Here is a 144,179-nt window from a genome sequence, read left to right as displayed (position 1 = left end):
AAAGCATTTCCTCTAAGATCAGGAACAAGACAAGGCTGCCCACTCTCACCACTATTATTCAAAATAGTTTTGGAAGTTTTAGCCACGGCAATCAGAGAAGAAAAAGAAATAAAAGGAATCCAAATCATAAAAGAAGAAGTAAAGCTGTCACTGTTTGCAGATGACATGATAATATATACAGAAAGTCCTAAAGATGCCATCAGAAACCTACTAGAACTAATCGATGAATCTGTTATAATAGCAGGATACAAAATTAATGCAGAGACATCTCTTGCATTCCTATACACTAATGATGAAAAATCTGAAAGAGAAATTAAGGAAACACCCCATTTACCATGGCAAAAAAAGAATAAAATACCTAGGAATAAATCTACCTAAGGAGGCAAAAGGCCTGTATGCAGAAAACTATAAGACAGAGATGAAAGAAATCGTAGACGATGCAAACAGATGGAGAGATACACCATGTTCTTGGATTGGAAGAATCAACACTGTGAAAATGACTCTACTACCCAAAGCAATCTACAGATTCAATGCAATCCATATCAAACTACCAATGGCATTTTTCACACACTTAGAACAAGATATTTTACAATTTGTATGGAAACACAAAAGACACCGAATAGCCAAAGCAATCTTGAGCAACAAAAACGGAGCTGGAGGAATCAGGCTCCCGGACTTCAGACTATACTACAAAGCTACAGTAATCAAGACAGTGTGGTACTGGCACAGAAACAGAAATATAGATCAATGGAACAGGATAGAAAGCCCAGAGGTAAACCCATGCACATATGGTCACCTTATCTTTGATAAAGGAGGCAAGCATATAGAGTGGAGAAGAGAGCCTCTTCAATAAGTGGTGCTGGGAAAACTGGACAGCTACAGGTAAAAGAATGAAATTAGAACACGCCCTAACACTACACACAAAAATAAACTCAAAATGGATTACAGACCGAAATGTATGGCCAGACACTATAAAACTCTTAGAGGAAAACACAGGCAGAACACTGTATGACATGAATCACAGCACGATCCTCTTTGACCCACCTCCTAGAGTAAAGGAATTAAAAAGAAAAGTAAATAAATGGGACCTAATGAAACTTAAAAGCTTTTGCACAGCAAAGGAAACCATAAACAAGACAAAAAGACAACCCTCAGAATGGGAGAAAATATTTGCAAACAAAGCAACTGACAAAGGGTTAATCTCCAAAATATACAAGCAGCTCATGCAGCTCAATATCAAAAAAAGAACCCAATCCAAAAGTGGGCAGAAGGCCTAAATAGACACTTCTCCAAAGAAAACACACAGATTGTCAACAAACACGTGAAAAGATGCTCAACATCATTAATCATTAGAGAAATGCAAATCAAAACCACAATGAGGTATCACCTCACACCAGTCAGAATGGCCATCATCAAAACAATCTAGAGTCAATAAATGCTGAAGAGGGCGTGGAGAAAAGGAAACCATCCTGCACTGTTGGTGGGAATGTAAATTGACATAGCCACTATGGAGAACAGTATGGAGGTTCCTTAAAAAAATAAAAATAGAACTACCATACGATCTAGCAATCCCATTACTGGCTATATACCCTGAGAAAACCATAATTCAAGAAGAGACATGTACCACAATGTTCATTGCAGCACTGTTTACAATAGCCAGGACATGGAAGCAACCTAAGTGTCCATCAACAGATAAATGGATAAAGAAGATGTGGCATATATATACAATGGAATATTACCTAGCCATAAAAAGGAATGCAATTGAGTTATTCATAGTGAGGTGGATGGACCTAGAGTCTGTCATACAGAGTGAAGTAAGTCAGAAAGAGAAAAACAAATACCGTATGCTAACAAATATATATAGAATCTAAAAAAACGGTACTGATCAACCTAGTGGCAGGGCAGGAATAAAGATGCAGGTATAGAGAATGGACTTGAGGACATGGGGGCAAGGGTAAGCTGGGACGAATTGAGAAAGTAGCACTGACATATATACACTACCAAATGTAAAATGGATGGCTAGTGGGAAGCTGCTGCATAGCACAGGGAGATCAGCTTGGTGCTTTGTGACCACCTAGAGGGGTGGGATAGGGAGGGTGGGAGGGAGGCTCAAGAGGGAGGGGATATGGGGATATATGTATACATATAGCTGATTCACTTTGTTGTACAGCAGAAACTAACAAAACATTGTAAAGCAATTATACTCTAATAAAGATGTAAAAAAAATATCATATTGCGTGATTAAATCAGAACCCCTACAATAAAGTATGCTGGGGAGAACTAGAAAAAAAAATAAATAGAATTTTTTTTTTCCCAGATAGTTTGCTATTAGTGTATAGGAACAATTGATTTTTGTATTTTTATTTTGTATCTTGCAACTTTACTGAATTCATGCATTATAATAATTTTTGGTAGAGTCTTTACAATTTTCTATATACAAAGTCATGTCATCTACAGAGATAATTTTCAAACAGAGATACTTGCTTCTTGCTTTCTGATTTGGGAGCTTTCAATTTTTTTTCTTGCCTAAGTGCTCTAGCTAAGACTTCCAGTACCATGTTGAATAGAAGTGGCAAGAGTGGGCATCCTTGTCTTCTTCCTGGTCTTACAGGAAAAGCTTGCAACCTTTCACAGTTGAGCATGATGTTAGCTTTGGACTTGTCATATGTGGACTTTACTATGTACATTCCTTCTATACCCAGTTTGTTGAGAATTTTTATCATGAAAGGATGCTGAATTTTATCAAATGCTTTTTCTGTACCTATTTAGATGATCATATGATTTTTATATTTCATTCTATTGTTGTGGTGTTTATTGATTTGCATGTATTAAACCATACTTGCATCCCTGGGATAAATCCCACTTGATTATGTTGTATTATCTTCCAATGTGCTGTTGAATTTAGTTTGACAGTATTTGGTTAAGAATTTTTCCATCTGTATTCATCAGGGTTATTAGCTTGCAGCTTTCTTTTTATGTAGTACTCTTATCTAGCTTTGGCATCAGGGTAATGTGGGCCTTGTAAAATGAGTTTCAGAGTACTCTCTCCTCTTCAATTTTTTTGGGAAGCATTTGAGAAGGTTTGGTGTTTATTCTTCTTTAAATGTTTGCTGAAATACACCAATGAAACCATGTGGTCTTGGGCTTTTCTTTGTTGGATGTTATTTGATTACTGATTCTATCTCCATACTCATTATTAGTCTACTCAGATTTTTCTGTTTCTTCAGGATTCAGTCTTAGTAGGTTGTATATTTCTAGGAATGCATTCATCTCTTCTAGGTTATCCAATTTGTTGGCATATAATTGTTTATAGTAGTTTCTTACGATTCTTTGTAGTTCTGTGATATCAGTTGTAATGTTTCCACTTTCATTTCTGATTATTTGAGTCTGCTTTTCTTCTTAGGCTACCTAAAGGTTTGACAATGTACCTTAAGTCAGCCTTGTTCGGAATTCTGAGGCTTTCTCAGACTTTGTCTATGGATACTCCTGCTCCATACTTCTTGTTCCCTCTTGGAGGAATTCTAAAGATTGTACACCTTCTCTCAATTCTGCAAAGCCAGACCAGGTGCTGACAGCCTCCTATTTGCTTTCCCTAGGGCAGTGATGGATGCTCAAGTTTGTGTACGTTCTCCCATTCCCACAAAGTTGGGCTGGCTTTCTGATGTGTTCACTAGCCATCAGTAAAGGCTCAGTCTTGCTGCCTTTAGGGACTTGCACAAGGAACCAGCCACAAGGCCAAGTAGGGTGTGTGAGTAAGGTGCACAAAGCACTAGGGGTGCCCATGGGCCAGTTGGGGAGATAGGTAGGCTAGGTGTCCCCAGTGGCAAATGGACAGGCTCCCTGATGGAATCTGCCAAGTGATTAGTGGGATCTGCATCCCTTTGATGCCGTCCCAGATCTCTACCTGTTTTCCCAGCTGCTCCCCATCCCTCAGTCATGCAGCACACCCTCATTATTCTGGATGGGGTGAGAAGAAGTGGCTCTCTTTGGCAGCATCTTGCACAGCTGGAGAAGCTGGGAGCTCACTCACATGCTTTCACTTTCCCCTATGGGAGAATCATGGATCAAGAAAGTCTCCCTTGGCACTGAGCTATGCTGCCTTTGGGGAGGGGTGATGCAGGTAAAGTAAAACTGTTCCTCTTACCCTATTCAGTGTGTCCAATCTCAGATTGTTTTTGCTCCAATGGTGTGCTAGAACTTCTCCACTCAAGTCCCAGACTTCCACAAAGGCACTCTCATCTATAAGGTGATTGTCAAAATTGATGTTCTTTGGGGAAAATGGTAGAAAATTCCTGTTCTGCCCTTTTGATTAAAAGTCATTTTCAAAGCATCACACATGCTATTATTGATTAATGCAGATGGTGCTATATTGCCATAATGGATAGGGTACTTATGTCTGTCAGGGTAATTCTTACAGAGCTTCATAGAGGAGCTACGGTTTGAACTGAAATTCTTATAATTTTAAGAATCATTAGAAGTTATTCAAGTAAAGAAGGGAAAGAAGGACATTCTAAGCAGAAGAAAAGCCATGTACATGCTCAACTGGCAACTTAATACAAATTAAGGCAAGCTTAGATAATTTCTAATATTTCAGTAAAACTGGAAAGTAGAAAGGAGGGGAGGGATAGAGGGCAATGCAGAAGTAGAGGTATTACAAGCTATATGGCAGCAGTTCTCAGACATGCTGAGCTTAGAAGCCCCTTATACTCTTAGAATTATTGAAGACCCCAAAGAGCTTTTGCTTACATGGCCTACATCTATCCATATTCATGGTAATTAAAATTATAACAAATTTTACAAACACTAGAATACTTGAATACATAAGCACACTTTCTATCAGCTGACAGAACGATGATGTCATCACATTGTCAAATACACTCTAGAAACTTCACTATGTACTTTTGAGAGGATGAGCGTTGAAAAGACATTTCCTAAAGCAGGAAAAAGGTGACATTTCAAGGAGATGGGGATCAGTGGTAATAGCTCTATCCCATCAGTATTAGTCAATCATCTATGTAAGGTTTATAGAAACATATTTCAATCTTGTACCTTTATCTACAATTGCTTTGAAGACAATGTGCATATTTTTATCTCTGGCAGGGACCTATATTACAAGTATCAGCCCAACCCAGCCCTACTTGGGCATCTCTCCATGGATGCCCTCCCCCCAACCTGAGTATTGGCACATAACAGTCAATTAGAATTCATTCAGAAAATATTCATTGAACATCTATTATGTGTCAGGCACTATTTCAGGGGTTGAGGAATCAGTTGTGAATTACACAGACAAAACTGTGATTTCATGAAGCTGGAATTCTGGTGAGGGTGACAGATAATAAAAATTAAATCATTGAAATATGGAATATATTAGAGTGTGATAACTGCCAAGAATGAAAGTAGCATATCTTTTAGTTGAGCCAACCACAACTCACAGTCCCATTAGCATGTAAAGTATACTTGTTTTTTGCCTTTCTTTATAGAGCTCATTCATTTTCACTCGTATGTTAGCAAAAGGACATGTAAGAAGATCTGTAGTATCCAAAGTCTGTGGTTAGGTTAGCTGGTTATAGAACAGTGTACATGAGTCCATTTTTAAAAGTCTAAATCTTACTTGGGCATATTATTCTTCAATTTCTTACATGACCACAGCCTAGATTTTAACTCCATCATCCGTCTCACAGATATATTCCCTTGGCTAAAAGGAATACTGGGCAAAAGAGTACAAAAAATAGATTGACAAAGCTTAACCTCAAGCCTGAAGTAACAACTCCAAGCTCATGCCTTACTGAAAACAGATCAAGAATGGCATTTTCACTCAGTAGCTACATAAAAAAGATACAGATAACACACTCATAAATGTAGTTCATAGAAGGCAGCAGTATTCTATATTTACATCAATCCAAAGGGTAAAACAATGAGCCTGTTTAAGTTAGGTACATATGGCAGGCTACATTTATTCTGAGGAGATGCTCTGACATCGAATGGTTAGGCATGAGCACTGAAACAAGGTCATCAGCATGGGCATATTTCTTTGACAAGTTATTTGAACATTCATTGCAACATCACAATTATAAAGTATAGCATCAGGAACATCCACTGAAGCCCTTGGTAGCAGTCCATATGGAGTTTTCTTTTAATAGATTTTCATTAAATGAAATAAATGAAGGACTTTGGAGAAAGGATATACAGGTGTACCTCTGAAAAATAAGGCCTTCTATAAAGAATACACTGAATTTAAAATTACGTGCTGCAGGATTCCGTGGTAGTCCAGTGGTTAAGACTCCACGCTCCCAAGGCAGGGGGCCCGGGTTCAATCCCTGGTCAGGGAACTAGATCCCGCATGCTGCAACTAAAGAACCTGCATACCGCAACTAAAGAACCCACGTGCTGCAACAAAGATCCTGCATGCAGCAACTAAGACCTGGCACAGCCAAATACATAAATAATAAAAAAATAAAATAAAATTACGTGCTGCATTCATGAATCAAGGAAGTTGGTCATTTGAGCAAGTCTGAATCAACTATGGAAGAATAAACTACTTCTTAAAATTGCATTATTTTCGTGTAAGACTTTAAATGTAAAAATAATTAGCCATCAGGGCTTGATATTTTGCTTAGTTACCATTCTTCTAAATCCAAGGTGATGTAAAATCCATATAATATCAAGAAAAATGTGTAAGAGACTGTGCTTAACATTTTATACATCATTCTATTTAATCCTTACAAGTTTTTAAAGGCAAAAGGATAACAGATTACCATAGTTTATCAGATTTTAAAAACAAAACAGAACAAAAAAAGAACAAGGCTCCCAAAGATTCAGTCATTTCCAAAACATCTGAGCACCTGCTGTAAGTTTTGTGCCAAGAAATCTATTAAAGTTGGCATCTACTGTTTCTGCCTGATCTGGACTCATTCTCCTTTTGACAGTAGGACTCCTATTCTATGGAGGACCATTATTTCCCCACTCTCTAACCATACATTTCTGGTAGACTGACACCACTCCACCCTCAGCTCCAGGCATGAGCATGTGACCCAGGCTTGGCTAACTGGCATATTCCATCCCTCTAGTCTCAGAGATTGGTTCACGGATAGGTATTTGGCCCAATGAGACTTAATTCCAGGACATTTTATGAGAGTTTTGGCAATGAGAACACTCTTCCACTGGAACTGCTAACTCATGTCATAAACTTAGAGGCTTAGAACCAGCAACCCCATGGAGAATGTCAGCTGGAGAATAAAGTCATCCAAAAGGGACACAGTCACTAAATCATGGTGGAGGATTGGAAGAGTGGAAGGAGGAACAGACAGACAATCTGGATTTCTGCATTTGAACTTCCAGATGAGACTATGCCTAAAGCAAACCCTATCACTGAATTTCTCACATATATAAGGCAATAAATTCCCTTTTTACCTAAACTACTTTTGAAGTTGGCTTTTTCCCTGAAGTTAAATGAATCTTAACTAATTATAAGGGTTCAGGTATAAAGCTATCAAATAATAGTGACTGGATTTGAACTAAAATCACTGGCTTTAAAATCTGTGCTTTTTTTTTTTTCCATTTTGCAGGAGTGACTCCTCAACATACTTATCAATATGTACTGCTATTCAATTATTAGTGGTCTCCAAGAAAAATCTCCGAGTTTGCCACTAACTACTCATTCTTTCATTTGTTTAGCATGAGTATTACCTGTTAAGGGAACAGTCTTATATCATATACTTTAGAGGGCCTAACAAAACAGTGCTATAGTTGTTGATCTGAGTATATGTGTTCCTGTCCTTAAGGATTTTTTAGACTTAATGAAGAGAAAATGTGCAGAAAGCTAAAACATTTCAAAACCACACAGGTAAAAAATGGAACAGGATAAGAACACAAGAGTTGAAAGTTACAGAATAATGGATTGTTACAAATATTGAGCATGGATCTCCTTATGAACAGAATCAGATGGAAAAAGGGCAGCCCATTAACACCCTGAAATTCAAACCAAAGACTGCACTTTATATGGAAGCACACTTCCATCTGCCATCCAGTGTGAAATTAACACCATAGCACACTTTCTGACTCATTTGAGTGATGATATTTTCTATAAAATCTTCCCTGAAATCAATATGCTTCTGTTCTTGGTCTGCCATATGCCCCACTTGTCAGCCATTTTCTTAGATACAAAACTATTCTGAAGAATAAATTGTGATTGTGCCCTAGCTCTTATTAGCCTCTTTTTATAGCCCATGACACATCCTCCATTTTTCTTTTTTTATTAAAAGAAATAATTTCCATCACTTGTAAGTTTATAAAGCAGTAAGCTGCTCTTGATCACTCAGCACTTCTACAGAAACGATTTCCTGGTAATTACATGATACTCGAAATGAAGTAAGTAAAACTATCACCATTATACTAAATTTAACTTAAAACAGTTATTGCCCTATGTATTTTCTTAAAATTCTAATTATCATGCAAGTTTGGTTAGGAAGAGTTGGCTGATTTTCATCTCCACTCATTAGTTTTAAAACTAAGCTGACTAGGAAGAAAAGCTACAGAGATGGATTCAAGAGGGAAAAGGGCTATACCTTGGTGAATAACTGAAGTAAACTGATTTTAATAATCTTTGAAATACGGTGGACTTTTGTACTTGTTGCCTCTGCCTGGAATACTCTTCCCCCAGACAGTCACATGCCTTGCTTCCTAAATTCACTCAAGTCTGTGCTCAGATGTCACTTCCTCATAGGGACCTCCTTTGACTACCCTAAATAAAACAGCTAGGGTACTCATCACTCTTTATCTTCTAACTTGCTTTATTTTTCTTCCTAGCACTTACCATTAAGAGATCTTATGTTACTTAATTCTATAATTTTTTTTGGAGAGAGGGGCAGAAATTTTGTCTTCCCCAGTAGCTAGAAAAATGCCAGGCAAATAGAAAGTACTCAATAAATATGTATTGAATAATACATAAATTCAGGAACCTAGTTTTTGGATTATTCAGTTCCATAGCTTCTTCTAACCTTTTAGTCTCTTCACTGATTATTAGCATCTCCATTTGAGACTAAGTAAAGGAAATAAAATAAGCTCTTCAACAGGACTGAAACAGGGATTTTAAAAATACAAATACAGGGCTTCCTTGGTGGCGCAGTGGTTAAGAATCAGCCTGCCAATGCAGGGTTCGAGCCCTGGTTCGGGAAGATAACACGTGCCATGGAGCAACTAAGCCTGTGCGCCACAACTACTGAGCCTGCACTCTAGAGCCTGTGAGCCACAACTATTGAGCCTGCATGCCACAACTCCTGAAGCCCATAGGCCTAGAGCCTGTGCTCCACAACAAGACAAGCCACCGCAATGAGAAGCTCGTGTGCCGCAACTAGAGAAAGCCCACACGCAGCAACGAAGACCCAACGCAGCCAAAAATAAAATAAATAAATAAATAAATACATTTTTTAAAAAATGAATACAAATACAGAAGATCAATGAAGATTTTAAAAATATCTCATCTCATTAGAAGTCATATGAGGGACAAATTTAAGAATAAATTACGGGCTTCCCTGGTGGTGCAGTGGTTGAGAATCTGCCTGCCAATGCAGGGGACATGGGTTCGAGCTCTGGTCTGGGAAGATCCCACATGCCGCAGAGCAACTAGGCCCGTGAGCCACAACTACTGAGCCGGCGTGTCTGGAGCCTATGCTCCGCAACAAGAGAGGCCGCGACAGTGAGAGGCCCGCGCACTGCAATGAAGAGTGGCCCCCACTCGCCGCAACTAGAGAAAAGCCTTGCACAGAAACGAAGACCCAACACAGCCATAAATAAATAAATAAATAAATAAAAATTAAAAAAAAAAAGAAAAGCAAAACAAATTTAAAAAAAAAGAATAAATTACAATCTTCCACTTCCCAAATGGCTCAAGTATTTTTTATATTATTAAAACTTCCAGTGTTCTTGAATACATGAGAAAATGGGCAGTCTTAGACATTGGTGGGGAGTGTATAAACAGTACAGTCTTTCCTGAGGGTAATTTGGCAATAGATATCAAAACCTTAAACGCATACTGTTTGATATATTAATCATATTTTACAGCGGTTCTCCTAAGGAAATTATTTTTGATACATTCAAAGATCAAGCTATATGTAAGTTCCTTAGAGTATTCTTCATAAGTCAAAAATTAGGAACAACCTAACTATCAGAAACTGAGGACTCGTATAAACAACTATGGTGCATCTGTGCAAAATTATTTTATACAACCAATAAAAATATTAATGAACAATATTAAATGTAATGGAAAGTGTTCACAATACATTAAGTGTAAAATAAGTTATTAAACAATTTTTACAGTATGATTTCCTTTTTAAATATTTTAAATGTATAATATGACTTTATTATATATAAATATAATTTAATATAGTTCTAACATGCCCTAAAAGCCACAAACTATAATGGAAATGATGCAAGATTTGACTATATAAAGATTATAAACCTTAATGGTAAATAATAAGGATTATAAAACAGAACAAGATTAAAATATATGTACAAAACTGGAAATGATTTGTAACATAAAAAATATGTAATGTAAGTGTTATTATACCAATTTTAAAAAAGAACTAGAAGGATATTAACCAAAATGCTATCATTGATTATCCCATGTATGTAATTACATCACAGAATTATTTTTCTTCTTTTTGCATGTATTTTCTAAAAATTTGTATAATAACACTAACTTTGAAATGATATTTTTAAATAAATGCTAACTGGATTTCCTTAAAGCCAATCAGCTTGGCCATTGTGGGAAATTCAAGTAAACATATACTGAGAAATTTTCTTAAAATATCTGACTGGATTTTAAAATATCTAAGGTGAGATTTTTCTTTTTATTAAGGATAAACAATTTGGCTTTTTTGATAATATATCCAGTTCTCTCTACTAATAGAGGCAGCCATATAAAATAGTAAGGATTTTTAAAATTATTTTTTATACTTCACTCCAGATCTAATCAGATGCACACATATAAACAGATATATAATCTAATTTCTTGACAGTACTTCATATATTTAAAAAAGATGATACTTAGTCATTTCTATAATAATGACACAGAAGTCTTTTAGCTATACTGTCTCAAAATGAATAAAAACTAATACAACTCTATGTTCTCTCTAGTCTCCGAGTAAAACACTAAGATGTTATTTCCCAATGTTTCATGTGGCATATGTGATACATTTATCTTTGTTTATATTTTTATAAAATGGAAGCTCCCTCTTTTCTGCCTGTCCAAATTCTTTAAAAACAATTTCTTACAAGAAGTCATTTCTGACTTCTTCAACTCACAATGAACTTCCTCTTGGCATTTAGTGCCAAATTCAGTATTCCATTATATGACTTCTTCTGAATATTTGCTATTTCTAATTCCTTCCCACTTAAATTGGAAAACTCCATATAGAAAGAAGGTTTAGTCTCATTTTACATTCCTCACAGAGTAAATACTTGTATATTTGACAATATTGGCTTGCATGTTCATTTATAAAATTAATAGCATGTACCCTAAAAAACCTTCTTGCTATAAAACAACTAAAAGTCTGGTAAAATTACATACATATATGTAATTTATATATATATGAATTGAAAAGAAAGTAAAGCAATCTTCACAGGCCTTACTAAAGAGGTAAATAAGAAAAAACTGAAGTCCCAGATGCTGTGAAGGCATATGCTGATTCCTCTTGGTCTTGAGCCCCTGCTTCCATGGCTATACATGGTGAAGAGCATGGAAGACAATTAGGGTGCTCAAAGGCAGGAGTCTGATAAGGAACTCCTGAACAAAGCTAGGACTGTGAAAGAGTACATCCTCTGCAAAAAAACATGAACTAGAGAAAAGCCCACCCCACAGAGGCAGACACCCTGCATACCTTCCAGTCTCAATCTTAATGCAGGGTAGAGGTAGAAAAGTATCTTCTCTGAGAATCTAACAACAACAAAGATCTCGGATGGAAGAGCAGTCTGAATTTCCACTATCTCTTGCCTGAAAAACCCCAACTTGAAAATTTATTTTAAATTGTAGTGGGTTAATAGAAAACCCAAGTATCTGATAAAAGCAAATCAAAGCCCTCTCTACAGGAAAGCACTTCAATCATAGGTATCAGCAAATTTCCCCAAATACAGTTCTATTTAACATGGACTCACAACCAACAATTATAGAAACACAAGAAAGGAAGAAACTAGGGTCAAAATCCAGCACAAATGTGCATGCACATATGTACAAATATTGCAAAATCATACTCAAAAAGATTTCAGAAATGAGCTTACCAGATACACATTACAAAGTAAGTTTAATTTTTAAGAGGGTATCAAAAGTATCAATAAGGAACAAGAGACGTTTTTAATGATCAGAAAGAACCAAACAGAACATCTAGAAATAACAATATATAATTAAAATTGCAAAAATAAATCAACCAACAGTATAAAAAGAGAACAAGTATAGCTGAAGATAAAATCAGTAAACTAGAAAATAGCTGAAGTAGTAGCACAGAATACAGCAGAAACAAAAGGTGGAAAATATGAAAGGTTAAGAAACACAGAAGATAGAGACATCTAATATACATCTACTGTATTACAGAAAGAAAAAAGAATGAGGGAGAGGTAGTATTCAAAGAGACAATATTCCAAAATTGTTACATAAATGAATCCTCAGATACAGAAAGCACAATGAAGTTCAAGTAAGATGAAATCTAACCACAGTTTATCACAGTGAAACTGCAGAATAGCAAAGACAATGAAAAAAATTAAGCTGTCAGAGAGAAAAGGCAGAATGTACACACACACAAAAATTAAAAAATAGATGGACAGTGAACTATACAAGAGTAATAATAAAAACTAGAAAATAGTGCAGTAACACCTTAAAAGTACTGAGGTAAAATAACTGTTAGCCTAGAGTTGTGTATCCAGAAAATGATCTTCAGGCAAGTTAAAGATTTTCAGACAAACAAAACTGAAAGGGTTCATGACCAACAGATATTTACTAACGAGAATTTCACAGAATATAATCCAGGAAAACAGAAAATGATCCTAGAATGGAAGCAAAAAGTAATAATGATTATATTGAGTACATGAATTCCAGAACCAGGCAATCATGGATTTATACCAACTATAAGTACTTTTACAAAGATAAAGTAAATGTTATAGAAAACTGGAATTTAACTAAATCAAACTAAAGGAGGAAACTAAGTAAAAAACGGGGAGGAAATCAAGGCTATGACATTATAAAATGAATGTGGTTAATTCATTCCAACTTATTAAGAATTGTTCATCCCATACTAAGCATTTTGTCAGAACGTTCTGTCCTTTTATAGACAATAATGACATCCTGGCCTACCAATACTAGAACATGCTCTGTCAGTTATTACAGGGAAGGATGGATTTGCAAAGAGATAGCCATACTCTTTTATTCAGAAGCCCCTGGTGACAAGTGACCCACGTTTACAAGGAATATGACTAGTGCTAATGAGGGCTGCAGTGTCCAGCTAAGCAACAAAGCAAAACTAACTGAGCATTCTCTGAGAAAAATTGGCTCAATTAGGTGAAATTCCAACAGCTCCACTATAATTTCTGATTGCCTCTACCAGAGAGACTGCATTCTACTTCAGCCTGCTAACCAAGAGGACCTGGAACACATTGAAGACTATTCCATCAGACTAAAATTAGGAGAGAAAAAGCCAGGAAATCTTTCTTCGTCATCCTTAGTTGATGAGTTGGCTCAATTAACGCAATCACTTGCAAAACCCAACCAGCCCAGTACTGAGAGCGAACGGATCACTAATGGTCAATAAGTATGGACAACTTATGACCCAATTAGCTGCATAAAAAGAGAATGAGAAGCTTGGGACCTATTAAAAATTGAGAGCTCAAAGATAGCCACTCTTAAGGAAATCTCAAAGGGAGCAGGAATGTTGTTAGGTTCATGAAGCATCCCAGCACTCTCGTTTTATGTCATTTACTATCTTAAGTTGGCTGACTTAAACCCACAAGGAGTAAACACAGCCTGAAGGGGTTAGTGCACCACAGCTAGCCAGGAGGGAGTCCGGGGAAAAGTCTGGACCTGCCAAAGAGGCAAGAGACTTTTTCTTCCCTCTTTGTTTCCCGGTGCGCGAGGAGAGGGGATTAAGAGCGCTGCTTAAAGGAACTCCAGAGACGGGCGCGAGCCGCGGCTATCAGCGTGGACCCCAGAGACAGGCATGAGACGCTAAGGCTGCTGCTGCCACCACCAAGAAGCCTGTGTGCAAGCACAGGTCACACTACACACCTCCCCTCCTGAGAGCCTGTGCAGCACGCCACTGCCAGGGTCCCGTGATCCAGGGACAACTTCCCCGGGAGAACGCAAGGCACACCTCAGGCTGCTGCAACGTCACGCCAGCCTCTGCCGCCGCATGCTCGCCCCACATCCGTACCACTCCTTCCCCCCGGCCTGAGTGAGCCAGAGCCCCCTAATCAGCTGCTCATTTAACCCCGTCCTGTGTGAGAGAAGAACAGACGCCCTCAGGCGATCTACATGCAGAGGCGGATCCAAATCCAAAGCTGAACCCCGGGAGCTGTGCAAACAAAGAAGAGAAAGGGAAATTTCTCCCAGCAGCCTCAGAAGCAGCGAATTAAATCTCCACAATCAACTTGATGTACCCTGCATCTGTGGAATACCTGCATAGTCAACGAATAATCCCAAATTGAGGAGGTGGACTCTGGGATCAAGATATACTATTTTTTCCCAGTATCCTCTTTTTGTGAGTGTGTATGTGTATGCTTCTGTGTGATATTTTGTCTGTATAGTTTTGCTTTCACCATTTGTCCTAGGGTTCTGTCCGTCCATTTCTTTTTTTTTTTTTACTTAAAAAATTTTTTTTCTTAATAATTAATTTTTATGTTAATAACTTTATTTTGTTTTATCTTACTTTATTTTAACCTCTTTCTTTCTTTCTTTCTATTTTTTCTCTCTTTTATTCTGAGCCGTGTGGATGAAAGGCTCTTGGGGCTCCAGCCAGGCATCAGGGCTGTGCCTCTGAGCTGGGAGAGCCAACTTCAAGATACTGGTCCACAAGAGACCTCCCAGCTCCACGTAAAACCAAACGGCGAAAATCTCTCAGAGATCTCCATCTCAACATCAAGACCCAGCTTCACTCAATGACCAGCAAGCTACAGTGCTGGACACCCTAGGCCAAACAACTAGCAAGACAGGAACACAGTCCCATCCATTAGCAGAGAGGCTGCCTAAAATCATAATAAGGCCACAGACACCCCAAAACACACCACCAGACATGGACGTGCCCACCAGAAAGACAGGATCCAGCCTCATCCACCAGAACACAGGAACTACTCCCCTCCACCAGGAAGACTACACAACCCACTGAACCAACCTTAGCTATTGGGGACAGATACCAAAAACAACGGGAACTACGAACCTGCAGCCTGTGAAAAGGAGACCCCAAACACAGTAAGATAAGCAAAATGAGAAGACAGAAAAACACAAAGCAGATGAAGGAGCAGGATCAAAACACACCAGACCTAACAAATAAAGAGGAAATAGGCAGTCTACCTGAAAAAGAATTCAGAATAATGATAGTAAAGATGATCCAAAATCTTGGAAATAGAATTGACAAAATGCAAGAAACATTTAACAAGGACGTAGAAGAACTAAAGAGGAACCAAGCAACGATGAAAAACACAATAAATGAAATTAAAAATACTCTAGACAGGATCAATAGCAGAATAACTGAGGCAGAAGAACGGATAAGTGACCTGGAAGATAAAATAGTGGAAATAACTACTGCAGAGCAGAAAAAAGAAAAAAGAATGAAAAGAACTGAGGACAGTCTCAGAGACCTCTGGGACAACATTAAATGCACCAACATTCGAATTATAGGGGTCCCAGAAGAAGAAGAGAAAAAGAAAGGGACTGAGAAAATATTTGAAGAGACTATAGTTGAAAACTTCCCTAATAATCCTGGAAGCACAGAGAGTCCCATACAGGAAAAATCCAAGGAGAAACACGCCAAGACACATATTAATCAAACTATCAAAAATTAAACGTAAAGAAAACATATTAAAAGCAGCAAGGGAGAAACAACAAATAACACACAAGGGAATCCCCATAAGGTTAACAGCTGATCTTTCAGCAGAAACTCTGCAAGCCAGAAGGGAGTGGCAGGATATGCTTAAAGTGATGAAGGAGAAAAACCTACAACCAAGATTACTCTACCCAGCAAGGATCTCATTCAGATTTGATGGAGAAATTAAAACCTTGACAGACAAGCAAAAGCTGAGAGAGTTCAGCACCACAAAACCAGCTTTACAACAAATGCTAAAGGAACTTCTCTAGGCAAGAAACACAAGAGAAGGAAAACACCTACAATAACAAACCCAAAACATTTAAGAAAATGGGAATAGGTATACACATATCGATAATTACCTTAAATGTAAATGGATTAAATGCTCCCACCAAAAGACACAGACTGGCTGAATGGATACAAAAACAAGACCTATATATATGCTGTCTACAAGAGATCCACTTCAGACCTAAAGACACATACAGACTGAAAGTGAGGGCATGGAAAAAGATATTCCATGCAAATGGAAATCAAAAGAAAGCTGGAGTAGCAATTCTCATATCAGAAAAAATAGACTTTAAAATAAAGACTATTACAAGAGACAAAGAAGGACACTATATAATGATCAAGGGATCAATCCAAGAAGAAGATATAACAATTGTAAATATTTATGCACCCAACATAGGAGCACCTCAATACATAAGGCAAATACTAAGAGCCATAAAAGGGCAAATCGACAGTAACACAATCATAGTAGGGGACTTTAACACCCCACTTTCACCAATGGACAGATCATCCAAAATGAAAATAAATAGGAAACACAAGCTTTAAATGATACATTAAACAAGATGGACTTAATTGATATTTATAGGACATTCCACCCAAAAACAACAGAATACACATTTTTCTCAAGTGCTCATGGAATGTTCTCCAGGATAGATCATATCTTGGGTCACAAATCAAGCCTTCGTAAATTTAAGAAAATTGAAATCGTATCAAGTATCTTTTCCGACCACAACGCTATGAGACTAGATATCAATTACAGGAAAAGATCTGTAAAAAATACAAACACATGGAGGCTACACAATACACTACTTAATAACGAAGTGATCACTGAAGAAATCACAGGGGAAATCAAAAAATACCTAGAAACAAATGACAATGGAGACACAACAACCCAAAACCTATGGGATGCAGAAAAAGCAGTTCTAAGAGGGAAGTTTATAGCAATACAAGCCTACATCAAGAAACAGGAAACATCTCGAATAAACAACCTAACCTTGCACCTAAAGCAATTAGAGAAAGAAGAACAAAAAAACCCCAAAGCTAGCAGAAGGAAAGAAATCATAAAGATCAGATCAGAAATAAATGAAAAAGAAATGAAGGAAACAATAGCAAAGGTCAACAGAACTAAAAGCAGGTTCTTTGAGAAGATAAACAAAATTGATAAACCATTAGCCAGACTCATCAAGAGAAAAAGGGAGAAGACTCAAATCAATAGGATTAGAAATGAAAAAGGAGAAGCAACCACTGACACTGCAGAAATACAAACGATCATGAGAGATTACTACAAGCAACTCTATGCCTATAAAATGGACAACCTGGAAGAAATGGACAGATTCTTAGAAATGCACAACCTGCCGAGACTGAACCAGGAAGAAATAGAAAATATGAACAGACCAAACACAAGCACTGAAATTGAAACTGTGATTAAAAATCTTCCAACAAACAAAAGCCCAGGACCAGATGGCTTCACAGGTGAAATCTATCAAACATTTAGAGAAGAGCTAACACCTATCCTTCTCAAACTCTTCCAAAATATTGCAGAGGGAGGAACACACCCCAACTCATTCTACAAGGCCACCATCACCCTGACACCAAAACCAGACAAAGATGTCACAAAGAAAGAAAACTACAGGCCAATATCACTGATAAACAGAGATGCAAAAATCCTCAACAAAATACTAGCAAACAGAATCCAACAGCACATTAAAAGGATCATACACCATGATCAAGTGGGGTTTATTCCAGGAATGCAAGGATTCTTCAATATACGCAAATCAATCAACGTGATGCACCATATTAACAAATTGAAGGAGAAAACCATATGATCATCTCAATAGATGCAGAGAAAGCTTGCGACAAAATTCAACACCCATTTATGATAAAAACCCTGCAGAAAGTAGGCATAGAGGGAACTTTCCTCAACATAATAAATACCATATATGACAAACCCACAGCCAACATCGTCCTCAATGGTGAAAAACTGAAACCATTTCCACTAAGATCAGGAACAAGACAAGGTTGCCCACTCTCACCACTATTATTCAACATAGTTTTGGAAGTGTTAGACACAGCAATCAGAGAAGAAAAAGAAATAAAAGGAATCCAAATCATAAAAGAAGAAGTAAAGCTGTCACTGTTTGCAGATGACATGATACTATACATAGAGAATCCTAAAGATGCTACCAGAAAACTACTGGAGCTAATCAATGAATTTGGTAAAGTAGCAGGATACAAAATTAATGCACAGAAATCTCTTGCATTCCTATACACTAATGATGAAAAATCTGAAAGTGAAATTAAGAAAACACTCCCATTTACCACTGCAAGAAAAAGAATAAAATATCTAGGAATAAACCTACCTAAGGAGACAAAACACCTGTATGCAGAAAATTATAAGACACTGATGAAAGAAATTAAAGATGATACAAATAGATGGAGAGATATACCATGTTTTTGGATTGGAAGAATCAACATTGTGAAAATGACTCTACTACCCAAAGCAATCTACAGGTTCAATGCAATCCCTATCAAACTACCAATGGCACTTTTCACAGAACTAGAACAAAAAATTTCACAATTTGTATGGAAACACAAAAGACCCCAAATAGCCAAAGCAATCTTGAGAACGAAAAATGGAGCTGGAGGAATCAGGCTCCCTGACTTCAGACTATACTACAAAGCTATAGTAATCAAGACAGTATGGTACTGGCACAAAAACAGAAATATAGATAATAGAACAGGATAGAAAGCCCAGAGATAAACCCACGCACATATGATCACCTTATCTTTGATAAACAAGGCAAGCATATACAGTGGAGAAAAGACAGCCTCTTCAATAAGTGGTGCTGGGAAAACTGGACAGCTACATGTAAAAGAATGAAATTAGAACATTCCCTAACACCATACACAAAAATAAACTCAAAATGTATTAAAGACCTAAATGTAAGGCCAGACACTATCAAACTCTTAGAGGAAAACATAGGCAGAACACTCTATGACATAAATCACAGCAAGATCCTTTTTGACCCACCTCCTAGAGAAATGGAAATAAAAACAAAAATTAACAAATGGGACCTAATGAAACTTAAAAGCTTTTGCACAGCAAAGGAAACCATAAACAAGACGAAAAGACAACCCTCAGAATGCGAGAAAATATTTGCAAATGAAGCAACTGACAAAGGATTAATCTCCAAAATTTACAAGCAGCTCATGCAGCTCAATAACAAATAAACAACAACCCAATCCAAAAATGGGCAGAAGACCTAAATAGACATTTCTCCAAAGAAGATATACGGATTGCCAACAAACACATGAAAGAATGCTCAACATCATTAATCATTAGAGAAATGCAAATCAAAACTACAATGAGATATCATCTCACAGCAGTCAGAATGGCCATTATCAAAAAATCTAGAAACAATGAATGCTGGAGAGGGTGTGCAGAAAAGGGAACACTCTTGCACTGTTGGTGGGAATGTAAATTGATACAGCCACTATGGAGAACAGTATGGAGGTTCCTTAAAAATCTAAAAATAGAACTACCATACGACCCAGCAATCCCACTACTGGGCATATACCCTGAGAAAATCATAATTCAAAAAGAGTCATGTACCACAATGTTCATTGCAGCTCTATTTACACTAGCCAGGACATGGAAGCAACCTAAGTGTCCATCATCAGATTAATGGATAAAGAAGATGTGGCACATATATACAATGGAATATTACTCAGCCATAAAAAGAAATGAAATTGAGTTATTTGTAGTGAGGTGGATGGAGTTAGAGTCTGTCATACAGAGTGAGGTAATTCAGAAAGAGTAAAACAAATACAGTATGGTAACACATATATATGGAATCTAAGGAAAAAAAAAAAAAGTTCATGAAGAACCTAGTGGCAAGATGGGAATAAAGACACAGACCTCCTAGAGAATGGACTTGAGGATATGGGGAGGGGGAGGGGTAAGATGTGACAGGGTGAGAGAGTGGCATGGACATATATACACTACCAAACGTAAAATAGATAGCTAGTGGGAAGCAACCGCATAGCACAGGGAGATCAGCTCTGTGCTTTGTGACCACCTAGAGGGGTGGGATAGGGAGGGTGGGAGGGAGGGAGATGCAAGAAGGAAGAGATATGGGAATATATGTATATGTATAACTGATTCACTTTGTTATAAAGCAGAAACTAACACACCATTGTAAAGCAATCATACTCCAATAAAGATGTTAAGAAAAAAAAACCTGCAAGGAAAGCAAAGGATTTCTTACCTCATCTTCCAACACTGGGAGTGAGGACTGCGGGTGGGGGGAGGCAGGGGGGTTGAGAAAAAGTTAACAGAAGAGGGATATTAAACCTTCCCATTTCTTTAAACACCTGTTCTTCCTCTGTGCCTTATTATAGAATTCTAGAAATACATACATGATAATATGATAATGCCTTACTTTGCAAATTATATTCCATTTATCATCTCATTTTATTCGACATGTACCCAATGGAGTAAAGAAATTTTTATTCTCCATGTCCTAAAGATAAAGAAACTAAGGAACAAAAAGTTAAGTGACTAGACCAGAATTACATGGTTTGTCAGCGGTGGAATCCTTAATTCCCATTCCACTACTCTACTGAGTATGATTGTTAAGAACTTGGGTTCTAAATTCATACTACCTGGGTTTGAATCCCTGCTATGCCACTTGTTACGCATGTGAGATGGAACATATCATTAAACTCTCTAAGTCTCTGAGTATGTTTTGGGTTTTTTGCTATGTGTATGTGTGAAACTAGGTTGCCAATGAAGATTAACTGTGATAAAACATATAGAGTCAACTACATATAGTACATCCTCTGTGTGTAATTGATTTACTAAGCATTTTGAACTGAGTGGCTCTAATTTTCTCCAATCACTGCTTTCCTTAACCCTACAGAAATTGCTTTTCTGGTACCTTACTGCCTCCTGGGCATATTTCAGAAATACTTAGTCATTTTCGACTATTACATGTCAACCAAGTTTAAAACTTTAATATTATATTCAATTTAATTTAATCCCTTCCCTGCCCCTGCCACTCACCTCCACCCCCCAGGCTGGCCAGGGCTCACAGCCCCAGGACTCACAGTGAGAAGTGGGAATAAGGAATGGGCTTCACTTATACTTCCCCTTCCTTTCCAGAACCATAGGGTAGGGGAATTAAAAGTCTAGTTCTGGGATTCTTCCTCCCTCTCTCTATTCAATGCCTCACTTCTCTGGTGTTGGGAGTACTCAAAGGGAAATATTGGAGGAAGTACAAATGTCTTTTCTTAACTGCCCACGACTATAATCCCCTCTTCGCTAGTTGTCACCATTTTTCTGGCTAATGCTGACTGACCATGGATTCTCTATCAGGCATCAAATGGGATGCATGAGATTTTGGGGAACTGGTACAGAAGACTCTATGCACAGCTCCCTAATGTGAACCATCTGCCTCCTGTTCACTATCTTCCACCACTTCCACCCACTTGAAGAGTAAACTACATCCCTGTTAATGAGTAGCCCTCTCAGATGGTATATCAGCAAGACAGCTCAGGTCTAGCTACCTTCTGCAGTGACCAACTACCCATGGAAAATTCATGCATCCCTTCCACAACGACCCATGAGAGTGTAAAGTGATTCACTAGAGCACATATTCTCACCCTTTTGCCTCTCTACAGGTTCCTTTTTCCCAGCTTAGCAAGGTGCATATTAGTAAGATTTATGCCCTTTCAGGAAATGAGATGCCAATCTCCCCTTACTGAAGACAAGCCACCATTATTTCTCACCAGGATACCTGTAACAGCTTCTTAACAGGTCTCACTGCTTCCAACCTTGCCAATTTTTAGCCTAGTCTTATTACAACAGCCAGAACACTCTTGTGAAAACTCAAGTCAGATCAAGTCATTTCTTTGCTCAATTATCTCCAGAGCTCCCTATCTCAGTGAGTAAGAATCAAAATCCTTAAAAGGGCCTATAACACCCTACATGTTCAGTTTCCCTGTTACTTCCCTGACTTCGTTTCCTACTATGCTTTTTCTCTTGATTATTTCATTCCAGTCACACTGTTTCCTTGCTGAATGTTGTTTCCTCTGCCTGGAACGCTCCTCCCCCTGATAACTACAGATCTTTGCTCAAATTCAATTTCTTGGCAAAGGCCTACCCAATCATTTTATTTAAAATGCAAACTGTATCCTCTGGCACTCCCTACTCCACTTCTCTGCTTTATTCTTCTACAAACCACTTATCAGCATCTACAATATTGCATATTTGTTTATTTTCTTTCTTTTCCCCTAAAATTTAAGCTTCAGGAGGGCAATGGATGTTTTGATCACTGGTCTATTTCAGCAGAAAAACAGTGCTTAGCACATAGTAGATGCTCAATATTTGTTGTTAATAGTGATAACAGGAGACATGACAGATGGAGGCAAAAAATGAGAAACTCTCAGTTTTGTTGCTCTTCTTTTGATATATTTGGATATCCTGGAAACCAGAAATGTATTTTTCTGAGAAAATTATAATAAATGTTGAAACAAAATATAGAGGAGGTTCTTCCCATTTTCTAGGTATTAGCAACTATGACTCAAAACTACATACTATCCATTCCACATTTCAAAGGTCAAAAAAAATCAGGACCACAAAATTCCCTCAGGATTAAGAGATGATGGAACCAGCCCAGCTATCCAATTGCCCCAAAATATATTTTATAGTTGTTATTTTGAATAGCTTGGATCCAATGAAAATTCAAATACATTTGATTGTTATGCCTCTCATCTCTTTTAGTCTAATTTCTCCACTACCATTTTTTATGACACTGACTTTTTGAAAAATATAGGCCAATTGTCCTATAGAATATCCCACATTCTAGATTTGCCTGATTATGTCCTTGTATTATTATTTAATTTGTACCTCCTCTTTCTGTAACATTAAGATCTATAGGCTTGATTAGATTTAGATTGAACATTTTGGAGCAAGTGTTTGAAAGGTGATTTTGTGTAATTGATTTTGCCTAAATCAAAGCACCAAGGCACAAAATTCCTGGTCATTCCACTATTAGTGATAGGAAGTTTGGTCATTTTATTAAGATATTGATCACCAGATTTTTCTTTTATAAAGGTACATTTTTCTCTTTGCATTTTAAAATTATCTTTAGAGTAAAAACTTTGACACCATAAAACTTTCTCCCCAAAGCCTTTTAGCCACTGTTTTCAGCAGCCATTTGCCTCAACCAATTATTATATTGGAGGTCACAAATTGGGTTTTTTTTAACTTTTTTTTTTAATTGGAGTATAGTTGCTTTACAGTGTTGTGTTAGTTTCTGCTGTGCCACGAAGTGAATCAGCAATATGTATACATATATCCCCTCCCTCTTGGACCTCCCTCCCACCCCCCATCACCCACCTATCCAGGTCATCACAGAGCACCGAGCTGAGCTCCCTGTGCTATACAGCAAGTTCCCACTGGCTAACTATTTTACACATGGTAGTGTATATATGTCAATCCTAATCTCCCAATTCATCACACCCCGCTTCCTCACTGTGTCCACATGTCTGTTCTCTACATCTGCATCTCTATTCCTGCCCTGCAAATAGTTTTTTTTTAATTCCATCATTCTTTCCACATTTATTAGCTGGCATTCTTCCTTTTCTTTTATTGTTTCCCTGAGAATTTTTTAATACTGGAAAAAATAATAGCATATCTATGCTGATAAGAAATATCCAGTAGAGTGGAGAAAAGTGATGCAAGAGAGAGAGGGAAGAACATTTGGAGCAATATTCTTAAGTAGGAGAGTCAGGATTTAGTGCACAGTACAGAGGATCGTCTGTGATAGGAGCAAGAACATTTTTTCCAAAGTAAGAAAAGAGAAGGCAGGGTAGGTGGGCATAGAAGAAGATGAGTAGATGCACTGTTAACAGTTTATGGTTAATTATTTATAGTTTAGGAAACAAGGTCATCAGCTGAATGTTAGAGTAGGGAAATAAGACTGTTGGGCTCACTGGAGATTACTAATCATGAATTTAAAATGAGACCAGCCAACACAGTTATGTGTTTTCCTCCAGCCATATTCAGCTGTACAGGTGTTGATATAGAATAGGGTGAGAGTTACATTTAATCTTTTCTGTGGTTTTGCCAAGTAGTAAGTAAAAAACAAAATGAAACAGTGAAGACAGAGTTAAGGGTATATGACAGGAAGAAATTATAATGATTGCCCATGACATTTAAGCTAGATAAGAAGTAAAGACATGAGGGGTTTAAGGGACAGCAAAATGGTGGTAGGATCAATGGACTGTAAGCCCTGGTGGAGTTAATATATTGTTGGAATTGGGTTCTAAAGAAAGTAAGCTAGAGAGAGAAGAATTAGCACTCAAAGTAGAATGCCTAAAACTGGGATTTCTAATGGGCTACAGCAATTGTTAAAGACAAGGTGTGGAGTATGACCATACAAGTCAATGTCTAAAGGTAGGGTGGAGGACAGATATTATTTAGAAGAGTGGAGGTGAAGGACTTAAAAGTCAATGTTATTGGAAAGATCATCTTTACTCATAATAAAATCATCAGAAAATATGATGGGAGTAGCATTGGAGGGAATGATAGTGAGCCAGGAGCTAAAATCTTTAAGGAATGGGAGAAAGTGAACTATAGATTAACTAATGAAAGTATCAAGGAGATAAAGTCTAGTGACATAAGATTCCAGGCTGGGCAGTTTTGAGCTGGTAAAAAAAAAAAAAAAAAAAAAAAAGCCTGTAAAGAGCAATGGGGAGAGAAAGGAGGGCATCTACCCCATCTCCAGGCCTATTTATGTGAAGGATGTAAGAAAGAAAGCAACCATCACATGAAAGGGCTGCAGGAGAAGCAGTATCCTCAGGAGAGACACAGCTTTCAATTAAAGCAAAAAGGGAAAAGAGCTTTCCAAAAAGCAGTTGAAGATATAGGAGATTTGCTGATGACTAACAATGAATTCCAGAGGACTCAGTGAAAGGCGGTTGGGGAGGAATAGAAGATGGGATCAGAAAAGGGGTATGTGGAAGGATATGCAGATTAGAGTTTGGGGGACAAGTGATTACCTGGACATCTTGTGATGACTAAAATAAAGAGATAAAGAACACAATTAGATCAGTGCCAGGGTTCTAAATGCAAATGGGGTGGGCAGGGGAGGGGGGGAAGTAAGCTGTTAGTTTATGTAACGAAGTAGAGGAAAAACAGGCTTCTTATCAGAAACATGCAGTGTTTGGGGGTACACATTTGAGCCCTGTTCACAAAGGTATCAAGTTCCATAGAGGAATAGGCTTACTCTGAGCAGTCAGAAGGCATCTAGGCTCCCTACTGACTCCAGCCAACAAGAGGCCAAGTAAGGGGTGGCCTTACCTCAAGCATAAAGGGTTCCTTTTTTTATCTTAGCCAATGTAGATCAATGGAGTGACTGTCTAACTCCAAAAACACAGGGCTCATCTTGACCCCTCCCAAAATGCCAACGGAGAAGTGCATTTATTTTGAGCATGGAAGCACCCACTTAACTCCAAGCTATTACTTAATAATCATCTCAAGTCATACGCATTTTTGAAATTCTAAAAGTCAAAGACAACTGCTGCTCAAAAGATATAAAACTGTTTCCCTACTGGGACTTCCAATTTAAGCAATCCAATCATAACCCAGTACCTTGTCTATATAAGCACAAAAGAATGATCCTTTTTACCACCCAATATACCGCATCTTAATGCAGAGCTTTGAATTCTTAAGCTAGTTCACATTAGAATACGAAGGTACTCATTTTCAATTTGAAAACACTGGATAATTCTGATAAATTTCCAACTCTCAATTATAAATCCTATAAACATATTCACATCATTGTACAGACAGAAAGATCAAATATTTACCCCAAGGTCAGGACTGTAGAGGAAAGAAGAAATTGTTCCTATTGGCTTAGCCTGAAAATTTGGTAAGAACAGACATTTCTACCTAGGATAAAGGGTCTTACTGGATTATTGCAATAATTTCCAGTTCAAATTAGGTTCAAAATATGTCCAGAGGTGGACATTTACTTTAGAAATTGCTTCCTTTAGGATGATATACATTTTTCTTATAGTTAATTAAAACACTTCTCATTTTATGACTCAAAAAAACAGAAGCATCATGAATTCACAATAAGCTGAAGGGTATGTTGGACAGGATCTAAGAATTAGAAAAGTAATTCTGTGTTTTTGTACAATTCCCTACTTAATCTCATTGTCTGCTAAATTATGTATTTTAAAATAAAATAATGGCTTAAAAGCATTCTGAGAACTGAGAATGTACAACTCCTTAGCCAATTTCTATGGGGACTATATGCCTAAATATAACTGAGTTCTCTAAGACTGTTTAAAGTAAGTGATGATGACAGTCAACCAACAAATATTTACGGATCACGTACTATATAACAAGGTATCTTCTGAGGAAGATGGAGTCAAAAAGAGATTTAAGATGGCCTCTACTTCAAGAAGTACATCATGTGGCTGGGGCACTGAGAGGTGATTAGGACAAACACATACCAAGTCAAAGGATAAGATAAGTCAGTGTGTACTAAGTTTCAAATGACAGGCACAGAGAGGAAGTGCTTTACTTGCTGAATGGAAGGCAAGATTAGTGAGGGCTGGGGTGGTCAGAGAAGACTTCCTGGACAAGATGAAACCAGTGGAATCTTGAAGAACAGTTAAGATTCAGAGAAACAGAGGAGGTTAATGGTAGCCCCCCATCTCCACATTGGATGGATTTTATAAAGAAAAAGAAGTATTTTCTGAAGGAAAATTAGATTTCTGAACTAGTAACAGAGGGCGGTAGTATAAAGTTGGGGTCTTATTGCCAGGAGGAACAGCAAGAGATTATTTGGTCCAGCCTCCTGTCTTCAGGCAGATGGGTATTTAACCAAATTAGTTCTCTTATTAAAGAACAGAGAGACAGAAACATCCAATTCTTACCTTGAATGTTATTTCCAATATCTCCCCCCCCCACGTTAAAAATTCCTACTTTCTAAAAATGAAATTGCCTACATTAATCTATACTATCTCAAACACACAGTGATTCCTCTGATTATTTCTTCTTCATTTAAACTGACTGATTCAGTTGGGTATCGTGTTGCCAGAGCCACTGAGAACTGGTTCATGCTAGATCACTAATTCAGAAGAGAACAATCTTACTCCCTTCTCTTTATGTCCAGCCTCCAATCCTCGCAGTTTTGGTCAAATGCCGAACACAACCACAAAGAAATGGAAATTCATAATAAATCCTCTCCATCTTGGTACACATCGGCCTGTCAAAGTTCAACAGTGTGTTAACATGAAATCTCAATATCTTACAGTTCAGGTCATGAGAATGCTTTTTAATCCCTTTTAACTTTGGGACCCCCTTAAATCAGGCCAAAGTGGTAAAGTCCACCTTGGCTCCTCAGGACGGACTCTTCAGCTCTAAGGCTAGGGGGATTTTTAGTGTAATATCTCAACAGAAGCTAAATCATAAGTGGGAGGCCTTTAATCTCCATGGTCCCAACCAAACATAGTTTATAAAAGCACTCTGTGAGGTAAAAATGTCTACACTCTATCCAGGTTTGGAGAATTCCTTTCAGCATGGCTTCTCACTTACAGACACAAAGAGGGACATAACACTGTCTTTGGTCTTGCCTTTGACAGTATTACAAAATACTTAAAATTTCTCTTAGCAAAGAAGCACTTTCCAACCCAAATGCTTGACATAAGATGAGTGAATAATACATATGCAAAATAAATTACCTTCCTTTTCAATTAATTTCACTGAATACATGTTACTAAGATCCTCCTTACATACCTGGCACTTTTGTTAGACACATGGGGAGTCAAAAGAAGAGGATAATGCCTTTAACAATAAGGTGCTGCCAATATGGTAAGGGAGGTGAGGCTTTTTGCATGAAACAATTATAGAACTAACATATTCCTAAAATCTGGGTACAAGTAGAGAATCTTCTATTTCCTGACTAAACACATAGGCATAATTTTCAAATATTCTACCATGCCTTCTTTGAGAAAGCTATATTCATTCCAAATTTAATTGTATTCATGAGCTCAATTTCTTGCTGAATTTGAAGGATAAGAAAATACAGCCAAAAGAGCACCATACCAATAGCAATTTATATCTTTTAAGGTGCATTCCACTACTGCAGTCACTCCAGATATAACAACATCACTGCATCATGCTCAAAGTCATGTTTTTAAAAGCTTCCTTAAAGCCATTAGTATGAACCAGGCCATGTAACTATATGAAAATGGTAATCCTCTTAATAATCAAAGAAATGTCAATTAAACAAAAATACACTTTTGTTCATTAAATTGTCAAAGATATTTTAAAAATATATTACTGATTAGAAGAGGGAAAGCGTAGGGAAATTTCCTTAAATCACCAATGGTTTGAACATAAAATGTTATAATCCTCCTGGAGAGTAATTTTTAAATAGGTAACACAAACATTTACTAAATGTGCATATTCTAATAGCTATTTCAGCATTTAATTCAGCATTTAGCTACTGTGGGAGACAATATCTGGTTCTCCTGTACTTTGGGGCAAATGGGAGCACGGACTTTCCCCACCTCTTTGAGGTTAAATGTGTCCACATGACTAGTTCTGGCCAGTGAGTTGTGAGCATCTATGTTTCACTTCTATGCAAAAGCACTTAAGAGCCAGTAGGCAATTTTCTATATTCTCATTCCCTGCCAAGGTATTCATGAGAGCACATGTTGAGAGGGTGCCAGAAAATGAAGGAGCCTCAGTAAGTTTGGGTCTCTACTTAATAATCAGAACTCTCCTGTCAACCTACAATGTAGTGAGAGCAAAAAATAAACCATTGTTGTTTTAAGCTACAGAGATTTTCAAGTGTTTGTTGTCACCACATAACCGAGCCTATCCTAACTGATAGAGTAGTTTATCCTAAAAAATAAGTATAAATGTACATAAACAGATTTTAAAAATAACGCTAGAAAATTGGAAACAACCTAAAAGCCCCATAATATAGGAATTTAAAATTACAGGGACTTCCCTGGTGGCGCAGTGGTTAAGAATCTGCCTGCTAATGCAGGGGACACAGGTTCGATCCCTGGTCCAGGAAGATCCCACATGCCGCGGAGCAACTAAGCCCGTGTGCCACAACTACTGAGCTTGCGCTCTAGAGCCCGCGAGCCACAACTACTGAAGCCCTCGTGCCTAGAGCCCGTGCTCCACAACAAGAGAAGCCACCTCAATGAGAAGCCCACGCACCGCAACAAAGAGTAGCCCCCGCTCGCCACAACTAGAGAAAGCCCACATGCAGCAACGAAGACCCAATGCGGCCAGAAAATAAATTAATTAATTAATTAAAAAAAATAATTACATATAGTTAATACTATGTAGCCATTCAAAATGAGGCTTTACACATATATTTATTGACAAGGAAAGATATTCATGATATAACAGAGTGAATAAAGCAGGTTATAAAAACACGTACAGTATGATCCAATTCTGTTGTCACAAATACACATTACACATATATCATGATATGCACACATATCAAAATGTTAACATTGTCTGTCTGATGAGCTTATAGTGATTTTTTTTCCTATTTCTGCTTGTCTGAGTTTCTTAATTGTCTAAAATGTACATGCATTACTTGTGTAATAAGAAAAACAATAATTTTTAAAATGATCCAGGGTATAAGTCTCAGTTATGATAAGCCTTAGAGACTTACTGTACAAGGTAGTGCCTATAGTTAACAATACTGTATTGTATGCTGAAACATTTGGTAAGAAGGTAGATTTTAAGTGTTCTTATCACAAAAAAATCATAATAATAGATAGAGGGCAGGAAGACACTTTTGGAGGTGATGGATAGTTTATGGCATAGATTGCGGTGATGGTTTTACGGGTGTCTACTTACCTCCAAACTCATCAAGTTGTATGCGTTAATTATACACAGCTTTTTGTATATATCAAAAATAAATAGAATAAATAATCCCCTCAAAAAAATTAGCCAGGTCACTAATGATTTAAAGGCCTCATTGAGGTTGATTCATTTTAAGAAACTAAGATTTTTTTTTGCCTCTATGACTAGGAAATAAGCTATATTTTCATTTAGTTTAAACTAAGAAGTACTTTTTTAAAAGCCACCTCAGATAACAAGGATCTTCAGCATAAAATGGATAAGCCTGATTTATTTCCTTTCATTTTCCTAGGGGATGGGTAGCTGCTCTTTTGCTCACAAACCTCCTGTTACAAGCAGGAGATTCAAGCAAAGACCCTGAGGGGTGATTTTTAACCATTCATGGTGAGCTCAGGGGAAGAAGAGAAACTACTGTTATGCAACTCACGGAAGCACTCAACATTCTCTTTTCAACTTCATTTTGGTTCTACCACTTCAAGTTTCACATACTAGCTGCATTTTGAAAGGTGATTCTAATATAACAGGCACCTTTTAAAAGGCATACAAAGTTCCTTTTACTTAAGAGAGTTATACCGCTGAATGCCCGTATCTGGATGACAATTTATGTCTCCTATTACTGTCACAATGCTTCACTACTGATTCCCATGGGTACAGGGTGGGGGAGGAGGTTTACATGTCCAAAAAAAGGACATGTTATACTATGAGTTGATGTGTACTCCTGGGGCAATTTGTTTGATACTTTTATTTACCAACCCCCCTCAAAGAAAACTAGAAATGCCAAGAAATTGATACATTATAAAGAAGTGCACAGACTGAGAATGTCTAAAGGCAACAAAGGGCCACATTTGGGAATATTCAGTTTTAACCAGAAAATCACCTAAACTTCCTACATTTAAACATATGTGCTGATGCTCAGATAGCTGAGGTTAAAAGGGGAAAGCATAACAGTCATTTATTCAACAAGCATTTATTGAGTATCCACTATGTGCCTGGATTGCCATGACACGATGGTGAACTGAAGCAGACATGATCCCTGCCCTCCTGAGACTTACAGGAGATAATACAAGGTGATAATAGCTATGAACCAAAATATATACAAAATGTCATGGGTCTTTGGTGATGGAGGGTGATGAGTGAGGAATAGTTTGGCAATGTATGCAGACTACTTTGTTGGCACTGAGAGAATGGGTTAAAGAAATAAAAGAATAAATCAGAGAGACTGAGTTAGAAGGCTATTGCAATAATTAAGTCAATAAACAATGAATGCCTAATCTTAAAAGGCAGTAGCAGCGGGGATGGTGGGAGGTAGGGGGATGTGGAAGATATATAAAATGTTGATTTCAACAGCACTTGGAGATCAGTTGTAAACTAAAAGATTTGGGGCAAAAATCAGGTATGTAACACAGGTTTCTGGCTTTGTCAACTAGGTGGATCTAAGTGTCCTTAAATAAACAACATAGCAAGTACTGGGAAGCGGGAGGGAAGAGGTTATTCAGGAAGATAGAAAAGACTGTGAGTTCAAGATATATTTATAATGGTACCAACCATGATTCTAAATACTGAGAATATAGCCTGTCCTCCAAACTTACCATCTTTCTTATCACTTTATTTCCTTTGCAGCATTTAACTTATTTGTTAACTATCCTATTTCATCAAATCTAAGATATCTTCAACTGCAAGGCACACAAATATTTTAGGTATTAATAAAAAAGAAAGAAAATGCTTCCTTCTTACACTGATTCTAAGACACACCCCAATTACACAGATGTTAAAATGTAGAAAAAAATGGGATCTCAGAATCAATGAAATAAAGTATTTTGTTGAGATATTTGTTTTCTTATTTATCTGTTAGGTTCCACTAAAAAGTAAGCTTCATGAAGGCATAGGCATTGTTTCCTTTGGTCATTATTGTATTCTTAGCAGCTAGCACTGGGCCTAGCACCATAGTCTCTGCCTAATAAATATTTGTTGGGTTTGAAGAAGGGACGAGGGAGGGAGAAGAATAAGCAAAGATAGGTATGGTCTCTGATCTCATGGAGCTTATGGTCTATGAAGCCAATCAGAAGGACAGATGTGATCAAGTAATTTTAATGGAGAAATGCAGGATGCTGTGGGGAATGTATAAAAAGGGAACAAGCATAATTTGAAGGGAGTCAAGGATGGCTTCCTGAAAGAAGGAAGAAGTAGTGTTTCACCTCCATCCTGAATAATCAACAAGAGTGAGTTAGGTAAGGAAGATGGGAAATTAGTTTTATAACACAGACAAGCACACGCAAAGGTCCTGAGATAAGAGAGAACATGCCATGTTTGGGAAACTGAGAGAAGACCGTTGTGGCTAGAGTATAGCAAGTGAGAGAGAAAATGTCAGGAGGTGAGATTAGAGGGTAGGCAAGCACTAAATTTTTTTAAACTGAGATATAATTAATATACTATAAAGTTTAAACTATACCGTTCACTGTGTTTTCTTTAACATTCGCAAAGTTATACAACCATCAAACTATCTACTCTCAGAACATTTTCATCACCCCTAATAAAGTTCATTCGTATATCAGGACCTGAAACAGCAGGGAAGGGGGCAGGGCACAACCTTTAAAAGAAGGACAGAGCCATAGGACACGACAAAAACTGGTTAGAACCAACTAGGTCCAAGATGGCAGAAGATTCACCTTCCAGTAGACCTTGAGCCTCATTATACACTCATTGTAATACATCAGTATGCTAAATGACACACCCACAAGCACCATGATAGTTCAGAAGCTAACCATAACAGGCCAAAAAGTGGGCGGTGACCCAATTCCTGGAAATCCATGCACCTTCTCCAAAATAGTTGAAATAATCCTCCCACTCATTAGGCTATGAAATTACCCGGCCCATAAAAACTAACCACACTATATTTCAGGGCCTCTCGCCTTCTCAGATGATGCACACTCTGTCTGCAAAGTGTGTTTCTCCCAAGGCCGTTCTCGCCTTTTGAGATGGACCACATTCTATTTATGGAATGTGTATCTCTCTAAATAAATCCACTTCTTACCTATCACTTTGTCTCTCACTGAATTCTTTCTGCAATGAGACATAAAGAACCTGAGCTTCATTAAGTCCTGAGGCCAGGTGTGTGATCTCAATTAAAAGACCTGGGTTCAAGTCCCAATCTGGGTTGCGTGGTTTCAGACCCACAAAATGGAGGTCACACGCAGTGGCCTGGCCCATATCACAAATCTGAACCTAAGTAAGCCTACACTTACAGGAAACACCTGTCAAGGAAATCTAACATAAACCAATTATAATCCTCCAAGTCAGCTTTAGTGAATTAAAGATTACCCTAGAAAACAGGACATGCTAGTCTTATAAGGAAATCCCCAACCTCCTAGCCAATCATGCCCTTTTCCACGTTGCCTCGTCTAACTCTCCACCAAACTCGCTCTTGCCCAAAATCCCTTGGGAAGAATGCTCCACTGCTTGTGAGGTACTGCCCCATGAATGAAAAATGTCTCCTGCCATATCAGTAAACAAAGGATGTTGCAGCCATCAAGGGGACTCAGGATGGAACAGGATGCTCACCACCTAGCAGTCAACTGCTGCAGCCACTCCCAACAATGGTGCACCCTGAGGAGACTCAGAATGACAAAACACAGGATACTGGCCCCAGAGAGCTGAGGTGCATATCAAAGAAATGATTTCAATGAGCCCAGACTTTGCACCTTCCCATACCTAGAAAAGCGCTGAATTCCTTAACTTGAGATATCTGGTTTTCTTTAATTAACAGTAATCTTTTGATGTTACAACTACCTGGTCTTTGTTGCAAAAACTCCTATATATCCTGCCCCCACCCCTTGCCTCTTTGGAGCAGTCCCTCAGAGTGATCTGAGAGTCCTGTCTCCCTGGGTTGAAGTCCTCAGAATGTCCGCCGAATAAAGCATAACTCTCAACCTTTAGGTTGTGCATTTTTTTCAGTCAACACCCCCAACCCATGGATTGTTTTCCCTTGAATAAAGGACATCAAACTCATGACTAAATTGTATTATTTTTGCCATTTGACACCCCAAAAAGTCCAATACCCATTAGCATTTACGTTTCCCTCCTCCCAACCCCTAATCTACTTTCTATCTCTATACTTTTGCCTATTCTGGACATTTCATATAAACAGAATCATATAATACGTGGCCTTTTGTTTCTGGCTTCTTTCACTTAGCACAATGATTTCAAGGTTCATCCATGTTGTGGCGTGTATCAGTACTTCATTGCTTTTCACAGCTGAATAATATTCCTTTGTATGGATAATATTACATTTGTTTATCCATTCATCAATTGACAGACATTTGACCTGATTCTACTTTTTAGCCATTATGAATAATGCTTCTAAGAACATTTGTGTACAAGTTTATACCTGGGCATTTTCAACCTCTTGGGTATATACCTAGGAGTAGAACTATTGGGTCAAATGGTAACTAACTTTTTAAGTAACTAAAGGGTCAGATATCAGAGTTTCATGTAGATCATCAAATGATTTTGCATTTTACTCTACAGGACAATAGGAAGCTAGTAAAGAGTTTTTAAAGTATGGTATTGTTCGATTTACATTTTTAAAACCGTCTTTGGCTACTATATGGAGAATGGGTTGAAAGAGGCAAAAATGGATAAAGGAAAATTAATTAGAGGTCTATTGCAAGACTCAGGAAACAGATGGCGGCTAGGACTAGAGAAGGTAGTAGCAGTGGAGCTGGGAGGACACAGATGGATTTGAGAGATACTTGGCAGTACGATTAACCTGATGTCATCATTGATTAGATACTGTGAGCAAGAGAGGGGGAGGTGTTAAAGATGGTTCACAGGTTTGCAGTTACTAATAACCTCTGCCAGAGCAATTTCAATAGATTGGTAGGAGAGAAAGCCAGATTACAATGAGTTCATTCAACAAATATTTATTGAACACCTACTGTGTGCTAAGCACAGAGGATATACAGCAATGAAGAGAATAGAAAAAAATCCCTGTCCTCACAGAGCTTATAATTTAGCAGGAGGAAGAGAGAGAGTGGGGGGAAAAAAAGGTCAAAGCAATCAATTATGTAGTATGATAGAAAGTGTTAAGTATTACAGACAAAGAGTAGTAAAGCTTATCTCTAAAGGAATTATAATAACAGATATTTAAATAAAGCTAATAACTGCCACATACTGTTCTGTGTGCTTTACAAATATTTAGTCATTTAATCCTTACAACACTATGAGACAGGTACAATTATTATCCCCACTTTACAAATGAGGAAGCTGAGACACAGAGTTTTTTTGTTTTCTAAAGTAACTTTGCCCAAGTTCACATAGTTTGTAATTGGAATAGCTGAAATTCAAACTAAGATATCTGGCTCCAAAGTTTGAGCTGGTAACTGCTACACTATACTGAAAAAGAAAGAATACTGTCTATCTGAAAACACAGCACGAAGGGAAGATTTTATTTTTAACCAAAGCTATTTAAGTATGTGTACAGGGTAAGGCAAAGGAAGTAATAGAGATTGAAATTATTTATAGAGGGAATACTTTATAGAACAAAATCTCAGGAAGTTAAGAGGCCTTAGAGAAGATGGTATTTGGGATGCTTCCTAAGGATAAAATTACCTTAGGATATCTTACTTGTTTCTAATATTTGAGTAAGCAGGACTAAAGGAGAGCCTCATTCTGGTACTTTGAGTATGTTTTGGTCAACTTTTCTAGATTATTCTGTCTAAGTTCTCTGACTTCTCCAAAAATCCAAATGGAAAAAAAGAAATACATATAAGAATATATGAAAGAAGAGATAAATATAAGAACAGCTCTGAAGCTGACTGACACTCAAACAGAACAGGTGAAGTTAAATTACAGTAAGTTGCCACAAAGGGAAGGAAAACATTGAGTACAGAATTCCACTCTCTTTCATGATTTCTTCTGAGAAAGCCTAGAATAAGGTCCAGAGCTATGGGGATTAATCAAGGACCATCTTTCTGCACTTCAAATCCTGTCTCCCATTTCTTAGCTTAATATTACCAAAATGACTCCCAGCTCCCCAGAACTCAGTCCAGCTGCTTTATTTGGTTTGGGAGTGCTGTGACCTCCTCCCCCTTTACATACTGATCTGTATATGCAGAGGGAATGAGGATGAATACTTTGCAGTTAGGTGAGAGGCCAACTACATAAGGACTCAAGAATGGAAAATTGTAAAAAAGAAAAAGAGTATTGAACTACACTAAAAATTAAGATCTGACTGCAATAAGCAAAGGTTTGCCAGATACCAACACATAAACAGGCATCTGTGCTAGAGGCACGACTATGCCCTTTTAGGTCTCTCAAAGCTCAACCCACCATCTGCCTATTCAATGCACGAACAATTTCCGGGAAGGGCCAAGAGAGAGCAAATCTCTTGATTTAAAAGGAACAGAGGGAAGAAAAGGATGACAAACATGGGGACACATTCTATAAAAACTCTGTGGATATTAGTACTCCCTATTTTTATTCTTAAACTGACATGAGTCAGCCTCCCTCCACCAGAGGAACATGATGCAAAGCTGTCTGCCTATTTAAATTAATCACATCAAGACTGGAAAATCTGAAATGATGTTTATTGAGGATGTATAACAATTGGTATATGCTAATTCTCTTCCTCATATGACTGTCTACCATAGCTGGTATCAACTACAGGCTCCGAGGTGATCTCTATGACTGACTGACTAATCCCAGTTTCAGTAAGCCCAGGCCACTTTAGGAGGGAAACAGGAGCAGCCCACAGAATGACCTGCAGCAGGCAGATTTACTTTACCCCCAGATAAATGATTCATGGCAAAGGGTGAGATTTGACTTGGAAAAAAACATGATGTGTGGAATAGTAAAAGGAACAAACGCTGCTGCAAAAATTAAATGCTTGCCACATGGAAGTATAATTTAAATATAGCTATTGCTGAAAGACTAAGGGCTGAAAGGATCTATACTTTGGGAGGCCATTTTACTCTCTAACAAGGATATTAACAATCTTAACACCTACAAGTACTAGTGTACATTTTTATAAAATGACTCTCTTCTCCCTTCTCTCCTCTGCTCAACTTCTGGCCGAAATCTAAAACAAAAACCTACAGATTTTAACTTTCTGTTTTCCAGGGATATAAAAAAGGAATGCTATTATTTCAGTATATATTCAATATATATACTGAAATACTGTATATTTCAGTATATATATTATGTGTGTATATATATATATATATATATTCCCAATTGTCATAAATATGAAGAAAACCCATATCCCCAGCATTCCTGCCAGCTGCAAAGCTGCTAGACTCAAAGGCTTGGCAGTTGGACTTGTTGGCCTATGAAGTCAAATAGGTATGTAAAGACTAAATGAACATCCTCAAGGTCTTTAATTCGAAGAGAAAATACTCTCTGTTTGAACCTAGGAAATATAAGCAAATAACAGAACTTCTGGAACACTGAGGTTCAAGTTAACAGGGTGGCAAGCCTAAGCAAAGGTTTGGTTTGTGACGTAGGAGATAGTTTTGACTCTCTTCCTGTCTGAGTTTTGACTCTCTTCCTGTCTGAGTTTTGACTCTCTTCCTGTCTGAGGAGGCAGTTCTTAAAACATGCCTAGCAGCAACAGGGCTAGTGCCATTGAGAAGCCAATAAGACAGGCCTTCCTCTTTGTGGACTACTCACCCCACTGCAAAATGCATTGCCCCACAATACTAACAGCCTTGCATATACGCACACACGAAGAAAGCAAAGAAAACACATTTTCAATTATGACTAAGGATCAATCTGATCAGCTAAAAATTCTTTTTCGTTATATTGTATTTCCCTACGTTTCTTCGCATTTTGAGCACAATTGTTCTTAAAATCCATTCAAGGACATACATAACTGAATAAAGAAGCATTTAAATTTTATTCAGATGATAGTGGAACTAAAAATTCAGTAAAACAGAAAAATAGTTCTAACAGTTAAAACAAGCATACAATTTCAACATTTGATTATTAAACTGCTTGTTCCTGAAAGCAGTTTAATAAAGCTACATGGAGTCCTTTTCACATGCAAAAATAAACATACACACAAGCTAACCAAACAGCTCATTTTGGCTGTCATGGAAATACAAAGAAATCATTGGATAATGAAGAAGAATTCAAGTACAGTTGTCCCACAAAATATGAAAAATCATAGCGGGTCTAAACTTACACTTCCCCCAAAGCTAGCACCATTATTACTATTATACACCAAAAACCAGATGTGGTGAGTGTGACTACTCCTTTAACAATGACACAGACCCAAGGTCAAAGCTTATGTCATCACGGACGCAAACAAGAGGCATCTGCCCAGTGCTCTTAGCTAGAATTCCTTTTTCTTTCAATTCACTTTGGACATCTTTCCAAAATTAAAAGCCAGAGAGAACACTCTCAGCTAACTATCCACCTACAATTTAGAAATAAAAGAACAAAGTGTCTCAGGGCTCTTGGGCAGGGAGTGGGCAAGGAGTAAGAGAATGATGTCCTTTTTATTCTCAGATAATGGACCATCAATATGCCAAATCAATAGTACCCAAAAATCCACCAGATATTTGGGCATCTTTCTCTTCTTTATGTCTTCTCACAGAAGACTAACAATACTCCTCTACAGAGATATAAAGAATTATGCTGAAGCAACAGTAACTACAAATACAGTTTGAAAACATATTGGAGGAAATAAAGGAAGATTCTAGAAGTTTGTGGGTTGTCTTCTCTTTTTTTGCATTCAGACCTCAGATGCATATTCTCTAGGTTGCATTCATACACTGTCGTATTTCACATTGCAAGATATGTTTCCCTAACAGTTGGATGTAAGTGTAATTTTGTTACTCAGATCACAAAAAGTGAAAAGAGGCTGGGGATCAGGAATTCATTAACTTCTTACCAGATTTTGGGCAAATCACATATCTTCTACACATTCCAAATTTCTTACCTGCAAATTTTTGAAAATGACACCTTCTTCAGCTAACTAACCTCCTTTTATTATGAGGGCCAAGAAAAAGCAATAAATAAAATTGGAAGCAATATATAAAAGTTGTAAAAGAACAGATATGAAAAACGTGTCCGGTCATTTAAAATAATATTATGGCATAATAGTAAACAAAAAAAATGGGGTGGGGACTGCCTCTGGTGGTGGTGAGTTCCCTGTCACTAGAGACATCCAAGGATAGGCAAATAATACTTATCATGAATTTAGTAATGCAATTCAGTCATTGGATTTACAGTAGTGATACCGAGCAGGGCCCTGTGTAGTTCCTGGGCACAAAAGCCTTTCTGTGTCCCCCATTCCTTTGATTACAGGAAACAGGCTTTATTCGGCCTCCATGACCTTCCCTGCGTTCCAAAGGGCAGGTTCAAGTAGTTGTTAATTAGGGAAGGGAGGGGATATGAGACAAGGGAGAAACAATCCCAGTCAAGAGAAACAATAGTGCAGCCTTCCGGCAAGGTCCTGGTTCCTCATCAAGGGATACACACAACAATATCTTTGAGCTGTTTTGCAGATACTTAAACCCCCACCAGGTGGGAGAAGTTAAGCACGCAGACCCCAGATGGGCTGGAATCAGAAGGCTGATGATGTTGACTCCCATTTACCTCACCACCAACCAATCAGAAGAATGTCCATAAACTGATCACACCTTCTTTGAACCATTACTATAAAACTTCTCACTACCCTCTCTCCAAGGGGGACACACAGTTTTGAGGGCATTAGCCTGCAGTGACCCCTTTTGCCTGGCAAAGCAATAAAGCTATCCTTTTCTACTTCACGCAAAACTCTGTTTCCAAGATTTAATTCGGTGTCGGGGTACCGAGGCTGGATTCGGCTTCAGTAGTAACTTTTAAGGTCTTTTCAAACTTAATGATTCTTTTGATTCGTTGACTCTGTGAATGCTGCTATGAATTATTTTCTAAAGTGATCATTTTTTGCATAGCAAATACTTATTAATTTTATAAACCTGCCTCTTCACATGTTGGGTCTATTTAAAGATGGCAAACACCTACAATTGTATCTGATGTCTTTATTCTCTTTTGTAAGATAGTTATGAACATATACATTTGATTAAAAACAGGCTTATCTTTAAAAAATGCATTCTCTTCAGAATCAAAATTGAGATTAAAATAATCAGAAAGCAGGTGAAGGGGTAAGGTTTAGAGAACTAGCTGGTAAGAAGTTTGGGAACAACTAAAGTGAAGATTCAAATATATGTATACACAACCTCCAGAATTAAAAAGAAAGGAAGACAGAAAAGGAAGGGAAGAACGAGGGGGAAAAGAAAGGAGGAAAGAAAACGAAAGAAATCAACCAACCCTGGTTTGTGACACCTATACAAAGTTGTTAAATAAGAGTACCAATGAAATTGTTCACCAAAGCCACCTGATGTCCCTTTCAAACTGAAACAACAGAACTGACTGGGAAAAAGTCCTGGGTATTTGCCTACCTCTTAAACAATGTTCAAAAAATCCTGGAACACTTACTGTGCCAGGATACTCAAACTGTAGCTATCAACTTGAAGGCATTTACCACTGAGCCATAAGACATCATACCCTTTGATCAAAATGCATTCACAACAAAGCGTCACTAATTGCCTTTTCAAGAAATAACTAAGCCCAAGATAACTAACATCTGACTCCTTTCTTATGTTTCAAGTATTATTGACTAGAAATGCCAAAGAATCAAAATCTCATTAATAAGCACTTTGCTTGTGATCAATCACTAAGTCCAATAAAATTATTTTTCATACAAAAATAACCATTTTCCAAACCCTGTGAGTAAGCAAAAAGGAAAAAAAATTTTGAAAGAACCTGCTTTTGAGCCCCTCCTCCTCCCCACCACCAAGCAATCTGATTGGTAATAGCTTCCATTACTCAGGGCATAATTTTTCTTTCCTTGTTCCTTAGTCTTAAAGACACAAAAGGGAAATAAAATGCTGTACATATTTTTAAAGTAATCAAAAGGTTAATCAGACCTAATTCCAACCTCTATCCCAGAGAAAATCAATCAATAGTTGTCTGAGTTCCAAATCCTCCTTAAACTGTGGAAAGCAGCACTTCTTCCACTAGGATTAGAGCAGCATTGAAAAACAGATTCTAAAAGTGTTCTTTTTTTTCTGTTTTTAAGGACTATTACTCAATTTTTTAAAAGTCAGAATATGCAGTATTTTTCACTAAAAATAAATAGTTCTTTGGGTTACAAAATCTTGAAAAATGCCCCAAATTACTTATTGGCAGCTAACCCAAGATACCCATGCTAGTTTGATCCCCCTTCTTTATCCAGGACCTCCCTTGTCTCAGCAACAAGTCCATCTGCTTGCCTGTATCATTCTCTCTTATTGCAAAACCTCATCTCTTTCCACCCCCAGACCACCCTGCTTACAGCATCCTCAAAGGGCACCCATATTCTCGTGTGTAATTCCTTCCCCCTCCATCCTGACAATTTTTTCTTCAAGGTTTCCACTCCTTTTAAAGCGCCTCTTCACTTCTGCTACCTCTCTTTGCTTGTTACTAACCCCAAACCATACCACTTCCATTTCCTTTGGAACCCTTCAGGTATCCAAACTCCAAACCCTTGGTGTTCCTAAGAGCTAATATAAAACCACACACTAAAAAGGATAAACTAGCAAGGATTATTTGTTTCATTCAGAGGTGACCTTCATATGTAGAGATAGTCCTTTTGATCCACCAGCAGCAAGACGTGTGTAGTGCTTTTCTGGTAGTAATGTGGCTGTGTATTAACTCATTTTTCCCCCCTCCAGCTAGACTGATATCCGTTGAAAGGCTTATGTATTATTGAGACATCTGCCTTGGATTTTGAAGTGAAGAAAACTAGTCCATAAATGCTGGATTTGACTCCCCCAAGTACCCTGCTCTAACAACTGAAATACCACTGAGGTAATAAGTGAGGCAATATAATCAGTCCAACCTTTGTAAAGTCCTTCCTTCACTCATTCAGCAACTATCTACTAGGCACTGACCTAGGTATTATGGATATAAAAACTCCAAGATATGATCTGTATTAGTCAGGTTTCTGATGCAATAATGTTGTATCACAAATAATCTCAAAATCTCAGTGGACTATCACATTTATTTTGCACATTCATGGGTCTGTGGGATAGCTGGGGTTTGGCTGATCTCAGCTGGGCTCATCTAAGGTAGACTGGACTCTAGACTTCAGGTTAGGTCCAGGTCTGCTCCAGTCTTCATCCCTGGACCTAGGCTGAAGGAAGAATGGATACTTGGGTCATGTTCTTCTCATGGCACAAGTCAGAAGCTCAAGAGGGATGTGTTGGCAGGCTGTTATATCCACTCATATTCCACTGGCCAAAATCACATGACCAAGTCCAAAATCAATGGGATAGGAAAATATATTGTGCCCACAGTGAGCCACAATGAGGGTAAAGATGAAAGGAAGCACTGTAAGCAAATAATACAATCTATCCACATGGTCCCTATCATAAACAACTCCCAGCCCAGTAAGGGAGACATATGGGAGGAAAAAAACAGCCAGAACTCACCTTTACCACCTCACACATTTCTTTGACTCTATCTAATCTACTTTGCAGAACTCCAGACTGACCCCTCCTTTCCCCAAAATTCCCCTCAAAGAGTTCTGAAGCCTTAGCGGGTATCTCAAATGCCTCTGAGATGTGCTTTTCTCAACCACCATGTGGGATCTGACATTTTTTTCCTGTCCTGCTCAGCTAGCAAAGGCAATGCCTGATTGCTGCCAAAGACAAAAGTGGCAGTCACATGACTGATGCCCACCAAAGGTACCACAGTCAGCTGCACTCAACTCTGTGCAAAGGGTATGGCACCGATGTCTATACCATGAACACCTAAGTTCCATGCCAAAGATACATTAAAGACATCATTGCCACCAATACTGTTGATATTTTAAACTCTCAGGAGCTCACGTGTTTACTGAAAAAAAGAAAAAGGAAAGAAACAGCTCTTCAAAATTCTAGTCACACTTATTTCAGGCATGCAATAAAAAGAAGGTCTGAGTAATAACCTACTATCCCCAGAAAACAGCCCTTAAGTTCCTAGGGTCAAGGAAGTCACTTTATTAACTTCATTCTTTTTACCCCTATGATAAGCTGTTCCCCAGAAGTTCTCAATCCTACACACAAATAGATCTCTGGTGGGCCAAAACTTTTCTGAATGCTTTGGTAAACACAACTCAAGGCTGAGATCTGAATTGCATAGCCCTAATACAACATGATGAAGTCTATAAGAGATTTAGGTTTTAAAAAAATACTAAGGAATAAAAGAGAGTGATTTATTTGGCTGAAAGGGTCAGAGAAAGCTTTACACATGAGATGACCTTGAGTGTTGGTTCACCAAGTACACAGGGAGAGAAGGCATTATAGACAAAGGAAAGGGTGCAACTAGTGTGCATTAGTCAGTGGAAAAGACTCATCTCTTGACTTGCCTAACGATCAAATGGCAGATGAGATAACCAAATGTATGCTTTCTCCTGTCAGCTGGTCTATCTCCTGGGTAAATTTGTGATGGCAGAAGGAAGCCAGGCTCTAGCGCTGTACATTACCAAGAAAAAGAAATCTAAAAAGTAAAGTGCTATTAATTAGTCAAGGTGGAAAATGTCCTAGTTCTAGCTACAGGTGTCATGTTTGGCCATCATTGCCAGAATATCTAGAATTAGTAGTAAAAATTCTAGGGAAGAAAGGTGCTTCTGGAAAGTACAACAGAATTTAAGAAAAAAATCATATTCTAAGTATCAAGAGCCGAACACTGTTGAATTTCTCTCTGTTCTCTAATGGCCCCTGGTTACACTGCTGAGTAAACAAAAATACCTCATCCCCCTCTTCCATTTATCTGCCCATATCTACCCTGCTAAAATGGAGGGGTCAGAGAACATGTGTACTTGTTAGCTCAGTTAGGTGTAGCTGATGTTCTACAATGTGTGCACAACATACTGCCAGCTTTCCTCTGAACTACCAGTTCCAGCTTAAAATCATAATGCCAACCTTATCCCCGAAACTTCTGTGAAGTTGGAAGCACTGCTTGAATAAGATTTATATAATAAAATATATTATATTTATATAATAAATAAAAATACCATAATGAAAGAGAGAGAGAGATAAAGAGAAAGATGGGGAGAGTGAGACAGACATCAAGGAAGAACGAAAGGGAAAAACTTTATATTTTAGTACTTTTTAATGGTACGTAGTCCTTGCATTTTGAACAAGAGGCCTCACATTTTCATTTTGTACTGGACCCCTCAAACTCAGCAGCCTGTCTTCATCTGTAATGCAATCCCTGAAGATGAACAATAGAACTAGTGCTAGTTATCAGAAAACTCCCTCCTTTCTTTTCTTTATCTGAAACATTTCCTTCTACATGCCTGGTCACTACAAAGAGGCCGTTGTTCATGTGCAAGTCTTATAGATTGTGAATGTCACAGCTTATTCTCCTCTTTGATAAAATTCCCATACAGCTAAATACTTTGCTACAATGAGCAGACCTGACTAATAATAACTTCCTCCAAGGGAAAATACAGGAAATTGAAGTAATACATTGCTTTGAATTTCTTTATAGTGCTGGTATGTACAAATCGCCAGAGTAGAAATAAAACAGTTTTCCCCCATAACTGGCAAAATTCATGAATTACCACAGAAAAAAAGATAAATTAAAATAATTTTTATAAGAGACTTAAAGTGCTAAAGCATTGGTTAGACACACGAAGCCGCCAGACTGAGACTACTGGGCCTCTTCTACCGTATTTATCTACTGACTTGTCTCACGACCCACAAAAGCAAGCCTCAGGTAAGAGCAATAAAAAGAAATCTAGTTTGAACTTCCTCCACATGTTGCTCATTAGACAAACTGTAGACTCTTAAAGGTGGAAAGCAACCACACAATCATATAATTCATGCTTCTCATTTTAGATGGAATAACTAAGGTCCACAGAAATAAAGTGACTAAAAAAATGTAATCTCAGGATTGAAAAGATCCTTAAGGGTCTTGTTACCTAACTCTCCATTAGATGTTGCAATTCCTTCCAAGTGCTTGAAAAACCCCAGTTATGGGAAGCTCATTAAGAAGGACATTTAGTTCCTTTTTCAATACTTCTTTCTCATATTAGGTCAAAGTCTATATTTACTATAGCTTCTATCCATTGGTCTTAGCTCTTATATCTTGAGGCCACTTAGTAGAAGTTAAATGTTGGAGGACAGCGATCGTGTCCGAACTAAATCTTCTTCTTTAACCCAAATATTCCTCGATTATTCCTCAATGTCCAACCTAAGATCATATAACTACTCAGTGACAAATAAAGAATGAGACTTCGGGATCTCCCTGGTGGCGCAGTGGTTAAGATTCCGTGCTCCCAATGCAGGGGGCCTGGGTTCGATCCCTGGTCAGGGAACTAGATCCCACATGCATGACGCAACTAAGGAGCCAGGCGAGCTGCAACTAAGGAGCCCGCAAGCCGCAACTAAGACCCGGCGCAACCAAATAAATTAAAAATATTTTTTAAAAAAAGAATGAGACTTCAATCCTCTTAATTCCTTTTACTGTTCTCTTTTCCCTCTATCCCATGACTTTAAAACATGATTGGTAGAAATGTGGGATCAACTAGAATTGCCTAAATAAGCAAACTCAATTTTTTACCTAAACAGGGAGTACCTAAAGGCCTCTAAAAAACTTGAATCTGACAAGCTACCTTTATCCCCACTTCTCTCTCCTACATCTCACTAAAATCCCTCATATTCCAAGGACCACATATCCCCAAAGAGTTCCTGGCCACTAAGCTTCTGTTGGGATGCTATTTAACTTATTTGAATAATTCAGCACTTTCAGCATTTTGCATTAATATAGGCCACAGCAGGATAAAGAAACCAAAGCTAAGCCCAGATGTCTCGTCACTAAGATAAAGAGATGTAAGGCCTAGAAAATCCAGAAATTGGGGATAAAGAGGAGAAAGAAGCAGAGGAGAGGCTGGCTGTACTGATTAGCTTGTTTAGTACCCTGTGCTGTTTGAATACGTCAAGTCCTTAAAATCATTATTGTCTTCTGGGGTACGTGCAATAACATAATAACAACAGATACCATTTCTTTAGCACTATATGTTAGGCATCTTACTTGCAAAATAATATTATTAAACTTCCTCCCAGCTCCCCTCTATGTGACTGATGTTATTCTCATTTTACTGATGAGGAAATTAATGTTCAGAAAGATTAACTTGCCCAAGGTCATACACCCAGTAAAGTGACACAGCCAACATTTTACTGCTTACAAGGCCCAGGATTTTACCATCCTCCAATCTCTTACACATAGGCTTCTGTGAAGGTCTGTGTGAACTTCAGGGAAGGAGATGAAAGGAAATAATGCATACTCTTTAGGAAAACTGACAGAATCAGGTCTGGAATCCACTCTCTGACTCCACTATACCCCAGGATCAGGCAGGTCTTCAGGAACCAAGGAGAAAGAAATCCAGAGCTCAGTAAGTCAGGGATACTGAAGCTGAAGCAACAACATTAGTTAAGAAGACCAAGGTAGGTTTTACCCTGTGTGGGGCTAGCTGGAGCAGGGATTAAAGACTCTACGATTACATTCATAGGTTTATCCTCCATTGCCTAGAATGGTGTATGGCACATAGTAGGTGCTACATAGGCACACAGTAGGTATACTTGTTAAATGACTGAATTATAATCAAGTTCTTACAACTCGTGAATATTTCAAAGCAATATAAGTGCTGAAATAATTCAGAGCTAGGGAATGATCCTGTGGGCCAGGCTTATTCCAGGAATGCATCTAGGAAATGCTCCCTTGAGAACAATAATGAGAATGCTAGGAACAACTTACATGAGGTTATCGCAGGCCAGTCCTTTTCACAAATAAGTACTCCAAACTGGCTCTGTGGGAAGGATTTATTTTTCTCTGTCCTTTTTAAGAATAAATTTCTTTACAATTGTTAAATATGAGTATATACAAATCTAGTGGTTTCACCTCACTTCACAGGAAACAATCAGCCTAGAGAGCTAAAGCAAGCACTGATTTCTTACAACTCAGCACAGGATATTTTCTGATGTCCAAATACTGTAGAGAAAGTGACACTACTTGAAATAAATTACACTCTATTCGGGTAAGTAGGAACTGTGATTTGCCACCATGCTTGTTTACATTCTCACTCTTTCATAAGAGTTAATGACTGGCAATGGACTTCCTTGTCATTTATTTTAATTCACTTCTCGATGTTTTTAGCAGATATTAAATAAGATAGTGCCAGGATAACTGTTACATTATCAAAAACAAATACCATAAAATCTCAATTAATTGGAATCCAACTAACAGTCCTTTCAATTAAACTGTTTTTCCCCACTGTGTTCACATTTTAGTAGAAAGATTATTATCACAAGATAAGCTTGTGTCAGAGGTTTATTAAAAACATCAGTAGTAACAAGCCAAATTCTAGGAAAAGCCCTGAGGTCGGTACAGATTCAGCCCAGTCTCTTGCTTGTTAATACTAATCCTGAACCATGATCACTGATTTATACCACGATACCCTTAACATCCTGAACTGTGGTTTAGATTAGAAGAGGACAGGAGATTCTGAGAAAGCCTGGGTCCTGGAATTTAGGGCCAAAAAAGCCAGGCATCTGATCCAGGAAATATTGTCAGTTATATTACTTTTGATAGACAGGCATGGAGAAATCCAAAACCAGGTATGAGAAAGAATAGGTAGGGCAGTGGAAAGTAATCCCACGATTCTGGATATTCAATTAATCATTAGGCCAAACAGGCAGTTAGTTGGAACAGCGTACAGCCTAAAGCAAATATGCTGAGTCCCAGAGAGACTGGGGTTCATAAAGTCAAGAAATTCAGTTATTGAGGTAGTTGATTTTACTGATTCATCCAGTAAAATTAATTAATTAATTAATTTTATTTATTTATTCTAAAAACTCAGATACAGGAAAATAAGACAGGATCCCAGTGGTTACATATGGAGGCTTTATAGCCAATCATGAAAGGGTTCACAATTCCATTTCTTCCACTTAACTACTTGTAATGGTTAATTTTGTGGCAACCTGCTTAGACTATAGTACTCACCTACGTTGCTAATCTAGGTGTTACTTGTGACAGAAAACCTCAATAGACTTTGGAACAAAGAAGACATACAGATAACTAACAGGCACATGAAAAGATGCTCAACATTGCTAATTATTAGAGAAATGCAAATCAAAACCACAATGAGATAACACCTCACACCTATCAGAATGGTTATCATCAAAAAGCCTACAAATAACAAATGTTGGTGAGGATAAGGAGAAAAGGGAACCCTTGTACACTGTTGGTGGGAATGTAAATTGGTTCAGCCACTATGAAAAACAATATGGAGATTCCTCAAAAAAACAAAAATAGAATTACCACATGATCCAGCAATTCTACTCCCAGGTATGCTTCTGGAAAAAATGAAAACACTAACTTGAAAAGATACATGCACCCCATGCATGTATCTTTTCAAATTAGTGTTTTCATTTTTTCCAGAAGCATACCTGGGAGGGAGGGAGACGCAAGAGGGAAGAGATATGGGGACATATGTCTATGTATAACTGATTCACTTTGTTATAAAGCAGAAACTAACACACACTGTAAAGCAATTATACTCCAATAAAGATTATAAAAAAAAAAAAAGAAAAGATACACGCACCCCAATGTTCACAGCAGCACTATTTACAATAGCAAAGACATGGAAGCAACCCAAGTGCCCATCAACAGACAACTGGATTAAGAAGATGTGGAATATATACACAATGGAATATCACTCAGCCATAAAAAAATGAAATACTGCCATTTGCAGCAACATGGATGGACCTAGAGAATATTATGCTTAGTGAAATAAGTCAGACAGAGGAATACAAATGCTATATGATATCACTTATATGTAGAATCTGAATAATAATACAAATGAATGTATATGCAAAACAACTAGACTCACAAACATCGAAAATAAACTTGTAGTTACCAAAGGGGAGAGGGTGGGGGGAGGGACAAATTAGGGGTATGGGATTAACAGATACAAACTACTATAAATAAAATAGATAAGCAACCAGAATTTACTGTATAGCCCAGGGAATTATAGCCATTATCTTGTAATAACCCATAATGGATTATAACCTGCAAAAATACTGAATCAATATGCTGTATCCCTAAAACTAACACAATATTGTAAATCAACTACACTTCAATTTTTAAAAGTCTGATTTTGTTAATAATATTTGCATAAGATGTGAAGAAAATGCCACGAAGAGCTTTGGAGGGCAATTTGATAATACATAGTTATTAAGATTGCTTGTACCCAAAGATAAAATAAATTCAATCATCTCCATTACCGCTACAGAAAATACTTGCACCTGTACACACAAAGCCATATACAAAATTGTTGATTGTAGCCCTGTTTCTGCTAGTGACAATTTGGAAACAACCTAAAAACCCATGAAAAGGAGAACAGCTAAGTAAACTATGGAGTGTTCATATTATAGAACAATACAAAGCTAGTAAAATGGATGAGCTAGATACACATGCAGCAACAAATACTCTCCCAAGACACTTTGTTGAGTAAAGAAAAAACAAGTTGCAAGACACTTTGTACAGAAAAATACCAATTATGTGATCATGCACACAGGAATACACAGGTATCTACACACACAGACACACCCCAATAGGAACATACATATATAAGTATGAAAAAGCCTGGCAAAATTTTGGAAGGATAAAAATCAAACTCATGGAAGAAGTCAATTCTGAGAAGAAAGAGTAGACTGGAGTTGGGTCTATTGTCTCATATATAATGTTTCATTTTTTAAAAAGAACAATGTAATTAAGATATTAATTAAAATTGGAAAGGAAAGAAACTCTGACCCTGGAATGAGAAGACATAAAATGCTGAAGAATTCTCCCTGGCATGAAATAATTCTCCTTGTTCACAGCTACCAACTGCTTGGCCCTGCACATCTCTTTTGGGCATGGCTCTACAGCTCTACATTTCCTCAGCACCAGGCCACAAATCCGTCCAAGCCAACGACTGCTTCCCTGGACTCACAGGCACTAAACCATATCCAAAAAGGAAACTGGTATTGGATCAAAGTGATTTGAAACGAAAGTCCATCCCAACTTACCAAAATGTCCGAAGTCCTCCATTTTCTAATAGTTTGCAGGGCTGAAAACGAAAACAGAGGAAAAAAGGTCAAAACATGCATATTTTGAGAGCTCACACCTCTCTGCTTGTGACACTCTGCATATTTGGCCCTTCTTCAACTATTTCAATAGAGATTTTCCCATTTTTAAAACTTGCAAACTTGTAAGTTGCCTCTTTATCAGTAAGTTAACTAGAATTTGCCTCTCAGTTGCCAAAGCACCAACTATATATAACTTTTTTTTTTAAGAAAATGAACGGTCTCTGGAGTTTTGCTCCTCAGTTGGCACTAGTATATATCCCATATGTCTAAAATAAGAATATTCTAACAATGGTAAAATGACCAGGACTTGTTTAATCAAACAAACAATTACCTTTGATGCAGACTGTGTTTTGCAACAAAAGAACCATTTCATGGTTATACAAGGCAATTAAACTACAATAGTGGTATACATCTTATCTTGACTACTAGATTATAAATTGTAAATGTCATAGAAATAATTTTAAAGGTACCAATTTTGAACACTTACTATGTATCAGTTACTCTACGACCACTTTAAATATATTATTGCATTTAAATTTTAATCCTATAGCAAAATGTAAAGAAAGTATTATCAGCCCATTTATTAGATGAAGAAAGTGATGCTTAGAAACATTAAGCAACTTGCTCTCAAGGTCACACATCTAGTAAGTAACAGAGTCAGGGTTTGAGTCTGGTTTTGTTACATTCCAAAGACAGCAACAACTGCACACATAATACAACCTTTTATATATCAAATGGAGAAGCTAAATCTGGGAAAGAGATTGAGAAAATGACCCCATGGGAGTTTGCTTGGTAGCAGGGACTCTATCTCACACATCTTTGTATTGCCCACAACACATAGCCCAGTTACTTGTACATAATACTCAACAAATATTTGTTCAATATGTAAATAAATGTAAAGTTACAGAAAAATAAAATAGAAGGCTTTCAATATGCTATTCCACTCTTAAATAAATATCCCATTTTTAATTCATTCTCGATACAACATTACTTGCTAAAGGACAACACTCCATACAAAATAGAGCTATCTTAGACTTGTCATCACTTATTAGAAGCAGGATAAGCCCAAAAGAAAACTGCAAGATTAAAACAAAATCAATGAATGGATTTGACATTTTATGAAATCAAAATGAACGTACTACCTGTGACATGCTTTTAGTTTTTGTTTTGAAAATTATAGCTAATTTTAAATATTACACACCATATCTTCTCTTTGCTTTGAAAACCTTACAACTACCATTGTCCAAAAGCAATAAAAATATGAGTAGCACCTGAAAAAGAGAAATGTAATGAATTAAATCTCTACCTAGGTGGGAAGGTAAGATAGTTCAACCACTTTGGAAAATAGTTTGCCAGTTTCTTATAAAAAACATACATTTACCATATGACACAGTGATTATGTTCCTAGGTGTTTAACTAAATGAAATGAAACTTACACTCACACAAAAACATGCATGTGAGTATTTATGCAGGATTTATTCTTAATCATTAAAATCTGGGTAAAAATTCCTATCAACTAGTGCAGAAATAAATTGTGGTGCATCACATCAAATAATGGAATCTCAAAGCTTATTTAGCAATTAAAAGGAATGAACCACAGATATGTAACAACATGGATGAATGTCAAATTCATTACGATAAGTGAAAGTAGCCATCGCAAAAGGCTACATGCTGTATGATTCAATTAATATGACATTCTGGAAAAGGGAAAACAATAGGGATAGAAAAGAGATGGGGGGGGCTACTGGAACTGTTTCATATCTTAATTTTGTTGGTTTGCACTTGTCAAAACTTACAGAACTGTATGCTAAATAGGGCAAATTTTACTGTATGTAAATTATACCTCAATTTTTTTTTAATTAAAAAAAAAGCCTCACTTAAAGTACTTATAATGAAACTATTTGCATTTTTGAGTCCTATCTTGTTTCAAAAAAGGAGGGGATATGGCTACAAATAGATCTAATGCAAAAGGTAACAAATTTTATAATCATTTTAAAAATAAGTGCTATCATTTGAAATAACAATGTAATAAATTGTGATGATCGAAGTTCCTTCCCCCAAAAAAGTGAGTAAGGAAATCATAGCAGAGAAAACACATGGGCAGTACAATTCAGATTAAACTAGCAGTGAGGTTAGTACAAAAATGCACACTATAGGGCTTTCCTGGTGGTGCAGTGGTTGAGAATCTGCCTGCCAATGCAGGGGACACGGGTTCGAGCCCTGGTCTGGGAAGATCCCACATGCCACGGAGCAACTAGGCCCGTGAGCCACAACTGCTGAGCCTGCGCGTCTGGAGCCTATGCTCCGCAACAAGAGAGGCCGCGATAGTGAGAGGCCCGCGCACCGCGATGAGGAGTGGCCCCCGCTCGCCGCAACTAGAGAAAGCCCTCGCACAGAAACAAAGACCCAACACAGCCAAAAATAAATAAATTAATTAATTAATTTTTTTTAAAAATGCACACTATAATGTCTTTCCACTTCCTAGAGAATGGTCACAAACTTAGTTCAGGGCATCCCAGCAATTGATACAAACAGGGAGGTCCAATGGGTTACATGAGTCCTGTTGTTGTTCAGTAAAGAAAAAAACAATCCAATTTCTTAGGAACAGAAAGAGAAAGACGTATTATAAGCCAAAAATAAAAAAAGGAAAAGGAAAACAAGAACACTGAGATAGAAGCAAAATACAGAAAGAAAAAAATGGCAGGGTAATAAATAAAGCCAATGATTGGGTATAAGGGAAAAACACTACAACTGGCAAATAAAAGATTACACCAATTAATTAAAAAGAGGAAAAATGCAAACCACAGACATACCAGGCTCTCTCCCATCTCAGGGTCTTTGCTCTTATTGTTCCCCCTGTTTAGAATACTCCTCCCCCAGCCCTTTCCTTGACCGACTTAGCTTAAAAATCACCTCCTCAGAGAGGCCCTCCCTGATAATGCAATCTAAAGTAGACCACCCTACCCACATGACCAGGTCTGTCTACTGGACTACAAGCTCTATAAATGAGGACAGAGCCTTTTATCTATTTTTTTTAACTGCTTCATCCTTAGTGCTTGAATGCGCGCTTGGCACACAGTAAGTGTTCAAAAAATATATTCAACCACATGTTTTAATCAGAATAAGAGGAAAACTTAAATCCTCTTGGGTTTTCAAATACATTTGGTAATCATTCATTAAAAAAGAATAAATTTCTACTAATAAATTTCTACTAAAATACAAAAAATAAAAATCAGCATCTCTATTTCTCTAAGAAATAGAGATGCATATACTCCAACAATAGAAAAATACATTTTTTTAAGACAAATGCTTAAGTCAACTGGAACTGATGGATTCAGTAGAACTTCTTTCAAACTTTCTTAGACTATACATTCTTTTGCTTCAAATTATTTTTAAATACAGAAAAAGAAGGTATGCTACCCATGTCATTGTATAAGGCAGATATGGTTTTATTCTAAAATTGAGAAGAAAAGTACCAAATGAGGGCATTCTAGGCTGATCTTACTTTTGATCAAACAATGTGTGTATGTGTTTGTATATACATATATAATATATATTATTATATATTATTTGATCTATGTATGTGTGTATAACCTGACTAAAATCCTAGAGTCTTAAGAAATAGAACACTAGGACATAATTTTTTAAAGTATCAACTATAACTATTTATTCTATGAATACAAGCTAATATAATGTGTTAATGGGAAAATATATTAAATTATTTTTTCAATAGCTGCCAAGAAACACTGGTAACATTCAACATATTTTCTTGATTAACAAAACTACACGTTTTCATTCCTAACATGAAAAGGACACATTTAAAAAATAGAATCAATAATATATTTAATAGAGAAGTATGACCGGAATTACCTTCTCTAAAATCAAGAACAGGCAAAAACAGAACCCCACAAATGCTAGCTGTTTTTTTTTTTCCTGGTTGCCACTCTCTTTTAATGGAATATTGACTAAGATTATCAGAGAGAAGAAAAAGGAACTGAAGGTACATTTAGGAAAGGAAGATACTAAAAACCATTTCTTGCTTATGACATGAATATACAGTACTCAGAAAATCCAAAGAAGTTAACCAAAAAATTACCAGAGGTAATAAAATGAGTTCATCAGAATTGTGGAGTGAAGTAAGTCCACAAAAATAAATTAAATGCATCCCTATATACTAATAATACAGAAAATACAATGAATAACTCAAAAAAGAAATGAGATTACATTCACAGTAGCTACTAGAAACATTAATGCCTGTGCATTAATTAAGTTTGTGACACAAAGAAAATTGAGACCGTAATGAGTGAAAAGTGGAAGATTTAAATAAATGAAGAAATGTACCTTCCTCATTGTTAGAAAGATTAAAGATGAGAGTACTCAAACTCACAAATACATACTACAACAGTTGTCAGAATTATGCGATATTTTAACTAAATGAGGGAGACTAATCAGTGGTATAGAGTGTGCAGAAACAGACTCAAATTATTATTATAATAACTAAAACTATTGTAAAAAATATAAGTAATATGGAAATGGAGAAGAGAATCATTTATAAATGTTTTACCAGTTGGTTACATACATGGTTAAAAATAAATAACTCACTCAGACCCATGCCTTACACTGTACATTTGCAGCGAATTCCAGGTAACAGTCAAAGCTTTAATGACAAAGTATTTTGTTAAGTTATAAAGTTAAATTATGTTTTAAGAATTGAAATTCAGTGTCAGGAGAAGTCAAACAAAGCTAGTATCTGAGAATAAAAACACATTCACTATATTGGGACAAGATAGATTCAGCTAAAGGAAATGGGGAAGAAGTCTAGCCCGGCAGGCCAATGCCTGGAGAATCTGGGGATAAGAGATGGCAGTCCAGGTAAGCAGTCAGCATTAGGGAAGGCCAGGAGAAGGGGCAGCTGTTGGTGATGTGGTAGACAGGTAAAGAACAATGTGAGTGGCAATGAAGATAGGCATTATTTGTCTAGGCAGTAAATGTCCAGAGTTGTGGCAGCAAGTTCTGCAGTCCCAGTTGCTAGTCTGGGACTTAGAATCAGAATTCAAGTTCCTGAAAGAACAGGGGAGGAAAAGGCAAAGTCCTAGTCTTTTCTTTTTTGGCTGCGCTGGGTCTTCGTTGCGGCGCGTGGGCTCTTCCTTGCAGGCTTCCCTCTAGTTGTGGGGCGCGGGCTCTAGAGTGTGTGGGTTTAGCTGCCCCGCAGCATGTGGGATCTTAGTTCCCTGACCAGGAATCGAACCCACGTCCCCTGCACTGGAAACCAGACTCTTAACCACTGGACCACCAGGGAAGTCCCCAAAGTCCCAGTCTTATAAGAATCAGAAACTAGGTAGATTATCAAAGCAGAGGCCCTGTCACAGAACTGCTGTACAAGTATAAACACAATTACAAGGAATGAGGCAGAAACCAAGTTAGTAGAAAACGGATTGATCCAGTTCAGGCTTAGTATACAAGCAGAGGTTAAGTGGTTCTAACTGTGAGGATTTAAAGAGCTTGGGGATAGTGAACCAGATAGCTCACTACGAAATGGAATTTTATTGCAGCTGTGGAAGGGAGATATATTTCTGACTTTTAAAGAAATAAAGTATGCCATCTCATACAAGATAAATGTATTCAAATGCCTTAAAAATAAAAAGGCTGTTAAGCTATGAAATGTAATAAAATGAATATCAAAAGAAAGTATCATAATGGGAAAAATTCATGAGAAAAATGTAACTGATAAAGGCTCACTATCCAACTTAAATAAAAAATTAATGCACATACATCAGGCTAATACTCAGATTCTACTTGATAAGTTAACGAAGATGAACAGGCAGTTTATATAAAAAGAACTGAAATAGGATATCATCATGTGAAAAAAGATAAAGCCTCAATAGCAATTAAATGAATACAAATTAAAACAACTTAAAAGTTCCATTGCTTATCTATTAAACTAACATAAACACATACAGTTTATAAAGTCAATTGCTAGCAGTAATTTGGGGAAATGGGTGTGCTTATACATTGCTATTGGCTCTGTAAATTGATTCAGTTTTGCAGGATGGTAATTTGGCTATTAAAAAAAAATAAAGAAACCACTCATAATTTTTCTCCTAGTAATCCCATTGTAAGGAGTACACCCCTAAGGAAATAACCAAAAGGAAAACATGATTTGTACTATGATTCTCATGGCAGTGCTCTGTGCAACTATTGGGTTGGCCAGAAAGTTCATTCAGGTTTTTGTAAGATGCTACGAAAAACCCGAACGAACTTTTTGGCCAATCCAATATAAAGACTAGGAAAGAGTCCAAATGCTCTTTATTACTGATAATGTAACAAAGAGATCTTTTATAGATATTAAAAGTGACAAATGAGAGGAATTTGTTATATATAATATATAAAACTGTTATGTGAAAAAAAATTAGAGCACAAAATAGTAAGTACACAACAACACAACCATGTCAAAAGGTATAAAACCATTTATAATTTTCTATTTCTTCTGCCAGCTTTGGTAAGATGTATTTTCCTAGGAATTTGTCCATACCAACTAAGTTTTCAAATTTACCAGCGTAAAGTTGTTCATATCTTTTTTACATTTAAAAATCTACTGGAATGTTCCCCTTTTCATCCCTGATACTGGTTATCTGTGCCTTCCCTGGTTTTTAGTTGGACAATGTTGTTAGAAGTTTATATATTTTATTAATCTTTTCAAACAACCAACTTTTGGCGCTGTTGAATTTCTCTACTGTAGGTTTGTTTTCTATTTCATATCTGCTCTTGTCTTTACTTTTTTTTTTTTTTTTTGGTTATCAGAAGATAATTGACTTTCTCCTTTTTAATTTTTATTTTATATTGGGGCATAGTTGATTAACAATGTTGTTAGTTTCAGGTGTACAGCAAAGTGATTCAGTTATACATATACATGTATCTATTCTTTTGCAAATTCTTTTCCCATTTAGGTTATTACAGAATATTGAGCAGAGTTCCCTGTGCCATACAGTTGGCCCTTGTTGGTTATCTATTTTAAATATAGCAGTGTGTACATGTCAATCCCAAACTCCCAATCTATATTTCTTGAATTTTATTTGCTGCTTTTTCTAACTTCATGCAATGGATGTTTGTATCATCGCTTTTCAGCCTGTCTTCTTTCTAATGTATTTAAGGCTACAAATATCCCTCTAATAATAGCTACATCCCATAGTGTTGATATATATTTTTATCATTCAACTCAAAATATTTTCTAATGCCCATTATAATTTTTTCTTTGACTTAATGGATTATATAGAGGTATACTGCTAATTCTGCAAATATTTCATAATTTACTGGTTATGATTTTGCTATTGATTTCTAGCTTGATTCCATTATGGCCAAATGATACACTTTGTGTAACTTAAATCCATAAAAATTTATTGAGATTTGCTTTATGGCCCAGCATATGGCCAATTTGGGAAACATTTCTGTATGTAATTGAAAAAAATGTATAATCTGCAAGTGTTAGACGCAGTTCTCTGTACATGCAGTGTTATGTTGGTAAATGTTTAACAACTGACTCTCAGATACCCAGATGTGCACTGCTGGACAATGTCCATGGGGTAAATACTCTCACCATCCAATTGCAAGCAATCAACATGAGATCACTGATGCACACATGTGACTCTCACAAGTCAGTATGGGCTACTTTATCACTGTATATATGTCTTATTAGATCAAGTTATCAGTTGAATAGTTCAATATTTGATATCCTGACTGATTTATTGCTATGGACTGAATATTTGTGTCCCCAAATTCACATGCTGAAATCTAGAAGGTGTGAGTTTTTGGAGGGGCTTAGGTCATGAGGGTGGAGCTCTCATAAATAGGAGTAGTGGTCTTAAAAAAGAGAGCCCACGGAGCTCTCTAGTCCCCCTCTGCCATGTGAGATTGCAGCTAGAAGATGGCGACATATAAGGAAGTGGGCCCTCAGCCAACACCAAATCTGCCGATGCCTTGATCCTGGACGTCTCAGCCTCCAGAAGTGTGAGAAATAAACTTTTGTTCTTTATAAGTCACCTAGTTTATGGTATTTTGCTATAGCAGCCTGAACAAAGATATTTATCTCCTATTATTTAGCAAGAGAGGTGTGTAAAATCTCTTTGATTGCAGATTTGCCAAATTTCCCTGGTATTTCAGTCAATTTTTGCTTTATATATTTAGAGGCTATGTTATTAGGTGCATACAAATTTATAATTGTTTTCTTCCTGAGTGGTTGAAACTTTTATTATATACAATCTGGTTTATACCCTAGTAATTCTTTTTGCCTTAAAGTCTTCATTATTGGCATGGGAGGAGATACTGACCAGGAGAGGTCTAGGGTTGCTAGACTTCCTAAATGCAACCATACAACCAAGACTTAATGTGACCATGTTTCTCCCAATCTTTGACACCCCACCAGATATTTATTCAGGTGAAAAATCTGTTTATTACTATCTGAGCCAAGATCTCAACTTCATTTTATATAAAATGCTTTTGCATGGTTTTAATATACACTGAATTTTCCAGGAAAGCATCTACTTATATAAGCAGAAGACTGTTCTGCTTATATAAGTTCACAACTTAAGCAAGAATTGTTCACCATTTAAGATAATTATATCACCAATGGCAATAAATATCACTGCATTTAAGTCATCAACACACCACCCTACATTTATAGAAGTTGTATACATAGTAGTTCAACGTGTGAATGGAAATATTTATTATAACTTATATATATCAATAGTAGTACCTGAGCATATACATATTCAAATACATATTCCATTAAAAATTATTTCTTCTCCTTTAGCATCTATAGTACATTTATGAATATATACATATTCCTAGATAAAGATTATATTATCTATGAGTTTCATTACAGCTTTTAAGAGATAATTACAAAATACTTGTTATAATTTAAAGTATTTTGCTGAATATTTAAGAGAAAAAGGACTTTTTGAATATGGGCACCTTTTTATAGGAATTGCAAATAACTCTGAGGACACATGGCTTCTAAATTTCTGGGCACTAAAATCTGAACCCAGATAATTATATTCACAAAAAAGGTAGCAGACCATCAGTGTGAATTATGTTTTTAAGTTGTCAACACCAAGGCATTTCTAATTCCTGTGCAATTCAAACAAACCAGGTGACCTACTACCAGTAAGCCAATCCCAAGAATATACTGGCCATTTGAAATAGCTCACACAGTGGAAGAAAGGTCAAGTGGCCCATCCAGTGCCAACAGCTTTGGCTTTTGCTGACCATCAATCCAAAGGTTATAGTCTTTATATTAATTTGGTTGTGGCAAAAACAATTCTAGCCAATTACAGTTGAATAAAAAATAGATATCCATTTGTCTTGCAATGTGCACCTCTCTCATGCAGACTTTTGTGATTATTCCATCCCTTGAGAAGATTTTCTTCTCTAATGCTTACAGACTTTACAATCTGTACATGACAATCTTATCCTTGTGCTCTCAAGGCAGCATTATACAGTGACTAAGAGCAGGTTCTTAGACTACCTAGGCAAAAATCCCAGCTATTCTGCTTATTAGATGCATGACCTTGGACAAGTTACTTAACCTCACTGTGCCTCAATTTCCATTTGGAAAATGGAGATGATAACATCTATTTCACAGAGATTGTTGTGAAATGTAATTTATGCATAAAGTGCTTAGAACGGGGCCAGTTTTCATTAGGTAGCTTTTATTCATTCTTTTAACCTATTCTTAGTACACAGTATAGGATACAGTGTCTGTTTACAAAGTACCCAGTTAACATGACTTTGTGGTATAAATTTGACTATGGAACTAAACAAAAGAAAATGCCCTACCCAGAGACCAAACCTACAAACCTTGAACACATTAGCATGAGCACTAACTCAAAGCTTTCCAAAATGTGTTCAAAAGACAGTTTACCATACATACATTAAGGATCTATTATGTGTCAAGCACTGTGCTAAACCCTAAAGACACAGTAATGAATATCACAAATGTGGTCTCTTCCACCCTTACAGTGGAAGAGAGAAACAAGTAAGCAAACCATTTGAATATAACCTTAAGAGCTATATGATGAAGGCATAAAAAGATAAAGAAAAAATATTTCCCTAATTTCTGGAGGAATTGGGAAAAGCAGATGGGCCCTAAGAGACTACTCTTCACAAAAGAAACATTCAGGGTAGCGAGTAGGTTGGATGGAGAGTGATTATCCTACATTTTCCAGAGAGCTAAAATGATGCCCGGAAGATCACATGTTTGGAGGGCAGGCTTTGGAACACAGGTGAGCATGAGGAGGGGGGCTAGCAAGATGAAACAATGCTGTAGAAGATAATGACTATTGCTAACACTGCTGATAATATATAGGCAAGTTAAGAGGGTAATCCCTGAAAGTTCTCATCAGAAGGAGAATTCTTTTCCTTTGTTTCTTTCTTTTCTTTTTACTGTATCTAAGTGAGAAGATAGGTGTTACCTGAACCTGTTGTGGCAATCATTTCACAATATTATGTATATCAAACCATTATGCTGTACACTTTAAACTTATACAGTAATGTATGTCAATTATTTCCCAAGAAAACTGGGGGAAAAAGGATGAAGGGAGAGACTGTGCATAATTCCACATTATGGAGTTTTAAACCACTGTTAGAATCCATGTTCACTGGCTCTTCAGTCTTTTGTAATCCTGGTCAGAATCCTGCTTTGTTGGACAACTGCAAGTCTAAACTGCTGGTGAGCCTAGCTCAGGTTATCAGGTTATTTTAAATATTATTTTAAGCATAGTAATATTTGAACATTTTACATCCTTTCAGTTTTCCATGTTCTTCCTTGGCAAGAACACCACATTTACTGCAAAATTAGAGTCCAGAAATCCCTCTGTGAACTTTACATCAACTTAATGTAGCAAACGGTTTCTGACAGTTTCTCATGGCACTTTAGGATATTTTTTCCCAGATTCCTATGACAATGTGAGAACTCCGAGATGCAAGGACTTTTTAGATCTTTAGAATTTACTTCTGGGACTAGAGCTTTAGGAGCTGACAGCTGATATCTCTCAAATTCAGTTCAAAAGAAGTTAAAGATCATTTTAACAAATCCTATTAAAACAAACTCATATGTGCATGCTCCCACATTTAATCTGCATCCTCATCTTTAAACCTTGTATTACACTTATTGCTGTAGGTGTCTGTCCTACTACAAGATTTCTAAGAGCAAAGAACCGTATCTTTGTCATCTTTGTAATCCACAGCACCTAACATAGCACCTATAGGTAATAATAAATATTTATTGATTGACTGACAGATTGATTAAATAAATGGTAAAGCCACTTATCTCTATTTTAAAACCTCATAAATTCTATTTAAATATGGTTCTTAAAATGCTTTGTTAGCCCATTTAGAAAGCAATTTTGCTAAGAATAGAAAATTGGGTAACTACAAGCTTTTTCAAAAGATGAACTGATTCTGAAAGCAGATGTATTTGATTTTATGTTATGGTTGCTAAGGGAACACCTAAATGTAAATTTCATTTTACATAAGACTCGATTAAAATATTGATCAGAAAAAAAGGGAAGAAGCTTCAAGCCAAGTAACAAAGTGACTGGAGAAACTGCTTTCTGATTGGAAGGAAAAAAAAAACAGATTATGTTTTATGTAATCAATCTCTCTATTTCAGCATGTATGTAGAGAGGAAAGCTAGTAGTAGTACAGAAGCAGAGAGGAGATGCTGTCCTTCTCTTATTCCCTGACAGTTTCCGTCTCACGCTAAGATTCAGAAAAGCAGAAAAGGCAAAATATCTAAATACTAGCAATTTAATTCCTTCTGCACTAAGTGATCTAGATTTCAACTTAGAGCTCACATTTTTGGGTAAACCTCCCCTACCCTCAGGAGGGTAAGGTGCCTTAAAAAGTGTTCCTACAGTACAGGGGAACCTCTCCTCTAATGTAAATTCTGGGAGACGAGGGGCCATGTCTTACTCATGCCTATATCCCTAGCACCTGACTCGCTTCCATTTTCAGCCTCTTCTCTTTTTCCCCGCTTCACACTCCACACTCCAAATGGGACTGAAGAAAAAAAGTTGAATTTCTGCAATAGGCCTCTCTCTCTCTCATCTTTGGACTTATTACACAGACTGTTCTCTCTACAAGATTTCTGAGAGCAAAGGACCATATCTTTGTCACCTCTGTAATCCGCAGCCCCTAAGCCCTATCATTCCCTGACAAAATCTTTCTCATCCTTCAGTTCTCTGCTTATAAACCACTTCCTTCAAGACCTCCCTAACTCTCCAAGTCTGGGTGAGGGGGACCTCTATGTGTTTCAGGTCTACCCTAACATGGCACTCATCTCATGGTAGTTTATTTCATAGTGGAAAATACCTCATCTCATCCCCAGCACCTAGCCCAGTGCCTGCCACATCATATGAGCTTAATAAGTAGTTGATGACTGCGTAAAAGAAAGATTGCCTACTGTAGACAAAGGAATCTGACAGGTGTGGGGTGATACAGGGATGCATACGACACAATTCTTGCTCACAACATCAGAAAGGATCCAAACAAATACATAATTAATGCCAACACAAGGCAGACTGTAATGAATACTATAATTAAGGAAAACATGCACTCTGAATTTTCTGGAAACATCTTGATTTCAAATAATCTATCACATTGTTCCTATAAGTATACTTATAGTTGTCAAAGCATGTGTCCTGATTTTAGAGTTCAGCAAATGCAGTCACTGTAGTTATAACTAAAGTATAAGCAAATTGCTGTGGGGTACAGAAGATGGAAAGACTTATTAGAGGAACTGCAATTTAAATTGGGCTTTGAACAGGGCGAGTGACAGGCAGAAATGAGTAAAGGGGAGAGAAATTTCAGGCAAAGGAAATCAGCCTAAGCAAAATCTCTGAGGGAGGAAGAAGAAGGATGGAGCCAAGGAATGATGAATAAACCAGTATGACAGGAATAGGAACAATAAGTCACCTTAAAGCTTAAGGAATATTAGAAATGGCAAAGGAATTCCTGACCTTAGGTTAGCTGTAAGCAGATATCTTTCTCACAGGGGAGCTAAGTTGACTGTTTACACAGGAGGACAGGCTGCAGAGGCTATGACACTTGGTGAGGTGCCAGAGCCATGACAGCTTCTTAGGAATGGGGAGAAATTGTAACTCTAAGAATAGTTAGAAAGAAGCCTTGCTGGGGCGGCGGGGTGGGGGCGGTGTGTGTGTAGGAGATGGGGTAGGTGGAAGGATGAGAAGAACAAGACTGCTATACTTTTTTTTATTTACCTTAACTATATATCTTTAATGGTTATGTGTAAACTATTAAAAAAGAATTCTATTTAGGGGTGGAATACAACTGAGTAGAAGAACATGCTCATCTATTTTTCAGTTAAGCATGCCTACAGAAAGCATCATTTAACTGAAAGAAAGCAAATATCTAAGAGGGGATAGTCTGAGTCCTACTATAGTGATAGTGATATCCTAATACCTAAAGCTAATTTACCTGTACATATGTATAGATTCACAATATTATCAACCAAGTGTGCCTTTATTGATAAGTAGCACATAAAATTCTTGCTTAATTAATTGCTTCTTTAAAATGGGTTTTTGTAGACAACAGCTAATTTACTTGAATATCTGCTTTCAAATCTACGATGTTATTTACACTTAATTTTCATGCAGTTCACATCATAGTAAAGAAAGCCTTGCAAATCCATTCACTTAACCATATCCCAATCCTGGGGATATCTACGAAAGGGACATTTGGTTTCTGCTGTTCATTGCATCAGCTGCGGATATGAACTGTCTCTACATGGCATGGAGAACCTGAGCAGGGGAACCTGACAGGAAGACTAGGCAGCTCCCCTAATCCGCCAGCTCCAGGTCTTCCCAGTGCCGTGGCTTCATTTGGTTTATTCTAGGAATTCATTTCATCAGATACTGACAAATTCAAATATATGTATAAAACTCTCCAAAACAAATTAGAAATTATTTTTAAATTATCCACACATTCATACTAGACCCTCAGCTAGAAGAGGTCCAGTGACCATTAGTTCAAATCTTTTATTTTAGCGACAAGGAAACTAAAATTCAGATACGCTAAGGAACTAAGCCACGGCCACCCATATAAGTGTGCAGGTTATTCACTGCATGTACCCAATATGAGTAGAATACCCCCCTTTGAGTTGTGCAGTGCACAACCTGCACAACCATATGTGTATCCTGTAGGCCTTTGGTCATAGAGCTAGCTAACTGTAGAACCAAGAAGGTTCATGGTTAAGTATGGAGGATGTGGAGTCAATCTGCCTGAGTTCAAATCCCACTTCCGCTAAGTGCTAGCTGTGTTACCTTATACAATAGCCAAGTCTTTTTAAACCTCAGTTCCCCCATATTTAAAATGGGGATAATGACATTACATACTTAGGGTTGTTGTGAGTATTAAACACTTAGCAAAGGCCTAATAAATCCTAACCTTTTATTGTTGCTGTCATTATTTTTTCAGACTAAAGCACAGCTCTCCTAGTTTCCACTCATTATTCCTTTCACTACCTTCCTTTATATGAGTAGGCAGAGATTTGCCATTTAACAAAGTATTGGCTAGTTACTGCAATGATTTCTGGTACGATTTCACTTAGAATCCATACTAACAATAAAAATAACAAACATACATTGAGTACTTTTGCCAGGCCCATTGCTAAGCACACTTATGAACATCTCATTCAATTCTCACAACAACCGCAAAAAGGAAGTAGTCTTATTATCTCCATTTTACAAATGAGGAAATCAAAGTTCATTAAGATTAAATAACCTGACTAAGACCCTTCAGCCAGTAAATGGCAGCACCAGAATTCAAACCCAAGTCCATTTGGTCCCAGAGTCCATGCTCCCAATCACTGTGCTTTGTAGGGGAGGAAAATTTTTCCTCTCCCCTTCTAGGTTCTGTTAGCTGTTGTAATAATTAAACTTGCCTAAGACAGATTAACAGGAGAAAAACAAATTTAACTTTGTAGGTCCGAGAGTCTCACATAGACATGGAAGGCTCAAAGACAGTCAGGCAATTAAGGCTTACATGCATCCTGAGCTAAGGAGATGGGGATGGAGTCTGGAACTTCAAAGGGGAGGAAGACAATTCACAGGAAGATGGGAAGAGCAAATTTTGGGTAAATAAATGTTTGCCATGCCATGCAGAGATGATGGGGCACAGAGAGAAATTTGAACAAACAAGTCCTGCTGAGCTACCCCCAGCTTACCACATTGAGCCCATACTCTTTGTAGTTATCTCTGGTGATAGTCCTCTTCCTGGACCAGGCCCTCTATCTCAAGTCTTTTAGGCAGTTAAGGGGGAGGTAAAAAGCTCCTCTTGAGTCTGTTGGGCCTTGATTATTTTCAGCTCACAATAATCCACGTGCCAAAGTGGCACATTCTGGGATGGCCTACCCTGAACCCCATCAGCTTCTCTCAGTATGATGAAAACATCTGAGTCTGTTCCATATTTCACTACAGTGGCCTTTGACCTGGCCTACTCAGTCCCTAGACCTTTGCTCATTTGCTCACTCACCCAGAACCCAGGCCAGCTCTGAAAAAGATGTACAGCAACCTGTTTCCTTTGCTATGTCATTCAATTACAAATGTCAGAATCTCAATCTGCAATGTTATACAAGGGCTACCATGAAGGGTAAATATTTCTTAGGTGCTAATTTCCTATTCCCTTCATCTTTCTTCTGGTGCTCCTTTGCTGTTTAATGTTTTGAAAAATTAATCGTTTAATTTCAAGTGTTGATTTATTAAACCAACACTGACAGTGATATCTTAACTGAATATTTTTGAGCTCATCATCTCTGCATAGCAGGTAATGAATGGTACTGCTGCAGGAAAATAAGCCAGGGAGAAGAGAGCAAGGGAGAAAATCTTTCCTCTCTTCGCTTTGAAGGAAAAAGTAGCACCACAATTCTGAGTCAGAAGTATTACTATGAAACTCTGAGAAACAGGTAACAAAAAGTAAATCATGTCTTTACATCATTTGACTCAGTGGCGTCTCCAGGGTTAACATCAGTCATAATGAAGCCAGAAGGCAAATTCAAATGAACAGAGACATATAAAGTATTTACACTGTATATACATATTATACATGTTACTACGTAGGTAAATGTCAGCTAAAATATGAATCTTAAGGTAAATGCTTGTAGCTTCTAGTTATCAGTGACCAATAGCTATTGATCATAGCCAAGATAAAGAGAAGTTTTTAGAAATATCTAGGAAGACTATGATTAGAGATATAGTGTAAGTTTTTTCTTAACTTTTATAGATTCCACATGACTTGCAACTACTGGGTCAACTTATGTTTGCTGTTATTGTTGTTCCTTCCAAAACAAAGCAATGATGGTTCACTTTTCCTGTAATTATGAGCTTTCTCATGTACATGTTCTATAAACAGGATCAGCCCCTTCCTCTAGGCCAGCGGTCAGCATACCTCTTTCATAAAGGATCAAATAGTAAATATTTAGGCTTTGTGGGCCACACATTCTCTGTAGTAACTACTCAGCTCTGCCACTGTAGCAGGAAATCAGCCACGGACCATATATAAAAGAATGTGGGTGGTTGTGATCAAATAAGAATTTATTTATAGGCACTGAAATTGGAATTTTATATAATTTTCACATGTCACAAAATATTATTTTTCATTTGAATTTTTCAACCATTTAAAAATGTAAAAACTATTCTTAGCTCATAGGCTATACAAAAACAGGCAACAGACTGGATTTGGCCTTGACACCATAGTTGCCAATTCCTAACCTAGGTATGGATCAAGCAGATCCTAAAAGGAGGTGATATATATTTAGACTTTGATATTGATCCTGTAGAGTCAGAAATGGATAATGGCAGAACTTAATAGGCTACACCAATTATCAGGGTCACCTGAGGTGTCATGTCTCATAATATTGTAAGGTTCAGATTTGGAGAGTCACAAACCCCCACAATAGCAGCTCTAAATATGAGATCTTAATTTTGACAGTTACTGACAGCAGGAAAAAAAAGAAAGAAAGAAACTTACAACTGGCAGGAGATCCATAGTAACAGGTATTCTTTAGTTCCAAAGAGACACCATGAATAAATGTTTTCAATCATTTCCTTTTTGTTTGATATATAGTAGGAAACTGATAGAGAACAATCACCTTCACTTTCCTATTTCATCAGTAGCTGCTCATCCCGGCATACGTAATTTAGCTTCCTAAAACAAAGGCCTCATCCTTCTAAGGCTAGTCAACAGCTAGTCTAGTCAATTTCTGTAATTGCTTAGGCGTGAACATCAATAAACAGCACACCTCTCTCTCTCTGGAATTCTGGTAAGATAGAAGTGGCACTTATGTAACTGCAATGATATCAAAACAAAAGAATCCAGTTTTCATATGGGTCATTCTAACATGGATTGAAACTCCATGAGGGTAGGGATCATGTGTGCTTTGCTCACTGCTCTATCCCAGAGGCCTAGCACAGTGCCTGAAATATAGCAAGTTCTCAGTAAATAAGACAGTATCATATGATGGTTAAGAGTGTACACTTTGGAGTTAGACATGGATTTGAATCCTGGCTCCACTTGACCTTGCAAGTCACAGGATCACTGAGCCTCAGTTTTCTCATCCATAAAATGAGCATAATAATAGTGGATTGAATTAGGTGGTATCTATAAAATAACAACATGGAACCCGGCATGTAGAAAGCATTAAATAAATACTAGCTGTGATTCCTTCTCCTCCTCCTCCTCTTGTTTTTCTTCCTCCTCATTATTAATATTGTTTCTCCTCCAATTAGTGTGTTTCAGCTTATTCACTGAGTCTCAAGAACTTTCACTGTGGTCTAGGGTATCTATTGATGTGGAGACACTACCCTTCAGCCTGTCAAGGTTTTTTATAGGGGACTTAACCCATGGTTTTCTGAATAATATTTCCTGATAGAGTGTTCATTCTGGTTTGCCCAGAATTGAGGGTATATCCAAGACTTTCAGGGTTAAAAGCGGATGAACAAACTAGGATGAATCTGTCATCCTGCCCTTATACGTCCTTTCCTTGTCATCCTAGCGTTGAGATGCCACCCATAAAGAAACGATTTGCATTTGGGGGTGGGTAGATGAATAAGAGAGGAGGGAGAATAAGATTCAAAGCCTCTGGTGGGGACCGGAACAGAATGCCAAACAAGAGTGTCTGTTTTTCCTCCTCCCCCAACCAGAAGCTTTTAGCACTTCATACAATGGTTAATCAACTGGCTCCAGCCTAAGCAGAATTGGTATTTACATTCAGTCCCCTCTAAAATGCTAATTAAAATTATTTGCAGCTAAAGGAAGTTTGAAAACTCCTTTCATTACATAGACAAAGACGGGGAAGGTGGTATTTCTCTCTTATTTTTCTTTGTTTTGAGCTCTTGTTCCACAGATCAAAGAGCAACTAGGCCTTTTGCAGCTGGCCCCTTCTAACTTCTGAAGTTTTATTCACATGAAAATCCAAATATAAACTTCATGCTTGGCTGCTGAGAGGCAAGAATCCCTTCTTTGACAAGGTTTCCTCCATACAGCTGGAGGAACTGCACGGACTGCTTTTCTGCTGAATACAGTTCCTCATGACTCATGACTTTGGAATGGGGATGGCCTTGGAGGAAGATGTCTCTCATTGAAAGAGAAATTACCTCTTTTCCTTTTCCCCAGCAGCTTTACAAATCCCTGTAGAAATCCTCCAGAATTAACTGGAGAGTGCAGGCTCCTTTCAAAGGGAGTGTGAAAATCTGCTGCATACAAGGTAACCACGCATATCAGGAACTAGTTTTATAATAACAACATATTACATAATATATCATTAATATATGATAAAATATAGCATTATAACAAGTGCTAACGTTTATTGAAAGTTTACTATATGCCAGGAACTTTGCATGCAAACAGTAACTCATTTAATCTTTTCAATGAGCCTGTGAGGTAAAGGGTATTATTGATAGGGACAGAGTAAAGGAACAAAATAGGTGATTAAATAGTTAATCCCACTAGGGGACTGTAAGTAGAAAAATATGAGAGATCCCTGTAAGTTAATGATTACTCAAGAAAGCAGGTTTACTTAACCACAAAACCAAGCAGGCTTGCCTAGCCACAAAACCATGAGACAGAAGCATGAGACATGCCCCAAAACAATAAAACAATGGTGGCATGAGGCCCACATCCTGCCCAGTGAGCTAAGTTGATGATACCTAGGACATGCTCTCTGCACACATAAAAAACAATAATTTATGGAAAGGTGCTCATTGTACAGAGACCTCAAATACTTTTTACAGTCCTGGCTTGACCATGTAGGGACAAAAAATACTCCCCTGCCCAACCTGGAGGAGGAGCTGATGATGGAAGCATGACGTCTACTCAAGAATGAAGAAGAAAGTAGTCTTTCACCTCCCCCCCCTTTGATTATAAAACTGTAGCCCACTAAGTTCTCAGGGCGCAGCACTCTCCCACCCACCCGCTTGTAAGCTTCACAAGCGTCCTATTCTAATAAATCACTTCTTATCTAACACTTTGCCTCTTGCTGAATTCTTTCTGTGATGAGATATGAAGGACTGGGCTCTTTGGAGACCCCTGGAAATGACACCTATCGGTCAGCGGTTTCATTATTATCTGTGTTTTACAGTGAAGAAAATCCAGGCTCTAAGAAGTTAACTAATCTGTACAAAATCACACGTGTAGTAGAAGGCTGATCTTAAATCTTAAATCTAAATTATATAACTGTAGAGCCTACAATCTTAAACAGCAAACTGACCATTGCTTCATTTATTTTCACTGAAGAAAACAGAACTGGAGGGAGAGATGGTTGCAAGATGATGGAGGGTGGAAAACAATATAATCACAAACAGCCTTAAGAATGTGCTTTTTCATGCACTACCTAAAGGTCAAGAATGATATCTGGGCAATGTGTGTCCTATGTAAAAATTAATAAACAGAAACCTAAATTAAATAGAGTTGGGAGACCAGAACGGGGAGTTCTCATGCCCTGAGACAATAGCAAAGACCTCCTCCTATTTGCCACTCCAAAATGTGTCTCTTCAGCATGGGGATTAGTTTAGGCTGATTATTTTTAAAAAACAGGAGACTCAGGAAATCTTTCTTTTTTACCTCTCCCTTAGCTACCTAAAGAATTTAGATAGAGGATCTGTTCCTAGAATAAAGCTATCACCAGAGCTATTTGCAAAGACTATGGGCTAGGTGTGCTGGGGGAAACTCTAGGCAGAGCCTAAAGATCAGAGTCTACTCTGTGTCCCATTGTCTCTGCCTGCCTGGCCCAGGAACATTTATTTACCAAACACTTGTTTTTCCATCTCCATGTGAATTGCTTTCTTCCCCTCTGAAGTCCCAAACCACTACCCCCAACATCCTCTTTTGCCTGTAGCTAAAGATGGTATTCAAGATGAGGGTTTCAGCCATTTTGGTGACTCACTCAGTTCTCCTGGGTCTCTCCCATGTATACATGTTATTAAAATTTTGTGTGAATTTCCCCTGTTAATCTGTTTCATGTCAATTTAATTCTTAGACCAGCCAGAAAAACCTAGAAGGGGAGAGAAAATTTTCTTCTTCCCTGACACTGGCAACAGCTCAGCCAATGACCAGTCCTGGACTCTTTGATTACTATAGCCCTCCCAAGTTCCCTTTCCCCTCTATAAGAGTTCTCTTCTCCATTTTTACTGGGGGCTTGCACATGGCTTGCCAAGGTTGCAAACCCAGAATTGCAATTCTCTGCTGATCCTGAATAAACCCATTTTTGCTGGAGAAATAACTGGCAGTCTATTTGTTTTAGGTCAACATCTACAAAGCAATCATTGGCTCGTCAAGGCAGAGGTTTAGCTAACACGGTTATACATTCAGTGGTAATGCACATGACTTTGCTGAAGAATCATAGATGTGCCAGGAATGGATTCTGAAGGTCTTCTAATCCAACCTCCCAATTTATGCTTGAATCTCTCTGTATAATTTGTTATTTAATCTAAATTTGACTACCTGTAGGATGGAGAACTCACTACCATATAAGATCATTTTTTATGTCTATGAAGCAAGTTATATTTATACTGAATGAAAATCTGTCATCTTAGAGTTTTCACCCACTGGACTTGATTTAACTGCTTCAAGACCCACACAAATTTCTCAACTGTGCCCCTCCTCAATTATGTAACTTATATAACATTTACTGTATACCAAGCACTGTTTTAAGTGCTTTGAATATTTAATTCTCATAACAACCCTATGGGGTAGATACTATTATTATGCCCAATTTTACAAATAAGAGAACTGAAGCAAACAGAAGTGAAGTGGCTTGCCCAAAGTCAAACTGCTAGTAAATTCAGAGCTGCCTCCAGAGTCTGTACTCTTAACTATCATATTATATTGACCCTCAAATCTTTTCTAGAAATAACGATCCTACTTCCTCTAAACATTTTTATATGGACAGCTTTTCAGTTCACTCATTGTATTGGTATTCCTTCTTTGAACACATTTGCTTGACTATAGCCCTTTTGTTCAGAACTAATAACTGCCCTCTAGATACGCTCTGATGGAGTCTGGGTAGAAGGGGGCTGTCATCTCCGTGCTGAATATCTTCTGTTTACCTCTTCCAATTTACTCTCTGCTCTGTGTCCTACAAGACTGACCTCTCTGCATTGCATTAACTAGGCTCTCTTGCCCTATGGCTCTCAGTTGGTTTTGGCCTATGGAAATCAATGGAGAGAGAATGGAGGAGGAACATGAAGATGAGGAGGAAGGCATTTTATTCCCCTGGCACTCACCCCTGCTGGGTCTCAGGTTGGCTGTAGTTGTGTTTCTCTACCCAAGGTACAGTTCCTATCAGTAGATGCTCTCTCTGAACTACCCTCCTGGAGTTCCAGGAACTGCTCTCCCCTCCTTGCTCCTTCAGGTCTAAGAAAGGCAATGGTTCTGAAGAGGAGTAGCATATACCACCTCAAAATATACCTCTTTGGCATAAGGAATATTTCAGGCTGATTATTTTTGAGAAACAGTAGACACTGGAAAAGCTCTGAAAACAGAGTAGAAGTTACCCTTTTGTAAGAGATATTTACATTTATAAGGGAAATCTTCATTTGTAAGGGGTCTCCCTCTACCAAGAATGAATTTCTAGAAAATCTTGTCAGTGGAGACTGTGACCACTTAAATCTGCATAATAACCTTACCGTTGTTTACTGTGCTCTTCCTGGTCACCTCCCATAACCGGTTTCCCCTCCCCTCAACAGCACCCCACCCCCAACATCTTCTTTTGTCCTTGGCTGGAGATGGTATGTAAGGTTGCAGCTTGGGCCTGGGCCATTTCAGGGAGTTGCTCAGTTTTCCTGGGTCTCTCCCATGTATACAGGAAGTATACATGTTATTAAACTTTTGTTTTTCTCCTGTTAATCTTTTTATTACAGGGCATTCTCAGCCAAGAACCTAAAGGGTAGAGGGAAAGTTATTTTTCCTCCCCCACAGTTCCATATTATTGCTAGCCTCTGAGTGCTTCACTTATCTCTTATTAGTATCTATAGCCCTCCCCATACCTCTGTAAATGCCCCCTTAATAAAATGCTTCTCAAATTTGCCTTTAGAGGGTATAACCTTTTCCTGCCAGGGATGTGAATGGTTCAACTTCCTTCCCTCTAAATTTTATGCTTGATTTAATCCAACCTAAGAGTGAATTAGCTTGCCGGGATCCTATACAGGGTACTGATCAAAGCCTCACCTAAGAGGTTGAACCATATACCTTTAGGGTTTTCTTTAATCCTGAAATGCAATAATGCTATGGTTTAGAATTTGCCCTTTTGTCCTTAAACATTTAACACAGAACTCATTAATTCCCTCTAAGTCCAGTGTACACTAAAACTAAAATGAGTAAGCAAAAGTCAATAATACAAAATACAGCTGAACACTGTTATTACATGATTTTGGACATACATAGGTCAAAGGAAGCCCTTTGAGACTTAAAAACCCTGTACAATAAAGTCTAATACAATTCCTCTAAGAGAATTTGCTTTACCTCAACAGTAATATTATAAAAGGATTTCACTAAACACAGAAAACACAAATAAATCAACATCTAAAAAGACAAATGGGGAAAAATTTAGTCTGAAAACTATTTCTGGGCACTCTGTATTTGTAGTTACAGGTTCAGAAACACGAGAATCTAATCATCTGTTACCAAAGTGAAGTGTGGAGCTGGTATTGATTTAGCTTTAGTTACTTAGAAACAATATTGATCCTTAAGAGATACATTTCAACATTTTGCATTCAGGGCATAAAGTAGTTCCATCCAATTGATTAATAGACACTGTATATCATCTTTGTTTTTAATGAGATCTTTTTCTCCTGACTGAGATACTAGTACTCCAGTGAAAGATTAAAAGTGGATTTTATAGCTGAAAAGTTAACATAAATGAGTTCCCGTTCCATCTTGTAAAAAAAAAAGAAAAAAAAAAAAACCATGGCAGATTCATTTTTAGAAAATGAGTGACTGGTGAAAAATGGATAAGACAGCTTAGTGCCTATGGAGAAATAGCTACCTCTCTGTTCCCCTGACAATCATACCATTTTCCATGCACATTTTGAAATTCACAGATGAAGTAAGAGATTCAAAGTGTGCTTTCCAAAAGTCTCCTCAAGTGTACACCACAGAACAGTGAAAAACATCATGACAATTTCCAGGTTTCTACATTAGAAAAGTCTCAAATGAGGTTTAAGATCCTCTTGTTTCCAGTTAAAGAATTGTGATCCTTTCTAACATTGCTAACTAACAAAGAGACTCGGAGTCACTTCTCCATCAACTGAGATATAGGGAATAGACATATTCTTCCCAACATTTAGGGAAATCATAGAGCCAGATAAAAGAGACTAAGGGGTACCAAAAATGGAAAAGCAGTGACGTGTGACAGAAATGCCTGGCTTTGAGTTCCAGCTCATCATTGAGTGGTAGTGTGACCTTGCACAGGTTTACTTAAGCTCTCAGCATTTCATCTATAAAAAAAAAGATAAAAGTTCCATTTCACGTGAATGTTCTGAGAAGTCAATGAGATAATGTATGTGAAAGACTCTAGCAAAATAATCACCACATAGAATTTTTCTCAATAAACGAAAGTTTCATTTCATAAAAAAGGATTTGTTTTTAAGTCATATAATCTAGTTAGAGCAATAAACCACATGTCTTAGAAATAAACGGAGAACACTTTAAGACAATATAGACTCAGGTGTCCCACGGAATAATCTCAGGTCTCAAAATCGGTATTTTTATGAGAAATAACCATTCTGTGGATTAGTCAAGGGAGTGTTTAATTCCTAAACTATCAATTCTCCATATCCTATGTACTCAAGCTCAGAGACAGACAACTGGTATTTCTATTGGTTTCAATAAAACACAAAAGTTAATCTGTAATATGATGTACCTCTAACTCAAGTATCAAGGATGCCTAGATTATCTGTTGCTCTTGGATTAACTGTGCCAATACTATCCTCCAGTGGATAGAGATAATAATAAATTTGCTGTTTTATCTCTGCACTTGGCCCAGTAGGCTCAGCCTGCTTGCTAATGAGGACCTTTCAGGGGCTATCCAATGTGTTTAGGTATTTGTCAGCATCCTTTCAATTTATAAAGTGGTTTATACTTTTCAAAGTGCTTTGACATGCACCTGAATTTCCTACTGAGCACTGCAAGCAGGACTTACAGATTTGGTTGTGATTATTTAAATGTACAAAGAGACATTTGCACAAGCCCCCCCCCCCAACCCATGCACAAAACACAAACTATAGCAACTAAGTACATTCCAAGTATAGACTTGATTACAACACACACTCACTTCTTGGGTCATTTACAGCAGATAGCACACTCGTTGAGCACAAGTATAAACAGTCTAATTTAAGAATGGCCATGTAGCAGGAAACAAGGGAGCATCTAAAATTGCAGCAAGCCAGAGAAGCATTTCCTGCTCCCACAGATACCTGCAATTACTAAAAGTGATGCCAACAGTAAGCTGGAAGTCAGGAAGAAGAATACAATGACATACTACGTACAGCAAACAAGCAAGTAAAGAATTAGGCTCTCAGGACACTCAAGAGAAGGGCCAGCTAGGGGGAAAAGTAAGCAGCTTCCTTCCTTATCCCACTACCTATACTAAAGCACTGAATCCATCTCAATCTTTCTTCTCTTCTTCTATGTTTGCTGCTGAGAGAGAATAGTCATATTCCAACTTTTCTTTGGCCTTCATTTCCTTTAAAATATCCATATTTTATGCACATAGCTACCAAATTTCCAGGGATCAGAGATTGAACCACGTTTCCTTTGGATACAGATTCAGTTCGGAACAGGATCTGGACAATGGTAAAGTGTACCTCTATTCTCTCTGTCAGCAACAGTCCTAGGAATCCATTGCTTTTCTGCTGCCCGAATCACCCAAATCTGCTACTAGAGCTACTAGAGCATGGAAAACCCTTCCCTTTCCTCCGGAAACATCACTCAGGCTCTTATTCATCACTTTCCAAAGTCATCACTGAAAACTCATTTCTGCTGAGGTGTCAAAGGAGAGTCAGTGTGATACAATATCCTGTGGTTATTGATATTTTTCACAAGAGTTTATTTCCAGGAGGCACTATTCCTTGAGTAGAACAAAAAGTCGCTAACAATAGGGACTTTAGCTGTTTGTGGCAGGTCAGTGGGAGAAAGATTTTGGATCACATCTTCACCCAACTCTGAACTCACTGCCACTTGTTCCTTGTGACTTGGCCCTGACTCTTAAGCCCCAGCTTTCCCCTTCAGGCTCTGGTTTGGCCCATTCCTCTGATACCTATTGTTTCCTGGCGCCTGCTCCAGCACTGGACCCTCAGAATTCAAATTCCAACCCCAGCAACTGGTCAAGTCTGCCTAACCCACTCACCCCAAGGTGGAAATCAGACAGAAACAAAAAATTAGGTAAGATAGAGGAAACAGTCCCCTCTATAAGGAAAAGAGTGTAAGAAGAAATACACCCAATTATAGAGTGTATATACACTCAATAACCAATATAATCTTAATGTGGTAAATTCCCTTGTACCTAGCAATTTAAGAAGGCTTTATATAGAAAGGGACATTTACTAGATCTTTAATGTCAAAGGGAAGTTTACCAGTCAGGGAAGAGAAGGACATTCTCAACAGCTGAGACTGAATATGAAAAAGCCTGGTGTGTTCAGGAAAAAGCAAGAAGCTTCATGAGGTTGGGAAGATGCCTGATGCTTAGAAGGTGCTCAGTAAATTTTTTTATTATTGTGGTAAAATACACATAACATAACGTTCATCATTTTAACCATGTTTAAGTGGAAAGTTAAGTGGCAATAAGTACATTCACATTGTTATACAACCATCATTATCAACAGATTTTTTGAAAGAATGAATGAATATAATGAGATCATAAAGGACCTTATAAACCATGCTAGGGAGTATGGTCTATATTCTGCAGGCAATGGGAAAACATTTAAAGGTGACAAGCACAAAAGAGGAAAAAAGAAATCGAAAGGTATTTGAGAGATAAAATTTACAATGATTATCAAACCTGACTACACATTAGAGATTAAAAAAAATCACAGCCATGCCTGGGTCCCATCCCACACCAAATAAATCAGAACCATTGGGGAATAGGACTTGCATCAATATATATACTAAAAACCTTACAGGTGATTCCAATGTGTAGCTAAGGCTAAGAACAGCCACTGCACTAGAGCAGAGAGTCTGCTCAAAATCAAAGTGTGGCCCCCCCAGATCATCAGCATTACCTGGGAACTGGTCAAAAATCCAATTCGCAGGCCCCTCTTCAGACCTACTGAATCAGAAGCTCTGGAAATAGGGTCCAGCAGTCTGTGCTTTAACGAGACCTCCAGGTGGTTCTGGTGCACACTAAAGTCTGAGAACCATTGATCTATAGGAATTGTAGAAATTGTAGATTTATTGGAGGAAACAGAAAGTGAGTGACACAGGGATGGCCAAGATGATGCCCAAGTTTTACAACTTTTAGAATAACCGTCTGGTGGGTGGAGGGATTATTATCCAGGGTAAGAAACAAGGGAAAATGGGTCCCATGGAAGATCAGAATTAAGACACTCTTGGGAAGAAAAGTAGAATTTATCCAGAACCAATTAACTTGAAACCCCTTCCCATGCTTATAAGGTGGATGGGTGCTCTTCCTGATCTCCATATGGACAAAGCTGGAAAAGAGGACTGTCAAATAATGTAGCTTAGCCAGGGTAAAAAATGCCAGTTCAAAGAGAGCTTAGATTCATGCCTCTTTAAGGAGTCCTGCACATACCATGGGGCTTAACCCTTGCTCCCCACATTCTCTCAGTACCACATGCCTAAACAGCCTATGCTCTTGTATGGCTCCGCTGGCATCCTTTCTGCTAAAAGGCAAGCTTGGAAAGTAGGAAAAGGCAATCTTTCTGAACATACTACCTTTGTTATTATCATTAAATGCCAAAATTGAACGTCCATCTGATTTCTCCAATATTATGCAGTGATGAGATATTTAATAGAACTTGTTGCCTTCAAACAGCAGTTCAGAATTCTCTGTAGGTTAAATCTTAAATTACTTTACAAGAGATTTAACAGCAAGGCTTCAGACAAATGGCTGATTGAAGAGTACTTCAATGTGTGTATGCTGTAATCAATCAAATTGACTGACAAAGATATCTGCAATCAGTTTACCAGGAAAAACTTCAGTAGTCCTTTGCTCTTGGAAGTTCCTGTTGTACTTATGATTTGCTTCAAAAAATGAGAATATTTATTAATAAAGTCATCTCCTCTTTCCAAGCACAAAACTGACAGCTTTGATTTTCCCACAGGAGAGTTAGTCTCCTCTTGATAAATGTAAGCTCCATGGAAATTGATCAATGTGATATCAACAACCAATGTGACTTCAACAAGTCTGAAGTGAGTATATACTAGGGGCTCAGCTTCATGCCAGATTACAAGGTACTGGTTCTCAAATGTGGCTGCACATTGGAATCACCTGGGAAGTTTCATGCATGACTGATGCCTGAGCCCCAACCCTAGAGATTCTGATATAATCAGTCAGGGTGGGAGCCTGGGCACAGGAATTCGTAGAAGCTCCCTAGGTCATTCTAACATACAGCCAAGGCTGAAAACCACTTTATAACAGATTTTAATGAATAGAACCTATCTGATGAAATGGCAGATATACGGGTAACAGCGGAGAGCAATAAAAGATATTTTATCAAAAAATCTGGAGAGTAGCTTCAAGATGGCAGAAGAGTAAGACGCGGAAGATCACCTTCCTCTCCACAGATACATCAGAAATACGTCTACATGTGGAACTGCTCCTATAGAACACCTACTGAACGCTGGCAGAAGACCTCAGACCTCCCAAAAGGCAAGAAACTCCCCACGTACCTAGGTAAGGCAAAAGAAAAAAGAAAAAACAGAGACAAAAGAATAGGGACGGGACCTGCACCAGTGGGAGGGAGCTGTGAAGGAGGAAAGGTTTCCACACACTAGGAAGCCCCTTCGCGGGCGGAGACTGCGGGTGGCGGAGGGGGGAAGCTTCGGAGCCACGGAGGAGAGCGCAGCCACAGGGGTGTGGAGGGCAAAGCGGAGAGATTCCCGCACAGAGGAGCAGTGCCAAGCAGCACTCACCAGCCCGAGAGGCTTGTCTGCTCACCCGCCGGGGCGGGCGGGGGCTGGGAGCTGAGGCTCGGGCTTAGGAAGTCAGACCCCAGGAAGAGGACTGGGGTTGGCTGCGTGAACACAGCCTGAAGGGGGCTAGTGCACCACAGCTAGCCGGGAAGGAGTCCGGCAAAAAGTTTGGAGCTGCTGAAGAGACAAGAAACTTTTTCTTGCCTCTTTGTTTCCTGGTGCGCGAGGAGAGGGGATTAAGAGCGCTGCTTAAAGGAACTCCAGAGACGGGCGCAAGCCGCAGCTATCAGCACAGACTCCAGAGACAGGCATGAGATGCTAAGGCTGCTGCGGCCGCCACCAAGAAGCCTATGTGCAAGCACAGGTCACTCTCCACACCTGCCCTCCCGGGAGCCTGTGCAGCCTGCCACTGCCAGGGTCCCGTGATCCAGGGACAACTTCCCCGGGAGAACGCACGGCGCGCCTCAGGCTGGTGCAACGACATGCCGGCCTCTGCCACCGCAGGCTCGCCCGCATCCATACCCTTCCCTCCCCCCACCCGGCCTGAGTGAGCCAGAGCCCCTGAATCAGCTGCTCCTTTAACCCTGTCCTGTCTGAGCAAAGAACAGACGCCCTCAGGCGACCTACATGCAGAGGCGGGTCCAAATCCAAAGGTGAACCCCGGGAGCTGTGTGAACAAAGAACAGAAAGGGAAATCTCTCCCAGCAGCCTCAGGAGCAGAGGATTAAATCTCCACAACCAACTTGATGTACGCTACATCTGTGGAATACCTGAACAGACAACAAATCATCCCAAATTGAGGAGGTGGACTTTGGGAGCAACAATATATATATTTTTTTTTGCTTTTTCTCTTTTTGTGAGTGTGTATGTGTATGCTTCTGTGTGTGATTTTGTCCATATAGCTTTGCTTTTACCATTTGTCCTAGGGTTCTGTCAGTTTTTTTATTATTTTTTTTTGTTTTTTACTTAATTTTTTTTTTTTAATAATTATTTTTCTCTTAATAATTTTATTTTATTTTACTTTATTTCATTTTATTTTATCTTCCTATTTCTTTCTTTCTATTTTTTCTCCCTTTTATTCTGAGCCGTGTGGAGGACAGGCTCTTGGTTCTCTAGCCAGGCGTCAGGGCTGCGCCACTGAGGTGGGAGACCCAAGTTCAGGACACTGGTCCACAAGACACCTCCCAGCTCCACGTAATATCAAACAGCGAAAATCTCCCAGAAATCTCCATCTCAACGCCAAGACCCAGCTCCACTCAAAGACCAGCAAACTACAGTGCAGGACACCCTATGCCAAACAGCTAGCAAGACAGGAACACAAACCCATCCATTAGCACAAAGGGTGCCTAAAATCATAATAAGGCCACAGACACCCCAAAACACACCACCAGACGTGGACCTGCCCAAAAGAAAGACAACATCCAGCCTCATCCACCAGAACAGGCACTAGTCCCCTCCACCAGGAAGCCTACACAACCCACTGAACCAACCTTAGCCACTGGGGACAGACTCCAAAAACAATGGGAACTACGAACCTGCAGCCTGTGAAAAGGAGACCCCAAACACAGTAAGTTAAGCAAAATGAGAAGATAGAGAAATACACAGCAGACGAAGGATCAAGGCAAAAGCCCACCAGACCTAACAAATGAAGAGGAAATAGGCAGTCTACCTGAAAAAGAATTCAGAATAATGATAGTAAAGATGATCCAAAATCTTGGAAATAAAATGGAGAAAATATAAGAAAGGTTTAACAAGGACCTAGAAGAACTAAAGAGCAAACAAATAGTGATGAACAACACAATAAATGAAATTAAAAATACTCTGGAAGGGATCAACAGCAGAATAACTGAGGCAGAAGAACGGATAAGTGACCTGGAAGATAAAATAGTGGAAATAACTACTGCAGAGCAGAAAAAAAAAAAAAAAATGAAAGGAATTGAGGACAGTCTCAGAGACCTCTGGGACAACATTAAATGCATCAACATTCGAATTATAGGGGTCCCAGAAGAAGAAGAGAAAAAGAAAGGAACTGAGAAAATATTTGCAGAGATTATAGTTGAAAACTTCCCTAATATGGGAAAGGAAATAGTTAATCAAGTCCAGGAAGCACAGAGAGTCCCATACAGGATAAATCCAAGGAGAAACACGACAAGACACATATTAATCAAACTATCAAAAATTAAATACAAAGAACAAATATTAAAAGCAGAAAGGGAAAAACAACAAAAAACACATAAGGGAATCCCCATAAGGTTAACAGCTGCTCTTTCAGCAGAAACTCTGCAAGCCAGAAGGGAGTGGCAGGACATATTTAAAGTGATGAAGGAGAAAAACCTACAACCAAGATTACTCCACCCAGCAAGGATCTCATTCAGATTTGACGGAGAAATTAAAACCTTTACAGACAAGCAAAAGCTAAGAGAATTCAGCACCACCAAACCAGCTTTACAACAAATGCTAAAGGAACTTCTCTAGGCAGGAAACACAAGTGAAGGAAAAGACCTACAATAATAAAACCAAAACAATTAAGAAAATGGTAATAGGAAGATACATATCGATAATTACCTTAAAGATAAATGGATTAAATGCTCCCACCAAAAGACACAGACTGGCTGAATGGATACAAAAACAAGACCCATATATATGCTGTCTAGAAGAGACCCACTTCAGACCTAGGGACACATACAGACTGAAAGTGAGGGGATGGAAAAAGATATTCCATGCAAATGGAAATCAAAAGAAAGCTGGAGTAGCAATACTTGTATCAGACAAAATAGACTTTAAAACAAAGACTATTACAAGAGACAAACAAGGACACTACATAATGATCAAGGGATCAATCCAAGAAGAAGATATAACAATTTTAAATATTTATGCACCCAACATAGGAGCACCTCAATATATAAGGCAAATACTAACAGCCATAAAAGGGGAAATCGACAGTAAAAGAATCATAGTAGGGGACTTTAACACCCCACTTTCACCAATGGACAGATCATCCAAAATGAAAATAAATAAGGAAACACAAGCTTTAAATGATACATTAAACAAGATGGACTTAATTGATATTTATAGGACATTCCATCCAAAAACAACAGAATACACATTTTTCTCAAGTGCTTATGGAACATTCTCTAGGACAGACCATATCTTGGGTCACGAATCAAGCCTTGGTAAATTTAAGAAAACTGAAATCGTATCAAGTATCTTTTCCGACCACAATGCTATGAGATTAGATATCAATTACAGGAAAAAATCTGTAAAAAATACAAACACATGGAGGCTAAACAACACACTACTTAATAACCAAGAGATCACTGAAGAAATCAAAGAGGAAATCAAAAAATACCTAGAAAGAAATGACAATGAAAACACGACGACGCAAAAGCTATGGGATGCAGCAAAAGCAGTTCTAAGAGGGAAGTTTATAGCAATACAATCCTACCTTAAGAAACAAGAAACATCTCAAATAAACAACCTAACCTTACACCTAAAGCAATTAGAGAAAGAAGAGCAAAAAAACCCAGAGTTAGCAGAAGGAAAGAAATCATAAATATCAGATCAGAAATAAATGAAAAAGAAATGGCGACAATAGCAAAGATCAATAAAACTAAAAGCTGGTTCTTTGAGAAGATAAACAAAATTGATAAACCATTAGCCAGACTCATCAAGAGAAAAAGGGAGAAGACTCAAATCAATAGAATTAGAAATGAAAAAGGAGAAGTAACCACTGACACTACAGAAATAAAAATGATCATGAGAGATTACTACAAGCAACTCTATGCCAATAAAATGGACAACCTGGAAGAAATGGACAAATTCTTAGAAATGCACAACCTGCCGAGACTGAACCAGGAAGAAGTAGAAAATATGAACAGACCAATCACAAGCACTGAAATTGAAACTGTGATTAAAAATCTTCCAACAAACAAAAGCCCAGGACCAGATGGCTTCACAGGCGAAATCTATCAAACATTTAGAGAAGAGCTAACACCTATTCTTCTCAAACTCTTCCAAAATATTGCAGAGGGAGGAACACTCCCAAACTCATTCTACGAGGCCACCATCAATCACCCTGATACCAAAACCAGACAAAGATGTCACAAAGAAAGAAAACTATAGGCCAATATCACTGATGAACATAGATGCAGAACTCCTTAACAAAATACTAGCAAACAGAATCCAACAGCACATTAAAAGGATCATACACTATGATCAAGTGGGGTTTATCCCAGGAATGCAAGGATTCTTCAAAATATGCAAATCAATCAATGTGATACACCATATTAACAAACTGAAGGAGAAAAACCATATGATTATCTCAATAGATGCAGAGAAAGCTTTTGACAAAATTCAACACCCATTTATGATAAAAACCCACCAGAAGGGCATAGAGGGAACTTTCCTCAACATAATAAAGGCCATATATGACAAACCCACAGCCAACATCGTCCTCAACGGTGAAAAACTGAAACCATTTCCACTAAGATCAGGAACAAGACAAGGTTGCCCACTCTCAACACTATGATTCAACATAGTTTTGGAAGTCCTAGCCACAGCAATCAGAGAAGAAAAAGAAATAAAAGGAATCCAAATCAGAAAAGAAGAAGTAAAGGTGTCACTGTTTGCAAATGACATGATGCTATACACAGAGAATCCTAAAGATGCTACCAGAAAACTACTAGAGCTAATCAATGAATTTGGTAAAGTAGCAGGATACAAAATTAATCCACAGAAATCTCTTGCATTCCTATACACTAATGATGAAAAATCTGAAAGTGAAATTAAGAAAACACTCCCATTTACCACTGCAACAAAAAGAATAAAAGATCTAGGAATAAACCTACCTAAGGAGACAAAACACCTGTATGCAGAAAATTATAAGACACTGATGAAAGAAATTAAAGATGATACAAATAGATGGAGAGATATACCATGTTCTTGAATTGGAAGAATCAACATTGTGAAAATGACTCTACTACCCAAAGCAATCTACAGATTCAATGCAATCTCTATCAAACTACCACTGGCATTTTTCACAGAACTAGAACAAAAAATTTCACAATTTGTATGGAAACACAAAAGATCCCGAAGAGCCAAACAAACTTGAGAAAGAAAAACGGAGCTGGAGGAATCAGGCTCCCTGACTTCAGACTATACTACAAAGCTACAGTAATCATGACAGTATGGTACTTGCACAAAAACAGAAATATAGATCAATGGAACAAGATAGAAAGCCCAGATATAAACCCACGCACATATGGTCACCTTATCTTTGATAAAGGAGGCAAGAATATACAGTGGAGAAAAGACAGCCTCTTCAATAAGTGGTGCTGGGAAAACTGGACATGTACATGTAAAAGAATGACATGAGAACACTCCCTAACACCATACACAAAAATAAACTCAAAATGGATTAAAGACCTAAATGTAAGGCCAGACACCATCAAACTCTTAGAGGAAAACATAGGCAGAACACTCTATGACATAAATCACAGCAAGATCCTTTTTGACCCACCTCCTAGAGAAATGGAAATAAAAACAAAAATAAACAAATGGGACCTAATGAAACTTAAAAGCTTTTGCACAGCAAAGGAAACCATAAACAAGACGAAAAGACAACCCTCAGAATGGGAGAAAATATTTGCAAATGAAGCAACGGAGAAAGGATTAATCTCTAAAACATACAAGCAACTCATGCAGCTCAATATCAAAAAAACAAACAACACAATCCAAAAATGGGCAGAAGACCTAAATAGACATTTCTCTAAAGAAGATATAGAGATTGTGAACAAACACATGAAAGAATGCTCAACATCATTAATCATTACAGAAATGCTAATCGAAACTACAATGAGATATCATCTCACACCAATCAGAATGGCCATCATCAAAAAATCTACAAACAATAAATGCTGGAGAGGGTGTGGAGAAAAGGGAACCCTCTTGCACTGTTGGTGGGAATATAAATTGACACAGCCACTATGGAGAACAGTATGGAGGTTCCTTAAAAAACTAAAAATAGAACTACCATGTAACCCAGCAATCCCACTACTGGGCATATACCCTGAAAAAACCATAATTCAAAAAGAGTCATGTACCACAATGTTCATTGCAGCTCTATTTACAACAGCCAGGATATGGAAGCAACCTAAATGTCCATCGACAGATGAATGGATAAAGAAGATGTGGCACATTTATACGATGGAATATTACTCAGCCATAAAAAAGAACGAAACTGAGTTATTTGTAGTGAGGTGGATGGACCTAGAGACTGTCATACAGAGTGAAGTAAGTCAGAAAGAGAAAAAGAAATACCGTATGCTAACACATATACATGGAATCTAAAAAAAAAATTAAATAAAATAAAAAAGGTCAGAAGAACCTAGGGGCAAGATGGGAACAAAGATGCAGACCTACTAGAGAATGGACTTGAGGATATGGGGAGGGGGAAGGGTAAGCTGGGACAAAGTGAGACAGTGGCATGGACATATATACACTACCAAACGTAAAATAGGTAGCTAGTAGGAAGCAGCGCATAGCACAGGGAGATCAGCTCGGTGCTTTGTGACCACCTAGAGGGGTGGGATAGCAAGGGTGGGAGGGAGGGAGATGCAAGACGGAAGAGATATGGGGGCATATGTATATGTATAACTGATTCACTTTGTTATAAAGCAGAAACTAAGACACCATTGTAAAGCAATTATACTTCAATAAAGATGTTAAAAAAAATGGTAGTTAGGAAATAAACCTTTGAATTTGGTGCAAAAAAAAAATCTGTTTGAAGATGAAAAGATAACAAAATGTAGGGTCCTAAAAAGTACCATTTAGGTTCTCAAGTAGGGAAGACAAATGATGGACAGAGTTTTAGGAAAATTAGTCTAGCAGTGCTATTCAGGATGGACTGAAAAGGAGTATGAATGAAAGCACAGAGACAAGTGGTGAAGCTATTCAAGGAAAAAAAAAAGCTAAATAATTATGCCATCGCTTTTACAATGAAGCCAAATCTTCTTAGCATAGTATTCAAGACCATCTATAATATGTTGTCAATCTATATTTGTAGTCTTATCTCTCACCTTACCTCCTTATGCAAGCCACAGTCTAACCCAGTGTTCCTCAAAGGGAGATGATATGTTAATAGGCGTTATGCGAAGAAAAGGGTCCTGTGGTCAAAATAGTTTAGAAACACTGATTGAAAAAAAGTTAAAACAGGCTTCTTTACTTGAGGATTTCTCAGAACCTATAATAACCCCCTCTTTGACAACCACTGTTTCATAATCCAGATTTTCTCATTGGGCCATGCTTCTAAGACAGTTCTTTCCTTAGCATCCCTCTTCAATGCTACTTTGTTTATAAATAGAAAGTACAGAATAACCTCGTGTTGCATGCTCTGATTGGTTTCCTTTTATTTAAATTGGCAACATAAACCTTCAGAGACCATGTGAAATACTGAGTCAAACCCCTATGCTCTTAAGAGACGATGGATTTTCTGGTCTATTTAACACCTATTAAGGTATCATAAAATAGCACTGAAAACCATCCCCTACAACTCCTTCTGACACACACATCTCATTATTTGTTTTTGGAAGGACAAATTACATCAGTCTTTACTTGGAAAATAAAATAGGACCATGTCACTGAAACATACATAATACTTTAAAACCAGGCCCTATCAGGCCTTGCTTGAAAAGGTTGCAACTGCTTAACAGTTAAACTTAAAGGGATACATCTATTTGCAACTCTAAATATTCCATTAGTAGCTAGGTCCTGTCAGGACTCTGGTTCTAAATGATGATCTCCAAGAGCTTTCTAATTTGCCTGGGAAAGTTGCTTCTAGTTGAGTTGGCATTCAAAGTTTCACCCCAGGGGCAATTTTATTTTTTAAATGTTGAGGTAGAAACCACCAAATAGAGCCACATAATTGGCACCTCCACTGGCAGCAGCTGCAGAGAGGTGAGGTAGGGTGAGCATTCTCAAAGGCAAGATCTGATTTGCACTCTATTGCAGAGGCACAAGGGGAAAATACACTGTTTTTCCTTAAGTGAAGAGGTTCAGGTAGGAAAATTTGCTGGAGACTTCAGAGGCTTTCCTTTGTTAGGTTCCTTCAGAATATTACTCATGTCTATTAAAAGACCAGCTACTTTATCATTGTTTCTGACTGGAATCACCCTTTGGATATATCTATCAACCTACAAACAATCCCTGGGTGCCTAGGAAGTGCCCAACACCAGGCCTGGGAGCCAGAAGACATGGATTTTAGGCCTGGCTCTGCCTCAACGTAGCTGTGTAACTTAAGCCCCTTTCCTATTTGAGGCCTCAGTTTCTTTAGCTTTCAAATCAATTATCATTCCTACCCTATTTCTGACATGGGATTGTTAGAGGAAATAATGGAGATAATAGATATGAAAGCCCTTTGGAAATATACTATCAACTTCTGTGTACCAAGTTCAAAATATTCCTTCTCATGGATTATAGGTTGCAAGGAGCAGAGACCTGCTGAAAGTAGATTTATTTTAGAAAAGGAGACTTGTTTTATGGATGCAGAACATTTCCATAAAATACTATTGTAAGAAGTACTGGACCTTACAGGAACTAGAAAGTCAAAAGGCAGCTTCTCTGTCTCCCTGTCCTCCCCAACCCCCACCTCTAGGCCATGTGGTCACCCATCTCCATTTCTCTATATGTCTGCCTTATTATTTTCCTGCTAACCAACTTGTGCATGTTCATGACTCAACAGTCTAACTGACTCAGTCTTTGTAATCCCAACTCCACAGTTCTTGGAGAATCTGATGTCCATATAAATATCAGCCATAGCAAAGAGAACAGGACTGTGTGAGAGTCGGACAGAATGCTCCTTCTCAGATGTGAATAAATCAAGTTCACTACGATGATTATAGTGATGGTAAAGAAAATGGCTGGCACTTCTGTGTAGAAGTGTGATGACTATAAAATTACATAAATAACCTGTCACCTCATTAGAGTCTCATTAAAAGCAGAATTACTCTTCCCAAAAGCTCAAATGAGGTTGTCTACTTGTAACAGAGAGAGAGATGCCTCTGCATCAGAGGGAGAGAACGGGCATGGTTCCTTACCTATAACTAGTGGTAAGGGAAAAACTTGAACATTATTAATGCCTTTCTATTTCTCTGGCTTGCATGATTCATGGTTTAAAAAAAAGAGAGAGAGAGAGAGACAGAGTCTCTATAATCCATTTACCTTACCTGTCCCCATTTGCCACTGAAAAACCAATAAAGTTACAAAAGGTGATGCTTTCAGATATTTGCAAAAGTTAACTTAACTGAAAATTTATGCTTTTTTTAAAAATAAATTTATTTATTTATTTATTTATTTTTGGCTGCGTTGGGTCTTTGTTGCTGCGCACAGGCTTTCTCTAGTTGCGGTGAGCGGGGGCTGCTCTTTGTTGCGGTATGCGGGCTTCTCATTGCGGCGGCTTCTCTCGTTGTGGAGCGTGGGCTCTAGGTGCACAGGCTTCAGTAGTTGTGGCTCGCGGGCTCTAGAGCACAGGCTCAGTAGTTGTGGCGCACAGGCTTAGTTGCTCCGTGGCATGTTGGATCTTCCTGGACCAGGGCTCGAACCCGTGTCCCCTGCATTGGCAGGCGGATTCTTAACCACTGCGCCACCAGGGAAGTCCCTGCTTTTTAAACTCAATGAATTAAATGAAAAAAACATTTTAACTTGATTTTTAATGTGACATTTTTAAGCCTTAAAGGAAGATTTTCTATGTATAAGTAACTGAGTGAATTTGCCAAAGGACAGACCTATTTGAAAATGGGTCAGTGTTTCCAATTGAGCTTTGATAAGCACATATTACCACCTCCTTTCCTATATCCACCAGGGCAATCACCAGTTTCACCCCCGTGGTCAAAATCAGTATTGCGGTGTGAGTGAATCTAAGACCGAAATAAATCTTCCCAGTAGAGTTTTTTGAAGGTCCTACTAAACACATGGAACTTAGATATTTCTCGCAAATTCAAAATCAATCATCTTATTTGATGGGTAATGGATGGAATGACAAAAAGCATGCCCCCATCTTGCAAATGATGTGAAACGGACCAAGGATGTGACTTTGGTGTCACTGATCACACTTGCACAAGGAGCAGCATGGCCACAGAGTAGCTCTGCAGTTTATATCAAGAGCAGAGATACCTTACTTAGCTAAGCCTGGCATCTCTGCAATCAGAGACTATCTATTCATTACATGAACATGAAATTCAATAGGTAAGTTATGGCACCAATTCTGAGAACAGGCAGAAAACAGCCCCCCCTGGCTGCAAGGTGGCATTTGAGTCATATTTTTATTTACTATGTATCTCTTCAGTGAATCCAGATACCTGAGTTTTAAAATATCTGCCCATGTGAAGAGATTACACTGGAGCCCAAGGGAGAAAGTGTTTTATAATCTATTCTTATTTTCTTCTTTTTCCTATCTCACTTTCCAGGACACCCATGAAGCATGAATCTCTCCAGAGAGGAGAACAAGACTACAAGATGGGAAATAAATACAGTCATCTTTTGAAGACTTCCCATTTACCTACCAATCTCCCTCTTTCATGTCATAGCTGCTTTCAAATCATGGAAGAATGAGTTGGGTTCCCTTGTTATGATGAAATAGAGTGCTTTCTGCCATGTGGAACACACAGTTGTACTTTCAATAGATATTTATCAAATATATCATGCAGTGTAGCTAGACATGGAAATTAGAATTTTTTCCAGAAAAAAAATCATTACAGAGGTCACAGGTTATGCATATACCTTCAGCATACAAGAGAAGAAGCCCAAAATTCTTGGGAAGACAAATCCAGACTCAGAGAAAGATTCTGGTCCACTGTATGTATTTGGGAGGGGGTGGGGGAGCAACAAATGAAATGTAATTTTAAAGGCAAGATATCATGAGCTAGCCCAAAAATGACCATTGCTACCTGCTAACATGTTTATGCACCTGCAGCAAATGCTTTACTTCTAAGCACAACAAAGGGTATTAATTCTCAACTATTAGTATATTTCAGAATCACCTAAGAATTTTATTAAAATGTAGACACTCAGGTCCTAACCCCCTAAGTTCCTAATTTAGAAAATCTGTGGTAGGTCCTAGTAATGTACATATTGTTATCAAGTACTCTGAATGGTTCTGATGCCTTCAGATAAGCTATTGCTTCCAGTAGTCCATTATAAAAACCACATAATATGAACATATTGACCCATGGCCTCCTAATGGCTCTTTAACAAAGGTGATCTTAACAGATAAGTTGATTTCGTGTGTAGGATTTTGCTTGAGATAGAGGGAAGAGGAAGACTGGAACTTGAGGTACTGCTGGGGCAGGAGAACAGCAATAGGGGGACGTTAGCCCAGTGGTAGCCTGAGGCTGTGTATGGGCATAAGATGAAGACAGTTATGATGAAGCCAGATTAAAAGAGAAATGGGAGCAAGTGGCAGAGAACTGAAATTCTTGACTTCTTTGCAGCAAGCATGCCCCATATGAGAAAAAATAAGTGTCCAGGAAGTATGGCTATCCAGTCAATAAATCCCCCGTGCCATCATCTCTGCTGTCTTCTCTCTCGGTTGCCTGCTTATACTGATGGTAGCAGCACCATTAGGCAAAAGATATAGAAGACAAACATGGCACCATCAGAAACATTCCCATGAATGCTCCCAGCAGAATGGTGCCACAGAAAGAGCCATGGACTGGGGTCAGGAGACCTGGGTTCCAGACCAGGCTCACCACTAACTTCACTTCACATCTTTGAGGCTTGTTTGTCACTCCCTTGACTAGAATCCATAATTCAGTCCCAGCAGGCAGGGCAGCTGAACAAGCAGAGGGCTGCAGCAAGGAAGAGGAGGGCTGAGGGCCGAGGAGATGTGGGCCAAATCATGTTCCCTCAAGCATTGCTCAAGAACGGAAGAACCGGAGATTGATTCAAGATGGCGGAGTAGAAGGACCTGCACTCACTCCCTCTTGTGAGAGCACCAGAATCACAACTAACAGCTGAACAATCATCGACAGGAAGATGCTGGAACTCACCAAAAAAGATACCCCACATCCAAAGACAAAGGAGAAGCTGCAATGAGACAGTAGGAGGGGCGCAATCACAATAAAATCAAATCCCATAACTGCTGGGTGAGTGACTCACAAACTGGAGAACACTTATACCTCAGAAGTCCACCCACTGGAGTGAAGGTTCTGAGCCCCATGTCAGGTTTCCCAACCTGGGGGTCCGGCAACGGGAGGAGGAATTCCTAGAGAATCAAACTTTGAAGACTAGCGGGATTTGATTGCAGGACTTCAACAGGACTGGGAGAAACAGAGACTCTACTCTTGGAGGGCACACACAAAGCAGTGTGCGCATTGGGACCCAGGGGAAGGAGCAGTGACCCCATAGGAGACTGAACCAGACCTACCTGCTAGTGTTGCAGGGCCTCCTGCAGAGGCAGGGGATGGCTGTGGCTCACAGTGGGGACAAAGACACTGGTAGAAGAAGTTCTGGGAAGTACTCCTTGGTGTGAGCCCTCCCAGAGTCCACCATCAGCCCCACCAAAGAGCCAGGTAGGCTCCAGTGCTGGGTCGCCTCAGGCCAAAAAACCAACAGGGAGGGAACCCAGCCCCCCCATCAGCAGACAAGCAGATTAAAGTTTTACTGAGCTCTGCCCACCAAAGAAACACCCAACTCTACCCACCACCAGTCCCTCCCATCAGGAAACTTGCACAAACCTCTTAGATAGCCTCATCCACCAGGGGGCAGACAGCAGAAGCAAGAAGAACTATAGTTCTGCAGCCTGTGGAAGGAAAACCACATTCACAGAAAGACAGACAAAATGAAAAGGCAAACGACTATGTACCAAATGAAGGAACAAGATAAAACCCCAGAAAAACAACTAAATGAAGTGGAGATAGGCAACCTTCCAGAAAAGGAATTCAGAATAATGATAGTGAAGATGATCCAGGACCTCAGAAAAAGAATGGAGGCAAATATCGAGAAGATGCAAGAAATGTTTAACAAAGACCTAGAAGAATTAAAGAACAAACACCTAGAAGAATTAAAGAACAAACAAACAGAGATGAACAATACAATAACTGAAATGAAAAATACACTAGAAGGAATCAATAGCAGAATAACGGATAAGTGACCGGGAAGACAGAATGGTGGAATTCACTGCCAGGCAACAGAATAAAGAAAAAAGAATGAAAAAAAATGAAGACAGCCTAAGAGACCTCTGAGACAACATTAAATGCAACAACATTCACATTATAGGGGTCCCAGAAGGAGGAGAGAGAAAGGACCCGAGAAAATATTTGAAGAGATTATACTCGAAAACTTCCCTGACGTGGGAAAGGAAATAGCCACCCAAATCCAGGAAGCACAGAGAGTCCCAGGCAGGATAAACCCAAGGAGAAACACACCGGGACACAAAGTAATCAAACTGACAAAAAATAAAGACAAAGAAAAATTATTGAAAGCAAAAAGGGAAAAATGACAAATAACATATAAGGGAAATCCCATAAGGTTAACAGCTGATTTCTCATCAGAAACTCTACAAGCCATGAGGGAGTGGCATGATATGTTTAAAGTGATGAAAGGGAAGAACCTACAACCAAGATTATTCTACCCAGCAAGGATCTCATTCATATTCGACAGAGAAATTAAAACCTTTACGGACAAGAAAAAGCTAAGAGAATTCAGCACCACCAAACCAGCTCTACAACAAATGCTAAAGGAACTTCTCTAAGTGGGAAACACAAGAGAAGAAAAGGACCTACAAAAACAAACCCAACAAACCCATAACAATTAAGACAATGGTAATAGGAACATACATATCAATAATTACCTTAAACGTGAATGGATTAAATGCTCCAACCAAAAGACACAGGCTGGCTGAATGTATACAAAAACAAGACCGATATATATGCTGTCTACAAGAGACCCACTTCAGGCCTAGGGACACATACAGACTGAAAGTGAGGGGATGGAAAAAGATATTCCACGAAATGGAAATCAAAAGAAAGCTGGAGTAGCAATGTACATATCAGATAAAATAGACTTTAAAATAAAGAATGTTACAAGAGATAAGGAAGGACACTACATAATGATCAAGGGATCAATCCAAGAATATATATGCACCCAACATCAGAGCACCTCAATACATAAGGCAACTGCTAACAGCTATAAAAGAGGAAATCGACAGTAACACAGTAATAGTGGGGGACTTTAACCTCACGTGCACCAATGGACAGATCATACAGACAGAAAATTAATAAGGAAACACAAGCTTTAAATGACACAATAGACTAGATAGATTTAGTTGATATTTATAGGACATTCCATCTAAAAACAGCAGATTACACTTTCTTCTCAAGTGCACAAGGAACATTCTCCAGTATAGATCACATCTTGGGCCACAAATCAAGCCTTGGTAAATTTCAGAAAAGTGAAATCATTTCAAGCATCTTTTCCGAGCACAACCCTATGAGAATAGAAATCAATCACAGGGAAAAAAACCATAAAAAACACAAACACATGGAGGCTAAACAATACATTACTAAATAACCAAGAGATCACTGAAGAAATCAAAGAGGAAATCAAAAAATACATAGAGACAAATTACAGTGAAAACATGATGATCCAAAACCTATGGGATGTAGCAAAAGCAGTTCTAAGAGGGAAGTTTATAGCAATACAATCCTACCTTAAGAAACAAGAAACATCTCAAATAAACAACCTAACCTTACATCTAAAGCAATTAGAGAAAGAAGAACAAAAACACCCCAAAGTTAGCAGAAGGAAAGAAATCATAAAGATCAGATCAGAAATAAATGAAAAAGAAATGAAGGAAATGATAGCAAAGATCAATAAAATTAAAAGCTGTTTCTTTGAGAAGATAAACAAAATTGATAAACCATTAGCCAGACTCATCAAGAAAAAAAGGGAGAAGAGTCAAATCAATAGAATTAGAAATGAAAAAGGAGAAGTAACAACTGACACTGCAGAAATACAAAGGAACATGAGAGACTACTACAGGCAACTCTATGTCAATAAAAGGGACAACCTAGAAGAAATGGACAAATTCTTAGGAAGTTATAACCTTCTAAGACTGAACCAGGAAGAAATAGAAAATATGAACAGAACAATCACAAGTAATGAAATTGAAACTGTGATTAAAAATCTTCCAACAAATAAAAGTCCAGGACCAGATGGCTTCACAGGTGAATTCTATCAAAGATTTAGAGAAGAGCTAACACCCATCCTTCTCAAACTCTTCCAAAAAATTGCAGAAGAAGGAACACTCCCAAACTCATTCTATGAGGCCACCATCACCCTGATACCAAAACCAGACAAAGATACTACAAAAAAAGAAAATTACAGACCAATATCACTGATGAATATAGATGCAAAAATCCTCAACAAAATACTAGCAAACAGAATCCAACAACACATTAAAAGACTCATACACCATGATCAAGTGGGGTTTATCCCAGGGATGCAAGGATTTTTCAATACATGAAAATCAATCAATGTGATACACCATATTATCAAATTGAAGAATAAAAACCATATGGTCATCTCAATAGATGCAGAAAAAGCTTTTGACAAAATTCAACACCCATTTATGATAAAAACTCTCCAGAAAGTGGGCATAGAGGGAACCTACCTCAACATAATAAAGGCCATATGTGACAAACCCACAGCCAACATCATTCTCAATGGTGAAAAACTGAAAGCATTTCCTCTAAGATCAGGAACAAGACAAGGATGTCCACTCTCACCACTATTATTCAACATAGTTTTGGAAGTTTTAGCCACAGCAATCAGAGAAGAAAAAGAAATACAAGGAATACAAATTGGAAAAGAAGAAGTAAAACTGTCACTGTTTGCAGATGACATGATACTATACATAGAGAGTCCTAAAGATGCCACCAGAAAACTACTAATCAATGAATTTGGTAAAGTTACAGGTTACAAAATTAATGCACAGAAATCTCCTGTATTCCTATACACTAACAACGAAAGACCAGAAAGAGAAATTAAGGAAACAATCCCATTCACCATTGCAACAAAAAGAATAAAATACCTAGGAATAAACCTACCTAAGTCGGTAAAAGACCTGTACTCAGAAAACTGTAAGACACTGATGAAAGAAATCAAAGATGACACAAACAGAGGGAGAAATATAGCATGTTCTTGGATTGGAAGAATCAATATTGTGAAAATGACTATACTACCCAAAGCAATCTACAGGTTCAATGCAATCCCTATCAAATTACCAGTGGTGTTTTTTACAGAACTAGAACAAAAAATCTTAAAATTTATATGGAGACACAAAAGACTGTGAATAGCCAAAGCAGTCTTGAGGGAAAAAAACAGAGCAGGAGAAGTCAGTCTCCCTGACTTCAGACTATACGTCAAAGCTACAGTTATCAAGAAAATATGGTACTGGCACAAAAACAGAAATATAGATCAATGGAACAGGATAGAAAGCCCAGAGATAAACCCACGCACCTATGGTCAACTAATCTATGACAAAGGAGGCAAGGATATACAATGGAGAAAAGACAGCCTCTTCAATAAGTGGTGCTGGGAAAACTGGACAGCTACATGTAAAAGAATGAAATTAGAACACTCCCTAGCACCATACACAAAAATAAACTCAAAATGGATTAGAGACCTAAATGTAAGCCCAGACACTGTAAAACTCCTAGAGGAAAACATAGGAAGAACACTCTTTCACATAAATCACAGAAAGATCTTTTTTGATCCACCTCCTACAGTAATGGAAATAAAAACAAAAATAAACAAATGGGACCTAATGAAACTTAAAAGCTTTTGCAAAGCAAAGGAAACTACAAAGAAGATGAAAAGACAACCCTCAGAATGGGAGAGAATATTTGCAAATGAAACATCAAAGGATTAATCTCCAAAATATATAAACAGCTCATGCAGCTCAATATTAAAAAACCAAACAACCCAATCGAAAAATGGGCAGAAGACCTAAATAGACATTTCTCTAAAGAAGACATACAGATGGCCAAGAAGCACATGAAAAGCTGGTCAACATCACTAATTATTAGAGAAAGGCAAATCAAAACAACAATGAGGTATCACCTCACACCAGTTAGAATGGACATCATCAGAAAATCTATAAACAACAAATGCTGCAGAGGGTGTGGAGAAAAGGGTACCCTCTTACACTGTTGGTGGGAATGTAAATTGATACAGCCACTATGGAGAACAGTATGGAGGTTCATTCAAAAACTAAAAATAGAACTACCATACGCCCCAGCAATCCCACTACTGGGCATATACCCAGAGAAAACCGTAATTCAAAAAGACACATGCACCCCAATGTTCATTGCAGCACTATTTACAATAGCCAGGTCATGGAAGCAACCTAAATGCCCACTGACAGACGAATGGATAAAGAAGGTGTGGTACATATATACAATGGAATATTACTCAGCCATGAAAAGGAACGAAATTGGGTTATTTGTAGAGACGTGGATGGATCTACACACTGTCATACAGAGTGAAGTCAGTCAGAAAGAGAAAAACAAATATCGTATATTAACACATATATGTGGAACCTAGAAAAATGGTACAGATGAACTGGTTTGCAGAGCAGAAATAGAGACACAGATGTAGAGAACAAACGTATGGACACCAAGGGGGGAAAGTGGTGGGGCGGGGGGTGGTGGTGGGATGAATTGGGAGATTGGGATTGACATATATACACTAATATGTATAAAATAGATAAATAATAACCTGCTATATAAAAAATAAATAAAATAAAATTCAAAAAAAAAAAAAAAAAAGAACGGAAGAACCCTCTTTGCCGCTCAGCCAGCTGACCAACTTCAAACTTCAAAGGGAAAGGAAAAAAGGAAAAAGACACACAGGCAGATTAATGCTACATGTACCACAAGAAGTACAGCTAAATTCATCAATGTCCAGTCTCTAGAGAAGGATGCAAAAACCACATCGCCAATAAAGCATTGTACAGAAGCTTGCAAAAGCAAAAATGCAAACTAGAGAAAAACTGGAGGCAGAGAAGCACCTGAGGGGGTTAGAGGGGCTTCCAGGCCTAGATCTGTGTCCAAATGGGATGAGGGGGTGCCGGTTCTAGCCATATGGACAGACACGCTCTGGGCAAAAGCCTGAAATTGCTAATTAGATAAATGTGGGTGTTCAGCAACCCAGCTGCTCCTCTTACTGTATCCCTGTAACCCCTTTGGGCTCCCAGCCCCCACCCCAAGTATTCACTGTCCTCCTGCTGCTTGTCCCCTGGCTTTTCAGGAAGCCCTCTGGCTTCAAAACCTGCTCTCTGCTAGGTGATTGCAGGTCAGAATCAGATAAACAGACACCTCTAACCAGAGAAGAGGCACGTTTTGAAAACATCTTCAAAAAGTAATTCCAAAAGGTAGAAATTTCAGTCTCCATAGAAATTTGGTAGAGGACAGAACTGATCCAAGGCCTGACTGCCAAACAGACAAACATTCTATGGTCTCAGTCTCTCCTTTCTGTACTTTGTTCTTCCTGCTTGCCTACCCTCTAAAATCTATCTTGAACAGGTAACCAGTGTCTTCATCCTCTCTCCCCTCCCTTTATCAAATTCTGCTCCCATAAAACAACCTGCAGGATTCTAATTATGCAGCGATACAGGTATAAACCAGGCAGTGTTCACAGTGGCATCCCTGAGTAGTGGGATTATGAATGAGGATACGTTTACATTTGTCTTTCCTATATTCTGCACGTTTTCGACAATAAACAATATTTACTTTTATTATTTAAAAAAACCTGCAGTGTCATTAATACCTCTATTAGGGTAGGACACTGTGTTCTTTTCCCAGTGGTGGGTAAATTTCAAGGCCTCTCTCACTGTCAAATGACAGGCTCTGTCATCTCCTATTGAAAGGGTTTCTGGATTTAGTGAGCAATTTGGGGTGAGGGGAATTACAACCCTTCTCCTGTGCCCTGAAGTCAGAGAATCCATCCAAAACTAGGACTGATTCCAAGTACAGACCTGGCAGGTAAGGTTCATCTTGATATTACTCATGAATGTTGGAAGCAATAAAATCACTAAACCCTAAATCACGTATCAAATTTCTTATTTCCATGTAATTTCTAACTGCTAATAGAACTGATCTATAAAATAATGACCCTTAGAGTTGATAGTTACATGTAAAATACTTTGAGGTGGTAGATCAAAGGAAATCTGTTGCCGGAGTGATTCTTGATTGTTTCAAGGAATTTTTTTTTTTTTTTTTTTATGGCTGTGTTGGGTCTTCGTTTCTGTGCGAGGGCTTTCTCCAGTTGTGGCAAGCGGGGGCCACTCTTCATCGCGGTGCACAGGCCTCTCACTATCGCGGCCTCTCTTGTTGCGGAGCACAGGCTCCAGACGCGCAGGCTCAGTAACTGTGGCTCACGGGCCCAGCTGCTCTGCGGCATGTGGGATCTTCCCAGACCAGGGCTCGAACCCGTGTCCCCTGCACTGGCAGGCAGACTCTCAACCACTGCGCCACCAGGGAAGCCCTGTTTCAAGGAATTTTTAAAAAGGAATTCCATGATATCCTATGGGCAAGATAAAGAAATGCAGAATGTCTAGATAACAATACAGTGAGGTGCAACCTTAACTGACGCTGACAAAAGGCTCAATGTCAACCTTCATCCAATCCTATACAACATGGTAATCAGTAACTTGAATGAAGATATAGAGAGCCTGTTGGTCAAAATTCCAGGTGACAAGTAGTTTAAAAGAAGAGCAAATACATTGGTTGACAGAATCAAAACATAACGAGTCAAAACAGAATAGGAATAAAGTACCACACTTGTGTCCCAAAAATCAAATGTTCAAGACAGGGAGATCTGACACATGAAAATGTTTTAGAAGCTTCTGTTAACAAATTCTGTTGAGTCAACAGAGTGCTGTGGCTCCTCAAAACTGCCAATATAACTGCGTTAAGAGAAATGTACTATCAGTCATTACAAAGCCAATAAATAGGCTGCAATAGGCAATTGATCCAAAAAATAGAGCTGTTCTTCTTCATAGGATTCTGTGTTTGGTTATGCTTATTCTTATCTAGAGGCAGTAGTGCCCCCAGTGAGCATATGAAAATGTGTTGGGGGTATTTGGGGTTGTCACAATGACTCAGGAGAACCACTAGCATCCATTGGGTAAGGGCCAGAGATGCTAAAAATCTTGCAAATGTGCAAAAGGATCCTACATGTATACAGAACTTTCTTGTCTAAAATATAAATAGCATCCATCCCCAATGAGAAACATTAAACTAGCAAGAGAAACCAGGATTGGGAAGAGTCTAGGAACCAAGTCATAAGAGGCAGAGTGGAAATGACTGAGAATATCTAGCCCGGAAGAAAAAAAAGGGGGCTGAAAAAGAATAATAACTCTTTCCAAATATATGAAGCGCTGTGTTAATTACTTAAGGTTTCATAGTTAACTAGTAGAGAGGTAGGCCAGGAACTCAGTCTCTGGAGGCAGATTCTTTGAGCCGTGGATAGGAGGTAAGTTGGCCTTTGGAACCTGCCAGATATGGTTGGCAGGCTTTACTACCTGCTTCTATTGTGTACTAATATAGCAGAGCTATCATAAAGATTAAATAAGATGATCAAAATGAAGGCCTTACTTTGTGTCCATCATGTCAAGACAGCTCAGTAAATACTAGCTACCAGTATTTTGAGGCAGTGTAGCGTGGCAGTTGGTTTAGACTCTGATTCAAGTTACGTGGGTTTGACTATTATACAAGAAACAATATGCAAGGTGGTTAGAAGGGTGGATTCTGAAAACACCCTGTGATAGCCTATGCTTAAATAGTGGCTCTGTTATATTCTAGCTGTGTGATCTTGGACTCAAATCACTTAATCTCTCTGTGCCTTAGTTTCCACATCTGTCAAACAGCAATAACAATAGTACTCCCATTGGGCTGCTGTGAAGATTAAATGATCCTATAAATCATGCTTGGGAGAGTGAATGTCACACAGTGAGCATTATATAAGTATTTGCTACAATTACCTACTGCTTGTGAGCTTTGTAACCTTGAACAGTTTACTTAACACGGCTTCAAGTTCCTTGTCTGCAGAATGGGGATAATAATATTTTTGTGAAGATTGAGGAAGATACGACACACAAAGCTCCTAGTACAGCACCTGCCAGGCATATCATAAGTACATGAAATATTAACTAACATTATTATCAGTGGTGAAAGGCACCAAGAGCACAAGCAAATCAACCCCTCCATCATTCTAATAAACACATAGTTAACATGTGATATAACTTCTCCTAGACATTATTTGTTAACAACAATTTCTGGAGATGAGGCTCAAACCTCATCATTCTTTTTTTCAAAAATTTCCAAGGTGATTCTAATATGCGGCCGAGGTTGAAGACCACTGCACTGGACACTGTATTTCCCTGACCTCCCTCAAATCTTACAGCAGTGAGGCAACAGAGATGACTAGCTCAGCTTCTTCCAGAAGGAACAGAACGCTGGGGCACATAGAGAAAATGCATACACCCTAACAACAAGCCTTTTCAAAATGAATCTTTTTTTCTGTGATCTGAAAATCACTGCAGTAGAATCGACAGAAGGCGGGAAGGCAGTACAGTCAGAGCAGTGACCACAAACATAAGACATCTTTAGAATTTCATGCTTTTATTTATTTTTAATCTGTGTGAATTTTGCCATCTATTACACAGTGCAGCTGCATTTTGACATTAAGTTGCATTTGCCACGTAAGTAAAACTGCCTCTCCAAGAAGATGCATCACGTTTATCCTATGGAGCCTCATACACGCTGGCATAATGCCACATGCTTTTGGTAGGCAGCTTTCAAAGATGACCCCCCCCCAGCCCCCAATGATCCCGGGCCTGTTATTATCACATATATCCCTACATTTTGCAGCTCAAGAAACTGAGGCAAGATCAAAGCGCTAGCAAGTATCAGAGGCAGGATTCTGACTCAAGCAGTCTAGATCCAAAGCTCATTATATGCATCCAGATAGACTAAGGTTTGAGGTCTAATCTCAGTTCTGCCATTCACTCTCTCTTTGACCTTGGATAAGCTATCTCAATTCACTGAACCTCAGTTTCCTTATCCATTAAATGGGAACACTTACAGTGCCGAACTCACAGAGTTGTTATGAGGATTAAATAAAATTTTGGATCTAAAGTATACGGCACAGAGCTTGATTTGGTAATCTGTTGCCATTATTAAAGGCCCTCCACTAGTACTTGTGGAGGCTGAGACAAGAGCACAAATGGAGGCCCACATACCAGGTGTCTACACATTTTAAAAATATAAATCAAAATTTTAAAAGTTAAATAAAATATGTTCTCTCCTCCTACCTTGAAAAATATAATTCATAACTTTGAAGGCCAGGTTCAAATTTTGAATTCTCAGATTCCCCAGAGTTCTGCACCAGAATATGTCAGTGGCCCCAGGTCACTGGCCTGCTCCCTTCTCTTCCCACTCCAAGCTCTGTTCTACAGAGTGCAGGGCCTTGCACACATGCATGTAGATATTCCAGCCCCCAAATCCAAGTTCTGACTATACTAGGGTTGTGAGATTCAGCAAACAGAAATATAGGGTGTCATACATTTTATCTGGCAACCCTAGACTATACTGCCTTCCACAGTTGCCTTCAGGCCTAAAGGTGAACACACTGGCAGCACTAAGTCCTCTCCCTGTGGAGAGGGGCAGCCAAAGGAGGGCCAGAGTATGGACCTTTTAGAGCATGGAGCCCAGGGCAGTAGCACCCCTTGCCCAGGTCTAAGATTGGACAGGCCCTAAGTAATTAAATGAGCTTTATTTCTGGATCTCCTTTCTAACCTCCACTGTTTCATCTTCTGTACTGCTTTCTCTCACACCAGTGTGCTCAAACAGCTTCTAACACCCCAGTTCCCTGGTTCCTATGCTCCTGATTTATGTCTGGCTCAGAAACACTGAAAAAAAGCCTTGTCCATAGGGTTATATTCATTCATGTAATCTATATAAGCCACAACTCAAATCCTCTCTCCACCCCCATTCCCACTCATGATTCCTTAATAATTCCTCTGAATTATTGCCAAAGATTTCTGGAGAACAGTGAGGGGAGGGAAAAAGTTATACATGTGTTTTTGTGTGCATCCAAGAAATAAAATCATAAATAGCAGGCCAGGTAAAGTCCAAGAATAAAATGATGGAGCAGGCAAAGGCAGCCAAGCCATCATTAAATGCATCACATTAAGAAATGGGATTCATTTTGTTCAACAATCATCTTGTAAAGGTATATTCATCAAAGACTGACTAAATGTAATAAAGCAAGGCACAAATAGAATGGGCAACATTTTCCCCCAATTGCTTGAAGTGTTATATTTATAATCTGTTCATCTACATAGAAAAGACTCTAAAGCTGAGAGAGGCCACAAGCCACATTTCCATATTCATAGCAAACCCAGAGATAAAGAAAAGTCAAGTCAAGGACATGGATCCTGGCACTGAAATTACATCCATCTTTCAGGAAGATGACACATAAGCCAGTCAAACAGACAGAGTTGGTCAAAATGTGTCTCAACAAGGTTGATAGAGGACTGACATCTGAGCACAGCTCTCGAAGACAGAAGTAATTTCCCAGGAAGACAAAAATGACTTGGGAGTTTAGGGTGATTGCAACCTCAGGAGGCAATAACAGTGGAATGTGTCTGCCAAACATGCTAATGCCAGCTAAGGCAGTTTAACAAATATGAATAAAATAATGTTTTCTGCTTTATTAGGCACTTACATGCCAGGTACTATGCTAAGTATGTTTATGTATATTATCTTGTTTAATCCTCACAAACAGCCTGGCAATTATTATTCTTCCCATTTTATAGAAGAGGAAATGGGGGTCCAGAGAGGTTAAATACCTTACTCAATATAACACAGTAAGACACAGAGCTGCTATTTGAACCCAGATATGCCAATCATTTGTCAGATCACTCCTGATTCAAGACCCACACCCCTAGAGAGAAACTGATAGCATGTACAGAGGAAGATGACCAAGGCCGTGAGGGGACTCCAAACTATGCCACATGTGGAAAAGTTCAAGAAACTAAAGATATTCATCATGAAGAGAAAAAAACTTAGGTGGACATAAGATCCATGAACTCGGGGATTATGTGTCTTTTAATCACCCATATATCCCCAATTTCTACCACAACACCTACCAATATAGTAGGTTCTCAATAAATATATGTTGAATAAACGGATGAATGAATTAATGGAAGAAAAGATAAATAAATGACTTCAGTGCTACCTTAAGATGTATAAAGGGTAATCATGTGGAAGAGCTATTATTCTAATAATCTATTTGGCTCTAGGGGCAGAAGCTGTAGGGTGTCAGATATTAACTAAAAATAATAAAGATTTTTCTCAGGGTTGTTATAGTCCATCAGGAGAATGGGGTTATCTTGGGAAGTCATAAATGTCTTGCTAGTGGAAGTATTTTCTTTTATTGATCATCAACAGATAAGCCAGTTTTGTGTTTTTGTTTTCCTTGTACAAAGAGGAGAAGAACAGGAAGGCTTGCTGACTTACTAGAGGTCATCAGGTTGACCATTTAGGTTCAGGGCATCATCCTTACCTTTTGAATTTAAATTACAACTTTGACCTTAAACACCGAAACTCAAGTATATATATGTAAAGTGGTAGTTTGCTTGAGTTTCAGAATGTGATTTGAATTTTTTTACTCCAACTCTATCTTTAAGCCTACCTAACTAGTCCATAGAATTGCTAACCAATGAATTGCTAACTAATATATATGAAAAACCAACAGATCAATGCTATTTGAAAAAGTCTGCTCACCCTAGTTAGTTGCTTAGAATCCAGTCCTCATGATCTGATTAACTGACCACCACCTAATTCATATCAGCCTGGTTTACCATAATGGAGGAATGTGGATAAGATGAAGAATTCTAACAGCTAAAATACAGAAAATGCTGTGGACCTATCATCGGGCAGATACATTTGATCCTCAATATTCATGAATTCCATATTTGCAAAATCGCCTCTTCCTAAATTTGTAATCCCTAGATCAATACTCATGGTGTTTCCACAGTAATTCATGGGCATGCAAATGCGCAGCGTGAAGAAACTTTTGAATTTCCACAGTGTGCACATTTCCAGTTGAGACGGAACAAGGGAATCCTCTGCCTTAAACAAGTGTCCTTTTCACAGTTTATTTAGTGCCACATTTTTGTATTTTTTCTTGATGATTTCACTATTTAAAATGGCTTCCAAGGACAGTGCTGAAGTGCCGTCTGGTGTTTCTAAGTGCAAGAGGCTTCAATGAGCCTTATGGAGAAAATACGTGTGTTAGATAAGCTTCATTCAGGCCTGAGTTATATACTGTGCTGTTGGCTATGAGTTCAATGTTAATGAATCAACAATATATATTAAATAAGGTGTCTTTAAACAGACACATATAAAACCAGGTTATGTATTGATCAGTTGACAAATCAGCTCACAGGAACCTAACCTAACCTAATTCAGTGTTTGTGGCAACTTTATAGAACATAACTACCATGAATAACAAGAATCAACTGTATATACTTTGAGAATCTCCTATTCCTGTCTGAGGTGAAAGGGGTCCTTGCTCAACATCTATGATCCCACCCTGGCTTCCTGGAGCTCACGAGCACACATCTACACACACATGGGCCGCAGCATGGCAGAGCAGGAACAGAGGCACATAAACAGAGACTCTAAGGTCTCAAACTCAGCCTCCTCAAGACAGAGTATCTATAATTCTGAAACAGGGAGACCAGCAAATCCAAGCCCTTGCTCAGGCTTTTCAATCCCAGCCAAACAGTCACCAATCTTCCCAAGGATGACATTGCCTGTGGCCTAGTTAGACATACTTTCTTCCTCCTGCTCAGGCCTCATGCTGGAGAGTAGGCTTCTTACTTAAAAGTAAAGCTTTTCAAAGATTTCTACTTTTGTTGAGAAATAAGCCATTCTGGTAAAGGGCTTTGCAGTAGGAGGCAAGGTACAAAAACAGAGTATAGGATTTGTCTCAGTGCTCAGCTGGACAGAGGACATCGTGCTATCGCAGTCCCAACTCATCCAGACCAGGTGTGCTATTCACTGAAGGCTGAATGGGCCCTGAGAGAGGTGACACACTGGGTCTCAGGACCCTCCCTCCCCAACAGAGAAACCAGTCAGCTCTAGGGGCTGCAGAAAAGTGTTCCCCACTGCTAATTTCAGTGAAATAACGACCGCATCCATTAGGAAAGAACTCCCACCACCACAGCTAGGAAACAGAAGTCCAGCCTTCCTGGCTAGATGTCCAACTAAGCAATTAGCCACTGAGCTCCCCAAAGCTTCAGATCACAGTACTTGCCACAAACACATGCCAACCACTACCAAGAGAAGTTTCTAAAGAAATAAAGTGGTTTTCTTGAGGTTTTTTTTTGTTTTTTGAGAAAGAGCACTTGACAAAAGGTACTAAAATACTCAGAATAAAAATCTCAAGCAGAGCTGTCAAAGGCATCAGAGTAAAGCACTGCAAATACATGCAAGAATTTGTTGTGCTTCTTCAAGCCAGACCACACTGCCACCTACTGAACAAGAATGCCCTTTTCCTTGGCCTTGTCTATCCTGAATGCTTCCTGAATATTCATTCTGGGAAATGTGGCCATTCGTTTCCCCCTTCTCAGGGCAGTTTGGCAACAGGACAGGCAGCCCCCTCTATGAACCAGCAGCATCTTCTCTGGCGCCCACCCACCAGAGGAAACAAAGTAATTGGATGGCAAGCCGGCACCATTAGACACTGACTCATCTGTTCCATGACAGAAGGTGGGGGAGGCACAGTCCAAATGAATGTGAGGAGATGCACACCACACCGAAAACAACTGAATCACAAGGCAATCACAGGGAAGAAACTGCTGACAAGCGTTTGAAGCAAGGCACCCATAACTGTGAATCACGTAGCATAACAGCTGGGTACCAAATGATTTGTAAATCTAGAAGATTCAGAAATAACTATGCAGCGACAACCCACATGAGATCCAATTCCTAGCCCAGATCCCCTGGACTGAGCCCACTGAGAAGCAGCAGTGGGCCTGGGATTAATTGCTTCCCAAACTGTTACTTGCCATCAAGCACTCACAGTTAGTGCCCTAGTTTCAAGCCTGAAATCCCAAATTACAAGGAGAAAGAGTCCAGGGGAAAACTAGATACCCAGGATGAGAGGCTGATATTTCCACTTGCCAGGTAAGTCTGTTCTCAGTAGGTAAAGCTCATTTCTCAAGACAGAGATAAGAGGCAAGGGAAGTAAAAAAAAGTAAAGGAGAAAAAAAAAAAAGGGAATAACAGTGACAACTCCATTTACTGAATGCATATTATATGCCTGATACTTCTCTAGGCATTTTAATATGCCACTACTTCTAATCCTTTCAATACTAGACTAGTTTTACAGAAGAGGAAACAGATTCCGAACAGTAAAAGTACTTGCCGAAGATCATATAGATAATGAGATACAGAATCTGGATTGTAACTAGCTATTAGAAAGTAAGGGAGAAATGAAAGATACTACTTGGTCAGAGTTGCTGCCTTTGTCAGATGAGCAAGAAGTTATTTTCCATACCAAAATTAGAGAGGGGTGACCACTTAACGTAGTGCTGTGGCTAGGCAAGATAAAACCACACCTGTGAGAAGCCATTTTCTTCTACTCCCCCTCTAACTGAATGGTTCCCATTATCAGAGAGATAGTAATACTTTGAACTCTTGAGACTCTGTGCTTAAGGATAAGGTTGAGGTCTTATTCCACAGAGAAGGATAATTCACAAGTCACCGACTGCCAGCAAATTAATCTGTGGCTTACCTTTAACTGGTCACTCCAAACAATAGAGCTGTGTAGTGAAAACTCAGAAAACTTCTAAAATCTTTCATCAATTTTCTGTGATTCATAACACTTCGGGGAATGGATAAACCAAGTTCCAGTGGATACCAAGAGTCATACTAGGAAGAGCCACCTTCTCTCAAACCTTCCCTAGTGCCAAGGAACCTGTTAAGCATTCGGATTACATCCAAGTATATACCAACCTAGGATGTGCTACCAGCTAGAAAGAAACTCAGATATCACCTAGTCTAAAACTCTTATTTGACAAACGAAGGGACTAGGACATAAAAATAGAAATTCCTCATCCAACCTCTTCCTTCCATCATTCATTCAAGAGTCTCAAAGCCCTGTTGTACTGGTGTTGTAGCATGTTCTGGGAAATGTAAACAAAGTAGAAGATACAGTCTTTGCCCTCCAAGAGTTTCTGATAGACCTCTAGCTATAGATCCTCTTAAAAGGATCCTTGTGAAACATCACAATATTTTGTGGATCTGCTCATATCAATTATACTTTTAGTGTTCACTGATTATGAAAATCAATAATGACCAAAAGCTGCTATGAATTCAGTTATGCTCTTAAATTCATTTGTATTTAAATAAAGCCTGCACATGAATCTGAAAAATTATATGTATGCATTTTTGAGAAATCATTTATTTAAATCTCAAGACAGTTCTTGGTAAGCACGCTTATATAATACCTCATAGCTGCAGGCCACAGGCAGGAACTACTGCTGTAGAGGAAAAACCTGAAGACACTGCAGCCAGATCCAACTTTATACTCTGGCAGAATTGGAGGTGACCTACATGATATATTTTACTGGATTCCAGGAATATTTACCTGCCCCAATATATTCCCTTCCCCACTCCCTGAGATCTTTTATTTCCCTCTGCCATACTCCACACTCTCAACTTTCTGAAATTCCAACAACTAAAGCAGACATGGTTTCACAAGCAATTACCACTCAAATGCAACCCTTTCAGAAAGATGGACAATCACAAATACCTTTACATAGGTTCTTTATACCTATCTAGCTGAGTTTAAATAAAAGACATTATAAGAGGTCGATGACTGACAGGTTATTTCTAGCTGGGAAGACCTAAAAGCAGTCTGGGCAGAGTATGTCAGCATTAGGGTAGGGGTAAGGACTTAGAAATTCAGAGAAGAACATGAAGATACTAGATGCAGGAGAATGATGAGGAGGTAAGAAGAAAAGAATGGGTATCAAAGGCAAATTTTACTAAACTTGAAAAGTTCCCTTGAATCATCTCATACTACAGAGTATCACAAGAGTACATCATGGAGTGCTAAGTGTTACGGTACACACAATAACTGGCAGAAGAGTTAAGAAAAGAAACAAGATCTCTTTGTATGTTGGACTATTTTGAGAAGGTTTCATGGAGAAGTAGGGTATGAACTGGACCTTAAAAGTATAGGCAGGATTTGAAGAGCTGAGGGAAGGGTATCGCAGGTCTAGAGGAAATCATTAAGCAGAACTGAGCATTGGGGAGAGAGTGGGAAACAATGATCAAGTCAGCCTGGATGGAGCAATGGGTAGATATTGAGAGTCATGAGAAATAAGACTGGAGAGATATGGTGGTATAAGATCATGGAAGGCCTTAGAATCAGATAAAGGAATCCACTCTTCTTGTAGACAGTGGGAATATCCATGTGTTCTTGAACAGCTGAGTGGCATAGTGAACAGGGTACACTAGTCCAGCAGTGATATGCAGGGTATTTGTTACTGATGCATGGCCTTCAAAGTTAAAACCCCAGTTTTTTCAACTCATTACCTATGAGGCCATAGGCAAGTTATGCAACCCCTCTGAGCCACAGATGTTTTTGTCTCTAAAATGTGAATAGTAATATATACTTCATCTGGATGTTGTGAGAATCAAATGAGATAATCTTCATAAAGTACATTATTACAATGCCTAGCATACACTAGATAATTAATAAATAGTAGATATTTATACTAAAATTATCATTATTATCATCATTACCAATAATACCAGGGAAAGTAATTAGGAAGCTGTGGCAGTAATCTAGAAGTAATCTATTATTTAGGCCTAGATAGAGGCCACAGAAAGGAGGAATTGACTCTCAAACACATTCCAAGGAGACATTCGACAGGATCTGGGGATAGACTGCACATGAAGGCTGAAGAAGAATGGAGTGAGAAAGAAGATCCCAAGGCCTAGGAGACTTGGATGATGGAAGTATACACAAATGGCAAGAATGGAGAAGGAAATTAGAAAGAGTAGGGAGGTTGGGTGGTAGAAAAAATAATACATTTCTTTTATAAAACATTGATTTTTAGGTAATTGAAATATGCCCAAGTGATAGTCCACCCATTTTGACAACATTGTACTAATAAGATCCAAAGGACAGGACTGGAAAGGTAGATCTGGGAAGTAACTACAAGGAAATCATAGTTGAAGCCAGATAGTAGATAAACTTGCCAAGAGGATGAATGTATCAGGAGAACAGAAGATGAATAACAGAGCTGGGAGAACAACCATAATGATGGAATAAGATCAGGAAAAGCATTGGAAGTGTTTAAGAAGTGCAGAGAGAATAAGTAGCACCTCTCTTTAAGAAGAGTTACACTAGAGTGCAACAAAAAGGATTCAAATTAATCACAAAAGAGCATGCCCAAGCTAAGGCTGGAATGGTCTTAAAAAAAGATATGCTTATCCGCCTGGAATAATTTATGGTTCACTGGTAATTTAAAATGGAATTGTCGGGCTTCCCTGGTGGCGCAGTGGTTGAGAATCTGCCTGCCAATGCAGGGGACACGGGTTCGAGCCCTGGTCTGGGAAGATCCCACATGCCACGGAGCAACTGGGCCCGTGAGCCACAACTACTGAGCCTGCGCATCTGGAGCCTGTGCTCCGCAACAAGAGAGGCCGCGATAATGAGATGCCCGCACACCACGATGAAGAGTGGCCCCCGCTCGCCGCAACTAGAGAAAGCCCTCGCACAGAAACGAAGACCCAACACAGCCATAAATAAATAAATAAATAAATAAATAAATTAAAAAAAAAAAAATGGAATTGTCACTTAATACATTCATTTATTCAAAAAGCATCTACAGGGGTTCTACAAAGGATGACAATAAGTGTTTTAGGAGCTACAATAAAGTATACAAAGTCTGTCCTGGGAGGTGGGAGGGTAAGAGATATATTAACACATATTTTAAAACATTTAAATCATAATATCAGAGTAAATTAGCAATTTGAGACAACAATTCATGTGCAGAGTAATATGTAATTGTCAGATAACTGCTAAGAGTTCAGAAAAGAAGAAAATGTACTTGGTCTAGAGTCATCAAGGAAGGCTACCCAGAGGATGCAAACTGAAATTGGGATTTTTAACCATGGGTTAGTAACAAAGTAATTGGAACAAAATTCTGATACTTTAAACTATTAATCTTTACCATGAAGACTATTTATCTAAAGGGGTTTGTCCTGGATGTTGATCACCATAGAGTCTATAAAATGAAAAGCCTCTCCAAGCTGATGTTCCTAGAACTCTCTCAGTATGGTCAATATCAAGTTTGCTTTCCCTTCTCAACTTCACCTCATAGGGCTCTTCCTGGGCAGTTTAGCAATTCTAATTAGAATCTTACAACTTTTTATGAATGCAACTTCCCAAGAGCTAGAAAATACACTAGGAAGAAAAACCTTATAAATAGAAGATGGGCCTGGCCTTGATCCACAGTTTTTCTGAATTTCATGTTTTTATACACAAGGCAAAGCTAGAAATCATTAAATGCCAAAGGTGATCAGGGAAATAAAAGCATCAGGTACCTGATCTGGTTGAGGAGCCTTGCATTCAGGGAATGGAAACACACATTGCAAAAACTTAAACAGTAATATAATATTTTTAATGCTGATCCTCCAGGAGAACTGAGGGAGGAGAAAAGGGGCAAAAATAAACCGTCCGGGTTCATTTAGCCTCAAGGAATACTGGCTCTGAAGGGCAAAGGGATGGAGAAAGGGGAGAAACAGGACTTTGGTTTCCTGGTAAAGTCTGATATTAAGATGCAGGAAATGGTTTTTAAATTATACGTGTCTCATTCTATAGCACACAGAGCTGCTGATTATCTGAAGTACAAAAGAAAAGTGGCCATGTCCTGAAGAAGGCATTACCCTTTGAAGAGAATATTAGGTTGTTGTCCTTTTGCATTTCCCAAAGACAACCCACTGAAATTTCCCAGAGCAGTAACAGAAGGACCACTTTGCAGAAAAAGGAACAGCAGGAAGTCTGTGCTGACAGGAAGGTCTCACTTAAATGAAACCTGATATGTGATTTATTTTTCCCTTTACATAAGAGATTATCTGAGTCAATTATTAGATTTATAAAATCATTCTTTGCTGCAAATACAATAACAATAATAATAACAACAACAATAACATGGATAACAACAAATTTCTAAAAAGCAATAAACCAAATGTTCCATGGCAATTACCCCCTGGAATTCACTTGGGCAATTACACAAAGTAAAATCTGGAGGTGAAGACAAGAAGTGCTGATAATAGGTTTCTATCTTTTGGTAAAAATCAGAGTGAAACTTTAAAGTAGGTGAGGAAGGCCATTCCTTAGGCAAACCAGCAGGGCTGCACAGTTTGGAAGGAAGCCAACCTAGCAGTAAAGTCAGGTGGCCTGGGAGCAAGGAAAGGCGACGGCAAAGATAGAATGAAGGAAAAGATGGAGCCAGGTCCAAATTGGTAAAAGGCATCAGCAGAGTTAATGTGACACTGAGTTTCCTAGGTATTCTCATGAAGCCCTCATTCCCACTGTCCCTTCTTGCTTCCCTTTGGGGTTTCTGGGACAGACATTTTGTGACATCCAAGATGACATCAAAAAAAAAAAAATATGTTGAGGGATGCATATTCAGGAAATATCTCTGACTTTTAACGCTGGTCTTGCAGAGCCAATGTCCTAGTCTTTATTTGCAAAATTAGATCAGTGATGGGGATTTCAAACCAGATAATAAGGGCCTAAAGAATCAAGGCTAAATCAGTACAACACAAAGTTCTCACACCATGGCCAAGGACTAGCTGTTTCTGGGGAGCAGTGGGAGGTTCTGCAGTCCCAGATTATATATCTCTGTCTCTAAATCATCCAATTAGTGAATTTGAGTTTCTCTTCCCCAAAGTCTCTGTCTATATCCAGGCTATTATAGTCTTTTAGAATACCTTGTGAAAGGTTAGAAAGGCTTTAATATTTGAGAATTTGCTTCTGCTGCAGTTAATACATTTTACAGCTACCTGCCTGTCAATACCTGAGCTTCCAAACAAGAGTTTTAGGGTAGGTTAACTCCTTTATCCACCGAACAAGCAAGTGTAGAAGAAGCATCTATTATGTTCACAGTACTGTGAAGGTATACAAAGGAAACTAAAAACAGAAATAGAATGGGAATAAGAATCATAATGTAATGTGTCATAATTCAGTTAAAAATCTCTTCTCACCTGAATTTGACCACCCAAAGTCTTTTCATCCTTCAAGGTCACTGTAGGCTCATACACACGGCCTGAAAGCTCCCCAATATCCATTCTAACAATGGATATAAGTGCAAATGACATAATTAGACAACACATTCTCAACCTGGGGTGGGAGTGGAGGTGAAATAGTGCTACAGAGACAGGGAGCAGTGAGGAATGGAGCATAAAATCTTCTGGGGAAAGAGTTATGTGGGTGGTTTTTAAAAAGAAATTCTAAAATGGTCATTTCTTTGATGTGTTTTTAGTCACGGCATTTTGAAATTCAAAACATTAACAGTATGACATTTTCATGTTTATCAAAGAGGGGCATGGATTAGAAAACAAGAAATTTCCTTGGAAAAGAGACCATGTTTAGTTCTACTTTTTATCTTCAGCACCTACCACAGAGCCCGGCATACAGGAGGTGTTCAGCAAAAGTCTGTTAGTTGAATGGATGGATGGATATGAATGAATGAATGAATGATAGGAAACTTGAAGCATTAACAAAAACAGTCACATAAACAAACTAGAATCCTTCTGTTTTCTTACCACTGCTAAGACATGACATTTTTCACTAATACCACTTAGAAGAAGAAACATAGGAGGGCTGGAGAGTACCAAATCCTGCCATCAACATAACAAGTGGCATCACTGAAACCAGAGAAAGACTTCAGAAAGAATGCTTGTGTTGACTTTAACAAGGAATTTAACTCTATAAATCAGATCTCAGAGGCAAATTAACAATGACCCAGACACCAGAAAGACTGTCCACAGCAAAACCAACAAATGATTCCAATCTCCCCTCTTGCAGATCAGAGGCCTCAAAAAAGTGTGAGCAATTTAGTTAAACTTGTCAAAATGTTTAAATTTTCCCTCTTCCAGGCATGTAGTAGGATTGCACTTCCTGGCCTCCGTGTGGTTTCGGAGGTTCTACATGACTAGTTCTGGCCAATGGGTTGTTACTGAAAGTGACATATGCTGATTATGAACCAGAGAATTGTTACTGTATGGACCTTCAAAGGTCTCTTTTTTTCCCTCTGCTACAAAGACTAGCAATGCTGCCTATAGTTGTTTCTCCATCAGCCTGAGTCATAGAGTAAGGTTAGAGTGAGGGTGACGGCAATGCAGAGCAGAGCCCAGCCTCCAAAGACCTGAGATGGATGCACAGCTTGAACAGACAGGAGATAAATCTTTTATGTTTGAAGCCGCTGAGATTTCATTGGTTCTTTGTTCCTGCAGCATAATCTAGCCTATCCTGACTAATACGACTTGGTTTACTATAATCAACATAGTTTATATGCCTTAAATTGCTCTGACCCATTCTTCAAAGCTTAGAATCTAACTGCTGCTAGCAATTAACATTCCACCAAGAATGAAATAGTATAGAGAAAAGCAATCTTGTATTTAAACATTGGAACTATGAACAAAGAAAAAGAACATGCAAAAAGGGAGATATATGCCAGCTAATACAGTAATTCTAACATAAAAAAATAAACAGATAAATTCTGAAACAATTTCAGGTGGCAGGAACAGACTCTCACCATCCCTCCCTGTAATGGAAACTCATTAAATACAAAGGGAAATGTTTTGAGACACTAAAATAGCAGACCACACTCAAGATGGCCCACTGAAAATAGACTATCCTTGAGACAGTGATGGGAATTCCTTACAGGGAAAGCGAGAGGTAAAGGGAATTCAATAAAGACACCACATACATGAGTCGTTCTAAAGCTAACATAATAATCTTCATGTGTATAGCACTTTATATTACATGAAGCTCTTTCATGTGTATTTCTTCATTTGAGCCTCACAACTACCTTATGAAATAGACAGGGTAGGGAATATTACCTACATTTAATTGATGAAAAATAATAAACTCAGGTAAGTTGTGAATTGTCTAAGATCAAATAGCTAACACATGTCAAAGGTGGGATTAGAACCTCTGCTTCCTAACCCCTACTCCATGCTTTTTGGATGATATCACATGTACTTCTAACAAAACACATGAGGTCACTCACTTTACAGAGCTAAAATCATATTATTAGCTTCCTACAATCACTCGCGATCGAAGCATAAGCTTTATTTGCTTAATTACCATCTGAGCAATAGGTGTGATAGCCAAGTTTATATTCTGTTTGAAGATGAGACACTTGCAACTAAGATGCTGTATATACTATGCATTAAACATGCCATCCTGTTAATTCGTTTCTCAGCAGATGATGGTTCTTGATGTAAAGTAGCATTGTGCTTTTTCAGATCCAACAGATGTTTCTGGGTGTTTAGTTTTATAATTTTTTTCTCACTTGAGATATTACATGCAGTAATCAAGCACTGCATGTACTGACAGATAACTCTCCTTACAGCAGGGTATGAAGACTAGAACCTAGAGTCCTCCAAGCTGGGCTAAGGTTCAGGGATGTAATTCTTAATTTTCCTTTCTACATCTATTCTTTGGAGATGTTTTATCCCACTACAGTAATCTGTATACTAGAAATATTGAAGACTTATGGATGGGTCTTCTTTCCTCCACCAGGGGTCAGGTACTACACCTGGAGAGTTCTCTAATTTTACGACTCAATAAAGGCCTTTAATTAAATTATGTAACCAGTTTCCGTAGCAATCACTAAGGTAGTCCCTAAGATAGTCCTGACATGGAAGAAGCATTGCTGATTTTGCCAATCATTAGGTACTCAAAAACCAAGCATGTAGCAGGAAAAAATCCACTCATATTGCACTCAGATGCATAAAGAAAGTGTAGCTTATTCATTTATTCTACAACTGATCTGATATTCCTCATAAACCCTCACCCGCTTGATAGAAGATAAAAAAGATAGAAGAGAAAAATTTACCTAGCCCAATTTGTTCATTTTAGCCCAATCTAATAATTAAAACTCTAGGGTACAGTCTCTTTACATAAATTCAGTTTTTAAAATCTGCTTTCCATCCCCCTGCTCATCCCTAAGATGACACTTGGGCATTCTGAAAGGGCTTTCATGAATATAAGAAGATATTAAAATGGAGCTTTTTCAATCTATTTAATCTTACACCTCAAAAGATTAAGAATAAAAAAATTATTCACAAGTATGCTTCCATTCCAAAGCCAGGCTCTTGAACCACCAATGCAAGAATTTTGAAGGTGGTGTCCAACAACCTTTAAAGGTTTCACAGCCCTTAGTGCAATATTCACCTCTGGTATAAGTGAGTTGAGGTTGAGGAGGGATTGGAAAATGGAAAGAAACAATTCCTTTCAGAAATAGTTGAAGCTCATAGAACTCAAAATCAAAAAAACAAACAACCTGATTAAAAAGTGGGCAGAAGGACTGAATAGACATTTTTCCAAAGACAAAATGCAGATGGTCTACAGACATATGAAAATATGTTCAACGTCACTAATCATCAGGGAAATGTAAATCAAAACCACAATGAGATATCACCTCACACCTGTCAGGATAGCTATCATCAAAAAGAACACAAATAACAAACGTTGGCAGGGATGCGGAGAAAAGGGAAACCTTGCACTGTTGGTGGGAATGCAAATTGGTGCAGCCACTGTGGAGAACAGTATGGAGGTTTCTCAAAAAACTAAAAATAGAACTACAGTATGATCCAGCAATTCCACTCCTGGGTATCTATCAAAAAAAATACAAAAACACTAATTTGAAAAGATTCACGCACCCCAATGTTCATAGCAGCATTATTTACAATAGCCAAGATATGGAAGCAACCCAAGTGTCCATCAACAGAAGAATGGATAAAGAAGATGTGGTGTATATATATATATATATACACATACATACAATGGAATACTACTCAGCCATAAAAAAGAATGAAATTTTACCATTTGTAGCAATGTGGATGGATTTGGAGGGCATTACCCTAAGTGAAATAAGTCAGACAAAGACAAATACTGAATGATCTTACTTATATGTGGAATCTAAAAAATACAACAACCTAGTGAATATAACAAAAAAAGAAGCAGACTCAAAGATATGAAGAACAAACTAGTGATTACCAGTGGGGAGAGGCAGGAGGGGCAATATAGAAGTAGGGCAGTAGGGCTTCCCTGGTGGCGCAGTGGTTGAAAGTCTGCCTGCCAATGCAGGGGACACGGGTTCGAGCCCTGGTCTGGGAAGATCCCACATGCCGCGGAGCAACTAGGCCCGTGAGCCACAGCTACTGAGCCCGTGCGTCTGGAGCCTGTGCTCCGCAACAAGAGAGGCCGCGATAGTGAGAGGCCCGCGCACCGCGATGAAGAGTGGACCCCGCTTGCCGCAACTGGAGAAAGCCCTTGCACAGAAACGAAGACCCAACACAGCCAAAAATAAATTAATTAATTAGTTTAAAAAAAAAAAAAAAGAAGTAGGGCAGTAAGAGGTACAAACTACTAGGTATCAAATAAGCTACAAGTATATATTGTACAACATTGAGAATATAGCCAATATTTTACAATAACTATAAATGAAGTATAACCTTTAAAAATTGTGAATCACTATATTATATACCTGTATCTTATATAATATTGTACAACAACTATACTTCAATAAAAAAGAAATAGTTGTTGACTTCTAGTAATATTATTCTTCCTTCTCCCCATAGGAGAAGGGAGTTGATGTCTTTCCATTACTTTAAGTCAACTGAGAGGGCCCTCAAGAAGAACATTCAGAGGGCTTACTTTTTGTCCCCCGCCATTTAGGGGTAACAGGAGCCTAGTGTCTATTTGGAAATCTAAAGGGCAAGAGGTTGTGGCTGGCTAGCTGTTCTGAGAGTAAAGAGAGGATGGTGCATGGACAGTGGCCTACACTCCCAGAATTTGTCCACATAAATGACACATTAGTATCTCTTTTGGACCATATATTTCTTTCCTATTACTCCTGTAACAAATTACCACAAACTAAGTGGCTTAAAACAACACAAGTTTATTATCTTATAGTTCTGGTGGTTAGAAATCCAAAATGAGTCCTACAGGACTAAACAAGGTGTTAGCAGGACTGGTTCCTTTGAGGGCTCCAAGGGACGATCCATTCCTTGTCCCTTCCTGCTTCTAGAGACTGCTGGCATCCCTTGGCTTGTGGCCACATCACTCAAATCTCTACTTCCACTATTACATTGCTTTCTCTCCCCTCTTATCTGCTTCCCTCTTATAAATACCCTTGTGATTATATCAAACCCTCCCAGATAACCCAGGATAATCTCCTCATCTCAAACTCCTTAATCACACCCACAAAGTCCCTTTTATCATGTAAGGTAACATATTCACAGGTTCCAGAGATTCAGACATTGACATCTTTGAAAGACCATTCTTCAGTCTACCACAGACGAGAAGTGAGCTTTCTTAAATCCTCCATCTCAAAAGGGCTTTAAGCCTAGAGCAATGGGACCTCAGCAGAAAGAGACTGAAGATACATCATCAAAATTAGGAGTGGGTAGGAATGGGAGAGTGTTCCTTAATAGCCATCCAGAAGAGAGGCTAACTTTGCTAAAGAATGTGGAGGTAAGAGATCACCAAATAACTAAAGACGACACCTCAAGAGTAAGGTTTAATACCTGCCAAACAGATACATCAAAGTCAAACCACAATAAGACCTTGCAGGTAAGACTTTTCTTATTTCTTACTTCTCATTCTTCTACCCACTGTGACCGAAAGAGTTCATAAAATGTGGCTTTCACATTGGGGGAAGGGATAAAAGGAGATGCACAATGAAAGGAGAAAAGAAGATAAAAATATGTCCCCTTTTATACTACAGTTAAGTCTGAAACAAACCATTCTCAGGGAGGGAAGAAGCTTTAACTTCAAATGAAGTTCAGAATATTAATTATTACATAGGATTTGAAATTTTCATTACTGAAAAGAGACAATTCTTGGGGCAAATGTGACCAGGGGACTTTTAATCATCCAAAAGCTTTAGGACCTGCCAAGATTTCATCCTGTGGCAAAGAAAGAACCAAATCACCAAGCAGGTTTGAGCAAGCAGTGAGGGAGATGGGAAGAGTGCAGGCGCTTTATGAATTCACTTTACTAAGTTCTACGTGTTCATTGTAACCATTACATAACCTTGTAGCAGAAGGAAATGGGAGGCAAGCTCACAATCATGCACGGATTCTTGTAACTGTCCTCCAACTCTGATTCCTTGGGGCTCTGTGGCAATGCGCCTTGTCTGCCTAGTCACTGCTCACTCTCTTGGCATTTGCTGCTGAAGCCAGGGATTGGTGAATTCTAAGTTTTCTTTTAGCATGGTCATGGCCTGATGGTTCTTGCTGCTGATTAGGCACTTGTTAGCACAATGGACACCCAGATGTTTGGCTCAGAATTAACATTTGGTCCTTAGCCCAGGCTAACCACCCCACAAGGCTCATCTAGAGAGCTGCTTAACTCCTGTAACTTAACCTCCTCCAGGAAACTCCCCAGCCAGAATCTCAGCTAACTAACTTCCATATGCTCCTCCCAGCAGAGTCATAAAGGAACTTCTTTCTAGTTCCAACTCCACAAAGGAACAGAGAGCAGCCCAGGGCCAGATCAGCTACGTAATTTGGGGGATTAAGTGCAAAATGAAAATGTGTGACACCTTGTTCAAAAATTAATAATTTCAAGGTGAGGAGAACAGAGCATTAAGCCCAGGAGAGGGCCCTTCTGAGTACAGGGCCCTCTATCACTGCCCAGGAGCACTAGAGTATTTCTGTCTAACCATGCTATGCCACCAGTTTTATACTGGTGTGGCCTTTCCCAACCAATGAAGTGAAAGGCAATGCAACTGCAGCAAAAAGCAGGGGGAAGGGGGTTAAAGACATCAGCTGAATATTCTTAAACTATTATCCTCAGTTACAAACATCTCAGCTTTAAACTGCATTTTATAGCTTTGGGTTTGCAAAATGTTTTTATATCTATTATCTCATTTGTTCTTCGTGGCATCCTTGAACAGCAGGTAGGCATGAGTCTCACTTTACATTTGAGGAATCTGGGGCTAGAGAGGGAAAAGAATTCATCCAAGAATATACAGTTAAGAAGAAGTTAGGATGATATATACAATCCCAGACTGGCATGACTCCAAATGTAGTTTACTAAATTATACACCTTTATCTTATTATTCTAAGAACCAGGAATTATGCTTGCTTTTCCATCTTTCCACAACATATAGCCTCATTGAGCCCACAGAGGATGCACGTGCATGGCAGACTTGCTTCCCTTCTTAGCACTGCTCTTCCTCTTGACATCTCTATTCTCCACCACCTCCACTACCCCCCACACACAGTGTCAAAGATCAAGTCAGAGACTTGGTCAGCTACAGTTCAACTGCCACTCAGCATGGATACTACTAGTCAGAATCAGATTTATGAAAAAAGCTTAGGGAGACCCCAAACGGATATTCTGATGGCTGGGGTTGGGGTGCAAAAAGGTACTACTCGCCAAAAAAATACCCTTTCCACTGAAGGACTGATGTCTGAAACTCTCCTATGAGAGGCCTTCTTTTGAGTTTTGCCAGCTTATTCAAATGCAAATGTCTTAGGACAGTGACATGTTAAGCCTTTAAGTTATTCAGACTTTACTGTGAATATGTTTCCTATTCCTTCCTAAGACCAAGTTTTGTCAGGGTATAGAAAGCATGGGGGGTCTCCAAACAAGCTAAGGAGAGGGACCATCCAGTGGGGGGAAAAAAAATCAGGGAACCAGGTGATCTACTTTATATACTCTCCAGTTATGCCTGCTGCCTTTCCTTCTCTCATATAGATAGATCTCAAGTGACAGGAGGACAGATTTTTAAGAAACTAACCTCTCTTCTGCTGGGAGAATTTGGTTTAACATGTTTTTTCCTCACAATTAATTCTTTTCTGCCTAAATGAAAAAGAATGCCTGTAACCCTGATACCCCTAAGTCATTAGGGCACTTTTAAGGGCTCTCTGTAGAAGTTCCACTTAGATTCACTTACATTTGTTAAAGGGGATAAAACTCTGAAAAGGAACACCACTTCTGTGGAGATGAAAAAAAAAAATCAATAGAGGTTTACAAAATGTAAAGTCAAAATTGCACATAAAAGGCTCTCTCTCCAGGACCAAGATTTTTGGGATAAATATATACTTGACAAGAAGAGCATTCAGATACTTATCAAGTAATAGTTGCAGTTTGCTCAGATGGTTAGAAAATTAAAACAATATGGGCCAAGAACGTAAACCTTCTGGTTTACAATGCAGCATCACTGAATTAATAAAAACCTGACATCATTAGTATTCCAGAAGCCTCAACGAAAACGTGATATACAACTAAAACAGGTGAGGGATTTTTTTTAAAAGGCTGAAACATTTTAAACACTCTTCCCTAGAATAACTGTCAGAGTACAAAGCATGTCAGTGTAGAGCTCTTTGAAAAAGATGCCAAAAGGCTCTTTCACTGCTGTGTGGCAGCCATATTTGACTAAATACCACTCTAGCCCCTAGTTTTTTAAAGCAACTACCACCTACACAATTCCTTTCCCCAGAAACGGTTACCCTTTTTCCTCTCCTGGCACTTATCTTGAGTGCCTGCAGTATATAGTTCAGGGATAAAAGCAATATAGCTCTGCAGGTGAAGTCAGTATCTTGCCAGAGAGAGGCAACTAGGAACAAGCAGATAAGAGAAGTCAGTGTCCTTATCTGCAGCAGGAAGTCTTGTAAAGCCACAGATTTCAGAAAAGTGCCTGAGCCACACAGTTCCAGGCTTTGAGGCCACAGAGCAGGAGCACTTAGTGCAAAAACAGGCACACTCATCCATTCCCACAGTTACAGGCCAAACACCCCCAAAGAATGACTGACTCATAATTACCAATGAAACTGAAAAAGGCACTTTGAGACCTAAGAGGTAAGATGTTCCCCTCAGAAGCTGAAGTCAGTAGCAATAAGGGCCCCTTTTCCTACTACATCTTCATCCTCCATTAGAACAGAACCTGAGGACACAGACTAGATCTTATTCATTGCATAGGTAATGAACAGGTAAGTAGGTAATCGGTAAATCAAGTGATGATTGTAAAGTCCCTTTGCTTCTCATAGTCGTCAGGTTCCCACAACCCCCTTTCACCCAGTGGAAGAGAGTGATGTCTACTAGTAGCATAGTTTCAAGGTAAGTTCAGAGTACTTTCCATTACACTTTCATCTTTGCCTCTGTGAAAGAAGAAAAGATTCTAAAAGGCTAAGGAGGGAACTGTGTTTGGATGCTCTCCCCCTCATAGCACCCTGTGATGGTGGCAGGGCCTCAGAGGAACATGGGTGCATGATGGTATCCAAAGAGGCTAAATCTTGGGCCCTGGGACACGAAGACTCAGCAAAAATCCATGGAAGCCACAGTAGAACTTACCTTCAAGGGACTGTGCAGGCTTGGATGAGGAGTATGTCAGTGGTGATCAGTATGAACCAAAGAACAAAGAGCCCTCCCGGCGTGTCCTATTCTGTGCTAGACTCCCAGGATCACTGCACAATGTAGGAGGCATGGGGATAGGAAAAAGGACCAATAATAATTGAGATTGAATTTCCAACTAGCCTGATAAACTGGGGGCTCAGAGCAGATTAAATCTGATTTAGAGAAAACATATAAAATATTTCTTGTGCTCCTGAGTTTATGAAGTTAAATTCATGCTCACAACACTACCTTGTCAACTCTCCTGACCCCTGCCAGCAATTCAGACCCACTGAGTACCGAAAAGATAGAGACTCTGTGCCCTCAGGAGTTACATAAGATGCTTCATGCATCTTTAGCAGATTCATAGGAAAAAATATTGAGTTCCAAAAACATGTCATTCGGCCACGTGAAATCAGCACCCCGAATAGGCAGGTGCGATGTGGGTCCTTCTTAATCTTTACTTTTATACTTTAGGCTTATAGTCACACATGTCTCACTCAGGTAGCAAGGCAGGGGAGTGAGTACAGGGGAGTCCCCAAACTGAGCATTAGAAGAAAACAGCTGGATTAGCTGAGATTCTCCTGAGGTGGAGCTGACTGTAAAACACCCTGCTGGGGGACCATGCAGACTTTATACAATTACCTGCATGTTTGCTGCAGCCCTGGGTCTGCTACAGAAATCACAGTCAATCAAATTAACACATGTATCACAGTGTGCACCAATGAATCCCTAAGCTTTCAGCCCAGCCTGATTAGTATTAACAACATACCAAGGGAAAGAAGGATTAAGGGATAAACTATTCAGTCATCATGCTATGAATTAAATCAGTTCAGTGGTGACTAAAACTTAGTTTACGTCATTTCATGTCCAAAATACCCTTCCCCCTCCCTCTGGCAATCTCCATCCTTCAAACCCTAGCTCTAGCCCTATCTTCTAGGTGAATTCTGAACTGTTATTGGAGGTCATGTTACCCAATCAAAGCCTTGTATAAAAACAGTATTCTACAAGTCAATAATTACTTCATCCATGGTAAATATGATTTACTAACTACATATAAGTTCCTTAATCACAAGGACGGGAGCTTTTATTTCTTTTGTATCCCCTCAATCAGTGGCTCTTCAACCTAGAGACTTCATGGGTAAGTAAAATCTTCACAAAAAGACTCTGGGGATCTGATAAAAGGTTGCAAAAATTTTATTTGACCAAATAAGGACATTTTAAAACCAACTAGTAGATTTCTACTTTGTATAAAGGTGAACTAGGTAATAAGAAATAAAGACCAACTTTTCCCCAAAACAACTAGAAAACTTGGCATAAATATTTTAAAAGTTTATTATCGGAAAAAGAAAGAAAAAAAAACAATCCTATTTACAAAATAACAAAATTTAAGTCTCTATGAAGGCACTGGAGAACTAAAAAAGTGGCAAAAACTTGTAAAGATATAAAAGGAGAAGGAAACCAAGAAAGATAAGCTGGATCTTTCCTTCTGGAATAGACAGATGAGAGACTAAGAAACTGAACAATAAATTTGAAAATCTGATGAGGTTAGGGGAGAAAAACTGAAATCCAGAGTCTACTGGGGAGGGGAGGGTGCATGCTGGTAAATACTTTAAGTTGGGGCCACAAGGGTTTATGTCCTAATAGGATGGACTGGTAAAGACCAGCTCACTCAGGGACTATGCCTAGTAGTTACTGAAACTGCATTAAGGTGATCCAGGACTGTGAGTTCCCACAGACATTTGTCAGTTAAAAAAGGGTATGATCCTTTCTTTAGGAAGCTACTGTCATACTAGGACTCAAACTCTTACTATAATATTTTTATTATACCCAGCACTAAATCAAAAATGAGTACACAGATGAGATAATAATGATAGAAAACCAAAAGAAACATCAGAAGATAAAGATAATGGAGATATTATACATGGGTTTTTTAAAATAACCACAGTAAATATATGCAGTGAAATAAAAGATTATAAATATTTGGAAAAAAAACTACAAACTATAAAAACGAAACAAATGTTCTAGAATTAAAAATACACAATTAGGAATTAAAATAACCACAGTTAGGAATTCAACTCATGAACTTAGAAGTATATTAAATAGGGACTTCCCTGGTGGCACAGTGGTTAAGAATCTGCCTGCCAATGCAGGGGACATGGGTTCGAGCCCTGATCCAGGAAGATCCCACATGCTACAGAGCAACTCCCATGCACCACAACTACTGAACCTGCGCTCTAGAGCCCATGAGCCACAACTACTAAGCCCTCATGCCACAACTACTGAAGTCCCTGCACCTGGAGCCCATGCTCCGCAACAAGAGGAACCACCACAATGAGAAGCCCACACACCACAATGAAGAGTAGCCCCCGCTCTCCACAACTAAAGAAAGCCTGCATGCAGCAATGAAGACCCAACACAGCCAAAAAAAAAAAAGTATATTAAATAACTCTGAAGAGAAATTTAGTGAATTAGAAAATAGGTCAGAAAAAAACAGAAAGAAGCACAGAGAGAGAAAAGGGTGGAGGAAAAACGTCTCAAAAGGGGAAAAGAGAAAAAGAGTGTAGGAGAGGTAATATTTGAGGAGATAATGACTGAGAAGGTTCTAAAACTGAAGAAAGACATAAAATGAAACATTCAAGGTACCCTATAAACCCCAAATAGGAAATAAAATCATTAAAACCATACATAGGCACATCATAGTAAAACTGATGAAAAACAAAGAGAAAGTCTTAAAAGAAATCAGAATACTAAAAACTACTGAATTGTATACTTTAAAATGCTTAAAATAGTGAATTTTATCTCAGTAAAAAAAAGCAAAAAAGAAAACAGAGAATAAAGATAGATTATGCTCAGTATATTAATTAAACTTGCTGCTTACCTCAACAGAGACAACGGAATCCAGGAAAAAAAACAAAAACAAAAACTGAATGATAACCTCAAAGTGCTGAAAGAAAGTAGCTGTTAAACAAAACCAAAATAAATTTTTCACTGCCTAGAGTCAAATTGAGAGAAATAGTAAAAGGGTGTTCCTTAGGAGGAAGGAAAACAATCCCAGATGCAAACATAGAAATGCGGGAAGAAAGCAGGAGACAACAAAGCTTAAATTTATGGGTAAATCCAATTGCAACAAAAAGAATAAAATACCTAGGAGTAAACCTACCTAAGGAGACAAAAGACCTGTATGCAGGAAACTATAAGACACTGATGAAAGAAATTAAAGATGATACAAACAGATGGAGAGATATACTATGTTCTTGGATTGGAAGAATCAACATTGTGAAAATGACTATACTACCCAAAGCAATCTACAGATTCAATGCAATCCCTATCAAACTACCAAGGGCATTTTTCACAGAACTAGAACAAAAAATTTCACAAATTGTATGGAAACACAAAAGACCCCGAATAGCCAAAGCAATCTTGAGAAAGAAAAACGGGGCTGGAGGAATCAGGCTCCCAGACTTCAGACTATACTACAAAGCTACAGTAATCAAGACAGTATGGCACTGGCACAAAAAACAGAAATATAGATCAATGGAACAAGATAGAAAGCCCAGAGATAAACCCACACACATATGGTCACCTTATCTTTGATAAAGGAGGCAAGAATATACAGTGGAGAAAAGACAGCCTCTTCAATAAGTGGTGCTGGGAAAACTGGACAGCTACATGTAAAAGAATGAAATTAGAACACTCCCTAACACCATACACAAAAATAAACTCAAAATGGATTAAAGACCTAAATGTAAGGCCAGACACCATCAAACTCTTAGAGGAAAACATAGGCAGAACACTCTATGACATAAATTACAGCAAGATCCTTTTTGACCCACCTCCTAGAGAAATGCAGACAAAAACAAAAATAAACAAATGGGACCTAATGAAATGTAAAAGCTTTCGTACAGCAAAGGAAAACATAAACAAGACAAAAAGACAACCCTCAGAATGGGAGAAAATATTTGCCAATGAAGCAACTGACAAAGGATTAATCTCCAAAATTTACAAGCAGCTCATGCAGCTCAATATCAAAAAAACAAACAACCTAATCCAAAAATGGGCAGAAGACCTAAATAGACATTTCTCCAAAGAAGATATACAGGTTGCCAACAAACACATGAAGGAATGCTCAATATGACTAATCATTAGAGAAATGCAAATCAAAACTACAATGAGGTATCACCTCACACCAGTCAGAATGGCCATCATCAAAACATCTACAAACAATAAATGCTGGAGACGGTGTGGAGAAAAGGGAACCCTCTTGCACTGTTGGTGGGAATGTAAATTGATACAGCCACTGTGGAGAACAGTATGGAGGTTCCTGAAAAAACTACAAATAGAACTACCATACGACCCAGCAATCCCACTACTGGGCATATACCCTGAGAAAACCATAATTCAAAAAGAGTCATGTATCACAATGTTCATTGCAGCTCTATTTACAATAGCCAGGACATGGAAGCAACCTAAGTGTCCATCAACAGATGAATGGATAAAGATGTGGCACATATATACAATGGAATATTACTCAGCCATAAAAAGAAACGAAATTGAGTTATTTGTAGTGAGGTGGATGGATCTAGAGATGTCATACAGAGTGAAGTAAGTCAGAAAGAGAAAAACAAATACCATATGCTAACACATATATATGGAATCTAAAAAAAAAAAAAAAGGTCTGAAGAACCTAGGGGCAGGACAGGAATAAAGACGCAGACATAGAGAATGGACTTGAGGACACGGGGAGGGGGAAGGGTAAGCTGGGACGAAGTGAGAGAGTAGCATTGACATATATACACTACCAAATGTAAAATAGATAGCTAGTGGGAAGCAGCTGCCATTGCATGGGGAGATCAGCTCAGTGCTTTGTGACCACCTAGAGGGGTGGTTTAGGGAGAGTGGGAAGGAGACGCAAGAGGTAGGAGGTATGGGGATATATGTATACATATAGCTGATTCACTTTGTTATAAAGCAGAAAGTAACACACCATTGTAAAGCAATTATACTACAATAACGATGTTAAAAAAAATCTCTGTACAATTAAGTGCTTTATGTATTATATCATTCACAGTAGGCTTAACTATCCTTTTTTTCACAGATGAGAAAACTGAGCCTTAGAGACGTTAGGTGAATAACCAAGGTTGTAGAGCAGGTCCAGGCAGGTCTAGGACAGAGGCCAGTTGGACACCAAAGCGCATTCTCTGAACAGCCCCCTGTACTCCCTATATCATTGCAACATGTTTTATAGATTCCAGTATATATTAAAAGTGAGTTTTTATAAAATTAACCATATTGATGACATCCTACAGCACTTTTGCACTTCTGTCTTCCATTTATTTTGCTTCTCTCTTCAACTTAACTTGCCTACAAATAATGTACTGAATGAATTTTATGTGAGGCACTTCATAACCTACTGTAGGATCTTTTCTTTGTTAATCCCTGTTAAAGTGGCTACTTCATCAGTGGTTTTATTTACATTTTTCCCATAAAACATTGGTTTTTTTTTTTTAATTAAAGAATTTGTTTACTTGAAAAACAAATTTATGGGTAAATCCAGATGAATACAGTTGAGCTTTGAACAACACAGGTTTGAACTACTAGGGTCCACTTATACACGGTTTTTTCCCAATAAATATGTACTACAATACTACACAATCCATTCTTGGCAGAATCCCTGAATGCAGAACCATGGATACAAAGGCCAACTATAAAGTTATATGTGGATTTTCCACTGCACAGAAGGTCAGCGTCCCAACCCCCATGTTGTTCAAGGGTCAACTGCATTGACTCTAAACAACAACAACAATAATAATAATGTCTTGTGGGGTTTAAAATATAGAGAGATTTAAAATACAATTTGAATAGCATATAATTTGAGAAGGGGTTAAAATGGAGTTACTGTGTTTGAAGCTTGGAAGAAGCCAAGGATTCATGCTATAATAGCTAGGGTATCCACTAAAATGATAATAGAAGAGTACGTAGTTACCATGCTAATACAAGGTCAAAAAATAAGAACTAGTCAATCCAAAAGAGGGCAAGATAAGAGAGGACAAAATGAACTTAGAATGAATGGAAAACATATGAAGTATTTGGCAATATAGATTTAAATGCAAATATATGTACTAATTATAGTGCATGTAAATGAACAAGACACTCCAATTAAATTGTCAGACTAAATACAAATATGTATGCTTCATACAGGAAACACATCTTAAATATAAGAATATGGAAAATTAAAAGTAAAAAGAGAGGATATGTCATGCACACTCCAAATGAAAGACAGCTGATGAAGCTAGACTAATAGACAAAGTAAACCTTAAGGCAAAAAGCATTACTAGAAACAGAGTGGGATGTTTTGTAATGATAAAGGGATCAATCCATTAAGAAGATAAACAATTCTAAATTTATATGAACCTAATAGCATAGCTTTGAAATATATAAGGAAAAATTATATAGGATTAAAAATGGAAATAAGCTGGTCAAAAGGTTCAAACTTCCAGTTGTAAGATCAGTAAGTACTAGGGATGTAACGTACAACATGATGGCTATAGTTAACACTGCTGTACGGTATGTTTGAAAGTTGTTAAGAGAACAAACCCTAAGAGTTCTTATCACAAGGAAAAAAACCTTTTTTTTCTTTTTTTTTTGTATCTGTATGAGAGGATAGATGTTAACTAAATTTATTGTGGTAATCATTTCACAATATATGTAAGACAAGTCATTATGCTGTATACCTTACACTTATACAGGCATACCTCAGAGATATTTCAGGTTTGGTTCCAGACTACTGCAATAAAGCAAATGTTGCAATAAAGTAACTCACACAAATTTTCTGGTTTCCCAGTTCATATAAAAGTTATGTTTACACAATACTGTAGCCTATTAAGTGTGCAATAGCATTATGTCTAAAAAAATAATGTATATAGCTTAATTTAAAAATACTTTATTGTTAAAAATGCAAACCATCATCTAATATCACAGGATTGCCACAAACCTTCATTTTGTTAAAAACATACTATCCGCGGGCTTCCCTGGTGGCGCAGTGGTTGAGAATCTGCCTGCCAATGCAGGGGACACGGGTTCGAGCCCTGGTCTGGGAAGATCCCACATGCCGCAAAGCAACTGGGCCCGTGAGCCATAATTGCTGAGCCTGCGCGTCTGGAGCCTGTGCTCCGCAACGAGAGGCCGCGATAGTGAGAGGCCCGCGTACCGCGATGAAGAATGGCACCCGCTTGCCGCAACTGGAGAAAGCCCTCGCACAGAAACGAAGACCCAACACAGCTAAAAATAAATTAATTAATTAATTAATTTAAAAAAAAACATACTATCCACGAAGCACAATAAAGCAAAGCGCAATAAAATGAGTTATGCCTGTACACTGCTGTATGTCAATTATATCTCAGTAAAACTGGAAAAAAAAGCTGAGACCACACACACACACACACAAAAGAAAATGGAAACAGACAAATCCACAACCACAGTGGGAGATTTTAACACAATTATTCACTAACTGACAGAATAAGAAAACAAACAAAAATATGGAAGTTATGAATAATTAACAAATTAGACATAATTGACACATAGAGAACAGTGTACCAAACTGAAGAGACAATCCTTTGCAAGTATACAAAAAGAATTACACTAAAATTGACCATAAAGCTTTAAATTATACAGAGCATGTTCTTTGCCCACAGTGGAATTAATATAGAATAACAAAGTATCACTTTAAAAATCCTTACATGTTTTGAAACTAAGAAATACAGTTTAAGATAACAATGGGTCAAAAAAGAAATGACAATGGAGTTTTGTAAACATTTTGAATTAAATAATCATGAAAATGTGATATATCGAAACTTGAGGCTTAGAGAAAATTTATAATCTTAAATGCATAACTGAGAAAAGAAGGCAAGCTGAAAATCAATGATGTAAGTAAAGAGTTTGCAAACTATGGCCTACAGGCCAGTCATCTGCTTTTGAAAATAGTCTTTAGGAAAATACAGCCACACCCATTTGTTTAAGTATTGCCTATGGCTGCGTTTGTGCTATAACTGAAGAGGTAAGTAATTGAGACAAAGACTATATGGTTCATAAGCCTAAAACACCTACTAAAATGGAGCTTTAAAGAAAAGTTTGCTGATGTCTGATCTAGGCATTCCTCTCAAGAAGTTAGCAGAAAACCAAAATGAACAATGAAACTCAAAGAAAAATGAAAATTAATTGAAATAGACAAATTCATAGAAAAGTACAACTTGCCAAAACTGACAAGAAACATCTAAGCAATCTTACAACTATTAAAGGAATTAAATTTGTAAGTAACTTCCCACAAAGAAAACTCCAGGCTCAGAGGTCTTTTCCAGTGAATTTTATCAAATATTACAGGATTCATGAACATAATATATCACCAATCTTAAACTCCTAAAGAGTTTAAGTTTAAAAAAAGGGAACACTTCCTTAATTATTTAATAAAGTCAGCATAATTTTAACTCCAATACCTGACCAAAAAAAATTATTAGAAAGAATAATTACGTGCCAAAATCATTCAAGAACACAGGTGCAAAAACCTAAATATAAGATTGCAAACTGTATCCCATATTATATAAAAAGGACCATGGTGAATTTATTCCAAGAATAAAAGAGGGTTTTTTTAAACATTGATTTTACAATGTTATTTACCACATTAACAGAATAAAGGTCAAAAATCAAACAACCATTTTAGTAGATGTGGAGAAAGTATTTGATGATATCCAACACCTCCTTTTGCTAAAAACTCTTAGCAAGCTGGGAAAAGAAGTAAAATTTCTTGATTTGATAAATGGCATCCACAAGAAAAACATGCAGTTAAAATCATATGTAATGGTGAAATAGTGGCCATTTGGCCCTTAAGTTTAAAATCAGACAAGCATTTCACTCTCGGCACTTCAACACTGACCTAGAGGTCCTAATGAGTGAAATGAGGCAGGAAAAAGAAATAAAGGCTTAAATATTAGAAAGGAAGAGAAATAAAACTTTTTTCATAGATGACATAACTGGATACATAGAAAATTCTAAGGAAGCCACAAAAACCCTTGAAATATTTTAAATTATTAATTAATTTTTAAAAAGTCAATAAACAAATCAATTGTTTTTTACCCTAGGTACAAGCAAACTAGAAAATAAATTCTACGTTTTTATTCGTAGTAACATCAAAATAATAATTTTATAAAATAAATTTAATAAAAGATGTGTATAAGGTATCTACTGAAAACTATAAAATACTGATGAAAGAAATTAAAGGATATGTAAAAAGAAAGAGTATGATATTTATTATGCTCATGGATTACAAGACTTCAAAATATCAATTCTCCCCAATTTGAGCTACAGCTCCAAAGTCAGAAGACTTACATTACCTAATTTAAAGACTTATTCTATGTAAAAATATAATTATTAACACATGGTTATTGGTACAGTAGACAAATAGATTAACAGACTAAAAAGTCCAAAAGTAAAGCCACATAGATATGGTCAACTGATTTTCAAAAAGGCACCAAAACAATTCAATTAGGGAAAAGGTTTTTCAACATATGTTGTAGGAATTACAGGACAATCATATTTTTTAAATGAACAAATGATTCAATAAATGGTGCTGAACAACTGGACAACTATACATGAAAAAAGTGAATCTAGATATGGACCTTACACCCTTCATGAAAATTAACTCAAAGTGGATCATAGACCTAAATGTAAAATGCGAAACTATAAAACTCCTAGAAGGTAACATAAGACAAAATCTAGATGACCTTGAGTATGGCAATGACTATTTAGATACAACACCAAGGGCGTGATCCATGAAAGAAATAACTGAACTGGACTTCATTAAAATTAAAAACTTCTGCTCTGCAAAAGATGATGCCAAGAGAATGAGAACACAAGCCACAGACTGGGAGAAAATATTTGCAAAAGACACGTCTGATAAAGGACCGTTATCCAAAATATACAAAGAACTCTTAAAACTCAACAAGAAGAAAACAAACAATTCAATTTAAAAAACGGACCAAAGATCCTAACAAGATACTCCACCAAAGAAGATACGCAGATGTTAAATAAGCATATGAAAATATGCTCAACATCATATGTCATCAGGGTAATGCAAATTAAAACAACGAGATTCTAGTACACACCTATTAGAATGGCCAAACTCTGGAACACAGACAACACCAAATGCTGACAAGGATGTGGAGCAACAGGAATTCTCATTCACTGCTGGTAGGAATGCAAAATGGTACAGCCACACGGGAACATAGTTTGCCAGTTTCTTACCAAAATAAGCATACTCTGACTATATGATTCAGCAATTGCACTCCTTGGTGTTTTTCCAAAGGAGTTAAAAACTTATGTCTACAAAAAAACCTGCACATAGATGTTTATAGCAGTTTTATCCTTAATTGTGAAAACTTAGAAGCAACTAAGATGTCCTTCAGCAGGTGAATGGATAAATTAACTATGGTACATCCAGACTACGGAATATTATTCAGCACTAAAAAGAAATGAGCTATCAAGCCATGAAAAGACATGGAAGAACCTTTTAAATACATATTTAAGTGAAAGAAGTCAATCTGAAAAGGCTACATACAGTATGATTCCAAATATATGACATTCTGGAAAAGGCAAAACTATGGAGACAGTAAAAGATCAGTGGTTGCCAGGGGTTAGGGAGGAGGGAGAGATGAACTGGCAGAGCACAAAGGATTTTTAGAACAGTGACACTATTCTGTATGATATTATGATGGAGGATACATGTCATTATAAATCTGTCAAAACCCACAGACTGTATGACACCATGAGGGAACCCTAATGTAAACTATGGATTTGGGGTGATGATGATGTAGGTTCGTAGGTTGTAACAAATGTATTACTGTGGCATAGGATGTGGAGAGTGGGGGAGGTGGTGCATGTGTGGTGGCAGGGCGTACTTTCCATTCAATTTTGTTGTGAATCAAAAACTGCTCTAAAATCTATTAAAATGGGGGAAAAAAATAACCTTGACCTCTACCTCACACACTACACAAAATTTGGGATGTACGGTAGTGGGGGAGGCGGGGATGAGAGGAGTAGTTAAGTAATACTTTCTGCTTGATTTTGGAATCTAAAGCCCCTCTAAAAAAACAATCTATTAAAATAGAAAGAAAATGAACATTCACCTCTACATCCCAGCATACACAAAATTTAGTTGTTTATGGATAACAGATCCAGTTTTAGCATGAAAGCTAAAACTGGAAAGCTTCTAGAAGTAAACATAGGTGAATATCTTTATCACTTTGGGCAGGCAGATTTTTCTTGTAACACAAAAATATTAAACATAAAGGAAATATTAATGAATTCTTCATTAATTTCTCTATCAAAATATACCATTAAAAGAGTAACAAGAAAAGCTACAGACTGGGAGAATATGTTTTCAAAGCATATATCTAAAAAAGGACTTGTATTCAGAACTTAGAATTCCCACAATATAACAATAGAGACAAAAATCCAAAAAAAAATATTGCCAAAGAGCTAGACACTTCACAAAATAAGGTATCAATATATGAATGGCCAATGAGTACATGAAAAGGTACTCAACACCATTAATCATCAGAGAAGTGTAAATTAAAACCAAAATGAGATAATACTTCACAGCCACAAGAATGGCTAAAACTAAAAGGACTGACAACACTAAATATAAGTGAGGCTGTGGAATTCTTAAGGAAAAGATATGATTGCTCATCTCTTTGTCCCTAGTAACCAGTACTGTACCTGTAAATAGGAGAGTGTTAAGTAAATATTCCAGGGATAGCTGCATTGATGAATAGAAGGGAGAAAAGGTAGCAGAGGAGAGCAAAAATGAGAGCAACAGGAAAGAAAGGAGGGGAAAATGGAGGGTAGAAAAATTAGAATTAGGCAGCTCCTTATTTAAGTAAAAATCACACAGTGTTTAAACTGTACTGTTTGAAAGTAAAATACATTTGGAAAACAAAACAAATATCAAATCAATCCCTCTTTAACAAAATCCAAAACATTTTCAAAACTTAATTACAAAAAAAAAATGCAGGAGGTCCTTTATACAAACAACTTGGCAGAATCTGAAATGCAAGAAATTCTATATTCCAAAGGGACAAAGACCAACATAAAACTGAACTACCAGTTAAGGCCCCTCCAAAATATTTTTAGTATAATTTACTGTTGTGATAAGTTATTCTCATTAAGTTTTCTGTGTATTAAACATGTTCAGGCATCACAATTAATACTCAAGGCCCAAGTTTATTCAGATCTGTGTTTACCAAACACCCCCTATTATAATAGGGCACATTACACCAAATGTGCCCTCTTATACATTTAGGATCCAAATAACAGAGGACTCAGTTTGGTTCTAAAATACCATGTGATTAACAATTTTGTATTTTCTAGGTAACTCAAATCATTTAGATATAAAATGATACATTCATAACATAAAAGTATACTGGTCTTTTCACTAAACCATATCTATGTCGAATGAGATCGGGTATGTTACCCTATACTCCAGTTCACCTTCAGCAAACTGCCAGGGCTTTCCTTTAAACTCCCACCACTGTTTCCATCCTTGTTCTACCCAGAGGTGGGGTCTGGAACTAATCTTGTTACCATGGGTAAGAGGTCTTTGATATAAGCCATGGATACCCATATACCCTACATATCCATTATATTCTTCTAAATGTTTGAAACCAAGTGAGATTGACAGGTAAACACAAAGCCTAAAAACACATCATATCCCCAGGACCTGCCCTCAAAAAAATTTTGGGAAGTTAGAGAAATATCTTCACATTGAATTCATATTGAAAATTCCCCATGTACCCTCTGTCATCAGAATGTTCCCCTGATTCTCAGGAATCCCCATGAATGGTGACGAGCTTACCATTTTTAGCACTCTGTGCCCAGATCTTTGCTCCTATTTTTCCAAATAAAAAATGTTTCCATCCACCACTCCCTTATGGTTTCTCCTCTGCTAGATGACATGTTACATAAAAGGATAAAGAAATTTATGTAGAGGCAAGAATAGTTAACCAGGTGGTATTTCCCCTTCTAGGAAATATTTTTAAATGGTTACAAGGGGTCTCTAGAAACAAGCATAACACACATATGACTAGTGGTACTGACTACTCCACAAGTCTCTGGTATTGGCTTCCACAATGCTAATTAATCCCCCGTTAGAACATGTACACTACAGAAGAAGCCCCTTAAACATAAGGCAATATTGTCCACTTCCTTCAACATTTTGAGGGCAAAGGAACCATGCTGCCTTCACACTTTTCCAAAAGAAGTAATTCAGCATTCAGAATTGTGTGAAACACCTCTGTATTTGGCACCACCGTGTGGAGTAAAGGGTTAACTCAGAAGGCCTGGTTATTCCAAAGGTCTTCAGGACTGACCCTTAACAGGCTACAGGGAAATAACCTATAAACCCTTGGAATATCCTGCCTGATCAGAATGTCTTTGTATACCTGGGGCCTTGGACCACACCAGATAGAATATGCTAACAATGTGATTTAACTTGAACACTGCTTTTTGTTACCCTGGGCCACACTGGAGTTTGATCATGGAGGAAGGGAGGTGGTGTGGGGGGGCGGGGCGGTGGCGGGCCTGTGCTGGAGACTGAGTAGCTAAGGTCAGTCATGTGGAGCTCCATGCCTACACGACTGACCCCTAATGAAACCCTGGCCACCAAGGCTCCAATGAGCTTATTGGTTGGCACCACTTTTCATGTGCCATCACACTTTGTTAATGGGAGAATTAAATGCTGCCTCTGCAAATCCACTGGGAGAGGACAACTGGAAGCCTGTGCCCAGTTTCTCCCGGACTCTGCCCTACGTGCCTTGTTTCCTTTGCTGATTTTAATTTGTATCCTTTCGCTATAATGAGCCATAACGGCAAGTACAGCTTTTCTAAGTTCTATGAGTCCTTCTGGCAAATCATCCAACTAGAGAGTTGTCTTGGTGAACCCTGACACAACTATGTTTTCTTATTTTCATACAACCAATAAAATAGTCTTTTATTGATAAGCTGTGTGCTAGCTTGCTCTTGCACCATTGTGTGCTTGAGCTGTCTCTCTCTCTCTGCCTATGTCTGCTGTCTGTCTGTCTGTCTGTCTGTCTCTCTCTCTCTCTCTCTCTCTCTCTCTCTCTATATATATATATATATATATGCTCACCAGATAGGAAATTAATTTACTGCTATAAGCAACCATTTTGACAAACTGCAAGAAAAGACAAGTGTGAAATGAGAGTTATTTATATTCAGACAAATGGCAGACAAGTCTACACAACAGCCCAAAGGCAAAATATCGGTGGCTCTGGGAGGGAGACAAATTAGCCTGGCATTTTTAATTAAAATTGGGCTGCTTCCTGGAATGCAAAGATTTTTTTCCCACTTCTCTCTCACCAAAGACAGCAGCCACATATTTTAAGTATGTTTCTAAAATTAAAAATGCAAGCATTAAATTTGAGCACATATGAAAGTGCATTAGTGTACCTTTACTGGGTTTTCCCTGACATCCTTGCTATAATTTGAATTTTCATAACTAAAATATCCACTGTAGATAGAAAATGTGAAGGCAGAAAGGTAAATTTTGAACCGAGTTTTGACTTTCTGGCATTTTTTTTTAACACTTACAGCCTATTTTCATCATCCAAAGCTATTACAAAATATTCTAGCCAATGTGGAGGGACAGAGAGAAAAGATAGTATAAAACCCAAGGAGTGGAAAGAGAAAGCAAGAGCAAACGCCATGTAATATCTAAACGCTCTTACCTCTCCTATACCTCATGGGACCGAGAATACTCTGCCAGCTATGGTAAAATGACATAAATTCAGTCTTATCCTTTCATGCCTTTCCACCTCCTTCCTCTCAAGCTATCCTAACTTCTTTCCTTTTGGACAGAGCCCTAATCAGGATGCTTTCCTGATGCCTAACCAAAATGGCACCACAGGCACGTGAATTTCCTTCTTAACCAAACTTTGCTCAACTTCTTGTCTTTTCATAATTCTCTACTCTTCCATGTGTCTCTGGGTGGTAACAGGCTCATCAGAGAGTACATAGATTCTGGCTCCCAAGCCAGGCAGTCTAACTTTACTATCAAGTTCAGCATTATACTCTATTTGCTCTAGAATAATTTTCCTATAAATAGAGCACTGGAAGGAGATGAGCAAACTCTTGATCTGAAGCTCCAGCCATAGATGAAGTCAACTATGAAAGAGGTTTGTTTTCTCATTCAAATAATGGTTGTCTCATACCTTTAGGTGAGAACTGCCTTGCTGGAACCTGGCAATAACTTCCACTCAATCTAGAAAACTGGTTATCTTTCCTTCCTCTTAAAGATACCTAGTTCTTGTTTGGTCATCCTGGGAATAATATTCAACTCAAATTGGATTAGGGAATTCAATCTCCTGTCTACATGTCTTTTTAGAATAGCAAAAGGTACAACATATCTTTCCTCATCTATTTTATTTAGGATATTCACCATTCCACAAGTTGTGAACACTGAATATTCCATAAACTGAGACCAGCAGAGGAACCATTATTTGTATTTGATGTTCTTCTGTCCTACTTTCTGGGCTGTTCCTGTTCAAGCTTATCTCAAAACCTCTGTACCCTTTCATGCAACATTCAAGTAACAAATTTAGTTATCATGTAAGTACTGTATGCCAGGTGCTCTGCTATTTGCTGAGTTCCATTTCTCCTTCAAACTCGGGTGTTTTTATATGATGGTGGTTTATGATACTCCCCCTCCAAGATAACACATTTGCATTTTCACAGTGACTTTGAATACCCTATACCTAGGAAGTAATTCTAATGGTGAATTTACACATGATGAAAGGCACCTCTGGAGAGATATCTCTGAGATATTTTCTAATATTCTTCAAATCATAACCTGTAAGCCATCAACTAGATTTCATACTAGTAACAAAAGCTAAACTTGTAGCCAAAATTTTCTTTCAAATCACCTCATCAACCAACTATGCTTATACCCGCCCTTGGACTGGAGCATTCTCTCAAAAGACCCTATCAAGCATGAAGTGTGAAGACCGTTTCTGCAGGTGACAGTCCATATGTAATTCAGAACAATCTCTGAACATGTGTACCCTTGCTCTATTGTGGTACTGATTTCATTGAGTCCTGGAGCTCTCTTTAGATTAAAAGTAGCCTCTCAGCTGCCTCTCCCAGACCTCCGGAATGAAGACTTCATATAGCAATCTTAGATTAAAAGAATAATAAGTGATGCTTATAATCCTAACTTTGAGTAATCATGATGAAATTAAATAATAATTAGCATACTACACTTAAGAAAAAGGAAAGCTGGGAAGAGAGTAAGTTGTTTTAGAAATACATCCCTATAAAATGAAGTATATGCATAGAAACAGGCCTGGAAAGGCGTTCACCCCGCTGATATGATGGTTATTTCTGGATAACAGGATTATGAGTGATTTTTAGAAACTTTTCACTTGATTATATTTTCTAATCTTTCTACAATAAACACATTTTGTAATTATTAAGCTATTCTCAATAAAAATAATTAAAATCTGTGTACAAGTACTGAGGAGTACTTAAGGAAGTGGCTTTTAGAGTCATAGACATCTGTAAATAGTATTTTATTAAGGTATTGTAAGCATCTAACACAGTGCCTAACACATAGAAAGTGAATAATGAATGTTCATAGAATCAGACCAAAATGTGTCTTCCTTTGTACACAAGGAATGATTTTAGCATTTCATCTGCATTGTTTGCACTGTTGAAATGCCTATATTTTAAATTAGTAATCTTTGAATTTGGCTTGTATTTTGGATATTACCTGATAAACTCTCTTTCTTCCAAATTTATCCCATTTGTAAACTTTGGAAATTGGGCTGGGCTGCAATTCTTCAAAGAATCTTCTATTTCATTACATTAGCTTTGTTTTAGCAATACTGTTGGAGGCTCCATTTATAAGCATTAGTCTAAATCACCCAAATCTGATCCTAAACTCTCAAACCCTCCCATAAAAAATGTTAAGGCTTGGAATATTACTGAAATAACCTCTCTGAAACCACCAGAAATTCTCTAATGCATGCTCTTTAAATTCAATCATTACAAACACTCAAGCACTAGAGACTAAAAGATTTGGATCTCAGCAACAGAGTGAGTTTTCTTTGTAGCCATGCATTTTGAAAATATATCCAGATGGAAGTGTGACTTTGCAAAGCTGCTTAATTTTGATCAAGAGCTATTTCTTTTGGCCACATTCTCTTACTAATATGCTGACAGAATTCATGAAAGAAATAATAATGATGTGTAGCGTAAATCCAAAAGAGGAAAGAGGTAGTAGTTGGGGCTTTGGGTACTGATGGGTATTCTTTTATTAAGCAATCTTTCTTAAAAAGCTTGAAATGTAAAAATCCATTTTAAAAACACAGTTTGATAGCTCCTATTGGTTAATTCATCAGCTTAAACCACTTTTTTTTTTTTTAAGGAAAATCAGATTCTATTCAGAACTATACCATTGTTGACTACTACACCTTGAAGAGGGTACACTGGGTACTACAAAATCAAATGGCTGCTTCTCCGTCAAAGTGAGCCAGGAGTGAGCTTCAACTATTGCCATTGCTCTGGTTAAGAAACTCTTGAACAAATCTGGTAGGCTGGGCCTAGGGGGAAAGAAGTTTCTTCCTGCAGGAAGAGAGAGAGACAGATGGGAAAAAACAGAAACCTTGACCCTGCAACAAAGTCTTAGTGATCTGAGGGGAGAAGTGACTCCACATTTAGCAAATGACTACTGCTCAACTCTGTCCTTGGCCCACCCCCATGGATACACGTCTGAATTCTAAGAAGAGAGAATATTGTGTGTATAAGTTGCAAAATGCTGTTTCAACAAAAAGCTCTAATACTTTGGGAAAGAAGCAGATTATTCTGGAACTCCTCTAACCACACAGGACAAAATGAAAGAGAGGTCTCTCTGCCACAGAGAACTGTTTATCTGTTCCACCATCAGTGCTTTGAATTATCAGAGCGTTTGTGTCTAGAGGAGCAGCAGCAGTGTCCAAGGGAAGAATGGCAGCACCCAGCAGGAGACTGCCATTTCCCCTGAGGGGTAATAGAGCAATGATGCGGCCCCTAAGAGTCAGTAGAGTACAAGTACCAAGTACCACCCCACCACACACAAACAGTAGACTACAGTACCTAACAGAGTGACAGCAGTACCCAGTGGGAAACTAGTGCCAGGCAAAAGATAGCACAGAAGGAGAAGTGCCCAGCAGAAGCACACAGCATAAGCTGTGTGGGTTCACTAGTTGTATCTGGACACTCTGAGAAATATTAGGCAGAGGATAGGGAAGAGCAAGAAGGGGAGAAGGGCTTTGCAAAGAGCTAGAGGTCTTGTATAAGTAGGTAGAAGCAAGGGTCTGTGAAATTTAGTACTGTTAATGTTCCTCAGTTTCCTCACCTGTAAAATGGAGGTAATCATACTCTTATATCAAAGGATTGTTGTAAGAGTTAAATGGGATAATATAAAAAGCATTTAGAATAATATCTGGCACAAGAAGCACTATGTTAATGTTCTTACTGTTATAAAATCATGCTGCAGTACATTTATTTTTGTTATTTATTCAATCAATCAATAAAAGGCTGAACTTTAATGTTAAAATATCCACAATTTGTTGTCTTAAGTACTACCCAATGTAGATTTCTACGGGCTTAGGTATAATGAGCAACTCCAGCTCGTCTTCAAAAATCCCAGATAGGGACTTCCCTGGTGGTGCAGTGGTTAAGAATCCACCTGCCAATGCAGGGGACACGAGTTTGATTCCTGGTCTGGGGAGATCCCACATGCTGCAGAGCAACTAAGCCCGTGTGCCACAACTACTGAGCCCGCGCTCTAGAGCCTGTGAGCCACAACTATTGACCCCATGAGCCACAACAACTGAAGCCCACACGCTGCAGCTACTGAGCCTGCGTGCTGCAACTACTGAAGCCTGCGCACCTAGAGCCCATGCTCCACAACAAGAGAAGCCACCGCAATGAGAAAGCCTGAGCGCTGCAACAAAGAGTAGCCCCCACTCACTGCAACTAGAGAAAGCCCGCGTGCAGCAACAAGATCCAACGCAGCCAAAAATAAAAAATAATAATAAATAAAATTAAAAATTAAAAAAAGCATCTCTCATACTACACCCAACTTCCAATTTAAAAAAAAGAAAATCCCAGATAAATCTATGGCTATGTAAATATGAATACAACAATGATATAATATTATTATTTTAACTGCAGTAACAGATAATTCACTTGCATTTTAGAAGTACTGTCCTTTATAACCAAGTAAATGTCACTATAGGTGTAATGACTTTCACTAACACTCAATGTGAATGTGTTGCCAGGTTCACCAGCTATTCGTTTATTCTTTAGCACTATGCTTACAATTTGGGTAACTACATTGGTGTCTGGTTTATACTGACTTGACAAATGAGCTAATCTCACCTAAGGTGTGGGAAACTGATTCAAAGATCATTTAGTATATGTATTCTCTATCATTCGTTTTTCCTTCAAAAGTATAACTTCACTAAAGTAACAAGACTTAACCAAAAAAAGTTTCTACCTTAGAGTAAGACTTAAAGAAATAAAAACATTTGGTTCATAAACTCTCAATTGTGATCCATAATTTCTGACTCCCTATGAGAGAGACGTGAAAAATGATCCTCCAGATACCCTGAATCTCTTTCATAGAATCAAAAGCTTTCTGGAGCTCCTGAGTGTATGTGAGGTTTACTGCAGTAATTTGGAGCTGTAGGACAACCCTCATAAAGAACTTCTTCACTCTAGAATTTTCTCACATGAAAGATTGACTTTTAGCTGCCCATTACAATATCTTAAAAGAGAGACTGCAGCTGTTTTCACCCATGCCCTAAGCCTCCAATCTGTGTTTCCTCTCCTCCATGGCAAACAGAGGAGAGAAACAGAAAGACAGAGGCATGTCAGGTTCCAGTCCGTGACTACCAGCAGGTTCCCAGTTGGTACAAATGGATGGGTGAAGTTGCCATCCACTGAAATTGGTAACATTGGAAGACCACTAGGTGTTCAGGCAAAGATGTAAGTTTGCCTTTTGTCCTTCAGAACTCCTCAGCACCAAGTACGCAGGAAATTTATGCAGTCATCTGCTTATCCAGGCCAAGACCCTTCTCCTAGCCTACCATTCTATATTATTCCTGACCCCTTTTTTCTTCTCACCACACCGACAAGTAGAACCTCCCAATTCTGTGTCCTATTTCCTCAGGAATTTTCTCTTTATGGTTTATTTCAGAAACAAATCCTAACTAAAGCATTGATGGAGGCCAAATGGTTTTGGATGTTTTTCCATCCCTCTTATCACAATTGGGCTATAACATAAACTTCCAAAGAACCAAATAACAATGGGAGTTTGGGGTCCTATAGCAAGGTCAGGGAGGAATACATTTTTGTGCAGGTGGACATTTCAGTGCCCATATCATATTATAATATACAAGATCCTGGTCTCATTTTAATAAAACATCAAAGGAAAGATAAGTAAATTCAGACATCCTCCTGTGTGGAACTTTCTCCAGTTGTCGTCAGGCAGAAATGACAACTCCCTGCCTTGAACTCACATAGAACTTTCTTTTAAATTTTTTTATAGGGAACTTATCATTTTAATATTTTTACTCTATTTACCTGTGCATATGTATTCCCCCATACTGAGAACTGACTCAATTCCTGCACTCTCTTACTTCCCCCTCTTGTTCTTTCTCTTCTTTCCCCCCTTTACACACACACACACACACACACACACACACACAAACACACACACACACCACACTCTTTCTCACTCTGTCTCTCTCTCCTACTGCACAGTGCTTTGCAAATAATGCATGTGCAGTCAATGGCTATGGAATAATAGATTTTAGAAGATAGATTTTAAAGTTTTATTTGTACATGGAGAAAGTCATTCTATTCTGGCCTATGATAAAAAGGCACCACAGGCAATCAATTTTTGTCTCTCCTAATCACAACTATAATATGCCCCTTCCAAAGCCTTGTCTAAACTACGTTTGCTTTTATTTTGTATTTGTTTAGCAAATTGAAGAAAGTACCTTATATGCTTTAAACCTATTGGCATTTCATCTAATGCCAAGGTCAATAGTTAAGATTTCTCCTTAAGATACTATGAAACAAAAGACAAATATAAATCTACAGATTGGTTTGTAAAAGAACCTTATTAATTTAGACCACAATAATGTGAAATTTGTTATCATTTGAAAAAACAGTTTGGTATGCAAAATTATAACATGGACAAAATTTCAAGGAACATATTTATACTTTTAACCAACAATTTCAAGCATTTTATAAGAAGTCCATTGTTTGCCAACAACAGATATGCAAATAACAGATATGAAAATTATAATTACCTACTCACTAAGGAAGTTCTTCTAAGAAACCCTATTAAACTATATTGTTTAATATTTCTAATTCTTATAATATTTTAATTGTTTTTGTCTTTCTCCCTCCACTAGAAATCAAGCTTGATGATAATAGGGTTTCGTATATTTTGTTCACTGCTATATTCTCAGCACTTAGAACAGTACCTGGCATGTAGAGATGTTTAATAAATAGTTGCTAAATAAGTAAAAGAATAGATGATATCACTAAGTGTATTTGAAAGTGATAGAATATTTTTAAAACACTGAAATTTTATTACTCAAATTCAAATTGTGGGCTAATGCAATAGTCCCCACAGTGTTCCAATCAGTGCCCCTTATTAACTTTAACTCCAAAGCTTTGCCATTTTGGAAATCATCACTACAAATTAGTAGAGAAATTTTCCGTCTTCTACAAAGCTGTAAGGGTGGAATCACTTTTAGAATTCCAATATAAATTCAGACACATATAAAGAATTTAATTTCCTTGGTTTGCTCTGTTTTCAGCTATTCCAACCAGCTCATTGACCAAAATAATATACAGTTGATCTATAAAGTAGATAAACCATAGCATGCCAGGTATTAGGGAAGACATTTTATGCAAATTTCTTTTAAGACTGAATTGCTCATAAAGCCTTAAACAACATCTTTTTCCCCCTCTGCCATCTTCCCTCCTACGCCACCTATCACCTACTCCAAGCATTTCTGAGCATTAGTGTTCAATTTCCATGTACTTCACTCAAGCAAACAGGCTGAGAAACTTGTGGTGTTTAAAGAGTATCGTTTTTAAAGAACAAAACAATTATCCCTAATCTCCTCTTCAAACAAAAAGAGGTTTCAATGTTGAAAGCATGTGTTCAATCTCCACCAGCTCATAAACTTTAATGTTCTTATTGTCATTTGT

This window comes from Balaenoptera borealis, assembly GCF_965194805.1.
Source record: "Balaenoptera borealis genome assembly, chromosome: X".
NCBI classification, from domain to species: Eukaryota; Metazoa; Chordata; class Mammalia; order Artiodactyla; family Balaenopteridae; genus Balaenoptera; species Balaenoptera borealis.
The sequence above is the reverse complement of the archived record's forward strand: the minus strand, read 5'-3'. Positions refer to the sequence as shown.